The following is a 144,179-nucleotide window of genomic DNA, read 5'->3' as shown; positions in this document are numbered from 1 at the left end:
AAAAAACATGCCTGTAAGGTGATGAAAGAAGGTGAAAGGAAACAAGTTGTGAGATGTTGTGAGATCAGAATAACATTTGGGACATGAGGCTACCTGCTGCCCACTATCACTCTGTTGACCCCAGAGAGACTAAACATGACTTTAGTCCAAGACTTAATAATTGTCTGCGACAACAGCCCTCTGTAGTCTTGTTCTACAAAACAGTTCATCACAACTTTCCTCGCTAGTAGACATGGAAGATCATTTCAACCTCCTACATAAAACATGCAGAGCTTCTCATCCTGCCCTATACTCAAATTGTGCAAAGGGATGTTTAGCTCCTATTTAGAAAGATGTAAACTAATAGCCCACCCTGCAAAAAGGGTCTACGAGCTCCTCTTGCTCAGTATAGCCGTGTCAAACATTTTCACATTTGTATCAGCAACATACTGTGTTTCCATACATCCTTTGAAATAAGTCTGTTTAAGCTGTCAATGCTCTTTCCAATAATCTGCATTGCTCATTCGCAAACTCTTAAATTTCTGCTGTTCACATAAAATTTCCTAAGCTAGCTTCACAACCAACGAAACTTGAGAGAGGCTTTGGGCCACAATGTACAGCCAAAGTCTTCCCATTTACAGTGCAGGTTTTTGTACTGTGCAGTGCAGTGTGTGTATATACATACATTAAGGTACAAGGGAACAATATGTGAGGCTGAGTGATTGATTTCATTTGATAAATTAAAAATACAATGCACAAATGTGCATACAATACTAAATTTCATCAGGATATCACAATAAAGTGACATGACATATTTCCATTGCAGTCCTGAAGTCTAGGTTAGGACACAGACAGGAAAGGGAATGACATGTACAGTATATGCTACTAATATCCCACCTAAATACAAACTATTGGAGCTCAAAATTTCATCTCCAATTAACCTAACCTTCTTCTTCTTCTCTTGCTGTTGTATTTAAAGTATGTTAAAGTCTTTTAAACTGTATGCCAGTTTTTCTTTGTTATTTTTTTTGGAAGCCTTGTGTAACACCCCGGCCAAGGGACTACGAATGAAAAATAACCTCCTGGCTAATTCTGTCATTTTTTTTATACCTTGTGTATTTAATTTGCACCGTGCCTTTTTAAATAAACTAAATCTGAACCTAAACTTGCATGAATTTGGACTGTAGGAGGAAGCTGGAAACCCATGACATGAGAAGAACATGGAAACTCAACACAGAAGGGCCCAGTCAGTGAGTTTGAAGCCAGAACCCTCTTGCTTTGAGGCAACAGTGCTAACCACTGCACCATCATGTGGCGCTATAAACAAACCGATACGACACTGAAAAAAGATAAAATTCAACAAAATAAAAATGCTGGCAGTCAACCACGACACAGGATTCTTGTGAAGTGTGAGGGCCCTTAACAATACAATGGAGGTTTCTAGAGAACACTAAAAGTTACTAAAAGTACAAAGTAAATGGCTGTTACAAGGATGATTACTATCTTTACTATAATCAGACTCTTGATCTCAATGTTGAAACTTAAACATCAGTAGCTCTTATACAAGATAGATTATGGGCAGTCAACAAATCACACATTGCATGTTATGTATGAAATGCACCATATGACACAAACCGTGTGTTGCAAAACTAGGGAATATGTCTCTAATTTTTTTTTTTTTTTTTAATTTAGTTGCACCGATTTCTAAATATTGTCGAAGTGATAAAACTGTGTGTGACTACACACTTTTCTTATGTTCATGGTCCCTGTTTTTTGTGATCTGTTCCTCTGAATTAAATGTTTTACAAATTATTAGGAACTAACAAGTTACAGACACAATTAAGGGATAAAAACAAGAAAGATGTTATATAATGTCTACAACAACTGTCATGTGTTTTATCGTGATTTTTTTTTTTCATGAGCCATTTAACTGTGATTGCTGATTTTTAAATCCACAAAAACAGATGAGTTCAGAATTATCTTTATTAAATTAATAATTTATAATCACTTTTTTTTTTTTTTTATTAAGAGTGCCCACCAAGACTTCCTCTAATTGCATCAAGGTACCGAGCAGCCACTGTGGATGAAATGGTTGATGGGACACAGTTTGATATTTCCTGGCACAGTTTTGAGCAAACCACAAATTGCTGCAATAATGGTGATATAATCATGTAATCCAAACACAAATACACTCACAAGTCAAAGGTGCTGGTGGAGGATAAGTGAAGCTCTGCAGAAAGTCAATTAATCTTTGCAGTGGTCCCCCTTCCCTCCACCCTGCTTAAAAGCTTCATTTACCTCCTATGGAGAAGAGATAGAAACACCATTAGTGAGATGATGGCAGGACTAGAGAGGGGAAAGGAGAATCTCACAGTTGGATGAGCTGAAACAGTATAGGCCCCCGTCTCCTCAAAAAGTGTGCGTGCACGAAAAGGCGAGAGCATCTTCTGCATGGGTGAGCTCAATTAGGTTCTATCTTGATTATCAAAGGTAGTGGTGTACAACTTTTAAGGCGGAAGTGCGCCTCAAATCCTGGGGATGGCAAAGGGTGGGCTGACCTGCGGAGTCGAGCAAGAGTTGGAAAGATAAGAGTGGAGACGTGGCTGGGGGGGTTTCCTGCTGCAGAGAGGTGCTATGCAAGGCGTATATTAGGGGATGAGACCCCGACCATTATTTCCATATCTACGCCGCTGTCTGTGTGTGTTTGTGTGTGTCGCAGGGGACCCCAGCTGGATAAATGACATTCATGTGTGTTTACATGCACGCGTTTGGGTGTGTGAAATGCCAGTGAGCATATAGGCTCTGCTTCACTGAGCTCGGCTGGCTACTGGAGCACAATTGGGGGTCTCTCTGTGTGAAAGAGGTCAAAACACACACACACACACACACACACACACAAAGGCACAAACACAAATAAGGAAGTTTGGCTGAATACTCAAGACTCTGATAATCAAACAGTATGCAAATTAGCAAATTCCTTTTTAACTGCAGAGACATACAATTCCCATAAAAGTGCCTGAAACAGAATGAGAAACACAACAGTTGCTATTGAAGTTAATGTCATGCATATCATAATGTTGCTGCATTATTTTGGATATTTCTTGACATTTAAATTCACCTGAGTTCACCAATTTTTAAATAATAGCATGTAAGTCAAGGTGCTACGCGCTCTCTCCTCTCCCTGCTGATCTTAATCACTGTAGGTCTGATCTCAGGGCAGCAGGGGTTCACTTGGGTTAATAAAGTTGCTACTAAAGGAGGGTCAATTTGACTCAGTAAGCACAGCAATACCCAGGGCTGAAGACATGAAGGGGTAACTACAGGCGGGAGGCCCCAGTCTCCTTCTTAATTACAAAGAGCTTCAAGTGTTGACCCTGAGGATGAATACAAGCCAATAACATGCGTGCCATTCAGTATGTGCTCTATTACATGCTTTGCGCTGCCTTCAGGGGATAACAGGCCGCAGGCTGACATCAGGATTGCCAAACTAATCACTTAGCAGTCAGCAAACATGACCAAAGACTTCTCTTCATGTGAACATCTCAACATATCCTGCAGTGTGTGTATGGCTCGATGTGTCAGTGTGCCTGTTTGCACTAGTCTTATGTGTAAACAAATGTTTTGTCCCAGTTAACTAGGTCCCAGTCGGACCAAACCTATTTGGCATTGGTCCGCTGATGCCGGTGTGCGCACGTTTGGGTCACAGCAATATATATGCAGACATATGTGTGTGTTGTGAGTGTGGCAGCCGGGGGATAGCATGCTGCTGCTGCTGCTGCTGCTGACACTGGGCCTGCCTGCCTGGTGTGCCCCTTTCTGCACCAGTAGAGCTGGCACTGCCTCCTGCCTCTGCCCAGCCGACTCGCAGTGCGCCAGCTGGGCGCTACCAGGAGAGGCCCTGCAGAGAGAGGACGCAGGTCAGCCGTGACAGAGGGACAGAGAGAGAGAGAGAGAGAGAGAGAGAGAGAGAGAGAGAGAGAGAGAGAGAGAAAGAGAGAGAGAGAGAGAGAGAGAGAGAGGTGTGGAGTAAAGTGGAAAGGTTTAGACACAGAGAAGGGATACGAAGGGACTGGGGGAGGAACGGGAGGGCTGCAACCCCACAAAATAACTCCTTAGCTTCACACTGAATGGAAGTACCATTATTAGATACTCATAGATTATTTTCTGTTTGTTTTATTGTCCTAATATTTAAATTGGTAAATGTAGCAAAAAGACATACGTGGTTAGTTATCCAAGCTGAGGTTATTCAAAACATTTATGGTATTAGTATTGGTAGTATTAGTATTAGTATTTATGGTATTACTTACGTGCTATACCTACATCATATCGGTTACAGTTTAAACTCAAACTCAAAAAATCTCAGGAACTTAGTTAAGTAATTATCTTTCATACCAGTATGTGGATTTTTTTATGAGCAAATACCCAGGTTTAGGCAAAACTACCATTGAGCCCCCATTATTTTAAAAAAAAAATCACCCCTATGAAATAATGTAATATTTCACTGAATGTATCATTATTCAGTGAGCTGGGCTGATCACACAACATGATTTTACACATTACTACATGCAGTGGTTGTTTGCTAAATCACTTAATTTAATTTAATTTAAAGTTTACCTGCTGTGTGGCCAAACTGCCACTGCAGCTACAAACATCTAAAATAATACAAACATATAATACAAAAATATTTAATCAAAGTTAGAGGCCACCAATTTGTTTTGTTGTTTATGTAATTTATGTTTATGTAAAAGTAAGGGGTGTAGTATTTAGGGGCATATGGTATATATTACTCATGTTTATGATCTTTTATTCTTTCGATAGTTCATAATCACCTGAAACTAAGATCTTTTTGTGTTTTCATTACCTTAGAATACGCCATTTATATCTATATATGGGGCATGTCCTGTCCGCCATGTTGTTCCAAAGCAGCCCAGAACAGGAAAAAAAAACACTGGCTCCTAATAGGGACATTTGCATTTTCACATTAGTGACGCTTGACGCTCAGGAGAAGTTTCAATTCCGCAACCTCAGCGCTATATACCATTCAACTCTACACACTGGATCTTTAAACAGTGTCAAACTTATCAAAACCTATAATGGACAGACCTGCCCGTCTAATCGTGCTGTACACAGTAGTTAGACTGTCAGGTTGGGTAAATATGCTCTTAGATTACAATGTCGTGTATTGTGCAAAAATGTTCCCTTTAGCAGGTTAATTCCAGTTCTATTATTCAACCAGGCCAATCTCACGTCATCTCTTCTGTTTGCATATCTTTCACCTCTTCGCAGCCCGCAGCAAGGTTTGACAAATTAGGATTCATCCTTGTAACAACTAATAAGAATTACAATTTGTGAAGGACACAAAGGGGCTGCCAAAGATGTTAAGATTTTAAATATTTCTTATTGCAGCTATAAAGGAATTAATGCATCGTTCTAACAATGTCATAGTATTTAAAAAAGGAAGTACTGTAAGACACATAAGCTTATTTAGTGCTTGGGAACACCTCAAGAAGAGTCAACTTTCTGTATCAAGGTCTTGGCCTTTCATATGTAAATAACACTTTTTGCAATGAACAGTGATTGGGGGAATTAGGGACCTGCTTATGAAAATATGTTCACCCTGTAGGATTGCTGCAATGTACAATGTCAGTTGTCGATGCTGGGCTGTATGACTTTTTCACATAAAGACTTATTACAAAAGTAATGCAAACTGACTTTTAACTATTGTATTCAAAGTCATGTCTAAGCTGCCAACTTCCTTTCGCTTACATTTTGTATATGCACATTTGTACAAGAAAGTAAGTGAAGCTCTTAACTGATAAAAGTTTAACAAACACTGCCAGATACATCCAAATCATCAAGCCTGAACCACCCACAGGATTGTGTGCCCTTCATTCTCAGATCTTGAGGCTCATTTTTCTTCAGTTTCTTTCCCAGTCACTAATAGATGAACAAGTGCAATACTTCTGTTTGTCTTTTAAAGTCAGTGGAAACTAGACTGCGCACTTCACTCATGCATGGCTCTTTACAGCCTTGAGGCACACACTGGAAATGTATTTAATACAGCAACACACGACTTTGTGAAATAAGCAAATTACTCAGAATTACATGAATATTATACTCAAGACAAAACAATACCTTGCACTGTTCATTTTCTCTATCATATTTATCTATGAACTTTGTGGGGTTACTTTCATTCGACTAAAGATAAAAGAGTAGTTCACCTGCAAAATGCCCATTTGTGTATTAATAACTTACTGGTAGGTTGAACTCGGGAAAAAAAACGTTTTCCTCGCATGCCTCCACGGTGAAGAGGAAATCCGAAACTGGTGACCCTTCTTGATGAACTGAAGTCGCGTTTAACAACAGCGAAACTATATAAAACATAAATTCAACACCCAAACAACTCGTGCGGTACAATCAGCGATTTATTTATCCAGAGGCATGCTCAATACTTCAGAGCACATCCTATTTCGCTAATATGTTCATATAAAACACTTCCGTACCGGCAGCGCGCATTGAGCACACGCGTGCGCATAAGTCCCGTTTGCGCAGAGTTCAAACGCAACTGGGCCATGCCGGAAACAGTTTGTAGTGTTTTGCTGTTGTTAAAGCAGTCCCCGTTTACTTAAATTTATGAAGCATGTTTGACTGTTTTGGATTTTTTTTTTTTGTTCAACATGGAGACATTGAGAAGAAACAAGTTTACTCAAAAAATTTAACATAACATAATCCACAACTCTGAGGGATGGTGTGTTTCATTTGTAGAAAAGTTTCAGACAATTTGATTAGTGAGTATAAGTCACAGGAAGTGCATTTTTTCTAAATGTATTAAAACTTCCATCTTTGTGTCACTTGTCTTCTACAGAATAAGCCTACCTTTTAAGTTGCACATACACATTATTTGCATAAGGTTATAAAAACTGATATCCTATGTGTCCCTTGTCCTTTTTGGTCGACTTGCAAGTAAAATGTTACCACTTGAATCTTTAACTTTAGACGAGCTCCACTGACCTTCATAAACAGCCACAGAGGCTTCATCCCACATTATTAAAATGAGTGTTTCTAGGGCCAGCTAACAAATTGCACTTAAAACTGAAGAAAAGACAGTAACGTTTGCGATGTACTATCAACCTATGAGAAAAGCAACTGTGTGGCTTTATGATCCTGATCTGGATTTAGGCCCCAGTGCTCTCATTCGTCTAGTCAGTCTGCAAACTCTTAAATTTAGTGAGATGACAAACAACAGCACGGGTATGTCAAAGGTCTCTGACCCTTTTATTAGAGCCCTGATCAGAGAGATTTACAAAGGTTTTAAATCTAACAAAGCCCTCCTGAGGCTGAGCATGACCCAACATTACGATGAGAAATGTAGAAGAAAGCCATAAAGCAAATATGGTCATGATGCCTTTCAGAGACCTGAGGAAGGTGCCAAAACATTTCTGAATTTAGAATAAAACTGTCACATACATGCTTGAAGAGGAAGAAACACTTCTGATTGTGAGGGGGAACTGGCAACATGGAAAAGGCAAGTTCAGAAGTTATTTTTGGCACAACATACAGATGTCAGATATGTATGTAACCCTGCTGGCTTATAACAGCTGGTCGCTTACACCTCTACTGTCACATCACTCTGTCGTCCTGTAGTTCAAAGCCCAACTGTGCTGGCTTTGACTTTGCGGATCTGCGAGGCGGTCCCTGAAGCACCAGAATCAATGGAGAAGTCATTACACCACTAAGAGCTTAGGCCCTAAACACCCTCACCTCGTCTCTCCTTCTACTTCGACCCTCCTGCCCCAACACAGACACTCTCTGAACACCCCACCCTAGTCCGCGCCTTCTCCAAAGCGGCCTCTCCCCCGCCCCCTTCTCCATGGGCCCTGGGTCTCTGGCTGGGGCAGGCTGGCACAGCTGTGCCGGGAGCCGTGCTGTCACAAGCGGTTAGGGTGACAGCCACTCACACTTCATAATGTCCCTCTCACAGGTCACCGAGCGACAAGCTGGGTCACCTCGCTCCAGCAGGCAGCCCCAGGGGAAGCAGAGTGCCCCCCCCCCCCCCCCCCCCCTCCATCAAATCTCCCCCAATCCACCCTCCGTCCCTCCACCCTCCTATTGCCCAGGAAAATAGAGAGATAGGAGGGGTCAGGTGGAGGGGAGAGGTGCTCTACTGAGCTGGGCCAGGCTACAAGAAGCTCTGAACACCGGAGAGTACGGCAGAGTCACGATTAGGGTGAGCACGCCACTGCAAGTTCTTTTGATACTGATGATGCTGGGAGCGTGGGCTAGGTAGCAGCGTGAGCTACTTAGATGGTAATTTTAGACCTCAGAGGATTATGATGAGGTACTGCCATTCTTGATATTGCAGGTCTTTAATGTAGAAAACAATTGTCACTCAGTCCTGTCATACAATACAACAAAGCTAATTAGATCAAATGTGATCAAAAGTTATTCATACTAGGGGGGCATGATAATATCGGCATGTCATAGATATCAACATATATTGGCTTTAAAATTAAATATCAGAATTAGCCAATATGCTGATGTAAAACCAACATCACAAACCAATTTTTTTATTTATTGACAAAGTGAACAAAACATCAACCCTAAGTTCAAGTATTTTTGTTATTTTGTACAATAAATGAATACTTCGTACATTGAAAAACATTGGATTTTATTCCTCCATTCATATCATGATTAGAGTATGCTAATGTAATATGTAATATGATTTTAATATCACTACATAAGAGACTTGATGATCACGAAAATTAGGTGGTGGATATGTCAACATCAGTATCAGTTATCAGCCATATGAGTTGTTATATATTGTATATTGGATATTTCCAAAAAATCCATGCATCCCTTACTTATACATGATTATAGAAGGAATTCTATCTAAAAGTGTGATTTGATTATCTTGTCACGCTCCATGTGGGTGAAGGGATGGCATGAACTTGGTAATGGCCATAGGAGAGCACCATATGCTCCTGATGTCTGTCATCCAACTGTCATTAATGTGCTTTACCTCTGCACTCAACCACACTGTGAGGTCTAATCTGATAGCAATACAAGAGTGAACAGACAACATTAAGATTCACATTAATGGTCCCTCTAATTGGTTTGCCATTTTCACCTAATGGATAGCTTTCAGGTCATCATTATTAAAACTGTCTGTCTGGATATGTCATCTGAATTAAGTAGCTTAATGATTCTTATCAGTAATATGAAATTGCCTTTAAATTAAATGGTTTCCTGTCTTGAAAGATGTGAAAATCATTTTGAAAATATGAGTATATAGAAGTGTAGTGTATGCGTGAGAGCTGCACAGAAAACCTGACAACAACAAAAACTATATGCGACGAGTTGTTCACCAAAGTGTTTTCCTTGTTTTTGCGCTAACAAGTGACAAGTTAAGCATGCGAATTTGGGGCCAGATAAGCTAATTGGATGCAATGCCTGCAGTTGGCTTCAGCTGTGAGTGAGAGGCCTCATACCTAATTCCCGTTATTCAAACAGTCACACCCTGAGAGCGGTTAATTCACTGAAGGTGCATACACACCCACTGAACAATGTGTAGCAATTAATTTCGCTCTCCCTCCCACATCTGGCGCTTCGCTGTGACCCTGCCTCTGCCGTGCCGTGTCGCTCAGGCTGGGCAAGCCTCTGCAATTTCACACGTAAAGGACCCCAATGAAACGTGAAAAGAATATGTGGCATTGTTAAATTGCATTAAAGAGTTTAAAACAGTAGATACGTGCACCCCCCTCCCCTCCACGCACCCAAGAAAACAAAGCAGTAAATGTGCTCAAATGCTCAGTGACAAGGCGTGACATAATGTAATACGCACCAAGGGTGCATTTTCACAAAGGGGAAAATTTCATCATGAGGCCCTAACCAATCATAACAAACAACTCAGGAGAGGGAGATGAACTTGATGCCACCACAACAGGAGTCACGCCAAAGGGACTGTCAGGCGCCTCTGGATCATGCTTTGATATGTCCCAATTTATTTTGAACTGTCTGTCTTCACATTATCCTCGGAGTGAAGGACGGAATGACTCTGACTACACTGAAACTTTTACAGCAGTCAGAAACGCAGTTACAGCTGAAACATTTAGTCAGTTAATTGATTTATTCAGCAAAAGAAAATCTATCAACCTTTTTAAAAACTGGTTAGTCGTATAAGCCATGTTACTTCTTCAAGTAACAATTATAAACTTTCCCTGTTTAAGCTTCTCAAATGTGAAAATTTGCTCTGTTGCTGTGTTTTATATAAATGTAAATTAAAAATCTTTGGACTGTTGGTTGGACAAAACAAGAATAGGTGGACAAGGGTGCACGTGGAGGGGGGAAACATGAAATTGATAGGTTTGGGGGGTGTCCATCAAAAGAACATTTTAAGCATCAAACACTTTATTTTCTGCATCATGGTGAATTTTTATGCACTAATTTGGGCCTTTTCTGCATCAATGTATGGTGCCAATGTCTTTAACTCTGTCAGCAAAAAAAGAAAAATGGGGGGGGGGGGGGGGGTTGGACAGAAATCTACACTTTTGGTGACAGGACATAAAAGTAATTTTACAATGTATAGAGCTTATGTTTTACAATGTTTTTGCATGTATTATACACACAACACAGTAACTTGCAAAGGAGTTCAGCAAGGCACCAAAAAAGGCAGTAAAGATGACTGCTCACTACTAAACACAAAAGCAAACATACAAGTATTTTAAAAATTGCCTCTTGCAAATGTTTTATGAGGAATAAATGCATTCAAATATCTGTTTGATATTAAGGATATACTCTGTTAAAGTGGATGTATGTGTTTGTTTGTTTGTTTCTAGAAAACTCTATAGTGCTCCGTAAACTTGATCTCTGAGATTATGATGGGCTTTTTCTGGCTAAACAATTAAATGATTAACCAAAGAAAAAAAAATCTAGAGTAATGAAAACAATCAGTGAATCACTCAATCTATGCTTGAATATAAGACAGCTCATCTGTTGAGTTTGAAGTCTGCACCTGCTTTTCATATTTACCTCTCCTTCTCCTTCCCCTGTACATACCATCTCCCCCTCTGTACCCCCTCTCTTCTCTCTCTCTTTCTCTCGGTGCCACTGTGCCAGTCACCCTGCTCTAGGGCTCTGGAGATATTTCAAACATATCTGGGAAATCAATCTTACAGCAAACTGAAGGAAAACATCGAATGTCATTGAGCAATAAGTATGAAGCCTGTCAGAGGTAGAGCTGAGGGCTGGGCCTGCAGCAAGTTAGGCCTGCCAGTGTCCCAGTGAGAGGCCTCGTCAGCTGAGCCCCCTGCCTCTTCACACACACACACACACACACACACACGCAAACAACTCTGACAGAGAACATTAGAATGCAATTTATGCTGTTATGGCGTTTTTGGTTCACACCACTTTCACCTCTGTTTACCCTCTCTGGGATGTAACTATACGTCTCTGAAATACAATCCTCAAGTTTCGTGTATTTTTTTTTTTCTCACTCTCTCTCAAAATTTAATCAAGTGTTAAAAATACACTTACTGGTCATTAAACAAAGGCATAGAGAGTATTTACATGCTAATTATTTTCACAATCATTTATCTGACTAGAAAATATTGATTGATTAATAAATAGTCCATTGCACTTTCCCAGAGTCCAAGGTGGCATCTTTAAATTGCTGACAGTCCAAAACCCAATTAATATTTAATTTACTTTGATAGAAGACTAAGAAACTAGCAAACACGCACAGATGAGAAGCTTTGGAAAGATTTGGTTTTTACTTTTGGCTTTTTGTTTTCAATCTTAAATGATTTTTTGGATTGCTCAAAATCGTTGGTGATTTCTTTAAATACTTTATTAATTGATACATCTTCTGCAGATAGAGTATTGACTTTATCAACTAACTGTTCCAGCTTTAACTTAAAGATTTTGTATCTTCTTTAAATGAAATTATATTGTGATGACATTTGTTACAAAACTTCTATTGTCCAAATTAATGACACCAGGCAAACTGTTAAAGTAAAAAAAGAGGTGTTCCTCTTAGTTTTTGTTCTACATTTTCAAAGAGTTTCGTCTCATGTAAACACTGGAAATAGTTCATTATCAGTTTAGTTGGTTAGTTAATTAGTTAGTTTAAATGGTATTTTGCAGATACAGTTGTGACATTTCACAGTACACTGATCTCTGATATTGATTTTAACTATTACACCCAGCCCTAACTGTATGTTATTGCACAAACAGCACACACTCTGAATCTGGATGTCCTTCGTGTTTCAGGGTTATCCTTTACATCTAGCGGAGGCTCTCAGGCAGTTACACAGACATGGGAAACATGAGAGAAGGAGATGGATTTCAGGAGGCAGGAGGGGAGAAGGGCAGGAGAAAGGGAGAGACCAGGCCCAGACAGACAAGTGAAGGGAAGCAGAAGTTGATGAAACAAGATGTCACCATTGATGGGTCATTACACCCAAGTAAGCATGGGACACTAGCTGGGCCTGTACTGACCCCCCTCTCTTTCTCTCTCTTTTTGTCTCCCTCTCCAAAAAGGAACTACAAAATATGCTATTGCCTTAGTTTCTCACTATTACTTTTAAGGCTCTGTGGCGATTACCCTCACAGTACGACGGATAACTGAGGCTTTGTGATGCAGCACTCCTAATTGGCCCTCTTATATCCCCATACATGTGTGTTTACATCTCCAGGTCAATTGAATTAGGTCTTATAATGAGCCTGGGTGCTGAAAAGCTAACGCAGCTTGGCACAATGAGGCATAAACCGGCACAAATCAGGTGAATCCAGTTAAGAGTGTTTACAGTTTCCAGCACATGCATCCAGTATTTGTCTTGCAGTCCCTTGTTGCACCCATCCTGTTGCTCATTATCAAGCCTGCATGAAGATTGGGGTAACGGCGTCTACGATGCCTCATCAGCGGGTCGAGGATATGAGATCAAAAAGCGACACTAATCTACAAATCCCTAGTGTGAGAGTTTAATAGTAAAGCTCAGCCATTATTTGTTTTAAAGCTTACTCATTATTGGGCCACACAATGTCCATATCACACAGCCACTGACCACATCCCAGAGATGAGGCAGTTTGGACCTGAGGGTGCAGAAAGTGAGATGTTATTATATAAAGAACCTTAGGTACTAAAAGAAAAAAATGGTCTGGATTCCAGTGTGTGAGCAATGAATTAGTGATCTGCCAGTGATTTAGAGCGATAATGAAATGTTTGTTTCTGTTGATGGATAGAGGAGCCTGGATAAGCGCTATGATGTGAATATGACAGAGGGGGATAAAGATTTGATAGTCCTTAGGCTGTTCAGTGGCAGAGAGCATAGAGGTTATCGTTTAAGTATCAGCGCTGGAACAGATACAGAAGAGCCACTCGACTGTGAAATGTAAGGTTTTATGCAGCAGCGTCTTTAGGACTGGGCCTCATCCAGTGTTTCATACACAGCCCCAGATCTAAATTTGTAGGCTGTATATATGTTTAAAAAATATGAGGACTAATAATGATTAAAAAAAACTTTGAATCCAATCATCTGTCATTCTGTTCATACTTGTGCTTGAATAGGGTAAATTTACTTAGTTACATTCCACCGAAGTTAATATAACTACATACTATTTTAAATGTATGTTTGCAATTGTAAAGTATTCTGTTTCTACCCAATACAAATTATTAAGCTGTCAGGTTTTTTTTTATAATGTTTGATTGTGTATCTGTCTTTAATGTAAAGCACTTTATGATTTTTTTTTTTTCTGTGAAAGGTGTTACACAAATAAACTCTACTTACTTACACAACACATTTTCATCCAAACTCGTAATACAATATATTGCCACTTGGTCAGCGCTGTTCACCTCTACATATTATGTGCCATTTATTTTCCTGAGTCTGTTGTTGACATTCCAGGGCGTCGTATCAGTTTACAGCTGATAAATGCATTGAGTTTTTTCAAAATACGCTTACGTTTTCACAGGAAATGCACAGTTTCTGCTTGTTATATGCATACAGCGTCTTTTGAATAAAACCTACAACACTGGTTTAACACCTCATATTTTTGTTAATTTTCTTGTGCAACAAAAGAATGTGGTTAGTTATAGGCGACAAAAGCATGTAGTAAGGTTAAAGCATTAAAAGCGTATGAATAGGTTAAGACAAAAACATCATGGTTTGGCTCAACATTATTACAGGAAGTAATTACATCATTACCGGTACCCTTGGCTAACTGACACCATCCGGTCAAATTTTATGCTTGAGCAACAGGTGTCATCTGGCCGACCATAATCGGAACGGGCTGACTAACAAAAACTAATATTTTTCACATCACATGTCATAATTAATATGGATTTTCATTTTAAAGGGGTAAATAAGATGCCAGAGTGAATAAAATAAAGTATCAAAATAGAGCTTCATGACAAAAAATTTCTAGGGGGGACCCCCCAACACAAGGCCAGGCTTGGCTTCCAATGTCGTCATATCCTAAAAAAACGTTTGGTTTTATGTGTGTCTTGTATGGTTACTCATACATATTCTTATTGCACTGTGTAAAGAACAACAGAATATTAACAAATAAATACAAAAATATTAAAATAAATAAATTTAAATCTCTTCATTACCTTAAAAATCTTCATTACCTTAATTTACATGCAGGTGGTTAATGTATTTGCATATGTCAAAAAGTGTTCATTGTAGATGTAAATACATTGTGTTCGGTGTGTGCGTGTGTTTTCTACATTATATTTATGCCAACAAGCATTATTTTGACTCACAAAATAAAACCATCTGACCACAAAATTTCTTAGCCAGGCCTCGCCATCTCTATCAGTCAAATGAAAATCACCACACTAATGTAGTCAGTGTTGGATAAGAGTTTCAGGTTGTCACACATGAAGAGGGGGGTGGCCCAGAGGGACCTCACATCAGCCTTCATGTGTGCATTTAGACTAGTGAGTGGAACTAAAACCTGGCCTGCGAAAACCAACGCGCCTTGGCTCCGCTGGGACACATGTAAGCGACAATAACAACCAAATTAACCATGCACAAGCAGGCGACGGCGTGTTGAGCTGATATCGGTGAGCCATGGGCTCAGTCAGTGGCCCCGGGTCCACTCTGGTCCACTGATTCGAGGGACTACAATGAGCCATCATGCAGCCAGGATTCTGTACTGTGAAATTAGACTGGGGTGTGAAAGTGGAAAAACCAAATAAGCATGAGGTTGAAACACGGTATCACGCTCTCTCGCCTGTCTCATTTGCGCGCCTCGACACTGTCAGACTCGATAAAGAGGAAAATTGTCCACGATCAGAAGTATCTTGGTTCCTCTGTTGTGACTAATGTGCCATCTCTGCCTCAAGCTTGTTGAAATACCGTCTTCTTTATCTCCAACTTGAATTATTAAGCTGTGCACATTTCTCTTAGCCAACAAAAGAGAATAATGAAGAAGTCTGAAAACCCAAGTGACACTTATTTCCTCACTTTTATAAGCATTTTTTATTTCACTTCGAGGCAAAAAAGTACAAGAGACTTCAGCTAATAAAACAAAGAGCAACTAGGTAACTTTTAATGTCTTCTTAAGAGTATTGCTGTGTATTTCTTTGCGTCATTTTTACATTTATTTTGACAAACCGCAACTGAGGAGGATCCCTTGGCTGCATTCTATCAGATTTGTTTCTGTCCATCTGCAGTCTTCCTCTGACCCTCGACATGCTGCTACCTTCATGCTGGTAACTCTAATAGCATCCCATCCACAGAGACCTGACGAACGCTGCTTGATCCACACACACACTCACACGCACACTGAGACTCACACAGAGGTCACAGGTGAATTAAAGAACAAAACACACATGAACAATCACATTTTTCCCCACCAGAGGAACTTTTTCTCGCCTTTAAAAAATAACACACTGTGAGGAACAAACAACACACACACACCTCTCCCTGTTACCTTAACCTTTTGGGCCTGTGCCGTCTTGGTGGCATCCGAAGGTGGAGACTCCAATTTTAGTATCCATGACCACACACACACACACACACACACTCCCACTGCAACTGAAACAGTCAACACAGGCTGACAGAAAGCTGGTCTACAGCACTCTCACCACACCAGGCCTAGTTATACTCTGCCTGTTTGAGGTACACTGATTACTGATATTACACACACACACACACACAAACACACACACACTACCTTCACTGCAGGGTATGTGTAAACTCACCATGCAGAAGCAGGTCGCTGCATTAAACACAAGCATATGCTAGCAAGGAGTCTTACTATGATCTTGCACACAGCACTCCACTAGACTGGGCTTCAGTACGCTACACTTGTCTGTATTCCACTGAATTACATTGGGCAGAGCAGGCTAATTGTAGCTGATGCACTGCCACAGTGTAACAAGTGCAGGGCCTTGCTAGCAGGATGCTAGGCTAGGCTAAAGCAAATCAAGGCCTCCTGCAGTCATTGGTGTGAGAGCCCATTTTCACAGTTCACACCCGACCTGCTAATGGTTGATCATTCATTCACGCTCTCTGTTGATTGTGCAGGCAGGGGGTTGGCCAATCGTACAGTTAGCTAATGTACCGTACATAGTGGGGATAATCGGTGAGAGCAATAAGCATGCTAATGTTCTGTTGGCCATGAAAACTGAGGTCTGGTAATACGTTAGAGCAGGATCATCACTGAGTTGTGTGAGTTGTTGGAGCTGCAGGTCGGGACAGTATTGGACATTAAGATTTGATCAAGACAAAACTTTTATGCTTTCAGTCAGGGAAATCTAAGAATGCACAGTATCAGGCCAGACATTAGGCGATATGGACAAGGGGACAACATTTTCCAAATTGGACCACCTCATCCAGAGCCATTCCTGCACCTCCTGCAGTGCATATACTTTTGTAGTGACACCCCTGGGTCTTGGGCTGGGATGATCTATACCCTTTGACCCCAACTGACAGCAGGCCTGTGCAGTGTTGACAACTGTGCAGATGTCTTGTCATTTTCATGGCCTCTACTTGGCCATGAAGGGGTTGTGTTCATTTACTCTTATCTCTGATGATTAATTATCTTAGTTGTCTTGTGTCTGTTAAACTGCTGATTTTGTTTTGTCTTTTCATTATTATAAAGTGTTTTGTTTCTTGTTATTTATTTCTGTTTGTGTGTATAGTATGGCCCCCTTAAAAACAAGATGGTCCATCTTAAGGAGTTTATACTAATTAATAAACTTGTGGAACAATTTCTGATGGTAATATACCCTAACATTGGCAAGTAGAAGATGGCATACAAAAGTCCTGCAACAAGTGTTTTTGCAGGACTTTTGTATGTCATTCTCTACATTCCAATATAAGGGTGTATATTAGCTGGTGTTTTCATTTTTCTTGTTTTTATGGTTCACTTATAGCATATATTAACATATTTTTTAGTTCTTCATTGCAGTAACTTCATTTTTTGTTCTGTTTACGTATTATATCATTTGTTTTAGAGTTGTTTATTACTTTATTCTGTCTCGTCTATCTGTAACTTATCTTGCTGCTGAGTTTTTTTTTTCTGGTTAAATAAAAGTTAAATAAAAATAAATAAAAAATCGTGTCACTGTTTTAAGTTTCAGATTAATAGGCCTTCCATAATTTTTGTGGATTTCAAGCAACGGAGTTTAGTCATGATGCTGAACGCAGATGCAGACTTCTGACTCTGCGTTTACTGATGTGTATGAATTAATTTAACTTGTAGTAAATACTAAAAACACTCATGTATTCTTTGCAAAAACTTCAGATCTTTGATCTGTAAAAACACACTGTAGTTACTGTATATCTCTAAAAAAAACCTGTAGTGTGACTTTTCCATCAAATTAACATCATTGGCAGCTCAGGCTAATTTTGTCACTCAGCTCAACTCAATATTCTAAATAAAACATTGTCACGTTTTGTGAAATCTATTGGTCATTTGTCACTTAGGAAAACAGTTTGTGATTATATACAAAGCAAAAAAGCATTACATCTGCACATTTTAACACTTATTACAAACTGAATAGATAAATGAAAGGAAATTTACCACTGAACATTGTTGCAGTCTTTACAGAGGATTTGCTGGTGCTGAAGTTAGTTTCTGCACTAATGTAATTATATTTGAGACTTTTTTGACTTTGAAAAACTCGATCTTGGTTTGGCAAAATCTGTTTGATGGTAAAACAGTAAGCTGGCTGCCATGAAACCGATTGGCACTGGATGGTGTGATGCATAGACTGAGTGAATTTTAAGTTGATTGAGCAGGATATAAAATCAACTGAAAATATGGGTGACATATGAGATATGGACAGTGAACAGAAACAATCTTTTTCTTCTCACAGTTGTAAACCTTTGCTTACTATTTGAATCTCAGAACTATGAGTCCATAATTGCAGGTACGCTGCACTGTGCCAGTTCAGTTCATTACAGTTTCTCAGCCCCAACACTCGAAAACTCGTTTCATATTTTGCTCTCCTCTGTGCTCTATTACAGGAATGAACAACTATGGAGGGCTGAGAGTACTGAGGTTTCCATGTTAAACATCACACCAGCTGATCTGATGATTAGCATAACTTAAAGCAGAGAGGAGGAAGTGATGAGTGAAATCAGCTAACGTAGTGTAGTGAAAACTCACAGACTCTTGGCCCTCTATGGGACGTGCTTATTTGAGCTCTTTCATCTCAATTATCTCGTCTCCAAATAAACATTTCACATGCTATGAAGAGACTACACAACATTTTTGGGATCGTCTTTACTTTAATTCTATTTTTGTCCCATATTAACTTTTTTAATCCTAAAGTTACACTGCCTCCTGCTATTAGATTGCCATTAGAATGGTAATGTCCCTAATTGTCCCTAATTACATCTTACAAAGATGTATATTTATGAAGCTGTCAAATGTCTTCATTCCAATGCAGATAAGTTACTTGTTAAGATACACCCCCCTAAAATCACCAAAGTTTTTGCGCAGTTCAAAGAATGACGCTTTTCTAATGTGGTGGACACTCAAGTTAATCAGTGACAATAAGTAAGCCTGATTAAGTTACTAATAAGTGAACAGAGGGGCAGGGAAACTAAGTCTGAGGGAAGCAAGACCCCTCACAAATAAAACCCTTTATATATTAAGGCACCCTGCCTCAAGCAGCATGGGGCTGTTAACAGTAAAAGCATTTTCACTCCCTATAATTAACGTCAGTATATACAGAGAAATGCTGCGTTCTCCACAGTTTCCTCACACTGTATTTAGAAATTCTAATTGACATCAAGGCTGTATCAGTTTAGCATTTTCTGTGTCAGTAAAGAGCTGCGAGGCATGCTGATGTGAAACATGTTGCATCTGCCTCCCTCACAGGTTTTTCACAGTGCATTAGAAGAACCTTGTAGAATCAGTCTTTGAGATCACACCGCATTTTCTATGCGACTTCACATCCTTACCCTGTGGATGAGTTTCTCTCTGCTACCCTGTCCATCTGGATATCCCAGCTCATCCCAGAAAGTCCAGTTCTGCCAAACATGACAAACTTCCTCAACTAGATTGGATTTGAGCATTAGAGGGAGCGTGCAGCCACGGCCTTGGACTTAAATGCTCTTCAGGCTAAAAAGAGAGTGATAGAGTTAGTGCCAAGGAAGCATAATTAATGTTCTTAATTGGGCCTTTCCTTACAGTGACGACTGATAGTCCACTCATAGCCAGTCATGGCTCCGGGGCCACTGCCATGCACTGTTAATGACGTGTGTCCTGTGCTTGTCTGATCTCATACAGTTACTGGCCTTGTATTGCAAGAATGTGTTTCAGACAACACTCAGCTGCAGACTGTGGTCAGAAGAGGGGACGCTCTCTCAATCATCATCTAGCTGCAGAGTACAAACTCTTCACTTCTCCACAGACACAACATGGTTTACGATGATCTACTCTTGCTTGTTGAATGATGAATTGAGTCATAACAAGTCCCCTCTGTGTCCCTTCTGATTCAGCCTTTGTCCACTCTGAGATGGACTTAACCTCCTGAACCTGCTCTCCCCCAGAGGTCTTACTTACAAGCAGTCTCCTCCTCCCTCTGACCCATGGCTTAGTGACATCGGATGGGCAACGAGGTGTAAATCCGTTGCTCTTACAGACCCCTGCCACAGTTAAGTCAGGTGTGACGCATAAGCCTGTCTGGCAAGGAAAACATATTGCACATCCACTTGTGCTGAGATTTGTTTTGATGTTTCTAGTGCTGTAGTGTACCCACCTTACAGCTGGTTGGCCCGCTGACAATTTTCTAAATCATTTTAAAAAAAAGTAAATATTTAATTATCTATATTTTTTAAATCTTCTTTGAATGTAAATAACATACCAGAATGCGTAAAAAAAACATCAAAATAGAGTTGTTTATCAAAAAATAAAAGGGAGGACCCCCTGGCTCCCCCCAACAGAGGTCTGGGCTAACAATGTCCTTAAATGTTATTAACGCCCCTGTGTCAATCATCAAATAACAACAATTATCTCCCTGAAAAGGGTTATACTTTTTTTTTAAAGAAAGAAAAGAAATAAATGGTCCATCCATGTTAAGTCCTACAAAAAGCTTTAAGATTTCAAGCTTTCGGTCATATGATGGAGCAGTAACCTAATTTGTGTTTTTTGTGTATATCATGTACAGTGCATGAATACAACACCATTAATCAATGCTAGAAAACAAGTATAGATAAAGTTTTGCAAAAAGAAGATCATCTTAAGTCTAAGAAAAAAGATTTCGTATTGACATTATAGCTCAGTGGACTCCTTTTTCTGGGCAACATCTCACCAGCAGGGGTCAGTAGTGCACTGCTATCAGAGCTCCTCATAACCAGTTTAACAGACCTCCTCTCGCAACTGCGCCAAGCATTCACATACATAGATTTTAAATTTCCAGCATAGCATTATTGTCTATGTAGTGTATAGTGATAATAAATATCCAGCATTAGGAATTTCACAAAATGAGGAAAACAGATATTGCTAAAGATAATTATTTTCATGCTTACAGCTCATATTAAAAATGTGGATGAGGGTCAGTAATTCGTGGACAAGAGCTCTCATTTTTAAATCATAATGAACTTCGGTTAGAGAGAGAGGCTGAGACATCATTGATGCACAAAAGTAGAGACAGACATTACCTTGTAATTGTTAAATTTAATCAGCATTTATAATATTCACCTCAGTGCATTCAGATACCTCATGATGTTCTGGCCTAAATTTAAATTCACTTTATTTCTACATCTAATTAGATGTCCTCAGAGTGCACATCTTACTATTTCTGCTTTCTCTGCATAAGGCAGCAGTTGTTTATAGTGCATTAAGTGACAATTAAAAAATAACAATGAAGAGATAAAAACGACTGCATCTGCATATACTGAAGTAAATAAAGGGAATTTAGCTACATTTGCACACAAATCAGTGTGCTGATATGCTCCTTGGCCTCCATGGTCAGCGGGATGGGGTGGCAGCTTAGTGTCCAACATGGGGAGAGACTGACACACTTTCTCTCTGTGTTTCCACCCTCAGGCAGAGAGCTAATTAAGGAGGGACTCTGGTTTTATTTACTGTCAGCTCCTGGCCCCTGGGTGTGTGTGTTGCTGTGCATGTATGTGTGTGAGAGCAGGCCTGATTTTGCCCTATCTGAGACTGTTCTCGGTCACACCAGTTTAGTTGGGCCTTGCCATTTTGCCCACATTCAGCCAGCGGCGCTACGATAGTGGTAATGCTGACCGTTATCCTTTAGCTAAAGCTTCCCTCAGAAGGGTATCTCCACAGCGATGCAGGGAAGTGCTGGGCATGGCAGCCAGCGCTGCAGGGAGAAATGTAATTACTATGCCCTCAATATGATACAGATATCACATACAGTATATCAAAGATGTGATGTGGAGATTCACAGTGCTTTAGAGAAAGGCATCACAGGAAAATGGATAACATAAAGAGATCATTACATCATCTGTTAATCATGATTCAATGATAGTATAGTATGCGCTTTTTAAAAAATATTTTAAACAATCTTCAGAATAGTCCAGCTGTGTTTGCAACAACCTACACATTGGTTTTAATTAATAAACATCCTCTTTGTCTGCATCATTTATCATTCACACTTTTACCATAATTAGGAAAATCTGTCCCTATCAACCTCATCAGTGGACTTCTTGAAGTGTGTAATATGTTTTACAGTCAGTGCCTGTCTAAAGCACTTAATCATCATTTGTGGACATATTTTTTGAATATATTGTGTTTTAGATTCAGTCATAATTTGGAGTTCTTTAACAGTCCCTTCTTGAAATGTTCCTTATATGCTTTTGAATCGCTTCTTATCACCATATCAGTAGCATATATTTTTGATCATAAGATATATGTTCATTCCGATTTAGATTTAAGAGTCCTTACTTGTTCGTGCCTTCATTTGACAACTGTAGTCTTTTAACATAGCATGAATGGATGTCTTTATGTGTCAGCCTTGTGATAGTGTGGCAACCTGTCCAGGGTGTACCCCGCCGGCCCTGAATAGTAAAAGTGGCTATAAATGATGGATGGATGGATGGATGGATGGATTACTTTTAACATTATTTGTTAAAGGTGGAGAGTATATCTGTTCTCACCTTTTATCTGAGATTAAGACATAGATGTATAAGAATCAATCTACGACATTCCAACTACTCTGGAAGCCAACCACAGTCCAAAATGCATGTGTGATTTGAAGAGATGAAAACTGCTGCATATGTACACTGAGAATGAACTTTAAACTGAAGTAGGAGATTTGAAACAAAAAAATATATTTAGAAATTGATTGCTGGATGGGAGCGAATGAATAGAAGTGCCTTTATGGATTTACTTATTTTTGTTGAAAAACAAAATATAATTCAAATTCAAAGAGTAGTTTTATATATCTTAACATATTTCTACTGGGGATCTTCCTAACCAGTCAGGCTCCTTATGCTTCCATTCTTATATTGAAATTAATGTAAAACCTGCAAGGGCATTGATTTCTTTTCAACATCTGGGGGACACATATTAAACACTGGGTTGCCCAAGAAATTTTCAGCATCAGATAAGATAAGATAAGATAAGATTTGGTTTTGTTTTGTTTGTTTTTGACCCTCCCAAAGCTACACATATTTTTCTTTGAGCCTCTCTGAGTGACTCTGGGGAAACGCATGATATTTGTAATCCCACATGATGTTTTCAAGGACTGCCTGAAATTTGAAAATTCAACAATAATTTCTGTTTTTTAAAGTTTCTGGCTGTGATGGGTGGTGTCATTTTGGCAGTTTTTATTTTGGCAGGCCTGCAGTTTGGAAGGCATGTTTTCTTTAAAAATCATCAATTTTTTTTCTTTTTTTTTTAGAGAGAACTATGTTTTATTTAACTGTGTTTTAAGCCCATGTTTTATTTACATTTTTCAGATAAAATTGAATAGGCCTATGTGGTCATCTCTCTTATGTGCAGACCTTGAACTAATTAATAAAGAGAAATCTGGACCCAGTGGTTGGACCAGTTGGGAACCACTGATATACAATATATAACAAATATAGAAACAGAAAATAGTAAGGTGCAAGGTAAAATAAACAGCATATCCACTGATCTATTAGCAAGTTGACTCCAAGTGACCTTATGGATTTTGATCTTTTAAAATTCATTTTTGACCAAGTGATGGATACAGCACCATTTCATTTAAAATTTTGATTCTAAGATTATTATACGCTATTTTCCTAAACCACTTAAATATACTGCCACTTATAACAAAATACCCACTGTCTGTGTTGACTGCAGATGGTCATTTGTCGTTAAGCTGACAGTGGACGTCCTCCCAACATCCGCTGATGTTGATCAAACAGAACCTGCAGTCCCCCACTGGCCCCAAGCTGATTCAAACAGTACCTCAGCAGGACTCTCTTTACAGGGTTCCACTACAGCTCCATTTGTTGGTGACAGCGCTGCTGCAGAGGTGACACACCACAGTGACAGGGGCAGCCCCCCCACACCCCACACACACACACACACACACACACACACACACACACACACACACACACACTTCACCCTCTCCACCACCATCCACTCACCCAGCGGTGGTGCCCCAGTGAGTCCTGTACCTCAGCCACGTCAGTCAATAAACCACAGGCGGCCAAAAACACTCATACACATCACAGACAACCTGGAAATGCTGAGGGGAGCGACAGGCTGGAGAGGGAAGTGAGAGAGAGGAAGTGATAGATGGATGGATGGAGAGTGTTTGAGTGGTATCAGAGCAGCTAGCACAGCGAGGAGAACTCTCATTATGTGCTGTTTTGTCTGACAGCGACAGTGCTGTAGCTGTTATAGGGAGTTGATGACCCAAGTGACCCGGAAAGCAAGGCGTGGCCCACACAGCTGTGGTCACCGTGGTGATCTCACACAGTGTAATTAATGCACACAATCAGAGGTGTCTGCATACATGTGTGTGTGTGAACACGCGTGCAGGGGTTTGCCTGCTTATTACAACCAAACAGTGAGTTACAATCTGACAACAGAGAGCTCTGGGTAATTTCCCATCATGCCTCATCAGGAACAGCGGGGGGCCAAGAGCCTCGCCACATCAGCTCACACTCGGACCTGGGTAGAAAATTACCATCATTAAACAGCGATGTGCGAGAGAGAGAAAGAGGGAGCCAAAAAAGGAGAGCCCGTGATAGACAATGGGATAGTCGGAGACAGGCAGAATAGAGGACAGTCCCTTCATCAGATGAAAGTAAAGAAGGACACTGGCACAGTTGGACCACAGTAAATGCCAAAATCATGATGCAGTATTGATCAAGGAAAAGATGGAGCTCTCAGTATCTGTGCTCCACAAAAGACAGATCCATGATACAATTCCACTTTGAAGCAAAAATACAGGACCGAGGTTTACCAGTTCTCTCGCCTCTCTTTTTCTCCCTCTCATTAGCGAGGATTGGATTGAACAGTGACTTTGTATTGATCTGGTCAGCCCTCTGAGGACTAATGTAATCAGCGCTCTGTGTCTCTGCGGGCTGGGAGGCAGGTGGTGGCAGGAGAGATTAGCAGTGAGACAGGTGGGAGAACAGGCAGGAGTCAAGAACTGAGGATCTGTTATATATGGCATTAGATATTTGCATTTTATGTAATTAACTGGTGAGGTGAAACATGCACGAAGAAAGGGCAGCACAATTTTCTACAGTGGTGAAAGAAGTACTTAGACCTTTTACATGAAAATGTTTAGTGGCATACAGCAGTGAGGTTGCAGTTGCGTGTATTGGGTGTAGAAGAACTACTGTGGTCAACCATAGCAAAAATAATGGATGTAGCTACCATGATGTCACCCATTAGTTTGTGGACTCTCATTTCGAAGCCTCAAGTTTGGTATTTCAACCTTCACTCTCTTAGTTTTTTGGATCCAGAAACAGACATATTTGGGCGAGAGGCTGATGCTGTGGAGGAGCGCTGGGTGAATCTTACTGTGAAGCCGTGGACACTTTTGACAGACCAACACATTCTCACTCCGAACTTGTCACATGGTGCCGCTCTGTCAGGACCCTCTGCGTCAACCTATGACATTTAGGTATCCTTGCAGCACAACTGATGATTTGATTTGTTTTCTGCATCTAAGCCATTAACATGCCTTCTAGACCCCATCCTAACTAAGCTACTTAAGGAAGCTTTGCCCTTATTAGACAATTCTTTATTAGATATAATCAATGCGTCTTTGTTAACAGGCTATGTACCGCAGTCCTTTAAGGTAGCTGTCATTAAACCTCTTCTAAAGAAGCCCACTCTCGATCCTGAGATTATAGCTAACTATAGACCGATTGACCGGTTGCTCATCAAGATAAGATCATCTTTCTCCAAGAAAATAGTTTATTCGAGGACTTTCAGTCAGGCTTCAGAGTTTATCACAGTACAGAGACGGCACTAGCAAAAATTAATAATGACTTATTGATTGCTTCTGATACAGATCTGATCTCCTATTAGATCTCAGTGCCGCATTTGACACCATTGAACATCAAATCTTACAGGAAAGACTGGAACAGTTAATAGGCCTTAAAGGAACGGCACTAACCTGGTTTAAATCTTACTTATCAGATCGTTCCCAATTTGTTCACATCAGTGATCAATCCTCTGCGCATACTAAGGTCTGCTTTGGAGTGCCACAAGGTTCTGTGCTTGGACCAATCCTTTTTACCTTATATGTGCTTCCTCTAGGCAACATTATTAGAAAACACAATTTTCACAATTTCCATTGTTATGCTGACAATACACAAATATCACAAATTACATAAAATATCTATCTATGAAACCAGATGAGTTTCATAACTGATCAGTTATCTAGACTTCAAACATGTCTTCAGGACGTAAAAGCCTAGATGACCCGTAATTTCTTGATGTTGAATTCAGACAAAACTGAAGTTATTGTTCTTGGCCCCAAACACCTCAGAAACACCCTTTCTAATGATGTAATTTCTCTAGGTGGCATTACCCTGGCCTCTAGCACAACTGTAAGGAACCTCAGAGTTTTATTTGACCAAGATTTATCTTTTGCCTCCCATATAAAACAAACTTCAAAGACTGCTTTCTTGTGTAACATCGCAAAAATTAGACATATCCTGTCCCAAACAGATGCTGAAAAAATTGTACATGCATTTTTCACCTCTAGGCTGGATTACTGTAACTCCCTATTATGCGGTTGCCCCAACAAATCTCTTAGGTCTTTCCAACTGGTGCAGAACGCTGCTGCACATGTTCTAACGGGAGCCAAGAAAAGGGACCATATTTCTCCTGTTTTAGCTTCTTTGCACTGGCTCCCTGTAAAATCCAGGATTGAATTTAAAATCCTCCTCCTTATTTATAAAGCTCTAAATGGTCAGGCTCCATCCTATCTGTCGCAGCTCATAGTTCCTTACCAACCCTCAAGATCACTGTCCTCTAAAAATGCAGGGTTACTTGTGGTTCCCAAAGTTTCCAAAAGTAGGATGGGAGCCAGAGCCATCAGCTACCACGCTCCACTCCTATGGAACCATCTTTCAGTTTCGGTCAGGGAGGCAGACACTGTTTCAACTTTTAAGGCTAAACTTAAGACCTTTCTCTTTGATAAAGTTTATAATTAGGGCTGGCTCAGGTTGCCTGGACCAGCCCATAGTTAGGCTGACATAGGTTTAACCTGCCAGGGGACTCTGACTCCTGCCACCTGAAAAAGGCGCGTCTGTTTACTGCATTACACTTACTGCTTTGCTTAGCCTTGTATCTGTGATAGCTGTTTATTAGCTTAGCTTAGCCTCAGTAGTTTAGCTTAGCCTTGCATCTGTGATAGCCATGTGGTACTGTCACTACCTGGGGCTCGTGATTACGGAGCCTGGGTCTGTTGAACTGCACTACACTAATCCCGTTGCCTCTCCGGAGCATTCCTGCTCCCTTGTTTCCTAGTTTTCCCGGATCCCGGCTGCAACCCTGGCTGTGCCAGATCGTGGTGATAGCTGTGCTGATGCTGTGACCCTGCCTTTGGTTGTGCTCATGCTGTGGCTGCCTTGATACTGTACCCCCTGCTCACCCTGATCGTGGTCTGGTCCTGGTTGCGCCGATGCCGTGATCATGCCTTTAGACACCTCCTTATCAATATACGCATGAGACTCTTATCAACACCCATTATATCATCATAGAGTGCATTTGATAATTTTACACCTATTGTTATTGTTATATAACATGCGTCTGTTTCCAATATTGCTGTGCCTCTCTCCCCCTCTCTCCCCCCTCCTACCTCTCTCTTTCTCTTTCCTTTTTGCCACGGTTGTATTTCATTTGTTATTTACAACATCTATTGCACATCTGTACGTCCTGGAAGAGGGATCCCTCATAATCCCATGCCGCTCTTCCTAAGGTTTCGTCCTTTTTTTTATCTCTGTTACAGGGGTTCTTTTTTCGGGAGTTTTTCCTTGGGTGATGTGAGGGTCTAAGGGCAGAGGGATGTTGTACACTGTAAAGCACTCTGAGGCAAACCATGTTTTGTGATAATGAGCTCTATGAATAAAATTCAATTCAAATTTGACTAACTGTGCGGACTGTAACGATGGTTGGGATTAGGCACCAAACTCACAGATGGTTAGGTTTAGGCAAAAGAGGCACAGACACGAGCGTGTAGAAAAACACACACACAAAACCACACGGGGAGCGAACTTTGAACTACTGCATGAAAGTCAATTATTTCTTGGACCTATCTACCTCCCCGCCCACCCTACAAGCGCACTCGTGCTGCTTGTATTAAGTTATAACTGGCAACGTTATTACCCAATGCTGTCCTTCAGGCACACACAACTGGTTTCATCTAACCACGTTGTCAAGTGACACTGCCCATGTGTATTGCATGTGGACACACGCACGGCCATCCAGCTGTCCGCCAGCGTATGGGAACAACACCACTGGTTCTGTCTGACTGCGTTATCATATGATGCGTCCGTGGGGGTTGCATGTGGACGTGGAAGGTGGCTTTTGGTGTCACACTCGTATGCCCAAAACACTGATAGAGCAGCACTATTTGAAGTTCGGAATGAGGACGGGTTGGACAGGCAGTCTGTCACTCAAAGCTACGTGCCCTTAATTTTGCCTGATCTTAAACAATTGTAAATGGATGAGCTAGTCAAAAAATTTACCCCTGTACAGCTGACTTGAAAGGTGAAATCAGGCTGTGAACATGTTTACTTCTGCTGTAAAGTTCATCATTTTGACATGGGTGTCTATGGGGATTGACAATACATTCTTATCCCAAGTCATCACATATTGCCACTTTCCAGTGGATTTTTGCCTAGAAGGATACCTAGAGCATAATATGTAATTATGCTCTAGGTATCCTTCTGCGTGTGCTATTGACGCTTCCCGATGCCACTACTGTGATGTCAACAAATGCATATGGTGAGATTATGCTGCATGTGGTTATGTTTGGTTAACATCAGCACATGGCAACCAACATGGGAACATCAACAAAAGCACGTGCTGGCACGGATTGTTAGGATTTGGCAACAAAGGCTGATGGTTAGGTTTATGCAACATGGTAAGGTGTAGAAAAAAACATCACATTCAGACAGGAAGCAAATACCATACTCCTGCACGAAAGTGTGGGGTTTGTTTAATCCATCCACCACCAACCCCCCTCCTGCCTGCACTGAAGGGATTTCAGAGCTCCTTATTTTATGTTGTTACCGGCAGTGTTTCAACCTGATGTTGGCCATTGGCATACCATGCAGACACAAAAGGTGGCTTTTGGCGTATGCTGAAATCAGTGCAAAAGCAGCAGTATCTGATGACTTTGGAATGAGAACAGGCAGGGATCAACTGGTTTCTGGAGTCAGCCTTAAGTGGCTACTCAATGAACTACAGTTTTTGGCATTTCTGTGTTAGTTTCATTTTTAAGCCTTGGAGGTTGCTGTTTGTGGCTGATGCAAAAATGTGAAAACACAAATGGCCCTATCCAGAGCCAGTTGGCTTATAGTAGAAAGCTGATGGACTTTGCGGGAGAGAACCCTCTCCGTATGTGGACATAAACAGCTTATTCAAAGATAACAAAAACACCATGATTCTTATTTTCAGGTCATTATGCACTAATGAAAACACAGCTATGAATATTAGATTCTACTCAATCCTAAATCCTAAATCCGACACACTGGACCTTTAAGTAAATGTTGCAAAACCATGATATAGGAATATAAGACATGATATACTTAAACAACCAAAAGTAAAAATACTAATTTTCAATGTAAACATTAATCTGTTTACATTAATAGATTAGAATTATTGATGCATACATTAAATGCTGTTGGGAATAGCGTAATCTGCCATAATGCATCAAAATGTATTTGTTGATTATATTTTGTAATAATAATCTGCAAAGTAACTTTAGCTTTGAAATAAATGTAGTGGAAGAGAGTACAATATTTGAGAGGTAGAAGTATAAAGTAGCATAAAATGTAAATACTCAAGTAAAGTACTTTTTTTGGAGGTTACAAGAAGTGAAAGCACTGCTTGAAGCATTCAGAGGCAGTCTCTTGCTTGTCAAATTTCAATCTTTGTTTCATAACTGAAATACACACAATATGATGGATAAAAGATCTGCGGCGAAGCTCTGAGCCGAATCCCAGATGTCTCTGATGTCTCATCTCAAGCCTGCTTAATGTAACAGTGACATGTAAATATTTGAGGAGAATCAATGAGGAGACATTAAAATAGTGGTTTGCTACTTAAAGACAGATCTGTAAAATCACAACTAAGCTGTGAGTTGAGACGAATTCTGGTTGTTCTTGGAGGGACACGATGTTTCCTGACAGTCTGTAGTCCTGCAGCTCCCCGGCCGTCTTGACAGCTCTACTAGGCCCATGGCTCTTCTTAACTCCTTCTGTCTTCCTATCTTTTTCTCAGCCCGATGCTGAAAGTGTTTACCCTCCCATCCTCTACCATTACCTTCAGTGTCCCTGCACATATGTCTGCAGCTCGCTGTTACCCACCTTGACTCCCTCTTGCTTTTTTTCTCCTCCCTTTCTAATCCCTCAGCGTTCTTTTATTTTCTTCTCTGTATCTCCCACTTCCTGTAGTTCTCTTGTGAAAACAGGAAAAAATAGCATCACTTGATCACTTGACTGAGTGTTCACCTGGCTGCTCTGCTGGCTAGAGATGAGAGGAAGTAAGAGATAAAAAAACAAATGAGATGGAAAACAAACACAGAGAAAAGAGAGAGGCAGAGAGACCCAGGAGGAGAGATGGACATATGCAGACCAGAATTTATGTTTTGTTGAGGAGCGGCCGCATTTTACCCAGCACCCCCTTCTGTCCCTCTATAACACATATTGTATCTTTACTACACACACACACACACACACACTCCCCATGTAAAGGCCTACACAGATGCGCTCTTGGTGAGGAGGAGAGAGAGTCTTTGCATGGATGACCCAGTTGGGCTTGTGCCAGTTCTGGAGGAGCCTGGAGCCAAAGAGTAGACCTGGAGACACACACACACACACACACACACACACACACACACATGCTCACACACACGCACACACACCATCTGGTCCCGTGCCTTTTAATAACTGAAACAAGGCACAAGATGTAGGCAGCATGGTGCATGGTTTCCCATCAGCCTGGCAGCGAGAGAGCAGTAAGTAACAATAGCAACAATAGCCCTGAGAACAGTAAATACACAAAGCATTACAGGTGTAGATGGAAACACAAGGCACCAGATAAGGCCTTTGTTTGCAGAAAATTGGAGAATTTGTTGAAGGAGAGCATAATGCTTTTATGGGTTTCGACACACGGGATGTTCAAAAAGGATGCAGCCGCGCTTTCTCACCATCCCCAGCATAAATTCTTTCCCTTCCTTTGCTCTCTCCCTCTCTTTTCTTCCTCTCTGTCTTTCTCCCCTGCTGCGTACAGGAGTCAGTCTGACTTTTGATCCTGACATCTGCGTCTTGCAGGAATGTCTGTGTGCTCTCTCTGCCCTCTGATGTAGCTCCAGGAACTAATGGAATGTGAAAGAGACAGACGGGCTTCTCGTCTGAAAAACACTGCCCTCTCTCCGTACACGTGTGTAAATATGTGTGTGTATGCATGTGTGTGTGTGAGGGCACTCTTGCTCCCACACATATCTACTGTCTGCTTCAATCCAGCTATCTGCGGAGCTTCCCCAAAATAAGATGAAATGAAATGAAAAAGGATGAGACAGGGGAGAAAATGAAAATGATAAACGAGTTGAACACCTCAGTTTTATGATTTTTGCACAGGGCGATATGGAGCGTGGTTTCAGATCGGCTAACCTTTGAGCTGTAGTGTACGGGTTAATCCCACAACTCTTTCACTTTCTCTCCCTCTCTCACTCTCCCTCATTCTGTGGAGAGAGTCTGAAGGTCTAAAAGGGTGTTTACAATTCACTAATCTGACTTCAAAACCAGCTTAACTCTGGGAGACATCAAAGGTGTGCGCGTGATGGCCCCACTGATCCCAGTAAGGGGGGGATGTATGATAGACTGGAAACATAGTGAGAGGGGGTGGGGGGAGAAAAAGGAAACTAGATATTTCTGAGATCTTGTGATGACTGTCTCACTTGATCCAAAAAAACACACAACTGTTCCAGACTTATGATAAGGCTTAGATATTAAAAGCACTTCATGAGGATGCCCGAAATACACAATCTAGGATTTGATTGGCTCTTGATCAGTTATTTCAGTGTAATAATCAATAGCACTACATATGTTCATTATCAATGTTGTTCATCCTTAACCCCTTTTACACAGCCTTTTAAAGGAGGGAATATCCTGACATTTTGCCGCCTCTCCTTTTTGTATAAAAGGTATGATCACGGTGCAGGGGGGCAGAGTTGTTGAGCTGCTGAGCCGGCAAGGAAGGTAGTAAAAGTGCCAAAACAGTGTCTATGCAAAAGGAACAGCTGCGGACAACAGGACGAGCGTGACAATTTGACAGCATGTTATGCATCCTACCCAGAATGAAAGATTTAGAAAGCAGCTGATAGCAGTTATCAGCTAACTCAAAGCAGAAGAATAGTGGCTGTAAAATGTCTGCAAATTGGGAAAACAATAAGGTCCGGGAGCTCCATACCCTCTGCCATGTAATAGAGATGGTAAATGATGATGTTATATGTCACACTAGAGGCAGACGCTGTTGTGTTTAACGTTGAACCCACCGTGCCTCATTTGCTTCCACGATACCAGCATGCCATTGTTTGGCTCTGCGTAAAAATACAGAGGAGGCATAAAGCAGGGCTGCTGTGACACACATATCAAAGTCTAGATATAAATTATTTGACCAGTGTTGGATCTTCCTATAGGCTACAGAGGTGGCAAAGACTGGATCCTCCCAAAATAATAACATGTTTGTTTTTTGGTGTAGAAAAAAAATCAAACACAAAGGAAAAAATGTCCAAAGATCTCATTTTTATGGTCGGTCTGTAGCGGGGGTACCACCTCTATTCCTGGCACTGCATTTTAATGTTCATCTGTGAGTGAACATCACAGTCAGAACATGCTACAGCATCGATGAGTATAATGTAGTAGAGTGTATGGAGTGTGTGGAGAACATCAGAGAAAGAGATGCAGAAAGAAAAAATTAAAGAGGAGGTGCGTTTAAAAAAGATACTAAAGAAAATGGAATTTGCAGTTTTGCACATCCTGTATTTTTTTGTTTGTTTGTTATTTATAATTATTATTTGTTAGCTAAGTTCATTATTAGTGTTGATTTCTCATAAGCTCTTGTTTTTATCAAGGCACCAAAAGTACTAGGTCTGTCACTGTTATAAATACATCCATTAGACTTTATTGTCTTTATCAAAATCACTCATGTTCAAAAAAGAGAGGTTAAAATATCTGCCGTTCATAAACACATTCATTAAGAATTGATAGCTGGATTTTCAAATACTGTTCCAGGAGGTGGACATGGAAGTCTTTGTCCTGGTGAGGTTAACTAATGATGAATAGCTCATTTAGACTTTGCATGAATATCTGCAGATGAGGAGAAAAAACGCAGGCAAGGTAAAATTAGCCAGTAATAAATGAACATTGTGGAAATACATCTGGCATTAATTGTCATCCAAAGGTCACGGTTCATTAAATTACCATTAAAGAGTTTGACAAAATATATTTGGTGCTCACTGAGGTATGCTGGCTTTGTGAAGTAAAATATATAAATAACTGTAATAACTGTAGCTGCGTTTCTAAGACCTATTAATATCAGATGGAGAGGAGAAGCCTATTCTGCAGGGACATTATCAAGGGATTTGCACTATTAACAGATGTATTTTTCCTCCTCCTTGAACACATAGAAATAATGCAAATTATAATAAATTGTCATGTAATGAATAGTCAGGCCAAAAATGGGGACAGCGTGATTTGACAAGGTGAGCTGATCGTGGTTGTATTAGTTATGTGTGCCGAATACATCTCAATGCAAAGTTCCTTTGTGATTTCAAGTTTGTCCCACATTTCCATTGAGCTATCAGGGACAGGCATGCGAGAGTGCCCCAAGCAAACATCTGCTCACACATGTACACATATGTAGAAACATACACAGGCTGACATACATGCCCACACTGGACCCATTGGAGCCCAAACACTTGGACAAAAAAAACATGAAAAAACAGAGCGTACAGTAGGAGCACATTTGATTAAGACAAGAAGGAAAAGAAGGAGAGAGAAAAGAGAGGCAATGTGTGTGTGTGTGTGTGTGTGTGTGTGTGTGTGTGTGTGTGTGTGTGTGTGCGCACGCTCGTGTGCGTGCGCGTGTTTGTGTGTGTGTGTGTGTGTGTGTGTGTGTGGGTGGGTGGGTGAGAGAGGCAGAGCAACATGAGACAGAGAGACTCGGGTGGACAGACACTGATTCCCCCAGGTGCATGTTGGGTAAGTCTTCAATAATATGGAGTGACAAGGAACAGAAGGAGCCGATTTCTCCTCATGTCATATCCTCTTTCTCTTCTCGCTTCCTGCTTCTTGTCAACAGGACTTTAAACTGGTGTTTGTTAAATTGGATGTCAGGGTCAACAGAGGACTTTGTTACATCGAATGCTTGTCTATTTGTGTGCATGTGTGAGCCTGCGTGTGCATAAATGTGTGTGAGTCCAATGCCGTCATTTAAATGTGATAACATGTTGTCTCTTGGTATTAGAGGGTCTGGGTGGAGAATGAAACACTGCAGAAATACCTCAACTTAAGAAAACAAACTTGTAACGTGTGCATTACAACACATGCAATTTAAACACAAAAGCCTCCATGACACTGATTCAACCACAGGATCCCCAATGTATTGGATGCCATGCCCCCGGAGACTCTGCTGTTCAGCCATGCCACTGTAGCAGGTCTACCCTGCCTTTCCAGGAAGTCTCAGATTAGCAGGAGGCCCGTGGACATCTCTGCTAATCACTCATCCCTAAACAAGCACTTTCTAAATGACCTTAGAGAGATAGAAACAAGAGACAGACAAACCATGCAGCCAGACAAGGCCCCCAGGCCTCTAACCAATTTAAATCCCAATTAGATTTTTTTCAGATACTCTCAAGAGGTAAGTGTGTGTCTGTATATGTTTGTGCATTCTTACATGTTTGCTTGCGTGAGTGTGGATCGTCAGGCAACCAGCTCTTCCATATAAACAACAAAGGTCATTCCCTGTCTGAGTCGGTGTATGTTATTGTTCCGATTAGTGTGTGTGATTTTGTTGTGACTGTTATTGTTACAGTCGTAGAAGCAGTCGACCTTTGACTGTAAGAAAGAGAGGATCACATTATTGTCACTGTCAGAGGATTTTCCAAATTTCTTATCATGCTATGGCAAGTCAATTATAACGATAGAAAAGTATTCTGGTGATAAAACTAGCTCTAGAAAAACAATAGGTCAAAGGTTATGCATACACAAATACAAATATGTTAAGTGTCCATACTGTGGCTCCGCACATCTGTGGTCAGGATATCACCTATGTGAAAATGATATAGAATACATAGCTACATCATGTTTGCAGTTACAAACTGTGTCAAGCAGGGTTGCATAAAATAAAACGTGGTCAAAGAAGCGAACTCATCAGCTTTTTTGTCTGTCTGTGCTCCCTTACTTACACTCTGCCCACTGAAACACTTCACAGCCTTTAGCTCTACGGAAAGATCTTATTGGCTTCAGTTCTTCAGAATCTGTCTACAGACACAGAATAAGAGGATGATGTATAGTATTCTGCTTTTAAACAGTTAAACTCATTCTGAAAAGATCAAGTCAAAAGCCCTATCTAGCCCCAGATGCATAGATTTAGGGGGGACAAAGGGGACACGCCCCCCTCAATATCTGGAACATGTGGATTTATCCCCCTCAATAAAAACATGAAAGTAGCATGAAATGATGCTGAAAATGCACAAATTTGTGTATAAAAAAACACTAGAATGCAGGAAATCAAGTGTTTGGTGCTCTATATTTTGTGGTATAGGACTCCCAAACCCCTTTTATATGTGTCCCTGCCAATGTCGAAATGAAACCTATGCCCTTGCCTGTCCGCATACTAAGGGAGTTGTCATGTGCAGTGGCAAATCTCCACATTGTAGGCAAAAAAGTTTCAATTTGTTTATCAGAATTTCACATTCATGGTAACAGCTGCTTGAAAAAATCCATTGGCCTATTAACGCCTTTTGATAGCTACATAAACAAAAACGCACTGACAAACACACACCAGATGGCCACTCCCCCCCTTCACCTCTTACATTAGGGTCCCCGTGGCAACAGGTCAAAACAGGTCCCACCTGAACAAGGTTTTTCTGGTTCACAGGTGAGCTCTCTCTCTTCCTCTGCCTCTCCTTTTCTTTTATAGTCATGTCCCGCATCTCAAATGAGAGCAGGTCAGCGTGGTTACTTCTGCGGGCCAGATGGGATCAATGGAGATGACGTTCAGTGATGACCTACCTGATGTAACCATAATGCAGCTAGAGATGCCTTTCCTTTTGATAACCACAACAGAGAGGTGAACGTATGCAGGTGCACACAAATGCACACAAACACAACCTCAAATTTATCCTGATAATAAACTGATAATTCTGTGACCTGGCAGCTACACATGCCTTTGGTTAAGCATTGGCCTTTGTCATCAACTGCAGAAGAACTGAAAGAGGTTTCAGTCAGCGCTCCTGCCTCAGTCCTCCCCATGCCTCTAGGTGGCAGTATTGTCATATCAACCTCTAAACTGGTCTCTCTGTGCTTCAGCTTGCAAAACTCCACATCAAATCTCAACAGTCTTCATCCACAGTCCAATATGACTGCTGCTAAGAGCTAAATCATCTACCTTGCTCTTTCAATGCAGCACAAAATATTCAGTACATAAAATAGTCCATGTCCTGGAAGTTGACACAGGGCTACTTTGAGTGCATTTGATCCTGCATAAAAGCTAAAATTGTTGTCAGAAAAATCAATATTTACACAAAATTCACAACTTTACGTCCACTGGATTGTGCATTGGCAGAAAAGCATCTTTTTACTAATGTTACAGACATGTTTTACCACTTCATGCTGTTTAAATGACCTCACTGAGTAAAAAAAAAAAGTCATTCCTTTTTATAAAATCTCTGTCCAATGTAAAAATACTTTTCAGTTGTTCAAGAGGATGCTGTAGTTACTGTACATGACACAAAGGTGAAGTCATCACAGTGCTGAGGGCAATGAAAGCAGAATTGTCACAACCATGAACTCATCTACATTGAAGTATTTCAGGCTCCAGCGTGTGTGCGATGCTCCTATGTTATATGGAGCAAGGTGTTTTGGTTTTAGGTTGATGGGAGCTTTGCGTGCAGAGCAACGTTTGTTTCCGGTGCTAAGTGCGAGCTAGAAAGAGAGGCAATAACAGCCGCGTGGTGTGTACAAGAGAGCAACACACAATTAGACTCATTATTGTATCCTGGAGATGAGAGAAATGCAACGTGGGCACTCCCCTGCTGTGCCTTGGCACCCTTTGGAGACAGTGAATCATGTACACATGTAGACATTTCCCACAACAATACACCAGAAGCACTTCAAACAGCCTGCTCCCATTCATACACTCTTCAGCCAGCCAAGCACACAGTTTTACATTTGTCATTCATTGGCAAATGGTTTTTAGGTATTGGGCCAACTCACCACTTCACCGAGGTACACGGATGCAGGCCTGTTTTCCATCCTGGATTTTGGAATATGAGCATCCTGCATCAGTTAGATTTCCGTAATACACTCTGGTTTTAATCATCCCCAAAATACATGTCACTCTTGGCTTCAATAACATGCTCATGGTTGACAGTGGAGATACCTTTTATACTGTAGTTTGGGAATTTATACACACACACACACACTGCAAGACACCTCCTTGTGCCCTTGCTCTTCCCTCCTTCCTTGGCTGCAGGGCCGTGGGTGCACCTGGACTCCCCAGCAGAGCGCTGGTCTGACAGCTAACGCTGCGCTATGTCATGGTGTGCACTGATTGTCTTATCTGCCCATTTATCACAGTTGAATTGGAACCAGCCTTGCCTGAAACCTGCTTTCAGACTTTGTTCGGGTGACTTGGGATGCATGATGCTGCAATTGTTGAGCTTTCGGAAATGGGGGTTTCCATTGCAAATGTATTCAGGGTTATTTTAACATACAGAGTTACCTCGTGTGCTTCATACTGTATTTCACTGGCCTGAGATAATAATTACAATTAGCCTGCCAGTGAGGCATAGTGGGGGAAGTGTGCACACAATGCAATGCCCATGCTGTTTCAGCAAAGTGACACAGACTGACTTCCTGACAGGTGTAAGTGTCTCCTGCTTCAGATAGCTTTAAATGGGATCTTGCATGATTGTGAAACCTAAAAAATGCATCAGCGTGCAAGAAGTGGCTAGCTCCATGAGACTGTCCGCACAAGCTGTTTGCACACAAACCAGCTCTGATGTCTTCTGTCAGCCCTCATTTTGGTAAACACTGATGTCTACGTGAGGAAACGGAGTGACAGGTGCATGATTGAGGTACTTAAAAGCAGACACTCTCAGCGACTCTCCTGATCTCCCAGGGTTGCTGTGATTCTCCTCATGCGTTTCAATCCTGACATTATATGCATCAGCTCTCTTTCATCTCCTGCCACACTTTTTTTAAGGTCCCATTTAATTGATGTAATGCACCTTTTGCAAGCTTTAGTGTTAATTGCAAGATAGTTCCAACAGATCGTAATAATCACTTCATTATCATTCACAGAGACAGGAGGGTTTTTTTGCTTCCTCATTAAAAAAGAGGAGCATCACTTCTTAGAGATCCAGTGCAAACTTGTTTGATTCCGCCAAGCAGGCGCCACTGGCTTCACATGGACTTTGCCACCTTTTCAAACACTTTGCTCTATGAACAGGTCCGTTTAAACGAGATCTGTAAAAGATAAACATTAAATATGCATCCAGATCTTCTGCTTGGGCGAGTGGACTGAATCTGTATGAATGGCTAATGTGTTGCTGTGACGGCAAGCAACTAGATTGATCACTCATTACGATATCTGCTCCATTGGCCATTAACACCCGCAAGGAGCCTAACCATGGGCCCCATCACACACCAAGGTTAAATTGAGAGTGAAGAAGTGAAGTGTGCTTGTGTGTGCATGTGTGTGTGGGAAGAAATGTTGCAGCATGATCCAAATATGGTCAGCTATCGGTCGCTGCAGGCTGAAAGTTGGGATGACATTGGAGGCAAGTGGGTTCAGGTGTCCTGGTATACATAAAGTGTACAATACATCTCTATAGTTTCTCACCAGGGATACTATCCTCAGTATTTATCACACTCACTAGCCACATTTGGCCACAATGCTGCAGATAAAAGCTTAACCATTTACCCAGATGGCTCTTCAATGGAAGAAAATTATATGTGAGATAATATTAGACATGGACTTCAAAACTGCGGGCATCTGTGCTCACATGTGGTCTTACTGAGACTTTCCCTCCCGGTGGCCTGTTCACCGCTGATCCAAGAGTAAGAAAGAAAAACACATGTAAATTTAAGAGTGAGTCAAGAGGCTCTCCACACCCACCGCTGCAGGGATGTTGTCAAAAGAACAAAATTTAATAAACCTGTCCATGACACCTGCACACACACTTTCTTTCTCTCAGCGTCTCTTGTGTTTTCTCTCTATCACACACATACACATACACACATGCACACACACCTGCCTAAGTGAAGGATTTACTTGTATTACACACAGTACATTGAACCTGCCAATCACCCGACAGTGCAGCTGTCTGTGTGTTGTCTGTGAGCTGTCTGCATTCCTTTAGAAATTAACAGCGCACCTCACATACTCTAAGACACGCAGCTTTAAATGCTAAAGTGGGGACAAATGTCATGACAAGCTGTTCCAGCAGTTGCATGTCAAAATCACTCAAAGAGTTTTTTAATTACCATAACTGAATGACTAATGCTGACCAAGATATTGAATTCATACCGTAATGACTCATTCAGTACATAAATGAACACAGAGATGCTCTGCTACGTAGTCTCACAGCCCTTCAACGCACTTTAACACCAAGATTGATTTCAGGATGTCATACATTTAAAGCTTAGCTTAACCATATGGTGACAGACAACTGCTGTAATTTCTGTTTCTGAACTGCTGACAATAGTGTTGTTGCAAATCCACAGGTAAATAAATTATAAACACTAATTTAAGTTTATTTTACATATATGTAATATATTATTCCAAATAGGGTATTAAAGGTATAGTTCAAATTTTTTGAAGTGGAGTTGTTCATTTCCCCTGTTTGGAGAAGCAGGCAGGAGTACCGCTGCAGAATCTAAGCAATGTACTGCTGTGGAGGGGGGTCAGCAACAAAATGAATTTAAGTCACCTTAAAAAAGTCCAACCAACCAATATCTATCTATAAATAAATATCTATAATCTATATCCAGCTTGTTCTCATTCCGAACTCATAAAATAGAGATGCTCTGTTTTGGCGTAAATGCATCATGCCAAAAAGCACTTTTTGCGTATGCATGGAACACTGCAAGACAGCGTCAAGTCAGAACCACGTGCAGCATAATAATATGTCCACTTGGAAGTCCACTGACAAAGCAGCAACATGTGACAAGTTGGATGAGGACACATTTAAGTGTATGCTCTCTTTGGAATATTTTCACAGCTTTATCATACTGTGCATGACGATGACATGATTTTAAATGGGGAACTGAAGGGTTTTTTTGCTATTTTGAAAGCCAGATTTCATTGAGAAAAACAGTCATTTAACAAATCACTGAATACAGGAGCTGTTGGTCTTATGTTATCGTGTGACTTTGATGTTTTAAATTGCTTGTTCAGATTTACAAAAGTCACACAGTAACACAAACTATCTGATGGAGATAGCAGTAGACCAGCAGCTTCCATGTTCAGCAAGCCAAAATGACTGTTTTTATCAACGGGGTCTGGTGGCTTTGACAAGAGTAGAAGGAGAACTGAAGTCACTAAGGGCTTCCTCGTCAGAATGTGCTGTCTGATGGAAAGGTAAAGCATTGAAATTACTCACAATATGGTGTACACCTAAACTGTTACAGATATTTTTAGGTGGGACTTTTTGTGCTGGCTGAAGTTCGTTTTAATGATGCCCATGTCCACACCAATAAATTGCTTAACTTCCATGTGCACTCCTGTCACTTTTTCTAACTGGCAGCATGCCAACTGACATTTACTACAGGTAATACACTGACTACGGATAAGTATCCCACCCCATTAGGATTTTTGTGTAATGCCTTACACTCTTTCACACTTGTCATATTTAAATTAGATCAAATTTTTTAAATAAAAAGTGACAGACAGTAATTTAGATCAGCTCTTTTTCTACAGCCACATTACAGACAAAATTTCCAAACAGACCAGCCTGAAACCCAACCATCAGAGGGCCAGTGGTTGCTATGATGTCGGAGATGCTGGTATTGACATAAAGCCTGTTTACTCCACTGTGCTCCCTCTGTAAAGATTCTGTCCACAGAGACCTCATACGGGGTGAGGGGACCCCTATTCATCTCCTCCCAAATGGGATAGCATCCTCCAGGGGAGAGGGGTGACACAGTCCCTGCCAAAGCGATGGGGAAGTCCTTCTGCTGATAATAGCAGTCGACGGGGGGAACAACCTCAGCAGGCACCAGGCCAGACAACTGTCAATCAAAGTACCTCTCCTCTTTTTCCACTTTTGGTTTCTACTGCCCCTCCTCTCTATGTGTCTCTCTTTCTTCCATCTCAACTCCTCTCCTTCACACTGTGCACACTCCAGAAAACTCTGGTTCAAATCTCCAGCCTGGAGATCCTTGCAGTGAACATAATGAGCATGATGCTCCGACAAGGATCGGTCGGGGCACAGATGACGGCAAACATCAATTACAGATGTGTAGCTGTACATAATAAGGCATTTTAATGGGTCAGCTAATTGCATATCAGCAAAGACCAGAGCCACGCAGAAGTTGGAAACAAACATCATAACATTCTGTCCAACTATTTCTTCTCTCGTCCCTTAGTGCATTAGATAACAAATAACAATCAACAATTGTGGATCCCTTTTACCTAATTAGTAATTACCACAATGATAATTACATGACTGTGCAATGGCATGAAACAAATTGTTATGAGAATAAAGTGCGTTCCCCTCACAATTTGTTTAATTTGTGACTTTGAGTCTAAACCATCCATCCATCAACTCTAAAAAACAAAAACAAAATTAGCTGCATGGAAGAAAGAAGAACAAGGAATTAACAGGAAACTCACCGGCTGACTGATGTTTTAAAAGAGCCTACCTGAAGACTGCCACATTTATAGGAGAAACCACTTATAATAATGTTTCCAAAATGAAATGCTGAATGTATTTTTTAGCCATAAAGCCCATATCTAAAAAAAAGTTCATTCAACAGGTTCAAAGCTCCATTTATTCCACAATAAAAAAGCACATCTTATCCCTTTCCTTATTGTTGCAGGGGTTCTTTTCTCCTTATACAGACATATTGTATACCATTGTGCCATGACTTTTAATGTTATCAAGTGTTTTACTTTGTTTATGTTTTGTGTTTTATGCTGTCTTGAGGGAGAAAAGTGTGAAACTACATAACTCATATACTCACACTCACATAGTCAAGAAGCCACTGTAAGTCTTGTTTGTCTACATGAAAGTAAACTTTTAATGCAACAAAATGCCTTTAAAGTAGTTATAAAACATGGGCATGTACTTAAGGTAAATGCTTTAATTTATCGTACATGGCATCAGATTGAAAGGTGCCACGTGAACTGTCAGATCATTTGTTTCTTTGAAATGCCTGGTTTGTTTAGAAGGAAAAAGGCTGGAACAATTTTGCTAATTTTTATTTCAAAACTAAAAAATATTTTTTGGAAACACTATTTCACACAAGTACACAGCCTCCTACTGAGAGTATTCTGGCTAAACAGCATCATTGTGCTCAATTTAATACTGAATTCACTGAAACGTCTGGTATAGTATAGGGTGTGACAGTGATCTAATAGAAAAAACATTTTTTCATCTTTACAGAAAAGTTTGATCGATTAAATTCCCTTGATGGAAGCATGTTTTCTTTGTTGTTTAATCACATGAAAATAAGAATTATTGACTTTTCATTACCTGATAATGAACTGTTAATATGTTAATGAGGCACTGGTCCTCATTTATGGAGATCGCCATGATGCACCCCCATGTTTCTACAGTAACAGATAACCCAAACACTGACTTTACATAGGCCCATTGGCATTTTTGCACCTGCCACCATAGTTAGCTGCCACTTCGCAATGAAAGGGTTGGGAAAAAAATTCAACATGAAACTGCTTTATTCAGTGTTTTTACTGGTATAATTACTGGGTCTGTTTTTGGAGAGGAAGAAACCTTTGTACATATTTATCTGCCAATAAAAACCTCCTGAACAATGACCCCTGAAGAAATTCTAACTGGGAGAAATTTCAGCTGGTTGAAATCTGCAATACTGACCACTAGAAATCACTAAATACCCCTAAAACTTGCATGCTGTTCCTTTAAAGTGCACCCTACGATACATTGTTTAACAATATGACAAATATCACATTATTGTTACAGAAACTTGCTAACTTGGTCTACTTACAGTGGGGATTTGCCTACATGATGGACTGGGGAGGAAAGAAAATTGCTTGTTGATAAAAGCAGAACTGTCACCACGGCGTGGGAAAAGTGGGAGAGGTAACGCCATTCTTTTGCTGCGAGCCGTCTATTAATGAGACATCATTCCATCAGGGGCTGTCTGTTATGACAACTACCAGAGGCAAGTATGTGTGTTTTTGTTTGTTTGTGTACAGCACGTGTATATGTGTGTATATTTGGACACTCATGGCCTGAGGCAAACACTGAATAATGCAAATTTCTAGGATTTAAAAAAGACTGTAAGTTTTAAAGTGTATTTGTCATGATGGACATGAAAACATCAATGCAAGGCAAGAGACAAGAATAATATATACAGTATTTTATGACATAAGAAAGAATATTAGAAAGATAAAATATAATACAATATTATCATCCACAGAAATGGGAAAATAAATGTGAGCAGTGTCTGTCCACAGACCTGAGGGAACTTTTAGTATTTACATTGTAGCTGCTATTTAAATTACACACACACATACACACACACACACACACACACACACACACACACATAAATTGGGCATTCATTAAGTTAATAATCAAGTTATTTGATCAAATTAATTGCATAAAGCAAAACAACATTTAGTGTTGGGATTGTCTACATTGAATAACTACACGTGTCTGCTAGACCTGCGTGAGTTGCCGTAACCCTGCTGTGCATTATTGGATGAATCAGTCTTATTGAGGTATACCAAGCACTTCTTTTTAAAGCAAGCTTTTTACATTTACAAGTCACTGTGTGTGCGTGTGAGTGTCTTAACCAGCTGTATGTATAGCAGGTATTTGCGTGTCTGAGAGTGGTATGGTATAAAAAGAAACCCCAAGACTCATAAAATATATAACACAGCCCATCTTGCAGATTTTCCGATTGGAAACATTGGCATACACACACACACACACACACACACACACACACACACACACATTCAACATGCACCCACACTCTGGTGTGCTGTCATATTTTTAAGCAGCAGCTTTTGGAAATGTTCCTTTAAACAGTTTGAGTCTGTCGTACAGCGTGTCTGTTAAATCTGTTCTCTCCATTTATGACATGACATAGCTCATCCATTCCCATTGTAACTGTAAAGAACCATTGTGAACACTATTGTTGCATGAAACACAACACTTCTGAGTCAATGAAAGAAACGCATACAGGACAACAGTTGTCTGTGAAAAGTTATCAATTATTTCTGTGGGTGTTTTTATGGATTTGTGAATCTCTCAGATCAATTTGAGGACCGCCTATGGTTTGCATGCTCTACATTTTATTATAAGTGTGTCGTGCAGGGTGGGGTTGCTCTGGTCTTGGTCTTGTCTCATACACTGTATATGTTTGGTCAAGGCTTGATCTCAGTTATGGTGGTCTTTACAACAACACTGACTTAATTTTGACCACAAATGTTTGCAGCACACAATGCAATTTGATGATGTCATCATAATACATAATAACTTAATACCATGAGGGGCGTCCAGCTCACCTGGTAAAGCAGGCGGCCCATGTGCCAAGGCCATGTCCTTGCCACAGCAGTTGCAAATCTGATTCCATCCTGCGGCCTTGTGCTGCATGTCATCCCCTCTCTCTCCTGTCCCTACCTTTCACACTAATGCTGTCCTAAAGCCAAAAATTAATCTTAAAAAAGTCATAAAGCAACATTGTTTTTAATGCATTTTCTGCTTTATTTAAATAGTAACAGGAAAGGCAGGTGAAACAGAGGGGATGAAAGCAAAGGGCCCAGGCCACACTCAAAAAACTCAGCCTTAATGGTGTACGCTCTGCCCGGTGAGCTAGCAGGCCCCTGTAAACAATGCTATTTAATCATTGCCAAAGTGCATGATTCAATATGCAAGTGTAGCACATACTGCAATCTTCTCAAACCTACTGGTACGTGACCTTTGCAGTACAACTTTTCATTCAGCCTGTCTTTAATTCATTACAACTGGAGCCAATACAGATTGATGATGTTTTATGACAAAGTGTCTCCCTCACATCCCTCTCTCTTTCTCTCTCTTCAGTTCAGAGGCTCCACAGTTCTGTGGGCTCTCACAGTATTTCAGCTGACATCACCAAGAACTCCTTTTACCAGTCTAGCAAAGTGCCTGGCATCAACAGGATGAACACAGCATTCTCTCTTACACAATGGATTCCTCCGAACTCACCAAATAACTCCCGTAATGACCAAGTCTCTCAATCCATGGCTGTGGTTGATGTTTGGCTTGCACTGTTGCTGATATTGCCCCCTCCTCTTGCTCTCTCCTTTCAAGTCCACCCATTTGACAAAGTGAAAACAGCAACAAAAACACAAACAAAAACCTCCCCCAAGCTCAGGCACGCACAGCCGAACCTGACATTCTAATTAGTTTTAAAAGTAATTGCTCGAAATGATTAGTTGAGTTGGGCCACTTTCCCCTGTTACCTCTGAATTGGAAATATAATTGCGGCGGACAGTAATTGGCCAGCCATAGACTGTTGGTTATTGTAGTCTGTTGTGGCCGGCTGCATCATTACCAAGGCTTGGACGCGGTTCAGCTTTTGAACTACAGTGACCGAAGAGGAACACAAACACACACGCACGCAATGCTCTGCTTCCCCATGCCAGCTCTCCATCACCACTCGGGCCCATGTCCCGCTCTAAGGATCTAAGTTGTTTTCCATCCTGACCTCTCTTTTTTCCCTTTCTTTCTCTCCTCCCTTTCTTTGCCCCTGCCCTCCTCTACCTTAGGGGCAAATGGGCTGCTTGCTGAGAGAAAGGGAAGCTCGAATCCAGAGAATCTTCAGTTCATAGTTAGAAAATGGGGGAGCAGAGAGAGAGAGAGAGAGAGAGAGAGAGAGAGAGCAAGTGATTGTATAGGAATAAGAGACTGGACTCGAGTGGATGGCAAAGTGTCATCTGAATCATCCATGTGGTGCGTACTCATCCATTATCATGTATGATAATTACTATGTCTTTTGTTTGCATATCTACACGTGTGTCACTGCCTGTGTTTGTGTGTCTCTTTGTGTGTGCTCTCTCTGTTATTGCCTGGATCAGTGTGTGTCTGTTTATGTTTGTTGTGCAGAGTTTCCTTTGCTAAATTGTCTGGAAGCCGAACAGCCCCCATCAGTAAACCAGGCAGAAAGGGCTGCGTATCCCGCTACAGGATCCAGGACATGCCAGGGGGACCGCACAAACACACACACACGCACACACATACACACACACACAAACTGTACCTTAATCTCTCTGACTCACATGCATGCACACACACCAACTGACTAATTGACTGACCATCAGAGATAAAAACAGACACACAGTTTAGTTCGTTTTAGTAATGCAGCCATCAGACGCGTGCTCATTCTAATGACACAGACATTATTTATGTGTCTTGTCTTATTAAGTTGGGTCTTTTCTGAGGGTGACAAACAAGACACTGAAGCGACGAGGGAAACTCCACACCCTTCACCTCCTGCTCCATATAATGACAACAGAATCCAGAAAGAGAGCGCCTCTAACTGCAAATGTGTGTCCACCAATTACTCTCTCCCTCTCTCTATTAAGCAAAGAGGGATATAGGTCAGGCCTGTCAGACTGAGGCCTCTGTCATCTCCCCTCCCCGCCCTCCCCTCTATGCATCACTCCTTGCCTGAGGATAGAGGTCCCATAGCTTTCCATTAGGACCCTCAGTGAGTGTACTGTAGTACAGCAGAGGCCCCCCCACCTCGTACTTACAAATATTCCCACCCACTCACACCATTAACGGGAAGAATAGTGTTGACTGCCTTTAGGGGGCTGGGGGGGGGGACACTGAGGCCAAAGGCAGCCAAATGTACCTGCGTAACCCTCCATCATTTATAGACTATGTTAACATATTGAAACCTAAGTATACTGGCTTGATTTGTTTGTTTGTTTGTTTGTTTTTTAAAAAAAGGTAAGAAGGCAATGAGCAACATAAAAAGAAACTGCCCTAAGTTTGCACCAAATTAGTGTCTGAAAATCAGCATAAACAAGTCTTATTTTTTTCTGTTTTTTTTCAAAAAGCCAAGAAAATTACCTGAAAATTAGCACAAAGAAAGTTAACAAATTAATAAACAAGGTGTTCAACCACTAACACACAGCGTTTCACCCATATAGCCTTTATTAATAAACAAACATGCAGTCACAAGTGTTGTCAATCATGCCGTTAGACCGAAAAACACACACAAAATCAAAAGATAAAATGATCAGTACAAACGTCTCACAGAAAATTCATAAGAAATCTCGCTTTCTCATTAGAAAATGACAAAAACAAATAGAAAACAAAATAAAACAAAACCTCCATACCTCATTAGCCGCATTAACTTAAAGAAGAGAACAGAACGGTGTCGAGCGTCTTCACAATGCATGTTTTATCATCACATTTCATCTTCAGCAGCGATTTCACTACTCAGCCTCCTTTACCTTGCAGGTAAGGAGTTCAGCTCTCAAGGAAAAGGGAGGGGAACAACGTAAACAAGGGAATTTGCAAGTTCCGGTACACAGGTCCTCCCAGAACCACTTACATAATTCATCTTACACACCATATAGGCATTAATTAACAAAAGACACACAAAGCGTGATTTGATGCAACTCAAATATTGATTAAATTAATTCATTATTAAAATTCAACTCAAATATATATAAATACCACTTATGGAAGGTACAAAAGAAAATAATAATTCTGTGACATAAGTTTAATTAAATAATCATTATAATTATGAATGCACTTTAATGGACACTTAGTTTTGTCTAAATCTACTAATTTATTGTTGTTCATTGCCTTTTTCTCATGTCAAACCAATTTGCTCAGGTCTCAAAGAGTTCAATACTTGGGAAAGGCTTCTGAAACCCGCACATGAAAACTGCTGTGGATCCAGGTTTCAAAGGGTTAATACAAGCAAACATATACAAATGTAACTTTCATTGTTTAGAAGTCTCACTTATTTAATGAAATCCAGCAAAAGTAAAGTTTTGCCTTCTAAATAGTCTTTGTCTTGTTTTTTTTCCCCTCCGCTCTTTGATTAGTGGACTGTGAGTATTGACAGCCTGGTGTGTGTGATCATCACAACAAACTGACAGTAGGGAGCTCGATAGCCGTCCTACCCAGCCTCCAATACCATCTGTCTAGTATGGATCTCTGGAGGTTGACGCCTGTTGGCTTGGGAGATGTACACACCACAAGCCTCAAGGGCTGGCAGAACAGAGTTGGAGGAGGTGTATCTGCCCCACTTGAAGCTGTTCAGTCATCTTCACACACAGAATAGGGACTGGTGGAGTATCCCCACTCTTTTTCATGCTCTCCCTCTTACACGCACACATATACACACACACACACACAAACATAGAAAAGCAAGTGTGATCAAACGTGGCTGTGATGTCTTAATTAAGAAGTACTAACAGGCTTGATTAAAAGGAGAGAATGAAAGGGTCCATCAATGAAAGAAGCAATTCCCTTATCAGCTAACAGCAACACAAGTGGATGGGAGAGGGTAGGAGGAAAACAGGATTCATCAACAGAACAGAAGTATGCAAAGAGAGGAGGAGGAGAACCGAGGCATGGTTGAATTCACGCAGCAGTGTGATTGATATGGCTTTGACTTTGTTACTGACAAGCAAAAGTTTAGTGTGATAAAGGCTATGTAAGTTTTCATTAGTGACCTCCTGCTGGTCGTGCGTCTTTAGGACAGAGATATTTTTGTTAGCAGACAGCACTAAAAGAGACATTTGGCTGTCAGAGTAATGCTGCAGCGTCTGACCCAAGTTTACTTTTGGGTCACGTTCTCTACCATGGATATGAAAACAAACAAACGAGGCCATTACCAGTGACGGGCGGTTCTCTTACTCTCTTTACCCATACCTCTCGCTCTCCTCTTTCACATGTCTCTGAGCTTTTAAAGGATTCAATTAACCTGAAATGAACTAAGGAATCAAGCAAACAGGTACTGCCTGTCCTCCCGTCTCTGCCCCATATTCAACTATCCTCCACTCCAGTTCCCTCTTGTCCCTTCTGCCCCTCCAGTTATTTCTCATCTTCCTCTTGCTTAACTCCTTTATTTGTGCAACATAGACACATTAACATTTAGGAAATAAAGTAGCAAGGGCAAGAATAAGGACACTGTGCTGAGTTTAATAATAATAATAATAATAATAATAGTAAATTAAATACACGGTACGATATGCTGCATGGTATGAAATTAATGGCCAACCTGATATGAAAACTGCTCAAATCTTCTCTGAATACCCAAATTACCCAGAAAAGATCTAATAATTGTTTAACATAAAAATCTGGTAACTTTACTTCTTTTAATTTTTGACTCATTGCGGTGGCTCTTAAACATATGAAAACAAGGCCAAGACAATAAACCTACAGCCACTGTTCATTAACTAAACATAATGAGCACTTTATCAGGGTAATTTGCTGTGTTAATGTTGTCAATTTGTGCAATAGGATGATTAGAGTAGTTTAGTGAAACCCTTGTTTTAAAAGGCTCAAAGACACACTGACAGTGCCAGAGACGCACCAAAACAGACGAATTTGTAAGCTGGTTTGCAGAGGATATGGACACCAAGTCACAGAGTAGTGAGGAAATCAAGTGTTATTATGATACAAAATTATATTGATTCTTTTGACAACTAGGCCTATATAATATATGTGGATATCAGAAAGTATGTCACAATACGAACTGGATTGGATTCAATTCAGTGGCCTGTGACTGATATGAGATGATATCTGTAAATATCCTTGTTGTCTTTTTCTTGGCTGCTCACCTTTATCTGCATACTGCTAGGCTGCTTGTGTTTGAGTATTTAGAAATTGCCCTTGGATGACACCGAAATGGCATGGAAATTTCAAAATAAAGACAGATCTTATATCTGATGATGGGCTAAATTGACATTGATATCATTGGATTGTTGATCATTGAATTAATGTAGAAATTAACACTGATATATTGTTACACCCCGAGTTATAAAGGCTATTTAACTACATCTGGAGTTAAAGCCAAATGCAAAATGGCATGAAAGCGAAGACGTGCCAATTCTGGAAAAACTGTGGCATGAAACTGCTCCATGCCACTGATTATGACTATTTGGATTTGGTTTAACTTTCAACACAATAGCCATTACATAAACAATAAACCTAAAGAATATCTCCACCAATTTTAAACATGAGGGGTCTGATAAATTGCCTTGAGTGATGTCACTTGAATTGACTTTGGGAAGGTCTGTAAATTAATAGTTTGAAAAACGCAAAAAAAAGTGTTTGCTGGACGCTCAAAGCTACATTAGCCGCTAACAGAACAACACACGCATATGTACATCTACTGTCAGTTGTTCAGTTGCATTGTGGGTGATGTAATCACCAGTTTGGCAGTTTTTGGATTCAGGAAGAAGAGTGCATGAAATATAAAAAACAAGACATCTCTGGTTTTGCTGTATCAATTTTGATTTCTTTCTCCTTTTTTTTTACTTTCCATCATGTGTCGGACAATGTAATAGGATGCTATACACAAGTAATTACATGACATTAAATTATAAAATAAATGTAATTGTAATTAGTTACAGTTACCGAGAAATGAAATTTAATTAGATTACAACTACCAAATGTTGGTGATTTAAACAGTTTAGATGTAGAATATAGACATTCATGCTGTTGTTTTGCATCTTTTCACCAGCAGGAATGCCTTATTTTGGCCTATTTTCCAGAAAATGTTCAGCTTCATATTGCCCAGTTTTAAACTTCTGTTAGAAAAGAAAGATAAGTAATTAAAATAACATCATTACTTATTACATTTTTAACAGTGATATTAATAAACTGTAACCTATTACATTTTAACCTTCCCAAAACTGGCTATATTATATTTAGCTTTTAACTTTCCCCTATATTTACATTACATATGGAAAAATCCAAAATATTTGACTCAAAAGAACAGAAAATTCAGTGAAAGTTTTTTCTTCCATTGTTATTGCTGATATCAAATAACATTAACTATATAATTAGTCTTCATGCCCATGTAAAATCAGATATTAAGTATGAAATTTGAGATAAGCAGCTAACAAACAGTAGCAACAGTAGACGATACACTTGTGTTCTGCCCCCGTGTTCTGTTCGAGAGGAAGCAGACACACCTCAGCCCTGCTGACAGCCCACAGCCTGACTCTGTGGTGCTGCATAGCTCAGCACAGCTGTCTGTTGCTTCCGATCTCTATCTCTTCCTGCCTCACTCCCAGCTTTGTGCCCACTCAGCATGATAATGATATACACCTCTGCCTGGTCATCTCTTTGAAACTCTGCTCTCCTGACACAACTCAAAGTACGACAGCAAAAGCAACATACAGGATGTATCTGTATACTTCAAGTAATGCACAGCTTAAATTTAGGTACTATTTGAAGAGAGTGTGGTTAGGCATGACACTGGCCTTTCTCTCTATTTGAGAAGAAAACAAGATACTTGTACTACACTTGAGGTGGTGTGAATTCACAATCATCAGCTTTAACCTTGTTAACATTACTTAAATCAGAAGCAGCCCTTCATCCACCAGGGCTTGAGTTACATTAGTAAAACAGCCAGAGCTCCCTCTATGGGGCAGTATCTTTAAAGGGGCATGCTAAGATTACTTGTGTCAGCATTTCAGCTGAACACTGGCACCGTGTTGACACGCAGCAGATGAATATTAAACCTTGAGAAACAAAGATGTGCTTGAAGCAAATCCCTGCATAAATATTTTTTTCATATGCACACACACAGACGCTCACACAATCTTGAGCGTCCCTCCCAGCAGGCACAATCACACTCAGGCAGATAATTCAGTGTCACAGGGAGCCTTGTCTCTGACCCTCTGGCCCCCTCCAGACAGAGGAAGCAGCTGGACAGGGACCCACGGCTGCCTGCAACTCACTTCCCCTGGGGAGCTCTAAGGAGAAGAGTCCCTCTCTGCCTCGGAGAATGACCAGCTGAGCTTCCACAGCTCAGTATGTGAATGTGCTGTTATGTCCCTTCGTCCAGGAAGGTCTGAACAGGATGAGCAGGCCTTAGGAGTGGGCAGCAGTGCAGGGCTTTTTGTGAGAGTCAGCAGGCTGATGAAAACATGATATCACAAGCAGCATAGTTTCCCCCTCTGATCAGATTTCTGTAGAAATTTTGCTTTCAGTAAGTCACTTCGCTTTGCTCTAAGGCAGTTTTTCTTGCCTGTGTACTGCTAGAAAAATCTTGTTAGAAACCTGGTTAAATGTATATGTGACCAAGAAGTCAGTAGCTGTGTTTACCTTTTCTCTGTTTACCCAGATACAACGTTTCCACGATGTTTGGTTACTACAGAAAGCTGGCAATAATGCTGTGTCTTACGTGCATGTAACATACAGGGTGTGAGACTGCTTTGGTTCCACACACACACAGACACACAATGTTTTCAGTGGTGAGTGAGGCCCTTACTAAGTGCTTATTAATATTGTATGGTTAAATGGGAAATGTTAACATTTTTTCAATTGCCTTGGCAGCCGAATGAAATATTAAACAATAAGAGAGCTTTTGTTTTACCATAATACTAAGAAAGGGTAAACATGAAATTAATAATATCTGTTTTAAGGGGATGAAACATGTCTTTCCTGTCTCTAAAGCACGTGTACAATTGTCTTGCAAATGTGTGGTTTAGATGCATCTAAATATTAAATTACACAGTTAAAAAAAGTGTCCATTCCCATATTTGTATTATTTTATTCAATATGATTTTGACTTGACTGTTTTGATTTAAAACTTAATTATTTGTGAGTGTTATTACTGAATGAGCACGATCAACATAATCCTTGTGCATCTAGTTTTTGCCACTGCCCACTCTCTGCCATTAGCAGTTCCACAGAGACTCAGATTTACTCGCTGCTCACGCAATGCTGTTCCTATAGTGATGCACAGCCACAGCCAGCACACTGAGAGGCCCAGATGACAAGGCTTGTCAGATATAAAACAGTACAATTAATCTAGAGATGTATAATTGCATGTTTTTTCCCCCTTTAAAAATACTCGCCTAATAAAAGAATAACCATGTACTAAAATATTTTAAATAAATATCAGTTTTATTCAAAAATGATTCAGGGAAAAAGTACCACACAGTACAAACTAAGAGAATAACTCAATCTGAGTCACTCTGAGTTTTAATGATCCGTCTGGTTGGGCTTTCACTGAGGGTCCCAAAACTATGCAGCGGCCAGAGCTGTATAGGACAAAGGGTACAGAGAAACAATGGGTGAAAAATCTGACAAAATAGCAAAATAAAGGACTTCCAACCATTATGTGCAACACTTTATCTCACTTCTCGGACACATTTCCTAATGTGGCTTTTAATGATGTGTTTGACTACATCTTGTTATTTCATCAGCTGTCGTAATAGGGCCTCCAGTGGAGTGCCGCTGTCCAATCAGATGGACAGAAGGTTGGCTGACCTGTTTCCAGGGTCGTGCCTGCTATGACATACAGTGACATGACAACATAGCAGAATGGAAAGCTAGACAATATGTTGTCCAGGCTTTGGTCAATCAGACACACTTGCTTTGAACTTCCAACTGACTCATGTCTCTGAATTGTGCTTAAAAATGATTATTGAAATGGAGAAAAAAAGGAGCTCAGGACCTAGCACTGTTAGAATCCATATAGTTCAATCAAAACTATTTTCTTGATTTTTAAAAAAAAATACATGATGACATATACCCCTTTTCCACCTAAATTGTCACGTATGCAGAGTTTTTAAACACAGGAAAACTCACTAAAAATAGGCAATAGGCTCCTTTCCTATTGCCAGTACACCAGAGTTGTGTACACATCTCTGTAGGAGATGTGCGTGCCTTTCTGTGTGATAGTTTTTGGTTTTTAGATTTGCCTGAAAACAGGTAAATAAATATTAGAAAGCAGCATAGGGGCCAGTGAAAAATGTTGTGGTGGTTTCTTCTTATATATATCTTCTACTAATTCAGTCTGTCTTTCAAACTTGGTGCAGACTAATTTGGATCGAGCGCTGCTTGGGCAGTGGTGGTTGGTAATTTGTGGGGACCCGTCATTGCACCTAGGAAGTAAAAGGGCTAAAATAAGTGCATTCACCTGGGTGTTGTACATTCATTGAAGCCAATGGGAAGCAATAAATACCCATGACTACTACAGAGTCATTTGATGCTGGTGTGAACGCAGATACTAACCTTTCCCATTACACAACACAAATGTTAGTGGGTAGTGGGTTTATATGCTGTTTGAAAGGAGCTTTAGAACCCAGAGATTTAGGAAAACTATTTTTCTGATTTTCCAGAAGAACATTTTTCTTTTAAATACATGACAGTATACAGTGTACCTCCCTTATTACCTTTAAGCAAACACGCCCTCGGATGAGGGCATAGGGAATTGGGCCATAGTTCCTTGAGTCAGTGGAATTCCTAAGGTTATCTCCTTCTAGCCATACATGACCTTTTGGAACCTAAAAACATCACCACACACATGAAAAGAGGGCAAAAAATGATTAACATGTAGACCATTTAGCCAAACAACAAAGGAATCAAATAGAGAGCTCTTAAATTACAGCCCTACTTAACTTTAACATGGAAAAGTAAGTTGACTCATTATGTAGTAAGAATCTACCTTGACCCCACCCCCTACCCCCAACGAGTCCCCTCAGCCGTCCCTCCCTCCTCAGCCTATCTTAACGTCAACCTGGCTGTCCCTCTTTAACCCCGAACCGTCTTAGGAGAGGGGTCATGGGTAACAGGCAGGGTCGGGGGGGATTTAGAAGAACTTCAAACGGGGTCATTAGGCTGTTGGCTGAGATCTGCTCCCCTCTTACCCAGGGAGGGCAAAGCAAGAGAGGGGCCTGAGATAGCTGGGCAGAGGGAGAGAGAGGGAAAGAGGGAGATAGAGAGGGCTAAGCTGCGGCTAGCAGCAGTGTCCAAGGGTCTCCACCGCGGTCCGACCTGCCAGTGGGGCGGTCATCCAAGCGGGGTCTAATTCACAGTGACACCAATTATGATTAATCTCATCACTTTAGGAGAGTAGGCTTGTCAAGGCCCTAATTAAGTGCGCTGTCCCCCCTATATGTGCAGACAGGATCAACAACACATTATATTGTCATAATGGGCATCACAATCCATGAGTCTATTTTTGTGTTGCCTAACTTTTTAACGGCAAAAGTCTTCTGGAGGAAAGAGAATAACATGAATAAAGAGGCAGAATATTGCCCACGATGAGGTGACGTCATGTCTTCGCCTGCTTGTATTCCTTGGTCCCATCACCCTGCTCTCCGATTGGAGTCTTCAGTCCTACTACAAGATGCTGCATTTCATTTCATATTCGATAATTGAGACAGATGATGTGACATAATCACGAGCCAGTGACATGTTGACCTAACACGAGGTAAACAACTCAGTGAATAACGACGACACAAATGAATATCATTAAAAGAGTCATCTGAGAACCATATGTCAGCATGCTGGATTCCCACCATTACACCTCATTAACATGGTAACATATGCTGGCTCCCAAGCACAGGAAAAAGAAACACCACCGTTTGTCATCTGCCAAACCAGAACCCCCTGTTTCTCCAAAGGAGCGTCTTTGTCGGCTCATCCTACAGGCGTAAAGGTTTGATTGTGAAATTTCAAGTCTGTCCACAATTTGGTGAAACCACTGCCTGCACAAACTTCATTTCATACAAGGGAGCAAGCTTTTCATAGGATCCTGCCTGAGTAATACAAAAAGGGTGAGGACTTGAGTCACATGACTTGGACTCAAGTCAGACTCAAGCCACAAATTTGCTAACTTTAGACTTGACTTGACAAAATCAAAAAAACACTTGCAACCCCACTTGTATTTTAACACCAATGACTTGTGACTTCACTCGGACTTGAGCCTTTTCACTTGACGATACCTGATACCTTCCCCCAAGCCCAAAGATTAAAATGTATGTTATTTAAAAAGTGTGCCACAAGTCAGTTCATTTCCCGTCATTTCTTGAACCAACTTTAATGCTATTCATACCCAATTCCCCAGATAAACTTTGTCTGAATCCATCACAAATCATTCGTTTAAGCTGCAGGAGAGTCATGAAGACCTCAACTGCTGCTGTTTTTGAGCACCAGTTGCAGAAAACTTATTAGTTTTTGTATAAAATGTATCATTAATTTATTTATTTAACAGTGATCAATAAAAATGAATTGCAGTATCCAGAGCACGAGGGTTGAAATTACTGACAGGAACGCAATAGCTTCCAACTTTGTTCGACATTTCAGGGTGCTCAAAGACCAGGCTAATATTAACAAAGTTAGCGAGCTAATGCTTAACGAACTTTAGCTTAGTAGCAAAGTAACTTTTAAGCAAACTTGTTTTAACCATACACTATAAAAAAAAAAAAAAAGTGGCCAGAGATACCATGACATCACCCATTAGTTTGTGGACTCCAGTTTTGAAGCCTTGATTTCTGCATTCTGGCTATGGCCATCAAGTGGTCATGTTTGGGCAGGAGGCTGGTGCTGTGGTGGTGCGAGGGGTGGATCTGACTGTAAAGCCTAACAATGTGATGTAAACAGGTGAGTTATAGAAAAAATCACCTCTTGTATAGTTGTTATCAATGTTGATATCAGTTATAGGGACTAAAATTGTTTATTGTACCAGGCTGCAAACATGTTTATTTCTGTTGTTAAGTTGGGTATTTTAACACAGGGGTCTGTGAGGACTGACAAAGAGCCACGGTTTTGGCACCTCCGTGTTGGCTTCATTTTTCAGCCCTAGGGAATACCGCTTGGTTTTAACAAAGGAAAACAAATTTCAAAACACATTCATGATTTCTGCAAATTTACTATCACTCTGTTTTTAAAATGGCCTTACATTTGGCAAAGCACAATACGACTTGTTTAAAACTCAAAACTCAAAGTTTAGGACTTGGGAGTGCAAGAACTTGAGATTTATTTGTAACTTGCAAAATAATGACTTTGTCCTACCTCTGGTAACAAAAGGTCAATCAATCTTATTGACAAGAGCTAAAGTGTGCACTTTGACCCCCTTTAACACACCTCGTTAAGAAACCAAAGCCCGAATACAGACGAAAGTGCTTTAAGGAGTGTTTCAGAAAAGTGAGAAAGTGAAGAGATCTGAAACTTGACCTCCTGTACTTTGGCCAGCACAAGGATAAAAGCTTATGCATATCACCTTGCAAGTTGCAGGTGTGCGAACAAGAGAAAAAAAAAAAGTAAGTCAGAGGCAAAGCCCTGAATTAAAACTAGGTTGATGCAAAGCAGCAGCGCAATCAGATAAAGCACCATTCTTGACTCTGCTTTTTTAAAGACAACTGCTGTTTTCAGCACCTGTAAATAGCCACAAAGCCATGAGCATCACTTGAGGTTTTGCATGCACATAAAGGTTGTGTTTGAGAAGCCTTTCTGTAGGTGTTGAAAGATCCAATGTGTTATAGCACATAAACACTATCAACATGTGATTTTGACAGTGAAACAGATAAAACTGTCATCAACAGATGTTTCCAACTGCAAAGACTTCCAAAGAACCAGGTAGCCAACACAGAGGTGTAGTGTTTAGATGTGGAGCCTGTCGGCAGCTCTGGCATGATGGACGGCAGAGATTGCACCCGTTTGCGGTTGCAGGCTGGGTCGACGTGAGGCATTGTGTACCTGTCAGAGATGTGTCGAGCAGCACTGAAACTGGAGCTCTCCTCGCCATGGAGGTGTGTTGTTTAACAGCCACACCATTACAGTGCTCATTACGTTTACATGATTGAGGTGGTGAATTATGTTCAGCTTAAATACATACAGGCTTACAGAGTTCATCTTTCAGCATATTACTCTGTCTATCTTTACGGCAAAGAACAGAACATATGAGGACATTTTATCTCTCCCTCTGTCACCCTCTCTCTGCCTCTCTTTGCTATAATATTAGGGATCAAGTGTCATTGTTTTGACACAATAGCTCAGACACAGAAATGATTCCTAAAAGGTGACAGGGCAATTAGTCTGCTGTTGGATCTCTGAGGGTGGAGAGGACGTGCCTGCCTGTCAGAACATAAAAGGAGGTGATGACAGGGTCTAACACCGGCTTCCAAAATTCAGCTTTACAGGTCTACCCATAATGCCTAACACCATCCTAACAGTCACACACAAATACATACATCCTCAGGGGATAAAACTCCCTGAGGGAGCTCAAACATTTACGTTAACAGCGGGTATTTTCTCAGTTACCTCCGATGCTGACACATGAAGTCGCTCGTGGGAGTTAAAATTAACATGGGAAATAATATTAGGCTGCATGATATGAAAAAACGCTTAGTGCCAATCAGTTTGGGGATACAAGCGCGGTGGTTATTTCTGGCTTCTCTCCTGCTTTGTTGGTGAAGCTGACAATTGTAACGGTTTAAAGCAGCAAAGTATTACAAATGCACATGCAAGATTTCCTGTATTTTTCAAGATCTACACAACAAAAACCAACACACAAGCTCACCAGTTTATACTTGTAAATGCAGTCTCAAAGGAGGGAACTGTCCCACTCAGAAAACCAAAAAAAAATCATAAATGCTCTCAGTATTTTGTTCTTTTCTGTCTCTCTATTCCTGCTGCATAATGAGCCCAACTCCTGTTTTCCACCGCGTACCAAAGAAAATCCAGGTAGATGTTTTATACTAGTGTTAAAGTTCCAAATATCACATCCAGTCTGCATTATTTTACTGCACAAAAGACAATAATTTGATCAAATAACATGAACAGAATTAACATGTAGGATTGTAACCATTTGAAATATTGAGACATCAAATACAATGCCACATTTGACGGAATCAAAACATTTTCAGATTTAGCAGTTTTACATTTTCAAAAATGAGTAGTAGTCCAGCAGCTGACTTGACATTGGTGACATACAATACATGAGCACTGTGTTGCTAAACAGATTTATTTTCGAATCAATTATTTTTTTAAATTAATCTGCAACAATTTTGACAATCGTCTAATAGTGCCGATAGTTTTATCAGGAAAATCATTTCAAATATCCAAGGTTTTTCAGCTTTTAAAATGTAAGGATTTCCTGTTTTCTTTGTTTTATATTACTGACTAAAAAAAACAGATGTGCATTTCTGACTTTGTGTTTGACATGTAAAAGTCTAAATGATTAATCAGTGACTCAAAACAAAACCCAAACAACAAAAACCCCAAACAGATTAACTGATGATAAAAAAAGAGTTGTTAATTGCAACCATTCTTAACAAAACCAAACTGTTTGATTCATCACATTCGTTTACTGAATGAAAGCTATTTTTTTAAACCTCAATTTTGAATGAATGCTTTGAACATTTACAAAGTGGCCTGAAACACTAAGTTGCACCAAGATATTGTCATCTATTGATTGGTTTAGGTAGCTGCAAGATAGAAATGAACGAAAGTAAAGGAGCACCCAAAATTACTGGAAGTCATTAGGCTTTATCCTGAACTTGATGCACAAGCCAAAAATACAGTCACTGTCTACCTAGTGGCAAATTTAGAAAAGACTCAAACTGAAACATCTGTCACTACATACTGAGATCACGAATCAAAACGGAATGATGTCACCTATTACAAAGTTCAGTCCTCTGTATGTGGGGGTGAAGCTAGAAGAAGAGGAAACCTTTTTATTTCCTATTTCATTTGTTGAATGACACTTACAGACTTGGCCTTATGCTATGTTTCGCTGAACTCATTCAGGCTGCCCATAGTCTATGAAAACCACAATAAATTCAAAACATGCAACATGCAATGCAACCTTTGTTTTGCGGACGTATGCGCGCGCGCACACACACACACACACACACACACACACACACACACACACACACACCTCCGCCCACCCATCAGTCTGTCCATTCGGCTGGCACTAACTCTAACAGGCTTCAGAGAGATTGCAGGCCTGAGCTGTGGGCGTTGGGGAGAGTAGTAATAGAAAAGCAATGACAGTGGTTTCAGCAGCAGAACCCCTGCTCACTCTCTGGTTTTATCACTGTTCTGAGGAAATATAGGTGTTGTCAAAAGCTGATATTTTGACCAATGACACAAAATGGATGTGTGCGGACGAAAATGTAAACAACTATGATAGCCTATAGACTGTGGTACACACACAAAGAAAACCAAAGACAAACTGAGAGACAGTTTTGCATTATGCATAGAGATTCTGTTTTTCATTTAAGGGTGAAACAAACTATGAAGTATTTTGGTGTAAACACATTCTTCACTCGTTCTCTCTTTTACTTTATCTTTTTAACCTTTTCTCTTCCAAAGAGACTCTAAAATTGCTGCCAGTAGCTTTTCCTGGTAAAGCAGGTAAGGATGTACAAGAAAAGAAGTTAGAAAAGATGACAACTTCAACCAATATGGGCTTGTATGTATGTAAACATACTCACATATGTGTGGGATTTGAACAGGTCTGATGGGGAACTTGTGCAGACTTTGTCACCCTCCAGTCCAATTACCCGTTTACAAATGTTCATATTTGGGTCAGACGGACTCTTCGCGATAACGATATCACCCCTGCAAGAAAAACATGAACACATCACTTAATCTGTAAAACCTCAGGGTGCAATAATTCACAGAAAATGCCAAATGCCTTGTTTTATCTATGGTATATGTAGGAAACTGCTGCCATCTTTTCATGTGAAAAAAAGGCAAAAAAAAGGCTCAATTGGGGGAAAAAAGGCCTAAAAAGGAAGTCATTCAACATTCAACATTGCTGCTGTGTCGTTCTTTTGCCTACTGCATCTACTGACTGGAACCCACTTTTGTATTTTGCAAAGCTGACGACTCATCCTTTCCGAGAAGACAATATCATGGTTGACAATAGTGGGCTCCATGGATGGACCAGAACACTGAAGCAAAACAACAAAAGGACAAAACATAATTATTTCTCGAGCATTAATGCATTAACATTATTTGATTAATTATAACACTACTAGTACTACTACTACTACTACTACTACTAATAATAATAATAATAATAATAATATGGTTTGATTCTGAAATTTATTTTGAACATGTAAAAAGAAAATAGGGCATTGGTTATACAAATAAGCAGGCAAACAAAAAAGGATTTTTTTACAGACAAAGAAAAATGTAAAGCATAAAGATATTGTCAACACATGATGACTTAGTGTACATATTCAAAAAGGAGTGAGAAGGAGTACAAACTTATTTAATTACACCCCTTCTCCTTAAGTCATTGAATTTTATTTAACTAGCGTCCTTTAATTTTAAGCTATAGTCTAATTAAAAAAACATATATGCTTACATCGACATACCCAGTATCAAATATCGCCAATTTTACATTTTTATTTACAGAAAAAAGAGGAAGATATAGTAGAAAAAAATTAAGTAACCAAATAAACTGATAATACTACTACTACTACTACTACTATCCTTTTTTTATAATAATAATAATAATAATAATAATAATAATAATAAGTAGTAGTAAAGTAATTGTTGTTGTTGTTGTTCATATTATCACATCATAATCATATAATCATCATTATCATCAACATCATTATTATTATTAGTATAAAAATAATAATGTATTTATTTAATTTATATATTAAATAGTAATAATTCTGTTATCTTAATAATACAAACCACCACAAATTCTCCAATGTATTCAAAGGCACAATGTGCAATGCAGCCATACTGGACTGTGTAGCCCACAAACCCCAGGGTCTTTCCCAGCACTCTGCGGAACATCTCCACCTGCAACACAAAATGCAACCATAGGTTACGGCACATTGTCAGCGTCCATCCTTACCATGCACTATACATACAGTGGTGAGGAAAGGATTCAGTGTTTGATCCATTTATGGTAGGCTTATGTCTTTTACAGGATTTCTAAAAACAAAAGCTGTTTGGGGTTTAATTTCTAAAGGTGTGGACAAGGTTGTCACAGTTGGCCTACTGCTAAGATGGCACATTCCCTGGTGTTTCATTCTCAGAGGCTGAGCGGCCAGTTCACACCAGAAAACTGCCCTAACCTTTGATCCTGCGTAGGATGGACCAATCAACACCTTGAGCTCAGGTGACGGACAAACACAGAGGCTGTGACACATCCAGCCAAGCAGCTCTGCAGCGTCTGCAGCCAGTCCCTGACATTACGCTGCCTCCACTACCACCACAATCATTAGAGCGGTTATCAACTTCTGTCAGCACCATAGAAACACAAAGACACCCTCCACCTGCCCTGCAAACACTCTGTCACACAAACACACATGAGGACTACCTGTGTGTCTAAGCAAACAGCCCAACCACACTCAGGTTATTGACTTTTACTCAAGCTGCAACCTGTTGGATGGGCTGAAGAAAGTAAGTCATCTTTACACACTGTCGTGCACTGTGTGTACGCAGGCACACCTGCAAACACACACACACACACAAATATGCAAACAGACTGACATTGCATGCTTTTGAAAAGAATAGCTGGCATAGAGGTTAGTCTACACTTCAAACATTTTTAGCTCAGGCTGCTGTACTGTCAGTCCACCACAGGGTAAAGAAATCTTTTTCTCCGTCTCCCTTATTCCTTCTGTCTCCTTCCCTCTTTCTCTCTCCATGTCTTCTCTCCCTCCCAGGGTATTATTAACAAAAGCAAGTAGAGCGGAAACCAAAGCCCCAAATCCTCAGAGCTCTGGGAATGACTTCCCAAAGATGGACACGGATTAGACCCCCAATTTCTCCCTTGCCCCACCACCTCTGCCCCCCCTTTCTCCCCAGGTCCCCAACAGACCGGGTGTCAGGTGGCTCTCCCAGCCCTGCCAAAGGTGTTACCCCTAATCCCATTACCCCCCTGTGCTCCTCTCACACACACATACAAACACACACACAGAGCTCTCTTATTCATGCCAACTATATTCCACCTATTCAACCTTCTATCTATTCTTTCATCCCAAGCATGGTTTGTCTCTTTGGCCCATTCGCCATCCTCTCTGATCCAAAAAAGACCAACTTTCACCTCCCTGTGTGCCATTTCTCCGCTCTTCCCCCTGTTCGCTGATCACCCCTGGCAACTCTCTGCTTTTTGCCGCCACTGTGAATAACAGCACCGGAGCAGGTGAAGGGGGACACATATACGCTCAGCGCAGGGCCCAAATGAGGTGCCCCCTTCCCAGTCACATTCTGCTCTGGTCTCTTGTTCTGTTCCACAGGAATTATAAACTGCGTCCTCCCACAGCTGGTACAACGACACCTCTGGCCCTGTAATTCCTCTGTTGGGAAGCAAGTGGTCTAAAGGTTAATGTGAATCTCAGGTCTGCACGAAGGTGACATGCTCAGCTCTATTCGTCTTGCCCTGGGCTTCCTCCACCAGCATCTCTGTCATCGTGGTACTGTAATGCACTCTCAGACATGATCTCACATGTGCTCTTCCTTCTGCTAGGCTGGGGATCAGGAATCTTTTGCTAGCACTCATTCGCAAAGCACAGTGGATAGCCTCCCTAACAGCTGCCCTCATATCTCTGTTTCAGCTCCCCCCTCCATTCCAGCCTGCATTCATCATAGGTAGGGATTAAGGGACTTTGCATAACAAGATCACACGGCCAGTGACTGATATCAAGAGAGTCCATATGCAGCCGCCTGGTTTTCTGAGGCACCCTCTGTCATTGATAGTGTGTGCCTGTGTGTGTGCGCATGTGGTGTGACTGTGGTGTGACTGTGCACACACAAAAGCATTACCTATGTGTTTCATAGGAAGTGTATATATGAGCTGCAGTGCCTCCTTTGGGATTTAGAATGAGGTGGACATCCACAGAGATCTCTGATTGGATCTCTATTACCTCGAACTCCCCCGAGCAAAGAGTCAGGCAAATCACACAATCTCTTGCCCATAATACCCGTGTGTGTGTGTGTGTGTGTGTGTGTGTGTGTGTGTGTGTGTGTGTGTGTGTGTGTGTGTTTGGGAGCACCACCATTAATTGAATGCTGTATTACAGCTGTAAATTAACACAAAGTCTCTCTGTTAATCCAGGATTACACGCCAAACATGTTCATGGGAAAACAAAGAAAGTCAGTGCAGCCCACTCTGCAGAACCATCTGTGGCCAGCGGCCCCCTGCAGTCACAGCGCAGCGCTACAGTGGGGAAAAGAGGGGGATCCCGAATGAATAGCTCTGGATGGGAACACCTTATTGTGTGTTAAACTTTGTGATCCTCTTACTGAGGAAACCCTGTTCACTCAGGCCAGAGCAATCAAAAGAACTTTTTTTTTTTTTTTTTTTACAAGAGTATTCATTTTTTTCACCTAATTTATTTATTTTTTAGTGTTTTTGCAACACTGATACTATGCCTCCCATTATGTCCAGGATTTTTGAACAGGTATCAGTGTGTACGTAAGTCTATGTATTGGTCCAATACCGTGTAATTTATTAATAAACTGTCTCAAACTGTCTTCAGATAACTGGCTAATTTGTATGTTTCATATGACATACTAATTACAGGGATCCCATGGTCATGGAAAGATCATGGAGTCTAAATCTTATTTCCCAGGCCTAGAAAAGATGGCATAAGTAAAATCCTTAAATGTTTTGGGGTTAAAAAAATGATGGAATTTTCTTGTGTTTACTGGAATAATTTTTTACATGAATCTTCCATCGATAACTGCAAATAATGCAAATGCCACAGTGGCAGATTTTCTGTAGCTGTTGATTTAATGTGGATTTAACATGCATCAACACAAGGTGTTTTATTTACTATTTACAATAATTACAATACAATAATTAAATTAATTAATTATGGTCATGGAAGTTTTATTATGTGTCCTTGAAAAGTCATGGACATATTTTATAAATGTTTGCCATGAAAATGTGTCAGAAACCTGATAATAACTATAAGCACAAAGTGAAGCAGTTGTGGGGAATGTTATCTGTGTGTCCTCCAAGCTGTCAAAAGCATTTTAAGTGAACAATTTGAGACACTGCAAAACTAAAATGTGAGCAAGGTGTATTTCGGTCATCAGTATTGACATGAATGAAGAGCCTTCCTGAACATCACTATGACAGACACATCTAGGAGAAAATGGAAACAGACCCTCAAAAGTTGATAAGCTTTGGGCAAGTTGTTATTGCTCTTTCACATCATCAAATCTGGAGGATGAAAACAATGAAACGACCTTGGCAATATTCTAATGTTCAAGTAAACTGTCATATAATTGAGACTTGTGGTATCTATATGCATCACAAATGACATTTTTAAAGTTGGTGATTTAAAGATAATGATATTAGTGTAGTCAAAAATATTGATTGTCAATACATATTAATTCTGAATACCTGAAATGGTTTCAATGCTCATTTTCCACAGTTTCAATACACAGATACCAGCTGCACTTTCTCTTGCTGTTAATGTTTATTAAAGTAATTTTGCTGTTCTCTGCTACAAACCAATGAATGAAAAGTCATCACTGTCATATAACAGCCTTGTTATATTTATCTTTATATATATATATATATATACACTTAATTTGCCCTCAATATTTTCCTGTGGTATCTAAAATGTAACCAAATATCTTTTTTTTTCAAGGTTACAATGCTAAAAGATAGCATTGATAATGTCATAAATATTTTTATAAAAATACATTTGTATATAAAAATAACTTTCTAACATTAGGGCCTGTTGGCTTTGGAACAACCTGGCTGAGGCTTACACAATCAACCATTTCTTTTTAATCATGTCTCAAAATCAGTCTTTACAGTTTTCCTTTATGTTACAGACCTACTTTTATGTGATGTTGTATTTTTTATTTACATTTACTTATTTTACTTATCTTTTTTAATGGTTAATTGTATTCATTTATGTTGAAATTTTGTGTCTTACATTCTGCATTTGTTGTCCTCTTGTTTTAACTTCATCTTAACTCTACCTTAATTTTGTCTCACTTGCATTTTGGTTGGACTATTTAGGTCTGATGCTTAATTGTCCTCTGAGTATCCTGTTTTTGTTTTTGTTTTGCTTGTCAAGGCACTTGGTAAACTATTTTAGGGGTGCTATATAAATAAAGTTATAATTATTATTTTTAAAAAAGTTGCGCAGCCACTTCCATTGCATTTTGCTATGTATCACCAAACTATTTTAGTGGAAATTTAGCTAATGTATTGATGGTGCAGTCAATAACAGCATCTAAAAATTAATATCTAAATAAATAGACATTATTAAAGCCATTAGGAAATATTCAAAAGGGATTTGCTGCTACTGGTCTCAAGAGACTTGAACCAGCCACTGGCTGAGTAGTGTTAATTGATAAACATGGCCAGTCTATTAGAACCACAAAGAGAATCACAATCCAAACAGCACATAAGGGCCTTGCAGTGGACTCCTTACACAACTAAATTAGGAAAACATGGGCTGAGAGAGAGCTGGGCAACAGGGGGGCTAAGAGGCTTACAAGTCCCTTGTCAGATATTCTTTTTCTCCCTCAGGATCCCAGATGGAAGGGAGTCTGGATGAGCAGGCAGCACCAGAGAGGGGACGAATCCCACCTCTGATGTCTTCCTCTGGGCAGCAGAAGGCAGAGGAGGGTGGGGCTCTAGTCTTGTTGAGTTGAGCTTGATTTGATCTTAATGTGATCTATAAAAAGGAGGAGGTTTGGCAACCAGGGGGGTCCGTTTCAACTATCAGTCCAATCAGAGATAATCCTGCTGATTTAGACACAGACACCTGGCTGGATGAAGAGTGACAGATGTAAAAGTCCCAGTCACAGAGCACAATGTCTCGCCCCCATCTCTTCTCAGTCTGCCCTCTATCAGAGGCTTAATTGAAGAAACTGATCTCCATATTGCTCTTTTCACTGTTGCTAACAGCAACATAGCTGTGAAACAGCTGAGCGAGGTTACTATTTGAGGAGCTGAGGGTTTAAACCTACAATCAATGGGTCAGCCAGAACAAATAATAGCCAAGTGATATGAATACAACTGCTATGAATTGAAAGGAAGTGTGGGTTGACGGAGTCCCCAGCCAATTACATAGAAAGGAAAAATCAGCCTCTAAGCCTTATTGTATTGACCATAAGCAAATGCGTGGTGCCTGCCTGGTGCGGAGAGAATTGAGAGATCTTATCTGCTGTTGTATCAGATTCACAAAGGAGTTTGTGTTTTGCACTCACCAGCTCAAGACAAAGCCCAATGTATTTTAACACTAGCTACTGACAGACACATCAAGCTGAAAGCAAGTCTATGATTTTTAAGAATGTGATTTCCTTTCATTCTAAATCTAAAAAAAAACATATTTTATATTATTTTTCATTGTCTATTTTTCTATCCTTTAAGTCACGCTAAATACGGCTTGCTGTCTTCCATGTGATATCAGTAAATCAAAATATGGGATGCTGAACAAATGGAAAAAAAAAAAAATTGGAAAAAGTCCAACCATTAGACCAGTGGTTCCCAATTGGTGGGTCTGGTCCAAAAGTTATTCCTGGGTCCATACTGAATGGACCAAAAAGTGACCCTTGAATGTGTCAAGTTTGTTAAAAAAAATAAATAAAAATAAAATAAAAATAACTTTATTTTGAAGTGCCGTCTTGGTTTATGCTTGCAAATATGCATTATGTCTTTGGGCTGTGTCAACATGTTGTTTATGCTTTGTGAAATAAAATTGAAAATGTTGATGTTTTGTTGTCAATATAAATGTACCTTGAACTAATGACTTAGGAGAAATCTGGACCCATGGCAAGACCAGTTAGGAACCACTGCCTCAGACAAAATTAGCTGTGTGTAAAACCCATCCTATGCTTATTGTACTTGTGCCCTTAGACTATTACTTTACTTTCAACGCTAACAAAACAAATATGGTGCATGTTGATGATAATCTTACATCCCCCAGACACAAGACGTGTACTGCGTCTCGTGGTTCCACACTGATGGCAGAATTACACTGAAGAAACCAAAACAATTGGACCAGGAAAGGTCTGACATGTTATGACTGCTGCCATTATATAGCTCAATCAGATACAGGGACAGATAAAACTGACAAAAACACTGCAGAAAAACATGCACAGATGTCACATTGAAGAAAAAGTGGAAAAATTGTGGTATTTTTGTACAATTAAGCTGCTGTGTTTACACTGCCACACACTGAATTGTGCTGCAGAGCCCAACAGTTAAATTATGATTTAAGAAAATCAGAAATTAGGTGCACTGTGTAGACGTTCTGGAGAAAGTTTTCACAGCAATGTATAGTAACTAAATCCTGCATGTTGCAGTGCTGAGGCAGTCTCTCCTCCTTCTGAGATGCAGGTCAGTCAGCGCATCTTATTTGTCTCATATAGGCTTTCCACAATGCCCAGTGTTGTCAGTCATGATATATTCCCTTGGTCTCCTGTCAGCACAAATAAATCTCAGCAGTGCTGTCAAAACAGCAGGGCTGCCTCTGCTGAGAGCATTTGTAAAGTGAGCAGTTGGGCTATTGCCTCCTCTGGAGCCTTACAGTATCCTGTGATGTTGTGCTGCCTCTGGCCTCCATCCGCCACAAAATGCTTTTTTACAGCTGTCTTAAGGATTACACGGATCACTCATTAGTGAGCCAGTGGTTATAGTGGATATTATACAGTACAAAAGAAACTGACCCCTCCTTTGCCAGCCGTCTGCCTGATCTGACAGAACATTCACAGTTCTTGAAATATGTGACAGAGGTCTCCATCAGCCTTTCCAATAGTGTATATTATGACTTGTGAAAAAGCAGACGTGTTAGTAATAATTTTAGTGGATATTATACAGTACAAAAGAAACTGACCCCTCCTTTGCCAGCCGTCTGCCTGATCTGACAGAACATTCACAGTTCTTGAAATATGTGACAGAGGTCTCCATCAGCCTTTCCAATAGTGTATATTATGACTTGTGAAAAAGCAGACGTGTTAGTAATAATTTTATCTGTTCTATTCAAGTGTCCCATAATAGAGTAAAAGTGAACCTGTAACCAAAGCAGCTTAGTGGAATATATCCAGCATTCATTTTATCTTTTACCTGTTCTTTTCCAACTGTGACACGTCAAAATGTCTCCCTTGTAAGTTATGTCTACTAGCTGCAGAGCAGAGAGCTGCATCATGAGTTCCACATTTTAGTGCTAAACTTCCATTACAAACTCATGTGTATTCAAAGTGTTTAAATTCTTGTTAGAGACGCAGGCCTACAGAAGCATGAGCACAATGTGCTCAATTAAATAGATTCTACTGTTGCTGTTGTTAATTTGTTTGTTATGTTAAATAGGCTCAAATTTGACGAATGCCAATTTGTTATTTTAAATAATATTGACTATATATTCTATGGACCACTCTGAGTCAAAATCTATACCAAACAGTACATTAAATGCAATCCTGAACTAAATTGTTCCGAATGTGATATTATGAGCTGTCACAGAAGCTTAACACCCACCCTCTGGTCTCCCTCTTTCCCAGGTTAACACAGATAGCTCTGTCAGCACTGTTGCTGCTGTTAGAAGTGTTTGCACAGTTAGCACTGCTAGCTGCTGGCTCAGCTACCTCCATGTTGAGAGCTGCATGCAGAAAAACCTATCTCAGACTCATAGATACTCTCTGAATGTACAGCCTCTTAAAACACTCAAAAAAATAATGGTAAAATCTACAATATCATTGTTGTGTGTTTGAGATTGAAAACTGCTCAATTGATGGAACAGACGAGTCACATATATTTTCCCCTCTTTTACCACTCAAAGAGGACTATAAATGTATCTAAAATGCTCCATTATACTACTACGTTGCAGGAAAACTTACCAATAATATGAATGTATTTCAGATTGAAAAGGATGATGCCAACAAATCATCATCAGGTTACACTCCACCAAATTGTTGTAGAGCAGACATGGAATGGTCTGGGTTTGGCGTTATCAACTTAGAGTCTTGCACTCATTTCTCTGTGATCATGTGCCATTCAGAAGATGCTGGTACTCAACAAGTCTATCCACAGCTATCCTTGAGCTGCAGTATCTTCCTCACCTTTAACTGAGTGTGATTGGGGAACCAACAGCACTCGACACTGACATTCACTGTCAACTTACAATGACCACAAACAAACATGGATAGCAACTGGCATAGAGCTGCCAACATGTTCACAGGCACATCAAGCTGCTTTGTATTATGATGCACTTGGACAAATGCAATCGATGATCTATTTATTACACTATACATTAAGTTTAGAAAGTTAGTAGACTGACAGATTAATTTATCCTGTTTTTACAAAGGCCACATCTCAACAGAGAATAGAATAAAATAGAACAGATTAGAGATTGGGGTAGCTGTGGTTCAGCAGATAGAGCGGCTTGTCCACTAATGAGAAAGTTGGTGGTTCGATGGCCAGCTCCTGCAGTGAACATGTAAAAGTATCCTAGAGCAAGATACTGAATCCAAAATTGTGTGAATGGTTAAAAAACTGAGCAGCGGATGGCACCTCGTATGGCAGCTTTGTCCACCAGTGTGTGAATGTGACGTGTCGTGTGAAAGTGTTGAGTGATCCAACGACTCGAGCAGCGCTATGCAACTGCAGGACCATTTATTATTAGAGATGTGATACATGATCAACGCAGCTATTTGTCTCTTATATTGATACACTAGAGCTAACATCACAGTTCTATTTGCCATTTATCAAAAATACACTAGCACCAAGGATTTCTGTTCTTTCTTAACATTTTGAATTTGCACATCCGCACACTCAAATCCACGCAAAAATCAGGTTAACCATGCAAGCTTTCAGACAGAGACTTTCTTCAAGGCATAACAGGTAACAAGTGGAATCAGCAGAATAAGGAGTTGGGAGAAAATCACTTAATTAGACTTAATGCAGAACACCTGTGTCAGTCACTGAGCCTTGAGTAGCAAGGCTTGTAGGGGATTGTAGTCTTGGGAAAGTGACTACAAAATGAACACAGTGACTGACACAGGTGTTCTGCATTAGGGCTAATCGAGTGATTTTCTCCCAGATCCTTATACTGCTGATTCCACATGTTACCTGTTATGCCTTGAAGAAGGTCTCTGACGAAAGCTTGCATAGTCAACGTGATTTTTACACGGATTTGATTGTGCGGATGTGCTTTTTTCCACTGTTGATAACGATTCAGCTCCTGCACCTCAGTCTAAGTACAAATACCGGGTGAGCGGTGTTTTTTCAAGATTTGAAAATTCTGAATTCAAAAAATGCTTTACTGTCGTGATTACCTTTTTGTACATCTGTAAATAATAAATGCAAACTCCATCTAAAATAATCCACTTTATGGTAGTTATGGCTGCTTTACATACAGGTGTGAGTAGTGTTACTCATTTACATGTTGCTGTGAGTGCTTAAATAGTTTTTGTGCTCCTTATCATAAACAGTTTCAGTCAAAGAATTCAGCCAAATTTAAGGCTATCTATTATGCAGTGAAGCAATTTAGTGTACGACTGATTCCTAGTTATTGACCATAATGTCCCCATGCACATGTGTACGCTATGTTCTCCTTATTTAAATCTACGGTAAGGATGGCACCCTCGCCCCAAGAATAGAAAACAATATTGTAGATTTTACAGATTGACTTTGATTGTAAAGGAAGGGGTGAATTTGTCAAACACATTTCGGTTTCTGCAATGTTATGCAATGAACCAACAAGGTCGTCGCGGAACAAAGCTAGCCGTTAGGTGACTTTTTCAGACACGGACTAGCTGCTGATAACTGCCAAGAACACACAAACTGATATTAATGTAAAAAAAAAAAAGATAAAAATATGACTACAGACTTTAGCTTTACTCACCAACAGTCTCACTGCTCCGACCATGCATTCACCATAACAAATTGAAATTCACTTTGACAGCTTCCACACGCGGCACCGTAACGTTCGCTGCCCTCATTGGTCGAGCTCCAACAAAGTCTTCTGTGATTGGACGACACGCTCCAAAACATTAACAGTCGTCACCACCTTACAAGCAGTATGGCAGCCCCCGTGAACAGTGTGGGGAAACCCTCTGTTGAGCGACCACCGTTCAATACCACGAGTTTCCAGAAGAAAACAAGGAGCAAGTTGATCTCCATACCTGGTACCAGACCCTCGGTTCAAAATGGACAGCTGTTAGTGTCGACCGGTGTCACGTCACTCGACTATCTGCTCGGTCAGTCTGCCGTTTAGATGTAACGTTACTGCTAGCTACACAGGCTAACTGTTTCTCAGTGTAATGATAGCTATCTACACACTGAATGGAGGCACAAAATAATGGTGTAATTAATAACACAATGAGGAAATGTGTAAGTTTATAAAAAAAAACTACGGAGTTTTTTCCCTGTCAAGGCAATACAACACGCCATTAAAGTGCTATAGTTAACGTTAGCGTTATGGAGCAATGCAGATTTCAGCCATATTTTGTCGGACCTATCTGCTAATTGTATTGCATATTTTTCATCGGGTTGTCCATAGCCTACTGACAGATATTTGTTTTAAGCTGTGTTAACAGCGATGTCTCCTTAAACTGATGCCAGAAATGCAGCATTCTCAACTCTCAGATTTTAGCCACCAAGGACCAACTAGTCCAAAACACTTTGACATCCCTGTTTAATCTGAATGCATTAAACAAAACTAATGTCTTGACAGCATTAGCATGTAATGTCAAAGCCATTTAAGTGATATCAATAGAAGAAGAGTAGAATAGAATAAAATAGATAGAACAGATAAGCTTTATTGTCTGTCCCAACAGTGACAGAATTTCTCCTTTGACAAGGCTCATCAACACACAATTCACATATAAAACACAGTAAAATACATGGTACAATGTAATTTAAAAAGGAAAGTTAAAAGGCCAACTTGTAAAAGCAAGTCAACATGCAGTGTCTGTTTTAGATTGTTAATGGTGGTTAATGAAGAGGGAATGAAGGATTTTGTGTAAATGTTTTTCCATGCTGGTGGTATTTTATTCCATCTACCTGATGGCAGTAACTGGAAGGAGTGGTGGAGAGGCTGAGAAGGCTTCTCTGTGATTGGGGGGCTTTCCTGATCACTGAGTATTAACACCCTGCTCTATCACAGCATGACACTCTTGTTACTGTATGTCAGGAGCAGGGATGAGCAAATGATAAACCTATCTAGTTTATGAGGACTTTGTGTAGAAAGAGGAGGGATACACGCAGGAGTTTACTGATAGTGTGGTGTCTGTAAATATTTTAGTAGGTATATCACTTTCTAGATGCACTTTAACCACTATACTGTAAAGAAATTAATGTCCTTAAGGAGGAAATACACTGGACGTTTTTAAAATAAGGTAAACCAAAATCATCCCTATCTCTCCATTCAGGCCTCGTTCTTAAAGCCTTGATGAGCATAGTCTGTATTTATTACTGGACATATTTTAAGGCAATAAATAGCAGATAACTCTCGCTTAACTCTTTTAGGGCAATTTCCCTCCATATAGAGACATAAATCTTGCGTCTTTAATTGTGACTGCAGAGATACTTATAAAATATGTTGAATTTGTATGTTTCTGATAAGGGTCAATAATACTTTCTTCTGGTGCAAGCCTTTTGTATAACTAATATGTTAGGAGTTCTGACAGAAATGTTACAATGCATCAATAAAAAAACACTGTTACATGCCTGCTCTCTTGTTTAGTTGACCTGTAAATCATTTTATACCACTGATCTATTTCATGCTCATTTTTAAACATACTGTAATTGTGTTATGAATAACTGGGTAAACAAGAGACCATGACAGAACAGGTCACTCCAGCCTTGAAGCAGCAATCTGTGACTAAAAAAGAATGTGGGCTTAGGGCATGAAGTGAGGAGGCAATGGCCCCTTGCCTGCCCCTACTCCTGTACATCCAGCATCCTTGCTCAGACCCTACTACATGCTCTGATCCCACCGAACCAATGACAATGCAGACAAGTGTCTTCAAAATGTCATGTGCCATGTGGAAAGAGATGCATGGTGATTTCCTGTAAAACTTGTTGGAGTTTTATTGGTTGTGTTTCTATCATTCTTCAAATTAATCTGAAAGTGATCACAACAATATTTTTTACCACTGGTGTTGTCATTATAGTTGTGGTGGGGACTCTGCCATCCACTTCAGTTAAAATGACTTTCAAAACGATACTTTTTTGTTATCATTATAGTTTTTTTTGTGGTGTTGATAGCTAATAGCATCTGCAATATGTGACTGACTTTATCTGATATTATTGTTTTTTGTCTTTACAAACAGGTGGTGGGTTAGCAGTTGGAACAGTACTTCTTATAGGTGAGCCTCTCACTTGCGAACACTGATTAAAAGGTCCCATTAAATGCAATCATTACTTCTTTGTGATGTATATCCTGCAAAAACAGGCTCTTTTTTGCAGGACGTAAGACAGTGAAAAATCAGTTGAAAGTTCAAACCAATCAGCTGCCAGTTATGGAGACAAAGGTATTGTGAAAGAACAGCTTTAATGGCAGGATTTTTTTAAAAATGTGCAGCTTCATTGGTTAGACTTTTGTGTTACCCTCTCTAATGAAGCATAGTGTCCCCTCCAAAGGCTGTTTTCCAGGAAGTTCATGTACACATTTAATTGGATACCTGATGGAATAATGTATTGTTGGTAGACACTATTACTATGTATTCTGGTGAGTACTTGTGCCAATAATTTCTTGTTTTAAGATGCCAAAATATTGACTATAGATATTTATGAATGAGAGTAACTTTGAGCCAATAGTGGACATTAGGTTACACAGGCTGTGGTTAATAGTGTATGCGACTTCGTGGTTCACAATCTGCAACAGTTGACTCTTAAAATTAGCCTTTAGGCTTCATGAGCAAGTTTAGTGTTTTTATCTTAGTTCTTAAAACCATGTTTTAAAACCTGAAGCCATGTCCTTTCATTTGGTCTGGCTGGAGCCATGGAAGAAAAGTTGCAAGTAATGAACTACTGTTACAACAGAAGTTGCCTTGTGCACTGGTGATTAAAAAGATGACATATACAGTATACAATATGAAATACTTTAAGCAAGGAAGATGCACATCTCTTTTTTAAAAACATTATAAGCTTTAAATGTTTTGAAAAGTCTTTCAATCATAAAGTTGCATAGACTTTAAATGACACTGCATTAACCCAATGCTAGAATTACATAGATTATATATTCATGTATACCCAACAATCAAATGTATCCCCCAAACTGAATTTAGTAGCACTTTTTAGCGTGCCACAGCTAATGATACTGTCTGCCTTTTCTCAGGCTCTTTGTGGTTAGCGTGTCACTGTCTCGCAGAATGGCAAATAGACTCATGACCTGAGGGTCTCTAGTTAGAATCCCAGGTGTTCACACGTTCACTGTGATCCTTAATTGATATGCTCATCTGCAGATGTGTTATAGAACTTTTTGGAAGTACATTCAAAGCAAGTGGGTTTTCTAGGGACATAAATGTCTTCCACTGTATTATTATTGTTATTATCATTCATCATAGGCTAGGCTATATGCACTAGTAGACAGTGAGGTTAAGGTATTCTTGTTTCCCCTTGAAGCTGTAATTTGTGTGTAGCAAAGGCCTATACCAACTGATGATATTGCTTTGCCCTTTAATTCACCCCCCCAATCGATGCAGGAGTCAGTGATTATACACTAATGCGTTCTTCCCTTCCATTTTGTGAATCAATGTACGGTTGGTTTCATCTGGTAATGAGAGACACAGTAAAGGTGAAATGCGTGTGTGAGCTCTCTTGTGTTTGTCTGTGAAAGAGCGTTGGGTGTGTGTCTGTGTGTGTGTGTGTGTGTGTGTGTGCGCACTGTGCTGTCTGTGTTTTCTGTTTTGTTGTGTGGGTGGGATGGGGGGAGTTCAGAGTGTGTGTTTGTTTGTGTTTGTTTCAGGCATTCGTCTCCTACAGTCTGCCCCTTTAGCTGTGATGGCCTGTTTGTGAGACACAGACATAAAATTATCAGGCTGCCTTTGAAGTGTCTTGAGCTGTCCATCCTGATTTGTCAACCAGAGGGGGATCAGCCCAGTATGGCTGCTGTCTGAAGATCTCTCATCTCTTGTGTTTTTCTAATAGAATGAACAAAGCTTCACAGCTCTTATTATGTTCACCAAGTATGGTTTCGTTCCAATAATTTAAGTGTTTAAGTGGGTCTTTTCTTTAAAGTACCCATAATAATTACTATTAAATATGGCGTAATTGTTTAACATGTTTAAATATTTCAAAGCTTTAAAGTGGACTTTAAGTATCAATTATCTACATAGATAAACATTTTGAACATAGTTTTTGTCAGTGACTATAACAAATATTTTAAAAGTAGCTATATCATTAATATCTGCCAAAAAATATGACTAAGTAAGTAGGCCTGATAGTATAGATTGGCCTAATAATATAGATAGATTATTAGATTACATTCCCAAACAGGGACACAATAATTTAAGTTTAAGAGTTGTAAACAGTGTTTATAAGCTACAACTGAAAGTCATTTCAAAGCAACAATACAAAGCACCTATGTGACATTATGAAGACAATTAGACTGTCAACCAATCAGAGAGCATTAGTGGCAGACAGTAAGGCAAAGTTTAACAAAGACCTGAACATTTTTTTCTCTCTGATTAGGTAAAAATTCAAATCATATCGTTAATATTTGTAATACACTGTACCAAAAAACTCAGATAGAAGACATGTGTCTGTTGAGCAGGTGAAGAGCACTTTAAAACATTTAAAGCAGAGGAAGGCCTAAGGACCAGATAACATCAATGAATTTGAGTGGGTGGGCGGGGTAAGGTTTGTGCACTTGGGGATGGTTTGCATCAGGTTTGAAAACGAACTGTACCAAAACACGGAAGTCGGCTGCCATTTAACGGCAAGTAAAGTTGCAAAGGCATTTCTCCATGCTGCCGGTCTCCTTCAAAATCTGCAAATGTGTGCAGCAGTTGCCCGCCTCATCCTCTGAACTGCATGGCCACTGGTGACTGACAAAGTTGGAAGGCAGGGAAAGAGTTGCTTTTGACATTGTCTCTAAAATATAAATAATAGATATAATTCGTTAGGTCAACTCCAATATATCGGTTTGGGATCTTGAGAGGGCAATCATACTCGGGCACAGTACAAATCAATTGTACCTAATATGAAAACATCCTGAAGGCCTTTGCACACTGTGTCAATTTTTTTCTTCCAAAGTTGTCACACATCTAAAAAGAAATATGACCTAACGTTATGTCAATCATGTTTGCACACTGACTTTAATCCATCCTTAAAGTTTTCTGAACAGGTTTGATTGTCTGCATTTTTCACATCCGTCAAAAGCTTTTAGAGAGTTGTTTGACCAAGAAACACTCAAGAAAATCAGACAGAAGGTCACATAAGGGACAGACAGGAGAGAGGAGCAGAACGCTGTCTCTTTTTATAACTCAGATGGCTCACTTCTAACAGATCAAATAGTGATACTCAAGTGGATGATGATGACAAGGAGGAGGATAACGACTGCACACGGACAGAGAAAGTGAGGAGACAGAGAGGAGAACAGCTCAGTTCATTCCTGTAGCTGCTGTGCCAAATATAAGACACAGTGAAGAGAAGCAAGGGGGAAAATGTGTCTGGTATTGCGAGTTTTCAGAACAAATAGAACATTAAAATACATCGGACCCAGTGTGCAAGGTTTCTGTGAGTAACGTTTTATTTATTTTCGGGTGACAGATTAAAAGAATGCATTAAAAAATTGTTCTAGGGTGCAAAGACCTTAAGTCTGTAAGTGGCAAACTTGAGGCTTACTAGTTTGCATATAAGCAGTGTTTTAGCACAGAAGATAGAGTTATCATAGATACACTTAATATTGAATTATTGAATTATCAACATAACAAACATTTTTTAGAGCTCTTATTGGCCAAATTGATTTATCTTGAGTTTAGTCTTCATCTGACTTAGTTGTACTATTTATTTCTTACAAATGGAGTGCAGATTGTTAAAGTTAATCAAACATATTTTACTTTCATTGTTTTTTTACTCAGGAGCACCCCAGGACTGTGTGAGCTCACCTCTTCTAGTGACACTTTTCAATGATGATCTATAAAACTGATATTCAGATTTTATTTTGAAGTTTTCAGATAATACTAAACTATTTTTCTTTGTTAAACACAGAGGATAATGCCAGTGTTCATCAGTGCTGTAATATCAGACTAGCTGAGTAGCGTGAAAGGAATTTGAGAGAAATATTTTCTAAAGTCGTATCCTGCACCTGTTACTGTCCATAACACACAGATTGAACAAGTCTTCTTTAAATATTTAGGCATCTTTGTTGATACTGCTTTATCCTGCAGTGCACATACAGGTCATGTCAGTAGTAGGGTACAACAACGCATTTACTTTCTTTGGAGGCTTGGGTCATTTGGAGAGAGTAAACTAATCCTGTTATTGTTTTTCCATTAATGCAGCGTATTCTGCAGTATGGAAATCAGTGCATTGTGCAATTGTCTCGCTGATCAGCTGTAAATTATACTGCTAAACATCTGCTCAAAGACTGGATCACATGAGTCAAAGTTTTCAAACTGCGTATACTCAATGAATGTTGTCTCTGGAAGGTCATAATACATCAGACCCCGATCACATTTTATTTAAAGATTGCCAGCTTTTGCCATCATGCAGGAGATTTAGAGTCCCACAGACTCAATCGAACAGATTAAACAACTCTTTTTCTCAGTCTGTCAAACTACATAATCAGATTTTGGGTTCCAAGGAGCCTCAGTGTGCCTCAGTCAAAAATTATTTTGGCAGCATAAAATCATACAATGTAAACACAATGAAAACAGAATAAAACTACTGAAGACATTAATAGTGCTGGTACTATTCAGACAATAGTCTACAATACAATAAAATGATTGTACAAATGATGAAAAAATCACTAAAATAAGATATGCAGGATCAGATATGCAGATTTTTTTTCAGTTGTAACTGCTACATGTGAGAGGGGCAATATTGGATACCTAACAGCTCCAAAGAGCTCAAGTCATCTGTGTCAACAACCTCAAACATTAAAGCATAATGTGCCCTAACACCAACAAACAACTGCTACAGAGGAACAACGGTCACAAGTTAACAATAGAGATATGTCAGTCACATACAGTATTTGGGGCTCGACAGATGCCGCTAATTGGCATTTAACGGTAACCTAATGTAACCCACCTTTTGCAGCAGTAATTATAATGGTGATTCAGTTATTTTAATGAGTGCAGACCCTATTTAGAAGTATTTACAATGGCTATTCAGTTTTTTTTCTAAAGCTGAAGTGCTATATTATTGAGTGTCTGTGTTTTGTTTACCTGCTGGATGGCCTAAATGAATTTTAGCTGTTCAGTAGAAATGATATCGACCAAAGATTCACACAGCGGGGAAAACACCCTGACCTAGATATTTTGTCTCCTCCCCCTGCAGCTTTAGCAGATATGATTCAGGACTCTCGCACTCCCACTCCCCTGTTGAAGGCAAATGAAGCAAAGGCGTTTCCCCCCTTTACCAAACCTTAGTCAGAATCCGCAAAAAAACGAAGAAAAAAATCATCCCATGACTGTCCAGAGTGACTGATCTACCTCAAAGATATGACCGTCCCCCACCCCCTGTTGTTCGTATACCCCGCCACCTCCCGCCCCTTCCCTTACCCCCCGCCTCAACAGCCTAATGACTCCTGGAGGTTCCATTTGTAAGGCTCCCATAGAAACACAACCACAATAGGCCCCATCTTGAGAGGGCCCATCTGGGAGTCTTTGTGGGGCCTGCTGAAAGCCACAAAGGCCTGCTGACCTAGAAACCCATCAATAAGAGAACAGGGAGCCCCACCGACAACAAATTGAAGAGCCATGGAATTTCCTGTGCCATCCTAAGTCCGTAGGTGAGGACATAGACCGGGAACGTGGGAGGGGTGAATTCTCCGGATGTTTGAGGATGACACGTCAGGATGTCATTCCCAAGCTGTCAGCTGTATGCCCATTACCTTAAACTGTCACTGCTGCCTTTGTCCTTGTGCCCACTGTTTGTCATTGTGTGGAGAGGCCTATGAAATCTTTACAAAATGATGATTGTGACAGGAAGCAGCAGTAGCATGCTGGGTAGAGTTATGTGCCCTGCTAGAAGGGGGGGCTTGATGATGCAGGCTTTTTTTTTTTTTTTTTTACGGATTTAGGGTGTGGAATGACTGGGTGGACGCCTTGTGTGCACGGAGGAAGGCTACCTTTTGTAAAATATGTTTGATGTTTAGGATTACTTGCAAGTACATCTGATTTCATTTCTTAAATGAGACTGTTGTGTCATCACTTCAAAATAAGAACCATCTTCTCTTCTTTCATTTAAATTTTATTTTAACCTACTTACACTTGATGTGATTGACAGTAGAATCATAATAATGAAAGGATGTCATTGCCATCAGAATTCACACAAAAAGCAGAGAGATTCAAGTGAACCAGATGTCGGGAAGCATTTTTAAGGACGGACGCTATTTTCTCCAGCTTCTGCCTCCTCTTGTCAGTCGCCCTGACATCTGGGGTACCTTTACATTCTGGGGGAGGTGTCAGGTGGATGCTTAAGACAGGTGTCTCCCTCTTGCCTCCGATGCTGGTTGAGGATATGATAGGTGAAGGTGGACAGGAATGCTGTGAGGACCTTAACAAGAGAGCTGAAGATGTCAGCTCCACAGCAACACGTACATTTCTGTGCCATGTCTATTGCCACCTCATGTGTTCCCGACACAGCCAGAACGCGGTCCTTACATCAATTACAGTCAGAAGCTGTGATGTGGTCATAAACTTCTGGATCTGTGATGTCTGAATGAGTGTTCAGAACAAGTCAAGATCCAGTGATAGACCTGAGCTTGATGTATTTTTCACAGGGAAGATCTATTTTATCAGTAAATCATTTCCTTAGGCCTTGCAAAGAATGTTAGCAGGATGGCATTGATTAACAGAGCGTGTGCTTATTTCAGTTTTCCACTCGCACTCAAATTCTGATTGTTGTTGTTTTTTGTTCCTTTTTTAGAGGAGGACCGATATGATAGCTACTCTCGTATGATCTTAAAGTACTTCTTGGCAGAAGGAGTGGTATGTCGACATGAACTCTTTGTGGCAGCGGCTCAAGATAACCCAGATGACATCTTACAGGTATGAGAAGAGGTGTCGTATATTCTGTAAGCTCTCAGGAAGGATTTTTTTTTGTTTTTATTTAAACCAATAAGTCTTGACAAACCATCCACAAAGAGGCAGGTATGGCCTTAACATGTCTACTATAACATCATCTCTGAGCTACTGTTATACTGTCAACAAGACATCTTTGAAAACTTTTGTTTACCTTTTAGTCATCAGAAGATGTTGGAAATATTCTGCCTACTTGCACACTCTTTTTTTTTTTTTTTTGTCCCAATATACAAATCAGCGCCTGTTGTACAGTATTCAGCCTGGTTCGCCGGTCAGACTATCAGACCATGATTTAGCAGGCATTATAGTCTCACAGCTTTCCCCAAGATGTGTCAGGGTCAGCGGGGGTATCCGAGAGGTCGAGGGTGGCATGGTTGTGGCATTGTTGAAATGTTTCCCTATGCATCACCCTGTGAAGAGGAGCGTAGCCCCAGAAGCTGACTGCCACCCAGCATACAGGAGGAGGGCCTCTCTCCCACTGATTGATAGTGGGAGGGGTCACAGCCTCACCCTCTCTTTACATATCAAAGGCTTATTAAGAGAGGGGGACTCCCAGTGGGGATATATCACATCATTTAGTGTTTTCACAGCTACATTCTCAGTATGCTAATCTTTAGATGCTAAGGTTGTACTTTTTGCATTATGTTAACATGCACAAGAGAAACAAGCTTATTGGAAGAAGTCAAGTAAAAGCAGGAAATTTGAGGACACGTCTACATGCACTCCAACAAATCAGGCACTCAGAAACCCACATTTACTCGCATCAGCTAATCAGTCAGATTTCCCACCCACTCCTGCCCTGTTTTTAAACCAACACTCAAAAGACTTTTTTTGTCTATTTTGTTGGGGGGAAAAATGCTAGTTGCACAATAAAAGAATAGACTTATCTTAGAACTAGATCTTATGAGAGAGTGTATCAGTTTTTTCCTACTGTATGCATTGGACTTAATTTAAAGTCTGTTGTCTATCTGTAGAAACTGACTAAGTTTATTATTATTTCAGGTGTAGTTTTAGTTCAGCCTTGGATCTAATCATCATTCATACCTCCACACTGCCACCACAGTGATACTTTTTTCTCTGTGAAAGCTTTGTTGTCATGCATATGTGCTCTTGTAAAAAACCCATTAGAAACCTAGTTAATATGTTGAGGATTTTTTGAAGATATGGTAACCTATCTTTGTCAAGGTGGACCCCTCTGGACTGGAATTGATTAGACTTTGGTTAATGACACTGGAAATGACCACATCATATACATATATATGTGTATATATATATACACATATATATGCTGTGTTTATGTGTTTCGTTTAAGATAGTTCAGAAAAGCTGAAAAAAAATACTGAACTGGAAGTACATGTAGTTGTGACCAAAACATTGAGAAAAATAAGAAAAGAAATAGATGAGGTTCAGAAATCAGGATTCCTCAGGAAATTTCTCACAGCTTTATCTGGGTTTTCTCAATTCTTTCAGCAAAATTAAAATAAGCTAAGTTTGCTTTTTGACTATAAAACAGTAAAGAAATAATGTCACTGTGGAAACCTGGCACTTGCATGTATATTATGCACTGATAGATATGATGGCTAACAATAATTAAGATGTCTTGTGACCATTCAAAATTTTTATATTCAGTGTGTATATTTACATTTCGTGCAGGAACTCCCAGCTCCCATCTTGGATGATGTTGCTATCCACAAACCAGTGGAGCAGCCCAGACTATCCTGTGAGCCTCAAGACAGTTTGGATGCCATGAAGATTGCCTGGCGTTATCAGAATCTTCCAAAAGTCCAGGTAATCTGGTGATCACATGACATCTTATATTGTTTAATATTATAATTATTGCATCATTTTAGGATTAGAATACACAATTGAATGTAATAATGCTACTTTTATTAAAAGTCCAACTTGATTATTGGCTGATCATTTTTATTAGAAAGAACAGCACGGGCTGTCTGGTCTTGGCAATTGTCTCTACCAGTAAATCCATCAGCTTCTAAACTCCTTTGTGTAGTGAATGAGGCCTCAGCCTCTCCTTTCAGAGCTGGACCAGATTACTCACACTTAGCTGGCAATAGGTAGGCTTTTCACTGGTTCCCAACTCACATATACACACATACACACACGCCTGCACCCCTGCTTAGCCTGGGAAACAAGAGTACTTTGCAGCCTGTGCATTGACATGTCTGCTCGCTCAACCCTATGACCCAGACCTGCACCTCTGTCTTCCCCCAAATCCCTGCCTTTCCCCCTGCTAGGGTCGGCAGCCCTACACTCTTTCTTCCGCTTTGAGGAGAGGTGACCCTCCCCTTCTACTTCTCTGCAGTCTCCCCCCTTCAGTCTATAATCCATATCGCTATGTGGATTAACAGCACACAGTGTGTCCCTGGGGATCCTCTCCCTCTTTCTCTCTCCCTGGAAACTTCTTTATATCTGTGTCCTTTCCTCACCTCTCCCCCTTCCCCTGTAAAATCGTCTTTACAAACCACTAGTAAGCCCCACCAGAGGATTTGCATCCCAAATTCACCCACAGAGTCAACGCTTACTTTCCCCTTACACACACCTCTCCTGGCATGGCCCACTGTGTCGCTCTCCCGATGAAGACATCAGATCAAAGGTGAGGCCGTCAGGGCGGGGATGGAACGCTAAGCGGGTTGCCTAGCTCACAAAGAGAAGATGAGCCCCTGACCCCCCTGCCCTGCTGACCCCCTCGTCCTGCCAGGAGAGGGACACACCGGGGGCCCTAATCCAGATTAGGAGTAGATTAAGGGCCCCTCTAACAATGGAATCCCTGGTTTCACTGAGAGAGAAGAGCTAAAACTCTCTCTTTCAGCTGCAGGAAAACATCCGCCTTCCCCTGCGTCCCTGACACGTTTGCTTTCACAGCCAGAAGTGGACATTTATGTGAAGAAATGATTAAGAGCGTGGTCGTAGTGGTTATTTAACTTCTCTGCTGTAGGAATGTTGAGGAATGACCCATAAACAATGCAATTGCATTACCATAGTGTTGTGAAGCACACTCATTTAACATAGTAGAAAGACAAATAAGATTATTTTTCTTGATGAATTGTTTTACTGTTAACTGAAATTACTTAAATGCACATAATTTGTTGTAGAAAATGTAAATCAAGCAGTAGCTCCAGACACGGATGATTGAAAATAAATATAATGCTCTTAAGATGTTAAGTGTTCATATGCTTTAACATGAGGTTGACCTCCTCAGACCGCCCTGGCATCCTCATCCCGGTTCGGGCACTACTATGACGTCTCCAAGACGATGGAGCCAGAAATTCGCCAGGCAGTCAAGTGCCACCGCTTCTACCTTACAGAACATCCCGCCCAGTCATCAGCTACACACAGGTAAAACGACAAGACATCATCCACAGAACGCATGGAAACCAATGAGACACCATCTGCAGAACACAGGCACACAAACATGACATCATCCACAAAACACAGTTACACAAATAAGACATCTTCAACAGAACACAGGTAAGCAAACATGGCATCGTTCACAGAATACAGGTAAGCCAACATTGCAGAGAGAACAACATAATTTAAAGAGCGCATACTATATAAGGCCTGCAACCAGCATCTGCATCAGACAAAAGTCAACCTGGTAGGAAGAAACTCTAGATTTTGTGCTCCCCACTATCATGTAGAGTGCTGAGATACCTAGGCAAAAGAATTTAATAAACTGTAGTACTGAAACTGAAGTTTGTTTTTATTATAAGTTAACCTTTTTACGTTTCTCAAATGACTGTTTTGTCTATAAAATAGAAATAGTAAAAGAAAAGCCCTTAACCAGAGAAACAAATGCCCATGCTAACAAATTCATTTTTTGTTTTGTTAGGCAAACAGTCCAAAAACCAAAGATATTCTACTTACTTTGATGTTAAAAAAATAAATAAAAATGTAATATTCACATTTTAGAAGCTGAAACTAGTTAAGATGCAACATTTTTGCTTGAAAAACTGGCTGAAACTATTTAACAATAAAATTGATCAATTAATTTTTTCAGCTTCAATAAAATACAGCGAAGTAGTCAAGTCACTGTATTTGTATGGCACATTTAAAACCCACAAGAGTTGAAACAAAGTGCTCTCTTAAGTCGAGTTAGATGGGTTCAGATCTTCCCCAACACAGTTTTACATGGTTAAATAAGTAAAAGGTGCATAAAAAGCAGCAATAAATGATATAGTGCAATAAAACAAAGTGCACTCTTAGTTTTGTATAAATAGTAACAGAGGTTCATTGCATTGCTCTCATATATAAACAAATATAAATCATTACAGCTGAAATCCAGACATCCACATTTTCATCATATTTTAAAGAATGTCCTATTTAACCAAAAAAGTGTCATTTTTTAAATTAATTTTAAAAGATCAGTATTTTTACCCCTTAAACTGCTGATACAAATCCTCTAATCTAAGAAGCTTGCCAGTGGCCTAAGACATTCAGCCTCTTGGAAAGGTTGTGTATGTCTATTCAAATAAGGGTCTTGTTTGCACAGCGTTTGTTTGATTTCTCCTGCGTTGAGTGTATTTAGGGTTCAGAGGTCACGCAGGCTCTTTACTCAGAGAGTGCTGTTTAACACACAAGGCCACACGAAGGCACACTCACACACACTGGGTAAACACAGCAATCTGGAGCACAGAGGATGTGGAAGAGGCTTTATAGAATCCCTCTTCCTTTTATTTTGGCAAACAGAGACTGTTTAACAGAGCACCCATGCAAACACATTAAATGTTGCAGACATTTAGTTTAAAGTGTACATTTTCACAAGTGTGGACCATTAAAAGGATGACATTTGGCATTTTACCAAATATCAGTACAGAGTTTATTAATATCCATTAATCGTGAACAAATAAAATATGTTCTCCATTGATTTTTGGAGCGTTGCGTGGCAGTGTAGTGAGTAAGAGTGACATGGGGGTACTGTTGTGCCGTTGTAGCGTATGAATGGGTTCTGGATCTAACAGACATTTTGACAGCAGGAAACTACACCTGCACCGCACCATTGTGGCCCCCAGTACTGACACACGTTCATACACGCGCACACACACTCAGTATATTACACACACGCATCAACCACACAAACTCCTAAGCAGGCTACTCCCCCTTGCACGTGTCCACAGCCCCATGTTGATACCCTAGCTGTTAAATTGCTCCGTTTCACTTGAAGGCATAATTGGCACAAATTGCTCTCTAGGTGATACAGATCCTGTTGTTTAAGACCACGCATCCCCCTTCTCTCCTCCTTTCTTCCCTCGCTGAAAGAGGAACACCGAGATAAAGAAGCTTCCCTGTATATGATCCTAATTAGCCGACGCACTAGCCCCTGTAGCTAAGCACCTAGACCTTTTTGGTACCTGAATGAGGGGTGCTCAGTAGGGGTAGCTAAAACACAATGCTGTCCCACACAATGGCTGCCAACCGGAGGCAACCTCTTGCTCAACTGCATGTCAAACCATCCCAGCCCCCTACCTCAGAGCAGGGGCATGGGCAGAGAGGCCAAGGAGGGTAGGTGTCCCTCTTTCACCAAACCAGCTCTATCATTAGCCCCAGCAGGGTCAGGAGGCACCATTGTTGTGCTGAATAACTGAAATAGAGTACATGGATGTATTTGGCGCAAGTGTAATCAACACGAGTGTGTATTACTTTTCTTTATGCAGGACTATTGGTGTGTGACCGATCTATGTTTATCAGCTTTTGTCGCCTGCAGGTCGGATTGACAACTGACATAGCGGCCCACTGTGACTCACCACAGAGTGGTCATTATAATGGTGGGGCGTTCTGGGGGACCTGTGTAAAAAGATGGGGTTAACATTCCTATTGGCCATCCTATAAGCACATGATGGGCTCAGCAGTAATCTATCCCTAGACTGTTGCTAAATGTCGCTCCGATGGTACTGTATGCCCTTTGTCAGTAGTGCACATCTTACCCCTGATTAAACACCAAAATGCTGTTCCCTGTTAATTTTAGATATCAGCCCATTAACCGTACCCTCCTTCTCACTTATCGTCTTTGTTGTGTGTATGTTTGTGCATATGCACGTCTCATCTGTCTGTTTGTCTGTCTTGTCTCGGCACAATCAGATCCTCAGGGAGCTGACAGAGAACCAGTCATGTTGTAATTTAATCAACCAAATAAATTAATTGGATCTCTTGATATGGATCATCTGTCTGCTTCAGTGGCTCCAGAAAAGCACAGTCAGGAGGAACATGCTGCAGTCATAGAGGATTAAGCTACTGCGGTGAAAGGCTTGGCCCAGTTTTATCAAAATGGTTTCAATTACAGTTTACACGTCCTAAGTAACCCTTTTGTGTTCTTTCTCTCTGGTTGTCTCCTCCACTCTGTCCACTCTCTGTCGTCTGTCCTCTGCTCTTTTCAGCACCATGCTTGAGTCCTACTCTGCGTTGCTGAAGTCACTGCAAGAGGTCATAAACAGGGAGGGCTTCGATGTAGCAGTCCCCATGGTAAGAACCACAAGTAAACGACTGCTTTGCATTGGTTTCTTTTGACAGATATTTTTTGCAACCTTTTTGAAATTTATATCTCCAATTAAGGTCATACCATTTTTAGAAAACCAATACATCCTTTCATTAAACAGCAATCACACTTTGACTCACTTTGTGTAGACATTTTCAACTGGAATGGTGAGAAAAGCAGCTCAACAAGAAAGATTGTCCAACTCAGTTCACCAATCTCCTCATGTTATGTGTCAACTCCCATTTAACCACGGGGTTCCCACATGGAAAACCTGGAAAAGACATAGAATTCCACAATGCTTTTTTTCAAGCCTAAGAAAGTCATTGGATTGGTAAAATCTTTGAATGTTTTGGAAAAACCATGAATTCTTTTTTGTGTTGTGAAATTAATTGTTCCAGAAATCAACGGTGGATAACTTTCCACGTAATGTAACACGGCGACATTTTTTTTTCTGTAGCTGTTGATGCAACACAACTCTAACATAAACTGATGTGTGACGTTTTGTTTACCAGCTCGTACGAGTTCCATCTCTTTCTTCATGTTTGGAAGCTAGCTGGGTTTATGTTTGAATAGAGTTTGAATTTGATATGTTTGAAGCAGAAAAATAATGTTGTGACAGTGTGATCTAACATGTAGAGTCATGAATCCCAAAGCTCCCATACCTATGCTATACCCCACTACTGCTGTTATATTTTTCTGCAGTTTTAGAGGGAACAAAATTGTAATTATATAGATATTTTTCAGTCCCTGAAATGTCATGCAAAAGTTTTGAAATTTTATCCATGAAGATATGTGGGAACCCTGTAATCAGTTCAGTTAGAGTGATGTTTTAAAAATACCATCACTTTTGTCTATTTTACCCTATATTTTGTAACAGAAAAATAAGACCACACACGTCATTTCCCATCATCGAATCCACAACTTTTTAGTCAGGTCCCCTCCCAGTGTTTGTGGATTTCTTTATTGTTTTTGGTTCTCTGACAAACAAACACTGCTAAAATGCAGTTGGTATGCAGTAAGATGCCGCGAGCTGTGATGCAACACAAAATGTTGGTGTGCATTTTTTCTTTTTATTCACCAAATGTCATTAAAGGTGGACTCTTGTTATCTGCCGGTGCCAACATGTTGTGTTGTAAATGAGCCTCACTAATGAGCCCAGTCAGACTATTGTGCATCTAAATGTTTACGTGTGATGTGCATTAGAGGAGCATTTTTCGAAAAGAGAGATACTAGATCTGCATCTGTGACCCCGAGCTCTTCTGTCACATTCCAACCACCACTTCTCTCAAGTCTGTTCACCTCTCTGTCACCTGCCCGGGTTGGCCTCACCTGTGTGTCCCAGCTGTGTGTGTCTTACCTTTGACATACATCTTTTTAATAATCATCAGTCGTCTACAGAATGCCAGAAACATCCATGGCCTCGTCTGTTTCCCACAGGACCTGGTGTAATCCTCTTAACGCTGTGATGTGCCTGTATATATGTATGTATATATACAGTGTGTGTGTGTGTGTGTGTGTGTGCGCCTTCCGCGCCTTATTCACCTACTTTCAGTGACCCCTCTGCTCGTCACCTGGAGCCACCTCTCCCCCTGTCACTCACACACAGGATTTACCTCCAGTACCCCCCACCCTCCCTCCCCGAGCGCTGTCACTCACACGCCAGATTAACTGCTGACATCATTAAAGCAGTGTGGCCGCCTGACATGCTGTTGGCACAGTCCAGGAATGCAGACCAGCACAGAGCGACATGGGCACTGGCACAAGAATGCCCAATATGGTTGCTCGTCAGTGTGTTTATATGTTTATTTGTTAATCTGCCATCATGGACTACTAACACGATGCAGATTTTATATAAAGTGTTTTGTGTAAATAACAGATTAGAACAAGATTTAATCCCCAGTGCATATTTTTTGGAGTCCTTTGAGATGAGTGGGATGAAGTGGCAGCAGGACTGTGAGACCTTGCAGAGATTGGCTGGTGATTAGGTCCCAGGCTGGCTGTAGTCTATATGGCTGGCCTCGAGTCCTTGGCTGGACTCAACTGGCACTGTTCCCTGATTTTTCTATAGGCTAAACTATAGGAGTTAAGTTTGGCCTCTCCTCCTGATGCCACAGCAACAGTCGTGTTACCACAGTTCCCTCCTGCTGGGCTGCCGGCATAGAAAGAGAATTCTAATTTTGTGGTCCCCTGCGTACACTGTAAAATCTAACAAGTTGATTTTACATTTTTTTAATCTAGGAAACAGATTGCCTTCAGAAATGTAAGCGAATATAACTATTAGTTTTCCTTTATGTTTACTTTAAATGTAATTGTTGAGTTAACTTAAAGTTTAGTCATAGTTACTTAATTTTGTGAAGTTGTTGCAACTTCAAAATGAAAAGTTTGATTAAATCAATCCTCTAAGTTTTAGCAACTTCACTACACTGTGCTACATATCTGTACTCTCCTGGTTTCACACTAGTCAGTCATATTTGTATTTTCTTAAACATGCTAACAAAACAGAGCTTGCAGATCTCCTTACTTCATCATTAGCAAAATCCTTTTTCTGATGATCAAGTTTAGTCAAACTAACTTGGTTTACTGAAGTTGCTAAAGAACAAAGTAATGTAACTTGTTAATTGTAAGTTAAATTTTGAGTAAACTTAACAATTAGATATAAAGTAAACATATCTTAAGATTAATAGTGATATTTAATTAACTTTTTCAAGGCAATCAGTTTCCAAGATTATTTTAAGTAAGATCAACTTGTCAGATTTTACAGTGTAGGCAAAGCCTGGTAAACAAAGAAAGTGCATATCTATTAGTGACAATGGCACACACCGCAAAAATATGCATCTAGTAAGGTATAGAGATGCAGCACTGATGTTGAGGGCTTGGGAGGAGGATGAATGTAGAGTCCGGTGTGAGAGTCCTTCTTTGGGAAACTATGAGCCAACTGTGAAAAACTCCCAGAAACAATGGGGTTTATTTTTCTTAGATGCCTGTGATTCTGATTCAGATCCAAACGAAGCTTAGGTCATACTGTTGGGAGAGGAAACGATGGGGAGTGGGGTAGAGGAGATTTTAGGAGGGTTGAGATAATAGAGGGGGAGGGATAAAAGAGAGGAAAGGTTGGAGAGAAAAAAAAGGAAAAAGTAAGCAGATTTTTAGGCCAGCGCTTTGTTAATCACTCTTGGCTCTCACCTCAGTAATCAGGAGCCATCCTGAAGAAACCACAAAAGAAAGGCAACTATAATAAAGGTCAAAAACCTCTCACAGTTCGGACAGGCTCCTCCATTCTCTCAGTTTCAGTGATATATATCCCACCACTGTTTTGCCACTTTTTCTTGGTTCGAGTGGGTTACTGTTGATCTCTTGTGGTGGGGTGGGGGGGTTTCAAGGGAAGGCACTCCACCCCTACCCAGGCCCCCTTGGCTGCAGAGCATCACTGTTGTGCCAAGAATGTGCTGGGGTTTCTGGGTGGCGGCCATATTGGAAGCCTGTCTGACAGGTCCATTGTGCGTGTGTCAGATGGCCTCTGTGATTGGGCAGTTGTGTCCAGTCACGTTTGGGCACTGTGTTTCGATCGTCTGTGCTGGTGAGCAGACCGTCCAGTCGCTCTGTCCCAGAGTTTGGGAATACTACCGAAAACAGCACTTTCCCAAAATAATCAAAAAGCACTAGTCTGTTAACCTTAAAATGCATTGGGGAACTTGAAAGCAAAGATTGTGTATGTTTGCATGACTTTTTACAACTTTTGTATCACTCCTAAACCCCCTCTTCATCCTTGTTTTCTCTTACAGTCAAAGTCACGTAACATCCTGCGAATTGGGCTTCACTCTCTTGGCTCGGCTCTGTGGGGTGATGACCTGTGTTGCCATGACAACCCTAGACATGGCCACGCCCTCACTACCTTCCTCTATGGACTGCGTGCTTTGCTGAGGTCATCTCTGTCAGTCGCAGTAGTAACTGTGCCTTCACATCTCATCCAGGTATGACCGTCTTTGACACATTAGAACAACATAGTTCATAAGCATCAGAGCATGACTTATCTGATTAGAAGTTACTTGCTGACCTAATGTGTATGTAATAAATCCACTTTGTATGCTTGTCTTAATAAGTTTAGAACAGTTTCTTAGTTTCTGAGATGAGTGATACTACATGAAAACCATCATATGCAAGGTTTGCAAGACCTAACTTGAGTGAGTTCTGCTTTATTCTCTTCTTCACCTCTTTGTCTTTGCTCCTCTGTTGTGTCCTAAACCCCTTACCTTAAATAACCGCCAGAGGGATAAATAGCGTGCAGAAGTTGAATTGGTTTGAATTTACAGATAATAGACAGTTGGGATTTTTTTGTGCGTGGGTTGATGTTTGGCCCAAGTGTTTTTTCTTTGTCTTGTTCATTAACGAGGAACAAAGTTTGAAGTCTTTTGTAGTGGGGCCTCCTCTTGACCCTGTGGTCCAGTGTCACCCCAGTATGACTCAGGCCTGTGCAGGGGCCTCTTCCTCACGCATCGCTCCCCCAACAGACCCAGTCGAGTGCACACTTCATTCAAAGGCCTCTAAATCTATGTTTGTTTGTTTGGGCTTTTAATTACTTCAAGCTGCACACAATGACATTGTGTGCCTGTGTATGCACTTTATTCTCTTACAAATATCCCTCCTTGTAGTTGTGTTTCCCTGGCTGTGTGTGTGTGTGTGTGGGGGGGGGGGGGGGGGGGGGGGTATGAGTCCGCGTGCATGCGTCTGTGTACAGTCTGGCCTCTCAGTGTGAAGGTGGAGTCATCTGCTGAGGCATATGGCAAACCACAGCCCTCCCCCAGACAGTCGCCCATAGAAGCACACTCACCAGAAAAGCCATCTGAGACTTTCTACTAAAATGTTTTATCTCTCCTACACTTAAAACACCCGACTTCCTTATCGTCCTAAATTCACAACAGCATGGAAGCCACATTGTCTCCAATCCTTTACACAAAGATAGATATAGGTCAATACTTAACTTTCAGAACAGCTGTGTTGTCACAACATGGTCTGGCTCCAAGCCTGTATACCCAGTGCACAGCGGCCTTGGCCTAGTCAAAAAAGGTAGAGTGGCTAACTAGCAGATGTCAGCTGTGGTGGGAGCGGTCCCCCTGTCTTTCACCGGCCTGGCCTCCAAACCCTTAATCTGTCCCCTCCCCCTTCTCCACCCTGGGGAGTGAAGTGAATGAGCGGGGGAAGAAAAGGAGAGGGGGGAATTTTGGACTGAATCAGGTGTTGGGTTACTACGCCAACATGGAGGTAATGAGAGGCTGTTAAGATGGGCATCTATGAAATGACCTTATGATTAGTTTAATCACACTTGGTGTTGTTGTCATTAAAAAGAGTCTAATTGATCAGCTGAGGTCACCAAGGTGTGCACGCTGCTCATTTTAAGTTACTGACAACAGTGCGACTGGTGTTTAAAGAATGGACATGTTAGCTAAGCCTCTTTCTGCCAGCGCTTTTGCTTTGATAATTAGCTTAGTTAACAAAGTGTGGCCTTTGGAAGACTGTCTAGACTAGTAGCGGTGGGCTAGCTGGCCGAGACCATGCTGGACTCTCCATCCATTATTGAGCAGCTTGGGAAGTTGAGCAACTCACTGAAAGCCTCCTCACAGCAGCCTAGTGCCACAGTCCATCTGAAACATTAATTAGGCTTGTCCTAGCCTGCTCCTCCTCCATCATACTATCTCCTGTCACCATACCCCTCCCCACAAGTAAACACAAACAAACACAAAATACACTGTCTCCCCTAAAATGAATCGATACACACCTCACCTGCTGCTCAGACTAAGTGGTGTCCTGACTTATGCAAATATAACTGAGCGTTTGGATTGGGAAGGCAGCGTTAGTACAGTAGTGGGGCTGCAAAATCCCCACTTCAAAATTTACCATCAATATTCAGTTGACTTTTTGTTAACTTAAGTCATTTTAATTTAGGGTGTTTATTGATAACTTTCGTTATACAGGGTCCCCATGAACATCATCTCATTTTCCAGGCCTATAAAATGCATGGTATGAGTAAAATTCCTTAAAAGTTTTGTAAAAGTCAGGGATTTTTTTATGAGTAATGAATTGTTACAGTAATCTTAACTGGATAACCTTTATATAATGTAACATAAAGGCAAATTTATTTTCTGAGCTGAAGACCTAACGTAGCAATAACGATATAACTTCCATTTATGCAAGCTACCTGAAATTGTGTTTAAATAGAGTTTTAATCTGATATTTTTGAAAAATGCACGAAACATATGGCCTCCAAAAAAATATGGGTCCTTGAAAAGTCATGGAAAAGTTTTTAAATTCTGTCTGTTAAAAATCTGTTGGAACCCTGATTATATTATTTTATATATTCTATTATATTATCTGCTAATTATTTTCTTGATTAATTAATTTAACCTAGTCTTTAAGAATAAATTCAAAATAAGTGTGTTTTTACACCTGCGCTTTGAAGTCCAGATAAATCTGACTCTGGTTCTTTTTATTTCTGGTGTGTTTTACATCGCAGGTGTGCATATAGTAATTGCACTTGAGCGGAGGTGGTCTTGGTCCAGTCCCAAACAAACTCTGGACCAGTTTGTTTAAGGTGGGAATTTGATAGCAGCATCAATCTGACTCAACTATCAGGTGCACTCTGCAGGTTTGAGATAAACGCCTCCTGAAGCCACGTGTACTTTCTTTGCCTTCTGCGATGTGGCAGAGCAGGCAAACTGTAGCAGCTTGCATTGTAGCAGACAGTAGCTCCCTTGTTTGTTAGTTATCTAAAGGCAGCACGTATGTTTTGCAAAGTGTGAAGTAGTATTTTCAAAGCATTTCCTTCGACATTCTGATGATATAGTTTTGCCTGGTATATTGCACAGATAATTACCAAGGTGGATGAGCAAATGCCAACTCTGCTGTTACTCTATGTTTAATAGCAATTTTTTTTCACACAGAAATATACACTTGTTCCGAACACACCACCTTCCTCTTGTATGTACTTTCTTGCTCTCGCCAAAGACACATCTGATTAATAAGCAGAATGAATGTTCTCATGTGGTTTGTAGTGATGCTTGTTGGTTTGCTTTGATTTTTTTCTGTGTGAAAAGGCACAAAACCAAGGGGTGTTTACAAACTCATCAACTGATTGGGACCAAAAAAACTATAGGTGTGAAAAGCCCTAAGTCTATGAAATATCAAAAAGTAATGAAAAATAGCTTTCACATCTTTCAGGAATGACAAGCAACAGTCCATAACCCAAAGATGTTTCACTTTCACTTATAACAAAGAGCAATTTTGTAAAATCAAATTGTTAGATTAAATTCCTGAAAATTAGGTTAACCTCATTAGTTAATCAGCTAATGCAATTTAGTGACTGTTAATTGCAATTTTCCAATTGCAGTTTTCCATCTGAATCTGTCTTTCAATATTTTAATTGTAAAATTGTTTGGGTTTTTTAAGTAGGTTTTCACCACAGGTTTTTCTAATTAGGGCACGTAACCATATAATCATCATGATAACTGCAATTGTCATATCAGGGCCTTTTTTAATGGGGAAACTAACCCTGTGTGCCCAGTTGAAAATACATTGTTTTAGAGAAACTCCTGCCTCTATTCCTAGCATTGGAAGTGATGTGCATTTATTTTTTCTCATGTATAGACTCTACTCTCTCAAGACATTAGACAGATGGAAAAGCATCTGCCTCCCTCAGAGTTATGTATTGAATTTTGGGTAAATTTTGCACACACCATACACACATTTTCAAACAAGCAAACATAAGTACAGAGAGCCAAAAACAACCATTGAGCCAAACAACTGTGATGAAATCGGGGTTCATCAGTAACTGTTTCCATGGAGGGGGCTGTGGTTTACTCAGCCTGGTTAAGATACTGCAGAGTAAATGAACGCTGGGCTCGCCCTATGACCTGTCAGTGAGTGATGGTCAGCTGAGGCTCAGGGTGTTCAAGGGATTTACGCCGATGGCATGTGAGCTAATTGAGCTGGCATAGACTTTAATCGCAGACCTGAAAGGACTCTTTTTTTGAGCCCCTCGTCAATTATAAATAAGATTTTTAAATAAAAAAAAATGCACACCTCCTAAAACTCGAGGAGCTGTGGAGCACGTGTATTTCTTACTGACGTCATTCTGCCCTTGTGTGTACTGAGCAGCTCTGTGTGGACACTTTGGACTCCTCTGACTTTGAAACTTCTGAGTCTTTGCCAAAGAGCCTCATCTTTGTATTTAAGTAAGCACAGAGGAACTATTATGGCTTAGACAGACCAGCACAGATAAAGTTTCAGCAGACCCTCTCTCTCAACTTGTACACACACTATTGGCCTTACTGTACCGTCTATGTTTTGAATAATTTGTTGTAGCCAAACTCTCACACTGGCTTTAATTGCCGCATTTGGGTGACCTCAGATACCCTGTAAGTGCTGGTGGTCCTGACTGGTGGGATATGCATACTTTAAAAGTAGGACAAAAATGAAAAGGAAGAAGAAAGAGTGGGGAAAAGACATGAAGGCATGAAAACTGCATTAGGCGGTGGCAGCCAACACAGAGAGAAGGATGTGAATGATTCAAGAGGCAAAGGGATTAATAATGCAGGACTCCCTCTTTCCCTCCATCCCAGTGTCCCTCTCTCTCCCCTCCTCTCCTTTTACCCTCTGCCTCCACCCTTTTGTGTATTTCTCCTTCGTTCTTGCTATCTACTGTATTCGCCCCTGATGTGTCCTCTTTGTCGTCACATCACTGACCTAACCAGTAGGGGGAGCTCTCCACATCAAGCCTCTGCTGCTGTCTCCCACTTCACCTCTTTCCTCCCCTGCTGTGTGCAGGTTTGAGAGTGTGCACCAGCCTTTTCGGAAAAGTTGTTGTTTCAGTGTGCTGCCGTTGACTTTTCCCATGCCGTCTTCGTAGACGTATGCCTGATGTAAGTTGTATGTCCATTTGCTTGCCCTGACATCACCTGTGTAACCCCTATCAGGGCTCTTTCCCCTCTATACCTCATCACCCTCACCTAAGCCATGGGCAGAAATGACCTGGCCACGGGACATGATGACCTAATTTAATTGCAACACTGATGGCCCGTCAGGAGGCTTTTAATTACCTGCTCATGTTTCTCTCTCTGTCTCTTGCTCCCTCCCTCTCTCTCCCTCGCTCTCTCGACCCTACAGGACAGAGCTCTAATGGGCAGCATAACCAGGCTATGTGACAATGCCATAGCCCTGGAATCATTCAAAGGCTCTGAGAGAGAGACCAACCCACTCTACAAAGATTACCATGGTAAGAACACACATACTCGCTTATCTTTCTTTCTCTTTTCCATCAAATACACACACACACACACACACACATACACACAAGCAGTGCATTAAGGCTGGGGCTGGGCTGTGGATGGAGGCAGGGCAGCCCCCTTGCAGGCCAGGCTGTCAGTGCGCGTTAGTGTGCTGCTGCTCAATCAGACGTGCTCCTCAGTAGACAGGCCGGGGGGGATTCAGCTGCCACGCTGTACCCCCTCTCCCTCGCACCCTCACCCCCTCCATCCCTGCCTCCCCCCCTCCAGCAGAGCCTCTCTCCCTCTCGCCTCGCCCCCTCTCCATCCCCAGTCCCATACCCCTGAGGCTCTGGAGCAGAGCAGACCAACACTAGGGAATCGATATTCTCACCATCACTCTCTCTTCCTCTCTGCCTCTATCTCTCCATCCCTCGCTCAATGTCTCCATGGCCAGCATGCTCTGCTAATAAATGGAGGGCAAGGCTTTCAGTAGGGGAAGAGGACACCAGTAAGGGACGATTGGAGAGACGGAAACGAAGAAGGAGGTGGGGTGGTGGGGGACACAGTTTGTCTCTGCTCTCGGTCCTCGCCATCACTTTTCCTCTATGGTTCCCTATTTTCTCGTTTGCTTCCCTCTTTTCTATCACACTCTTCAAGCATAAAGGTCAGTTTAAGCGAGTGGGGTATTTTTAGCCGTGCCTCTCGAACTCTCCGACTCACTCTTGCGCTTTTCCTCTCATTTCCCCCCTCCCTCCGCCCCTCCTCGGGTTAGACAGCCCCGGTTGTGACAGATGAAGGGATGAGGAGTAAAAACATTCAATGGCAGATTTTGGTTTCATCCAACAGCATGTTTTATTTAGATAACACATCCCATAGTGATCACATTCCTCTGCATTGTAAAGGCGGGTGGCATGTAAGCCCATTCAACATATGAGCAATGCAGTGCATCATTTTTTAAAATAATTTTGTAGTACAAAAATGTTCTTTGGAATTTGCAATTAATAATATTTGAATTTCTTGTTCAAGAATATTTTTGCTCTTGTTTAACCAGCCAGCGAAATTCTGGTTGGGTTATGAAATACATTTATGTGCATGATTGTTGTGATGTGTGGTCATGAGTGCAAACGCATCTGGTACGAGTGTGAGAGTGCGTGCGGATGCGCGTGCGTGCGTGTTTGCGGCAGCAGTTCAGGGCTGCTCAAAGCATGCTGGGAAGCCTGTCACTGCAAATCAGGCAAGGGGAAATCACCCAAGTGCACAGAGGAGAGAAACCACCATCCCCCACTTTCTCTGTCTGTCTCCCTTTCTCCATTACTCCCTCGATCTCTTCTTTTCTCTCTCACGCTCATCCATACTACCCCACTTCTACAGTACTTTTCCAGTTTTATGAAAATGTAACTTTGTGGTGGCAGGAAAAGAGAAACGAAAAGTGAAAAGCACTCCAAAGCTTCCTTCTATACTTTGAAGGAGTCCTTAGCTTGTATGTTTGCTTTCTGTCCCTCATCGCTCTAATGTGGCCGTTAATTGGCATATTTCCTTTACAGCAAACCCATGCTCCAGCCTGTAGGGAAAAAGAAGACAGTAGGAATGCCGCCTCAGAAATCTTTAAATCTGATACCAAGTAATCTCTTAATGTCTTTGGTAATTTTATCTTAACTAACAGTGACACAATTGTAGTTTCTGTCAGTGGAGTTTACCTTCATAAATGCCTGTCCTACCACATCCACTCCAGTCACTCAAGTGAAGAAGCAAGCTACTTACTTCAAATTGGAGGAGGATAAATGTGACACTGATTTTTACGCAGAATTTTCAAAAACTTCAAGATGCTGACTGTCATGCTTGCGTCGAATAAAAACAAGGTTTTAAAGAGAAACATGGCTCTCTTAGGTTGTCACAAAAAGTATTTAAAAAAAATAAGGAGACTATTTTATCATTTTAATTCTGTTAGCAGTTGCCACATTTAAATAGATATTCCCTGTTAAGTGTCAAAATAACAAACAAATCATCCATACAATGCCCTCCAGCACTGTTGGCACCCTAATGGATATAAGAACAGGCTGTGAAAAAATGTCTTTGCTGTTTATTCTTGCAGTCTTTCACCCAAAAATATTCAAAAAAATAAAACTTCTTCAGTGAAGCGAAATTACTGAAAGAAAATAAAAATGGTGACGTTAAATAAATATTGTTCTCCAAAAAATTTGTGCTGCAATTATTGGCACCCCTAGAAAATCCTATGAGTAAAATCTAACTGTATTGCATTTCTGGTCATATTTTACATTATTAAGTTCACCTGTTTGATTAAGAAATCTTAAATGGGCAACCATGACTTCAACTCCACAAATCAAGAAATGGATTTAACAAAATTTCTAAACAGGTGAAAAAACCCATTTCCACTTTCAGGAAAATAATTAAAAAGTTGAAAGTAACTGATATTCAGAATCAGCCTGGAAGAGGATGAGTGTGTCCATCAACCCCTAGGAGAATGGTTCAACTTGTTTGAGAGGCTTGTTAGCCATACAAAAAAAGCCCCACATACACGCTGTGACGCGTGGTCGTTGATCTCTGATGTTGGGCTGTTTTTCTTTCAAATGCCGTGGACATCTTGTTTGAAGACATGGTATCATAGACTCCTTTAAATACCAGCAGATATTAAATGAAAACCTAACAGCCTCTGCCAGGAAACTTAAAATGAGCCTTGGTTGGACCTTCTAGCAAGACAATGATCCGAAACACACCACAGAATCTACAGAAAAAATGGATCATCAACTGTTAGTAAGATTTTGCCATGGCCACCTCTGTCGCCCAACCCAAACCCCATAGAAAATGAGATTTTTTAGCTGAAGAGAAGTGAAGTGTCAACCTCAAACTCTGAAGGATCTGGAGAGATTCTGTATGGAGAGCAGTCTCAGATCCCGTGCCATGTGTTCACAGAACTCATAACGCATTGTAGGAGAAGACTCAAAGCTCTTATCCTGGCAGAGGGAGGCTGCACAAAATATTTAATGAAGGGGTGCCAACAATTACGGCATATATTTGAGGAAAAAAAATCATGATGACAATTTAATGTTTCTCTGTTATGTTGCTTGAATTACCATTGAGATTTTTGTGAATATTTTGAATGACAATTAATCAGGATAAAGACATTTTCCACATCTCATATTGCTCTGTATAGAAAATCATCATGACAAAACTTTGGACAGAATTTTTAAAAATGACCCTGATACTCTTATGAGTTGTACTATAGTAAGAAGATATGTCTAGGTGGCATTTTATTTATACAGTTGTTAACATGCACATTATGGCCGCAGTTGAATTAGGTCTGCAACCAACGGTAAATTTTATTAACTAATCTGCCAGATATATTCTCAATGAATCATCTAGTCAATAAATGGCACAAAACAATGAAAAATGGCAAGTGTAATTCCCCAGAGCCCAAAATGGCATCTTAAAGTGGTGCATTTTATGCAACCAACAGTCCAAAATTCTCACATTTAACAAACATTAAACCATAAAATGTTTGTCTGTTTGCTTAAAAAGTTCTAGACTTGAATATCTTGGTTGTACTTTTACTGTAGTTTTTTTGAACTGTTGTGTTCATTCAGTTTTAATCTGCTCTTACTGTCCTTCACAGGTCTGCTACATGTACGCCAAGTACCTCACCTGAACTGTCTGGCAAGTAAACTCCCTGACCACAAGGATCTGGCCTTTAAACTCAAAAGAAAACAGTTCAGCATTGAGGTAAGTTTTCCAGGTTATTCGGCATAGCCCAGGTTTCTCAGATTTTTGTTTTATTTTATTGCCCAGTTTTATTTCTTTAATATTTATGATTGAAACTTGCCATGTTGCCATTAACATAAAAAGAGCTGAATTTAGATGCGAAGGAATTGTTGATCAAGAAAGCCATTAAATAGTTCCTATTCATTATTTTCATAGTGGTGCTGAAATGAAATGCTGATGATAATGACAAGTCTCTCACACTAGCCAAGTTTTGCCAGCCTGTTTTTACTATTGGGTGTCAAAATCAAAGGTGAAGTTATTGATTATACACTGGTGCTGCCACACTTGCTCCAGTTTTGTGTCAAGAGGAAACAGAGTGAGAAAAATCTCTATCTTTATGCACGAATATGAAATGAAAAATAGTGGTGGAAGTTTCAGATACTTCCAAGTGTTGTTCAAAGTTTTCATATACTAAAGGAATCTGAATTATTACAACTCAAGATATTAATGCATGGACAAGTTTTATTTTACAGAAATATCAAATCAAATATCTGTATATGGAAATAACAACAGCGTTAACTATCAGCTATCAGTAGCCTCAATCAAATGTCATACCAGCCCATCCATGACAGGTTGCACTATCAGAGACAGTTTAAGCCACAATAGCTCTTGAGGTAAAAACAGCAGCTTACCTTTTGCTGTAGCCTATGGGCTCATTTGAGTCGCAATGTGATCAATGGCATTTGTTGGCTGAAAACACTCTCCAAAAATAATAATTAATATTTTTACTCCTCTACAACATGGCTATGTAACACTGTAGGGTTAGGTCAAATGTGGGAGAGTGATAGTCCTTCAAACACTGCTGAAGGATAGCTACAGGAGGAGATGAGGAGGGTTGAACTGACTGCAATAAGCAGGAGAGCATTCATTTTTAAGGTTCCACTATTGTAATTTTTAAACGATACCCAGCTTTACTCCCTGCACACATTGAATATACATCTCAACAGGTTGTTCTGAATTATGCTAGAGGTCCCTTTGAAAAATGGCTGAGTATGAGAATACCTCCAGAGTCTTGAGTGGCCCTCAGACATTGTTTGTGAGTTGAGACAGTCCGCGTGTAATGCCATTTCACAGTTTTAATATGGGTAAGCACTTACCTGGTCTCCTTAACTTGCTAGATGTGGTGCTAAAGTCTTTGTTTGTATGAACTGTCAATTTGGTTAGTTATGTTCTGGATGATTGCTGCTACTTTCATCTTTGGTAGTCCTAGTGCTGTAGATCCTGAAAGCCTGGGGCCGTTTTCACTAACCTTCCAAGTACAAAGAGCTTCTATTTACGAATTTCTTAGAATTATGATGTTTTATAGGAATTCCCCCTTAAAGTTAAGACTAGGTCATGGTAAAGATAAACATTATTCACAAAGCATGTCCTTAAGAGAGATCCAAAGGTGAAAAACTGTTAGGAGTAGAGAGGAGGACTTTAAGAGGCGTAAGAGTTTCTTAAGCAGAGGAGAAAATGAAAAAAAGACAAAGAGGTCAGAGAAATATATTCTCCAAACACTGGATGACAGTGAGTTAATGAAATGCTATAGATTAGATTGTGCAGGGATAAGATGCGTTCACATCTCCCACCCAATGCAAAAACTATAAAATGTCAGAAAAAAAGTGACCACAACACTAAGGTTAAAGTGCTTTCATAGTCCCATACTGTGATGCCATCCATTTCATTTCCAGTGGATATCCACATCTTGCAGGCTCACAAACAGACATGTCTGTGACAACCAATCACATCTGTTAAAAGAATTCATCACACCCAGCAACAGGGTCAACCAAACCTCCTCACTAAGATAAGTTTCTGTTCCTTTCTTACTATGAGTTGCTCTGAGAATTTCCCTAAATCACTCCAAAGCTAGCACTCCTTCCAAGAAATTTTTAGGCTAAGTTAGGAACCTCATGAGAGTTTTCTCAGAATGTTTGTGAACACAGCCACTGTTCTTGACAGGTACCACCCCCTCCAAATAACACGTGAGATGCGATAAAGCACCATCTTTGACAGTATGCTTCTTTGCAGAATCACATTCAATTTCCAATTATTAATTTGTAAGTTAGTCAGAACCACTAAAAATACAATGTTTTCCACTGCCAGTACATGGGGCATTGCATTAAATGCCCAGTCAACAGGGCCTTTGCTACGTCTTATCAGTCACACTGGAGTGAGGACTGACTGCAAAAATGCACAAACAATATCTTATTCTATGACTGAAGATTAAAAGTTTGTTCTATTTTGCATGATGGCTCAAAATCTTGGGATAAGCTTGACTAAATTGAGCCTGTATAGAGTATAGGGCATATACTTAGTGTGGGATTGCATGACCTTTCCATTTCTTCATTCATTTTGATTTATGATTTCTTATCCTCTCCCTCTTTCTCTTCCTGTCAGAGACGCATCCATTTTGCATGTGTCACATCATCACTCTCACTCTGAGCAATCAATCTGTCACTCTAGAGACAAATTAAGGGGCCCTCCTCTTAGCTCAGCCTCATGATAGGTCCTCATTACATTATCATTACCTTATCACACCCTCTGGTCCTTTGCTCTTAGTGAGTCCTATTGTCTCAGGCAGGAGGTGAGGGGGAGGAGAGGAATGCCCACCCCCCCAAACCTTTTCCTCATCCTACGGTCAACCCCTTCTCATTTTCTGCCAGCCTCCACCATCGTTTCTAACCCATTCTCCTGTCTGCAGTGGCCCACTCCCCCTCCTCTCTCTGACCCCCTGAATGGGCCACTCCAGTATAGATTTATGTGGTCCGTAAAAGTCAAGGTGGTTATCCTCAATGGTCTTTTAATTAGGCCTCAGTGTTGGGCAGGCCAGGGGGCAGAGGCCGAGAGCATCCCTGTAGCTCTGTGGGGCCTGGATACTGTGTCATATATCCCAGCAGCACATTGTAAAAACCAAGCTTTGTCTGCCTTCCTTGTTTAAGGAGCTTTATTGGAGTTTTTTGTTGAATGGTAACCATACTCTTGTATTTCCCTTGTACACAGCATTAAAAGACGTCCACAGAGGACTTTTCAGAATCCTAAAACGGCTGTGAATGTTGACACAAGAAAAAACATAATATGAAATGTCAATCACAATCCTTGGCCATGACACATTTTTATGTGTCAGGGAATTTCCCAGAGAACATTGTGTTGTATCACCAGTCATGCATCAAATCAATCAAAACAGGCATTGTAATATGCAATTACGTTATCGTGTTGAGTTCACTGGCACTGTGGTTGGCTGTCATTAATTTGCACATCACCTTAGATGGAGATGTCACGAAGGTATGAGAGCATGTTTGCTCTGTGTCCGACGTTGCACAGGTTGGTTTATATCGGTGTATAACTGTGCATGCACGACTACTGTTGCGCTCCGACTTTTTGGCTCATCGTACACTGTGTTTGACCTGTTGGTTAACTGCCGCGGTGGGCCACAGATTGACACATGAGATGGTGATTGGATTCTAAGCCCAGTGTCTGATGTGTGACAGCTCACACCATCCCTGCTAATCACCTCATTTACTCGAGCTACAGGACTCCTCTGCCTGGGGCAACATAATACAGCGTTCTCTTACTGAGGTTCTTTTTTTTTCCTGCTCACAGTCTTTCTTCTTCCCCACATCGATGGTGGTCATGATAGATCACTGCTCCTGCTGCTATGCACTTTTTTTGACTTTTGACTCCTTTTTTGTATTTTAAATTAAGTGAATCCAGCCTAATTCTGTTTATCATCTTTCTGGATTAATTTGTGATTAGGTAGTGACGAGCGACAGGTGATTGACAGTGCTAGCTTCTCACCAGTTGGGTCAGGCAGCTACATGTCACCCCAACTGTGCATGGAGTCATGCTGGTAACTAATTTCTTAACTGCTGTTTGACTCACACTTCTATCACCTAGTGCCTCAGGAACGCAGAAAAGTATTTGTTTGCCATCACATAGAATGCAGATTTTTTGGTATTCTGTAATTTGTTATACTTGATTTTTACTCTTTTTCTACATTTTAATAGTAGATTAATTCTCAGCCCCACATCATCGTCAAGTTCTGTTGGTTTCGTGATAAGGTTACCACGACAATGGCTGACGAGAGTTCAAACTGCGGCTGATGAGCAGTTATTAGCCATGACGCCTGAAGCCAGAATTAACCCATGGCCCTGTCTGAGCAGGTAGGGGAGTGTTAGGCGTTTAGACAAGATTAACACATACTCACAGACACACACACAAACACTGCTTACTCCCACACATAGAGGTATTGACATTCATACAACAGCACAAGCACATACTTATTGGGAAACACATACACATAGGTGACACGCAATGTGTGTGAGAATTTTCTCACTCACTCCACAACCAACACAGGTTTCTGTCACTAGTTTCACAATGCAAGATGTTTTGAGGATGAAGCTCCAAAGAATGCAGATGGCACGCAATTACATTCTCCTTACCTTTGTCTGACCCTTTAAACTGACAGGCAATGTGCCTGTGGGGTACTGGGGTGCCAGAGGCAGGTCACAGGGTCAAATACAGTATAAGACGGGGATTTGTGTCAAATTAGTCCTCTCTTAGCAGGCAATTTGGAGGTCACTGACTGAGCTCTGTGTCTTGGATGGCTATGTAGTCTGCACACATATACTGGCTTTAAGAAAAACTTAATAGTCTTGGGAAATTTCAGGTTAATGTTTATTATGTGTCATTTTGAAGTTATCATTGGAGAAATTCAGTAAAAGACAGATGGAAGTGAGACGTGATGAAGGTCCTTGGCCAGATTCATACCTAAGATCTTGCTGTGCCTGATGCCAAATTGATTGATACAAGTTACTGTAATTGACACTTTCTGACTTATAAATACAGTTGACATAATCATCCAAGTCAGATTTACAAACAGAGAAACTTTTCAAAAGCTACAGGCTAAATGAAATTAAACTTGCTCTTTTGTTAAAATGCAGAATAATGTCTAGGTGCTGCATTGCAAATTCATGCAAGTACAGAACTTAGAAGATTACCTAAGCCCCTTTCCCAGTTCACAAAAAAGACGAACACCAGCTAACAACAAGCTTTTCATTTAATTGGAAAGGTTACAATCAGCATTGCATCAGCACTAGTCTAGGTATTTATCAACACCATCAGCTCCAATCAACTTCCATTGGCAGTGATGAAAATACAACGCTTTGGTTGACTTGCTAATATTAGCCCCAACACGGGCAACATGCAATCACAGGCCACCAGAAAATACCATCCCTCTCTACCCAAGCAGCACATGATCATTCAGTACCGTGTTTGAAAGAGAGACTGAGTCGGTTACAGATTAAAAAAAAAAGATGTAACCACTAACATTTGCAATGGCCTCCATGCTGCCTTCTACTTTTTACTAACCTGTTTGCCAGCCCATCAGTGACACCAAACGTGACACACAAGTTAAATAAAGCCACATACACACACACACAGCAAGGCATACTCATATGCTGCAGAGCCGTGCACATAGCTCTGGTCTACTGGCAGCAGGAAAGGAGACTATTTTTATTTTATCGCCTATTTTTAGAGGGTTTCCTGTGTTAGAAAATCTGCGTATACACACTAATTTTGGTGGAAAAAGCCATTTGTAACATGAATCTTTGACTCAGACTGGCTTCCTGCGTTATATTTCATCATAGACAGGTACCTGAAACAACACTCCACCTTGAAGGCAGCCCCTGGGCAGTTTTAATACAGGCTGTTTTTGGTCTGAACACCCACAAACAAGTGCCCAAAATAGCATACAAACACAGATGCCATGTCAGCTGAACTTCAACATTAAAGGTAATTAAACACTAATTTAATAGATATAGTGCTAGACTGACCATGTGCTGTGTTTTAACCCCCATACAGCCAACTCTGCAGTCATACAAACATCTCAAGTTATCCAATAACCTTTGATCCCACATAATATGAACTTCAGCATCAGCCAGCTGAGTATATGTTTAAGCTGTGGAGGCAAATAAGGAGCAGAAAAGGGGAATGATGTGGATGATGGTGCTGAGTAGAGGAGGACTTAAGGAGAAGAGGGTGCCTAACTGAAAGAGTCCGAGGGAGGTGTATAGAGTAGGTTAATGTTTCTTGGCATGTCCTCAAAACGTCTTTAAGACAACGCCTGTGTCTGCCCCCTGTTGAAGCCTGTGGGTGCCGAGGGAAGGGTGTTAATGGACCTATGTGAGGAACAGAGCGAAGGCTTGGAGAGGAGGGGGGAGGCATAAGCGGAGAGGAGCAGTTAAGTGATTCTCAGGTCAGGTCTAATTAAAATGAGGGCTTTTCCTCAGAGGCACCAAACCGTCTTATTGAGAGAGAAATAAAAAGGGAGGGAAAGAAAGAATTATAGAATGCAGAATGAGTTAGACAGAGACCTGGTCCTCGGGGCCTGTTTGTGTATTTGCTTATATGTTTGTTTGTATTCCATGCCTGGTCGTATATCTGTTTCCCCATGTCTCAAATAATGCTTGGTACTTAAGATCAGAGAAAAGCCAATTTTAAAAAGAACTCGTATGGAGAAAGAACTGAACTAGGTCATTTAATATTTACTTCCATTAGTGGATCACAATGACTATTCACAGACTGAGAGTTAACTAAATACAAACAGTGGGCTTACTGGATGTCTTGAACCTATTAGTAGCATGCAGAAAAATCCTTAGGTTCTTCATACATCTGCCTGTAATTCCTACGCCTGCCTTGGGAATCACAATCAGATGGGAATGGACCTTTTGGAATAATATTCCAATTGAATAATTTATACTTCCTCCCTTGGCGCACACCAGCCTCTGTCGCATTTTGGAATGAGGTGTGCTTATGGTTTGTGCGTGTATGAGAAAGAGTGAGAGAGAGAGCCTGGTGTAGGCCAGGCAGTGGCACGCGATCGGACCCCTCAGCTGAACAATATTCACAACATACATCAGATTTGCATCTATTATTTAACAGGGATGTTATCTATTCTGCAAATGTGCATGTGTGTTTGAAAAGGCCCAGCTTGTATGGGGTCTGCGCTGAGTCTTGGGTGTCTGGGGGTTGCAAACGTGTGCATGTTTTTGGGGTTTGTTTGTTGTGGTGTTGTGGTAAGTGCATGGACTTCTTAGATACCGATATCTGGTAAATCTATTGACTGAGAACACCAAACTTAATGCCTAATTTTATAAAGAATCTTTTGAGTTTTGGGCTACAAGTTCAAATGTGGACCCCAAGAAGTTCAAATCTAGACTGAGTTTTGGGCTACAAGTTCAAATGGACCCCTACCATGGTTTCAATGATCTGACATAAAGTCAAGAGTCACTTTTACACAGAGATTGTGCTATAGGGCCACAGAAAAGCCCTGTCTTTATACCGCTTCTGTGTTTTTACACAGAGCCAAATGTTGGCGGCATCATTCTGCTCCAGTGTGTGATTAGGCACGGCATTGCAGCATCCAGCAACCAAAAGAGGCGTGACAGGTGTGACATGTAACACAAGAGTGTCGCCCGCTAGTGTGACATATAATATATGCATCAGTAGCACTTTTTAAGCAATTACAAAGGCATAACATGTCAATAAAAATCATTTACCCTCTCTCTTATATGGCGGCTGCTGTCATCCTCTGCTGGAAGTATATGAAGCTCCCGAATCTCATTGTTTTCAGTATTTGTGGACATTTACTGCTTTTCTTGTATTAGTCCCTAATTGCCACCGATGCTTATTAAATCTCCCGTGGTGGGTTGCAGGCATAAAAAAAACGTCAAAATGTCACACCTGTGCCTCCCATGGACACGTCTTTCTGGCTTTACGTTTTACAGAGACCTCGTTAGGGCACTGTTACTAAGTCCAGTCCAGCCACAAAGGCGAGACCACTGTGTCACTGCTTTCAGCGATTGGATGTTATACAAAATGGCGAGGCAGTATAACAGCACAATATTCCCACCTTGAACAACCAGTGTCAATTAGTTTTTTTTAAATTGTCAAACGCCTAGGGAGAAAAAGTAGTAGCAGTTGTGTTTGCTATAGTTGAGTCAAAGTGCAGTAAGAGAATATCTGGGACTTTGCCAAATGTGCTGCCCTCCATACTACAGTATATCAACACAAATGCCGAAACATTTCTTGCAAACGGACAGTATTAAAGGAAAATAAAACAGGGCATATGTGTTCCTCCTGCCAGACTGAGTAAGAGTGTGGTCTGCCTGAACTCGCCCTGGAAGTGAAGCTGTTTCATCAGTGAGCAGTGAACCCTTAACATGGTCCATGCACCACTCAGCCCCCATCAGACTAGACTGGCCACATTGGACTCAGACCTGATTAAAGTAGCCCTTGTTGTCTTCAGCTCCCATTAGAGGGAGAAAGGGAGAGAGGCTGTAACTTGCATGCCACCCTACATCCATGGGGTCTTTTAGTACTATAGGGTATGTGTAAGTGTGTTCAGAAAGGGCTCACCATTAGCATAATGGTAGTGACTGGGGAGCCATAGCCCCCTGGTGCTTATAAACTGGGTCCTCACTGTATCCTTGGCTTCTGAATCACTTTATTGTTATCTCCTAATTTTGCCTTAGGTCCATGCACTTTTGTTCAAGTCTTAAAAGCAATTCTCTATTTGCAAGGGTGGCAAAATTTCTACTGTTTTCCTCACACTAAAGCATAATTGTATTGTATTCTTTTGATCCTTGATTGTGTAAACCTAATATTTTGACTCAGTTGTTGATAGAAGAACAAAAAACAGTGACTGTTTACTTACTTTGCTTACTTGTAATGTAAGTCCATGGTGTAGGCAGGCAGTGTGAAAAAAACTGAGGCAGTTTGAACACTATTGACTTCATTTCCAAGTAACCTGGACAGTCACTGCTCTTTACTCTTATTTGACTTTTACTTCAACATCACCAATATTAAGTTTCTTGACCCAGTGCAGCACTCCAACTTTTTCTACATTATCTAGTACACATACAATACCACAAACAAAAACAATTATAGATGTTGAGTGTAATTAATAGACAATCAAATAATATGTCACTCTGCATTAGACTTCACAGGATAGGATATTTAAATTTCCAAACATTCATATGTTTTTACAAATCTACATGTTTTGCTCAATAGACCGAAACACAGCGTTTGTTTACATTATCTGGGTAGAGAATCCCTGTGTCATGTACATAAAATGAAATGGTGCTGAGCAAGCGTCACCTAAATTTGTGAGTTTGTAGGCATCAAAGGCTTACATAAAATATCAATATCAATTTATGCTATATTTATGATATTGTCACTGCTTTATGTTGCCATTAGACAGGCTTTTCCAGTGGGGAACTAAAGCTGTTAGTATCTAAAGGCCACCAAACTTCACTGACAAAACCAGTCATTTTACTTATTATAAAATGGGAGTTGCTGGTCCACCAGCATAATTTTGCAGATTTTACATATTTTCAAAATTGAAATAAATTGTTAGTTATCTACCCGGAAGTGACTGTTGTCATTAGTGCAACATCACAGTGATTTGGTCTGTAAACCAGACATTCCATGCTCTAAACAATCTGTATTCTAAAGTTTCACTGAATCACTGTTAACATTGTCATTAAAACTCATTAAAATAAATCATGCCGAAAGGCAGAGGTTGTTCTGTTTTGGCTGGTGTATTTCTAAACCAGCCAAAGTGAAACAGTCCCCTCACTGCTGTTGGTCCACAGAGAAAGTTAAAATTGCCATCATTGGCACAAACAGCTCCATGGTCGGAGCGGTTCAAAGGTGGAATGTTGATCCGGAGCAGGAGCATCAAACTTAGGAAGGCTCTCTGCTTGGGTCCTAAAAATAACTTTCCCACACTCTCCCTGCTCAGTGTCCTGGGGGGTCAGGAGGAGGAGTGTGTGTATGCATTTCTCTGTGTGTCTGCTCAGTGTTTATGTACATTTTTCTGCAATTGAAAGCACAAATAATTTGTCTTAATAGGGTGCCGTCCGCACTAAAATCTGATTGATTCAATATTTTTTTTTTGTAATGGTTTAATGTCCTCTCTCCCTCTTCAATATTTTGGCAGTCAACAAAGTTATGCATTTTTACAAACAACTGGAAAAATGTGGACTTGAATGGACACATGCTTTTTTATATTGATATGAGTTTGTGTGCCATTTTCTGAGCTCTCTTTTGTTTATAGTTATTTTCTTCACAAGAGTGTAGGTTTCTATTTCAACAATGAGCGGGACACAAGTGAAACAAGGGGTTTCGGGGTCCTCTGCCAAAAACACTTCTAACCTTTAAACACTTTATAAACACACACATTTCCTGCATTTTGGTGAATTTTTATGCACCAATCTGTACCTTTTGGTATCACCTTATGGTGTAAATGTCTTTAATTTTATCAGAAATAAAAGTCCTATGCTACTTTCATGTTTTGCAGGTGAAATTGGTCGTAATAATGAGGGTGACGTGCCTTGCATTTTCCCCTAAAATCCATGCCTATATTTGGTCAAAGGTCCATTGATAATGGTGGCTACTGGATTTACATAAAGATTTGTCATCAACAAGTGGACGTGTGCAATTGGTCGTAATGACATACAGTATCAGATGTGTGACCACAGATAGAGTTGGAGACAGAAAAAAGTTGTCTCCTTAACTATAATGCTGTATGAAAGTATTCAGTCATGTCTGTGAAGGATGACAATTGAAGCTCAACATTTTTTAAGAGCATGTTCTTTTGGTTCTTACAACAAAGTGAAACTAATGTCTATGGAAAACCTGTCCATGTGAGTGTCTTATTGTAAGGATTCCACCATTTCTAGACTTTCTAGACACAACAGAATGTTCATGCTTACTTCATTTGTTTGCATCACTAAAAGGTAATCTTATGCTAGAGTAGTTTGACACTTAACCCTTTTTCTAAATGTTTTCTCTGTCAGCAGTCCCTCAGTGAGTCCTTGTTTGATGAAAACAAATTGTCTTGATCCTCTTTCTTTCTCTTTATCTCCAAGCACCCCATAAAGGCATTTGTTTCAGCTAATCACGGGAGCTACTTAACCCCTGCTACTGTGAATATGGTTGTATTTAAAAAGGATTCACCCAACAGTCAACACAGAGTTATTTAAAGTGGTGTTGGCCATTGGCAGAAGTTGGCCGGCCACTGAATGTAGCAGTGCTCATGAATTTTATGAGGGCAAGTGTCTCTGTCCTTCAGAGTTCACAGGTGGCTATTGAAAGACTCGACCAGATGATGGAGGATGGTTAGGACACATATAGAGCCTTGAATGGACTTTAATTGCACCCAGCAGATGAGTCAGAGGGCCATTCGAGGGACAAGCCCGCACATCAAAAGGCAAGTTAGAGGGCAAGATGATGGGACTTTATGGAAAAGTTTGTAGAATTGAATTGAGGCGCATGTTTGAGTCTTGTGTTTATGAGGCAAAAATAGAACCATTTTTTTTGTGTATTTGTCAGTGTGTGTGTGTGTGTGTGTGTGTGTGTGTGTGTGCGTGTGTGTGTGTGTGTGCGTGTGCGTGTGCGTGTGTGCGTGCGTGCTACCTAACACACATACGTGAATGTGTGAAGGTGGGGGAGGCAGTGGGTGGGAGAATACTCCAGTGTGTGGCTTAACCAAACTTTCCTTTTGTCCCTAACAATGATGAGTGATGATGAGTGACAGGGGTGTTAGGACTGGGATCTGGGGAACAGAATGCGCCTAAGCAGCGCTCACCCAAACTCACACAAAAGGCAGCAAAAGGTCAAATCTGAGGCCAGCATCTTATCTACTGGCATAAAATATTCAACCATGTCATGTGTGAAATTAGAAACTGACATGCCATTGGTATTATTATGTAGATTCACTATCTTCCTGTACATCATTTTAACTTTGCAGTCCTTTTGAAGTTTGTGAGTTTTGTCAGTTATTGATTATCAAAAGTAGTGTACTGGGATACTTATCACATAGAGCCCCTGAGATACATCTTGCCTTGTCTTTGCCCTCGTTTTAAACTTTAATAACAAAAAGGGTTGCTTTGGGATAGTCTTATTCTCTCTCACTCTCTCTGTATCACTTCCTTTTCTTAACCCAACCAAACTGCATATAACTCTGAAGCAAGCAAGAAAACATGCACAGTTGTCCTTTTGTTACGCAAAATCCATACATTCTGCTTACAGAGCCCAACTCCACACGCAGAAACCCCTCCCTTTACCCCCCCACACACATTATGCCCCACCGCTAGCTAGGGATGAGGAGAACTTGCGTGCAAGTGTTTCCCAGGAGGCAGTTGTAGACTGAGGGTTCTGAGGCCCGGGGATGGCTCTAGATGGCGGTTAGCGAGGAACCAGTATTTTTTTTTTTTTTTTTCGCCTGCACTCCTCCTACCCCTCCCCCTTTCTGAGCTCAGGCAGTGATCGTAATGGGGGGTGACAGCTCACCTCTCCCTAGCGTGCCTACGGTCCTCAGAGCGTTAGGCCCCCCCGCGTAACCCCACCGCCACCCCCCAAGTCCCGGAAGGCCACAAAGGTTACTCCATATGTTAGTCTGAGGATTCTTATGAATCTTTTTGTCCCATCAGACGAGTATATTTTCTGTCAAGTCCAGAGAGATTTGTATGACTCAAATCAAATCAGGTATATTTCTGTTTGATCTCTTCATTGTATACATATCGTCTCAGCGCACAGTCTCTTTCATTGTTTTATTTATTTTTTATTTTTTTGCACTGTCATCCTTTACCTCCTGCTCTTCTGTGTGAGTTGCGACTCACTGGTGTGAAAAGATCCGGGGCCTGGAGTTTCACATCTATTAAAGGCTTCATGTTTGGAGAGGGAAGTGATCTGATGGCCTGATATTGTACGCTCACTTACACAGACTGTTTGTACGGGGACGTCACGTACGCTTGCTTCATCACCCAGCATGAGTGTGTGTCTGTGTGTGTGTGTGTGCGTGTGCGTGTGTGTTGTGCGCCTGAGTTTAGCATGCATTTAATCCCTACAGTGTGTCCTTACCTGCCTTTGCAAATGTATTACTTTATTTGACAAAAAGTAGGACAACTGCACAACTCAGATTAATTGCTAAGTTCAAAAGGTTTGAAGAAATTCTGTGTTGTCTGTGCACTTGAAGACATGTTGGGAATATTTGATGTCTCTGTTGCAGATATCAAAGTTGTCACTTCTTGAGTGAGTTCATTTACTCATATCAGAGATAACCTGCTTACCTCAGCAAGAGCAGAGATCCCACTGAACGTCCCTCTCCAGATATATCTCATAGGACATGAAAGTAAACAGCTGCCTTTGATGCACATCCTTAAAAACACTCTGACACTCAGCAGTCATTGTTTGAGCTCTCTGCATCAACAGAAGTCTTGTAAGGAGACAGGAGATGTAATGCGCCAAATTATAATTAAATCAGTGCACAGGATTTTTTCAGTTGCACCCCTCAATAGCTAACACATCTTAGTGTGTGACTCTGAATCTTTGCAAGAGTGTTAATGCTTGTGCACGTCTTAGATAACCAGCAAGTGATATTGTATAATGATGAGTAGTGTGTGTATCGAGAGGAGGGTTTGCGTGCTTACATGAGCGAAGAATAGCGCACAAAAGCACATGTAGTGGTGAATATTAGAGTAGGCAGAGTGTTGGGTCACTCTGTGTACAGAAAGAAGTGCTTTTCTATCTCAAACTCACTCCCTCTTCTGCCCTCCCCCTCACTCTGTTTCTTTTGTCGGACGCTCCCTCTACTCTTTTTTTAATCATAGTGAGCTTTTTAAGTGAGTGTCGCGCTCTCTACATTCAGAGCCCATATTCCAACTTAACAGCCTTCACATTCAACCTTTTCACCTCATTTGCTACCAGACACAAAGTCAGCCTGGCATCTTATAAGCTGGTGCCTGTTTTAAGATGTTGTAATCATTGTGAACATTCAAGCTAAACTCAGTTGCTGAACCTCATTTGCCCCCACTCCACCAAAAAAAAAAAGATAGGCAAGCTCATTTGGATGGTCGGACAGAAGTGCACAGACACAGCAGCACTGCTGTGGGAATCAATCTGCAAGGTTTGAATATGCGAGATAAGTGCCAAAGGGGGAGTGTGCAGCTTCCCGGCATCCTCTCCAAACACCCTCTGGGCTAAAGTGGAATCCCAGCCACGCCCCACATATCACCCCATGTGATATTTAGGGACGCATACGACACTTACTCTGGACACGCAACATTTTTCAGTCTTTAGAAAAAAATTTTAAAAAAAAAACACATGGACCTTTCTGTCTTTTCTCAGTGTTCAAGTGCATCACCACTTCTGGTCTTAATGGCAGCCTACATATCAGAGAGGAGGCACTGGCCTGGTGCAATCTGACTTGTCTTAATTACGGGCAGTATCCGGTAATAGGCTGCTTCCACCGATATCAGCCATTAGAGCAGTGTCTCTGACGGGAGAGGCCTGATTGGCTACGAGGTGGGTGATAAAGAAGCCATGCCTCATTTACCTCCAATTTTTTGTTCACACATCCCTGTATTAAAGTCAAGCGTGAAGATGGCAAAGGACTGTGTTAAACTGATTTATGTGCTCTGCTATGTGGTGGTAGCTAATCTGCTCCTCCTGATTGCATTGTCAGCAATCGGTGCCGCTCTACAAGTAAATGATTTTACTGGATTGAAGTTATTTCAGCAAAGTTTCAATGCTGAAGTTTTTCATTAAATGATCCCTTTTCTGGGCTCATTAAAATTGATATCAGTGGAGCATTGTGACATATATTCTTTTTTTTCTGTTGGGAGCTTATAAAAGCATCCTGCCCACCCAGGCTTCAGGCCTGCCTGTGTGGTTTCACTCCCAAAACCTCAAACCAGCAGCTCTTGTCTGCTAATTGAACAAAACCACAACAAGTGTCTTCAAATAGACGTTATTAACCTGAACAAGAAGTTCTTTTAGCAGACTTTTACGGTTTCCGCTATGCACTTGTCTACCTCTCTTTTCTCCCCACAAGTACACACACGCACACTTTGACCAACTTACTGTGTGCTTTCCTTGAGGTTGAGCCTGGATGCTACAATTTACACTGATGTGAATGATGACCAGAGGGATATTGATGATACATTCCCTATCCTTCCATCCCTCCCATTCTTTTTTCCTTTGTTAGCACCAGAGCAGTATGTGATCTGATGACATGATATGTTTGAGTAATTCCACAGACAGCTTCACCATCCATTTCAAATGCTGCAAAACAAAGTCAAACCATTAAAGATAATATACCCATTATTAGTATGGAAATTAGAAATGGAACGCCATAGAGTACTGAAGCCTTGTCACTTGACTGACAGTTAAAGACACTCCTGGTTCAGTGCACTGTATTTAAGATATGTTTGATGTTTTTCAAACTCCATATTTGGCATATTATCCTCGGGTGGCAGCTCCCACCTTGTTGGTATTTAAGACAGATTTCAACGGATATTACCGGATTGTGGTGGCGGTTGCATTTAAGGGTGCAGCTCCCTCATAACAGGGAGGTGTCGTCTGCTGACAGATCACTGTCTGGATGAGAGAGCACAGCAGCATCCCACCTCATTACCGTAGCAACACACTAACCGAGGGACCGACACACTGCTCGCTGTGATTAAGATGTAAATTTCCTCTAATTGGAATGTAAATTCATACATTTATATGAAGACGTCAGCTGTCAGATTGCAATATTGTGTCCTTTTTTCTCCCTCTCCCCTGTTCCCCAGGCAGGGACTAGGTGCCTGTAATCTGTATCATACTCCCGCAGCCCATCCTGGGATTTGCCGTTTGTTTAATGTCGGGCCCATTGTCCTGCATCCAGCCCGTCATTGTAATGCTTCCCATTCATGTTTCTGTGTTTTGTTGCAGTCTGATTTGCTCTCGCTACCTGTGTTTGTTCCTCCATGCATGGATGAGCTGCCAGGGCTTCGGGGACGGGGAGGGACTTTGAGACGGGGGCCGGGGTCATTGGGTGGCCGTATTTTGTGTGTGCATCGATTACTTCTGCTGAATGTTCCTCAATGCAAATAAGTCTGCCACTTTGAGAAGAAGCACATGTATCTGAAGTAATTAATTTTACCCTTGAATGCCAGCTGTGGTGTTTGTGTGACGTGCTCCAAATAGAGCTTTCTCGCCAAAAAAAGGTGTTAATTTAGGGATTTGGCAGATGAAGTGTGTTTGCCAATGTATATGGCCCATATAACTGGAATGTGTTGTCTTTGTCTTGCTAATTCTGAGATTGTGCCATCATGTGAGATCGTTAGATTACATTGTGATATGGCACAATCATTTTTAAATTGACATCATACAAAAATTTTCCCTCTAAAATGTTACAGTAAGTCTTAGTTATGTGCCCACCACAGCCCTGTATTTAATACACTCAGTAATGTTTCAGACTTACTCATAAAACCCTGATGACATCAGTGGGCGTGTCAAATTCTACAGTTGGAAATTTGAAAATTGACAATAATTTCTAATTATTACAGTTTCTGACTCTGAGAAATGTGTCCATGCTTTTTATGGGTAAAAACAAATATCTTTAAAAACAGAACAAAAGTACACGGGTTATCAATGTAATCCACGATTTTGCTAATATTGTTTTCTTCTGTTGTTCATTGTACAACACCTTCACACTTCCTTGGTTACAGTGGTTCCACTTAAAACAGGTGGAAGTGTGAAGCGTGGCTGGCTCACTTGGTAGTACCAAGGTTACAGTAATCATGGACAGAATCAGCTCTAGAGCCGGAGCTAGTTTGGAGGAAAAGGGATGTCAGAGGGGTTCTGTTGAATGGATGGATGGCACAATGTGTATTAATAAAGTTGATAAAGTTGTTATTTTTTTAATCTAACTTAGCTTACTGTGTAAGTACTTCAAAGTACTAAAGTACTTTAAAACATTTTAAAGTTGATTTTTTTATGCATATAATTTACTTAATAGTTTTTAGCAGTCCCCTACTCACTGGAAGAATAACAAAGTCAGACATTAGTATTCGTATAGTGAGCATTTACTGTATATGTAGGATGTTTTATTCCTATGCATCTTGACAGCTAAAACACTTAAGACGTCAGACAGGATACTAATCCTATTTTCACACAACAAGCTTTACCAATACCTGTCTCAACAGGTCGTGCTGCTGAACTGATCAGCGTGTGCAAAAGAACAATAACAAAATGTGACACCTGGCATGCTCACACAGAAGCAAATGAAACATCATTTACATGAGGGGGTACACTTTATTAATGCCTTTCTGTGGAGGTGTCTCCCATCTCTCCTCATTAGCACCACTAATTTCCTGTACATCAGACCACCAGTGAAGAATTATGATTAATCTTGTGATGCAGTGATGACTAAAGTCACAGTGCCACAGATTTACCTGACTGAAATAAAACAGGTTATCACAGTGACACTCATTTAATTCTCTGTCAGCATTTGCAAGTGAAAAGTAGAATTACTCAATTTGTTTTGCAAAATAAGTTATGTAGAATGTTTCCTTGTACAGAATTGACTCACCAACGCACTGCACGGATTACATTGCATTGTGTCGTGGCAAAAGCTTGAACTAGCTTTAACTTTTTTTGTCCTCTGCATTGGCACACAAATGAAAGTGCTCTAGTTAAATGCAGATTTATGTGCATTATTGTAAATCCTGATTAGGTGTTACAGGCTCAACACCGCAGTAAAGAGATTTTGCACAACATATAGTACAGTGTTCTGTGTGCTAAAGATTCTTAATATTTAACTGAAGCCTCACTTGTATTTTGCATATCTCAGTGGTCTAAAAAGCGAAAAAACAAAAAAATCCTTCAGTGAGTAAAAGTTTATATTTCCAAACCGCAAACACTATGAGTTTATCATGAGTGACTAAAATGATTTTCATTTCTTGTGTTGAAATACAGAAGAGGCGTGCCAGATCTTGCCCACAGGACATTTTTGATGAATACAAACAAAAGCTGGTTGATTTGCTTTTTGTATGTTTGTTGATTGCACAGATCATCAAGCATCTCAGGGTGTGGACTCGAGGCTCCTGCATATGTCCTATAAAATCCCTCTCAGGCACAGGTAGCGTGTGAAATCTCACAGGTCACGCAAACCTTTCTACGAAGGAGGCTCTCTTGGATGTGAGAGTTGCGCTTTTCACCTGCTTTCTGAGATAGTGCTGATATATTGAAATGTGTGTGTGTGACTGCAGACCATTATCAACTAAAAACAGGCAACCTTAAAGACAGAATGATGTGTTTACAGTATGTCAGCGTATGTGAAAGGTGCTGCAGGGTTTTTACAGCAGTATGTACAGGTGTTGCAGAGTGCATGATATTAAAAAAACACTGGAGCTCTTAGGAGAAACCTCCAGGCCAAGTAAAATGGGAGAAAGGGTGAAAGGACCCTTCTATTTTTTGGTCCAGCTGCAGGTCATACTCTCTTAACCTGTGTCAAAGATGCAGTGGTGAGTATAGGGCCAGTAGGTCTTCACAGGCCTTTTGTGTTGAATGTGACAGAGCCTGGGATTCCCATGCAGTCTAATTCCAAGGCAGGGTTGAGCAGGAATCCAGGCTATGCTGCCATAGCATGTCAGCGCTACTCCACCCACCTGTTGCACCAGGCGTTCTCAGCATGCCCTTACTCAATTGGCCCTCCATTAGGAAGGAATCCTAATAAACCTGCTCCTTTCACTTCCATTTCATCCATCACTGTCTGTTTATTAACATCAAATCAACAGCGTGGAAAGGTGACACGTTCCCAGCCGTTGTTTCAGTTAACAAGGAATCTGCCTCTGGTCAGGTGAACCGGTCGGCCCTGGTCACGTGGGTTAATTTCAAGTTTGGGACATGCTTGTGCATCCAGGTGACTGGAGAGCAGCCTGTCATGAATTACATCCTGATGCACCCCTTAACACACAACCCTCAGTGACTTAGAGTTGCACCCATCACATGAGTGCTCAGGTGTCAGAGGAGGAAGTGAATCATCTCTATCGCCTTTGGGTGTCAAATAAAAAGTGGTTCACCTACTGTACAAGTTGCTCCATGATTGAGATTTGAAATTTTATATACGATGAGCTTTTATTTGTTTTAAAAAAATTTATGATACTTTATTCAGCCCATCATTTGCTCAATTAGTCCTCTTTTTGGAGCACAGTGCCATACAACCAAACAGGCTTGGTTCATCGAAGTCACAGCACAGACATACAAGAGGAGAGGTAGGAAGGAACTGGGGGAGAGAGACAGACAGAGGAAGAGAGAGAGAGAGACCATAGTGTCCCCCAGGTATGACAGAGTCACTCATGCAGAAGGATCCCACATGGAGGGAGGTGGGAGAGTGGGAGAGAGGGAGGGGGCATGAAGGAACTCTTGGCTACCTCTCCTCGTTTGTGCCCCCCTTCCCTGAAAACACATCTGTCTTCTTTTCTCTGCCACACACCTTTCTGCATCCTTTGCTCACCTTCTCACTCCAGTAACAGAGACTTTTTCACTGCTAACAGCTTAAAATGTTTCCTCATATTTTGGGCAGCCAGATCGTGTATTCCTTCAGAGCGTTCCTTGTCACATTTCATGCCACCTGCCATATTTTGTCTTGAGTTTCTGGGGATCGAGCTCTTTGGCTGCACGTCCGTTCTCTTTTTAGCCAATGTTCTTTGGCCTTTGGACTCACTGTCGTTACCCCAAGCGGTCCGTCTAACATGCAAATATGTGTCGGCTCTACAGTGATCACCATTTTAGTCAGCGGCGGAGCTATCTCATGGCTGCATGCATTAAAACAATTAAACTTTGCCCCTCCCCCGCCACAACAATCATTTGCGGATGTGTTGGGTGAAATTTAGCAAGAAATTATCATTTTCTGAATCACTTCACTCTGCTTGCTCGGTGTTTGTTTCATTCTTTCTCTTTCTCCGTCTCGTCTTTGAGCTCTTTAAAAGACTTGGAGCCCCCTGCATGTCCTTCTTTTTGCTCCTTTTCTCTGTACTTTTTTTTTCATCATTATCCAGCAGCACTTTTCTGTGCGTGCAAATGCTTTCTGAACGGCGTCCTTTCTTCCCTTTCAGGCTGGATGTCATTGTTGCTGCCTGTGGGCTGGGTGTATTTATTTAGGGGTAATTGGTGTGTGGATGAGTGAGGTAATGAGGTGCATCCACACTTGGCTGCTCCCCTCCCTGAGAGCCTGAGACAGACGTAGCCTAGCTGGGCTCCGGCTTGAGCTGTACCACACTGCTGTTTCCTCCACACAGGCCAGAATGGCTCTTTCATACCCAGGTGGACAAACACAATCACTGGGGCTGATACCTCAATGAGGCGTCTGCAGTTTGAAGTGGTGTGTGTGTGTGTGCAAGAGTGTGTGTGCATGCATGAGAACATATCCTTGTGTGTGTTCGTGTGCTTGTATTTGTGGGTAGAGAGGGAAAAAACAGTGCTTGGTTGTTGGCGTGTCTCTGTCTTGAGTCCTTGTATGTCTTGCGGCTTGTGTTTGTATAAGTGATTTTCCCTGTGTGTTTGTAAGTGCATGTATATCAGGCTGAGTGGGTGTTCAATGGAGCTCAAGGAGGACCTCTGGCTCCCGTAGCCCCCTGCCAACCTCAAACTGCCCCTGATGTCCTGCAGAGTTACCTAATGATTTCACTTACACCTCCCTTATCTGTCTGGCCCGTGTGGCAGCAACCGTCTGACGCTTCAGCCTTTACATGCCATTTGCTGCCTCATATCCTGTGAAATTCAATTGCACAGCTCCAACTGTAGCCAGAGTAGGGGGATCTCCCTCTCTCTCTTCCTCTCTCTCTCTCTCTCTCTCTCTCTCTCTCTCTCTGTCTCTCACACACTCTCACACACACACTCTCTCTCTCTGCCAACTCCCACATTTGTAAATACAAACATAAACAGTTCCACCATCACACTCCCCCCCCCCCCCCCATTATCTCAGAGCAACGTTGTATTTTCGTGTTTTAGCACTCTAAAGTTGACACTTCATTGCACCACAGTGTGTTTATGACACTATGAATGAGATGTAGAACTTTTAACCCGCGAAGCTCCGATGTCCGAGGCTGCCCACAGGTGTTCGGCAGATAATATTATGCATAGATTGTTTTGTTGTTATCAGGGTAATTGGTGTAGACCTGCCAGCCTTTGATAGACACACAATTACTGTATGTGATGCATAAGTGGACTCATTTTAGGGCAGGATTTTGAGTTGCTAATGGTGCATTATTCAGCTTTTGGTCTGTCCCCAAAAGTGCCGGGCCAAATCAAACACGCCGCTCCAGGGTAATTGAGGCCCACTCCGCACCCCCTGCAGTGAGCAAGGCAGAACTGTAATCCCCTGACAACTCTGACTTGGCCCCAATCTGGCAGGCCGCCCATTTCCCAGCAAAACGCCTAACTCGACATCAGGGAGAATGAAGAAGCTGATAGTCAGATTTGGAACGCTTTCCAATTTTGTTATTCTTTTCAACTCCGCAGCCCTCTGTAGCCATCTCCTTACTTACCCTCACTTTTTTTTTATTTTAAACTTTACTTCAGGGAACATAATTGCACTCTAATTACACACCGTCAAACTAATATTCTTACTCATTAGTCTCCTCAAGCTTTTGTGGTTTTATGATCAAAGGTTTTTGGCAAATGAACCTAACCACCCTAACCACAGAAATGCCTCCATTATTCTTTTTTTTTAAACTGTTGCCAGAAACTCCACCACGAAATGAAGGGCTCAGTAATTACAGAGAATTTTGGACCGAAATCATCCATTCTGTTCGTTTTTTTCAGATGCAGTTTTGTGAAATTAGTCAAGGAATGTCATCTCTATATCGACTGATAGGCACCTTACTTGCCAACCCTCTGCTGCAGCATGCTACCTGCAGTTTTCATATTGATTATTCCTCCATTTTCAATCAACTCAGAAACACTTCTAGGGTCAATTGAAGTGCATATACAAATTTGAAAGTACAATTTGATTTCTAATGCTGAAATACCCTAAGGGATGCAGATAAAATTAAAGTTAAAACACTATGACATTTAACAAAAGGCTAGACTAGATATCTGGTATTTAGTGTCATGTTTCATAAAAGTCCTTGTGATAAAAAAAAAAAATCTTAGTTATGCTGTAAAAAGTCCTTAATGGATAGAGTATTTAATCTCCACTTACTAACAAGTGCATAAATAAATTCTGTTCATCATAATGCCACTGTTTATAATATGTTATGTTTCTTGTCGTTGTTTTAATATCCAGATGTTGTATGCAGTGCCATGTTTTATAGGGGTCATTTGCAGAGAGGGTATCACATGCATTTAGCACTGTCTGTCTGATTTTTGACTTTAGCATGCATCCTCCCCAGGCCCTGGCTCACTGTTTTAATGGCTTTAGTAATGCTTCACAATTAACACTCAGCTAGCGCTCGAGGTTAGGTAATGGCTGCTGTGTTTCAGGCAAAATTAGAAAACACAAAACAAGAATTCCCCGTCACCCACAGTGCTTCCAGGACCTAGAGGTTACGGGGAAAATGGAAGGTGGTGAATTTTTTGACAGGGCAGCCGAGGTGATGTCTCATTCCCTCTGACATCTTGAACACCCTAAAGGTGGCTTTGCCAACAGTCTACCCAGGAAGCACCTCACCTAGCTGTGGCTAAATTTACACAACCACCTGCCCACAGGGAGCATACTGGAGAGGAGAGCAGAGGTGGAGTTGGGGTGAGGATGGAGGACAAATAGGGGAGGAGATTGTAGAAGACTGTAGTGTGTCAAAACATGCAGTGCATATATGTTTAAGTAGCTACACTGAATGCTATTTGAATTAAGAATATTCAACTGAGATTTTTATCTAAGAAATTTTAAAATGTCAGTATTTTGTCCCTCTTGGCTCTGCTTTTCATTCTGCGTGTTTTTTCTGCAAGTTTGCATCAGAGTAGAGACAGAGAATAGGTTAGATTTGGGTTTTCCAGAGTGCTGTTTGGAGTTCACTGGATTAGTGGAACGAAGCACTTTCTGCCCCCAGCGATTCCAGTACAAATCCACTGAGAGCACATCAGCTGGTCTCTTGGATCATTTCACTGTGAAACTTTGAAAGAGTAACCCTCATTTCAGAGTGTCACAAACAACAGTGATGGGGGGACAACAAGTGGATGTGAATACCTGAGCTCTTTATAAGACTTAACATAAAACATCTCCAAGATCCTCCAACAGTTGTGGTTTTGTTCTGTCATTTTCATTTTACAAAATGGAAGACATTTTTTTGCTGCTGCAGCAGCACATTTTTGGTCTGCAGTAACACATTTTTAATTTTTTTGTAAATTTACACCCATTATGAATTTAATGCCTGCATCACGTTTCAAAACAGTAGGGACAGAGGCATGTTTACCACTGTGTTACATCGCCTTTTCTTTTAAAAACACTGAGCCAAGAACTTGTTTGAACACTGAGAGATAAGTTTCTTCATACAGGAAGCATCTTGAAGCTGGCATTACAAATAGAGGTTTCTCCAAGTATTAAGTACATTTCAATTAGCATGTTTAATACCTTTTTCCTGAGTAATTCTACTTCATTGCACATCATTTTTATGGATGTTACAATTTCTTTATTTGTGTAGTTTAATTGGATTAATACCAACGTCTGGTCTAAATTTCATTTAAATAGCTGCATTGGATATATGCTCATTTTTTAAGTGTTGAATACCCTTTTCCCCCACTGTTCATTTAAAAATATATTAAAGAAATCATTGCATTCTGTTTTTACATACATTTTACCCAGCGTTCCAACTTTTTTGAAAGGGGGCTTGTGCTAAATGTCTTAAAGGAGTTCCCGAGCTTTACTATTGTTTATTGACAAGTGTGTCATATTGGGACAGTTGTTAATTGACTAGATACTGAACCAGTTATAAATTGCTAATTATATTTTTGATATTGCTATGTTATTGCCCCATTTTAATGAAAAGGCAAAGACTCTGTCCCTTTAAAACTGTATATTCATGCTTTTTATAAATTCACTCAAAGGCTGCATATATTGAAGCCCTCAAGACGGACAGTCGAATAGAATGGTAACAATTCTAGATGCTCCCCAGTGGCAGAGTTCAGGCTGTTTGCCTGTGGGCTGATGTGGAGTGAATGGCCTTAGAGGCTCTAGGCTGGTCTATGTGTGGCCCGGCTGGTCCAAGTCAGCAGTAATGACTGGCTTTGGCCAGCATGCCTGTTAATGTGAATGGGGTTACTCTGGGCAACACCTTTTCAGCTGGGTCCTATGAAGTCCCCAGTATGGTGGTCTTTGTCCACACAAGGGCTGTCCTCTCAGCAAAAAGGGCTCCTTTTTTGTCAGGACTATCAACTGGTGATGGATTATACCCACCCCCCTTTATTCATCCGGGCAGACTAACAGACACGGATGCATGCAAACATACACACACTCTCATGCATACGTACAACTACAAAGACATCAAAAGTATTGCAAACACATCAGGACATTATGTTGTGTCAGTGTTTCGATGGCTGACATGCACACATACAGATGCACACATCTTTCTTAGGTACTCTCACAACAGGTCAACATCAGATGTTTTCAAGCTGTTCATTTACTGTCTCCTTCACTTCAAGTAGACATGAGGAAGTTACATGGTAAAAGTTTTTACCGAAATAATCTTCCCTTCCTCTCTTGAGGTACAGTGAAAGTGTAGTTACCTATTTTTTCCTTCAACTTTTCTTTAATACTTCTGTTTACCTCATTCTCTCTATTTTGCTGAGTGATGGTGTAGAAATCCTTACAGATGTTGGCTCCATGAATGCTGGTACATATAAGCTGTCTACATGATGATGATGATGATTTTTTGGATAGTTCATTAAGATGTCAAGCTGTTGAACTTTAGTACAGAATTTACCATCAAGCACACACCTGCACCTCTCTTCTACAATATGGTCAGTCTCCAGTTATTGAAGACCAAACAGAGTTAACAAACCAACACTTAGCAACTAGAAAATAGTATTTTTTTCCACTATGTATTTCTCTAAATGTGGGTATTGTGGTGTACAGTGCCATAAAACTCTGTGCTTTAACAGTATGCAGTTGGTTGAAGACGAGTTTCACAGACTTGATGAGAGCTTTAACATCATCATGTTGATCCTTGAAATATTTCAAATGACAGATAACATGTTGTCATCTTCTGCCTTCTGTCCTAGTATGTACAGTTCTGGTGTGCTCTATTCCATCCTGGTCTTTTTGCTAGCACAACAGCAGACCATTCCTCAGTGAGTGTGACCACCACCCACCCCTCCCAAGGGGTCAGCCACTTACCCAGGCTGACACAGTAACCTCCAGACGACCTTTCGCTTTGCCAAATGTTATGCCTGTAAACTGCCTGAACTCCATCGCAGTGCAAAAGAGGAGACAACGGGAGGAATAGGGTGTTCTGTTGAAAGGAAGGCTGGGCTCAGGAAACCCTGGTTGCACTAGTTGGCTTTGCGCACTCATGTTGTAAATACCTCTGTGTGACACATGCATAGGCAAGTGGCAGTGTGTGTCTGTCTGTCTGCCTTTGTACATGGGTGTATGCACTTGTAGACTGAGTGCAACAGAAAAAAAAGAATGAATAATATATGACAAAATATCCTTGGTAATGCTCTGGCTTTTCTTTTCTTTTTTTTTTTCTTTTTTTTTGGTGACTACAGCAGCGACAGAGCCAGTTAGGACAGAAATCTTAAAGGGATATTTTGACATATTGGGAATTTGCTGGAGGAAGACACTGCTAGCAACCATGTAATGGTGTTGCACAAAACTCCACAAAAATACACAATTTCAATTTTTCTAGGACATATAGTGTGAAATGAGTGGGAGGTAGTGAGCTTTAGAGGTTTGCAGGTGGATTTTGTTACTCTCAAGCAGAGCCCGTCCAGCTGTTCTCCTCGTTTTCAGTCTATATGCTAAAATAAGCTAACCGACTGCTTGATCCAGCTTCCTATTTTAAAGACACATACTGTATAAGAGTGCAACACATTTTCTCTCCCAATTTGTCAGATACAGACACTCAATTTACGCTCTCACATTCATTGTCTTTTCAAAAGAAACGTCCTTTTTTCCCAGAGGGAATGTTCAATTTCCACTTACGAAATGCATGCGGTCTCCTTTCAAAATATAAATAGGTAAAAACTTTGTTTTTTAAGGTTTACTTCCTTAGGTTTAGGCAACCAAAATACGTGGTTAGGTTTAGAAACAAACATAATGGCTTGGCATAAAATAATGTTTATTGCTAACTTAATGTAATCTCACAAATACATTACGTGACATAGGTCACTAGCCTAGTATGCAACACACACTAGCACACTACGTACATTATTGTTAAAATAACTCCATTGACTTTTGGTTTCACACAGTACCTGAGCAATGGTCTGCCAGGCCACCTCTTCTCTCATCCACCTTATGTGGACTTTCTCGCTCTTTATTCCACGGCAGTTGCTAGGAGCTTCAAAAATTGCTGCCTGGGTGGGTGCCTGACACAAAGGCCACTGACTAAGCATCATTATTTGACGAGTTGGGAGTGAGACCAGGTTGGAGAGTGGTATCAATCTTCTCATCTAACTCTGAAGCAAAACAAATAAGCTCAAGTCTTAAAACAACTGTTCCTTTAAAGCATTTCTGACATTGCCAAAGAGTTAAAAGTCAGTTACTTTCTCATACTGTTTTGTACTGTGGTATGATCATTTTATTAAATATCTAAACACTCAAAGTGGTCTAAAAACATTACTATGATAAAGAACTACTTTTCCTACAGACAGTTTTATAGTGGGTTGAGAGTGGGTTACAGCCTCATACCTTTTTTAAGTTTAAAAAAGGGATGTTAGGACAATTTCTCACAAGTGTGATTATTATAGTAGGGCATCTATGTAGCACTAGAAAACCTGCTTTTACCAAAAGTGTCAGTGGTGTTTTAACCTGAGGATGTACGTATATATCAGAGTCATGGTTTGAGGCATAAAATGTGTGTTTGAGGGGTGGAGGGCACAAGAGGTCCCCCAGATATGCTGTCATAACCCATGCAGCCGCGCTCTTTGCTATGGGCCTATCTGTAGTGAAGGCAGCACTTAGACATGTTTGTACTCTATGCCCTACATCCCCTTCCCTTTCTCCCCAGGCACCATGTCACTCCAGGGGTGGACCAGCACTCCCTGACTGTGCTTAAGTCCATAACACCAACAAACCCCCCACAACCCCCTTACTACCCACCACCACTGGGGTCAATGTGCCCTCGCCCCCTCACCCAACAATGCCCACGGTCCATACCAACACTGCCCTCCAAAGAGAAACAAAACCGAACTGAAAAGAGACAAAATGGCCCCACGCTGCTGCCCCTGTCAAAGCTCTTGACAGGCCCGCGTGGAGGCCCCCAGAGGAGGGTTCAGTTTGAAGATGATGACGACGGAGATAACAAGTCAAGTTGTTGTGTTACAACGCAGTTACACTTTGGCCCCTGTTTGTCCATTTGGTTATTCAGAAGCATTGTGGAGCTAACTGATTCCCATGCATGTCATGTTTGGTAACATGACAGATACTATCAAATGCTGTTATACATCAGTCCGTGGAGCGTGAAGGGTAAGTGGGGAGCGGGCTATTCAAGAGAACAGGAATAAGCATTCCATTAGGTATTAAGAAATATTGTCAGCTAATCAATTTCCTGTTTGGACATGCTCACTTTTAATGAAATTCAGTCAGTTATTAGTCCCTTCCCATTATTCCAGTGTTTGGGAATATAATTACACTCAAAATGCTTACTCATCCTTCTGCCTGCCTGCTGCCTACTCTGTCAGATGCATTAGCCATGAAGCAGAAGAGACGAGGAGCCTGTGTCTGTATCTGTCTATCTGTCAGTCCGCCTGACTGTCTATACGCCTGGCGCTCAGATTATCCTGGATCAGGCAGCAGGTGACATGGCGAGCAGGTGACCATCACCCAATTACCAAAAAGAAACTTGAGATGAGTGCCAGTATAGTTTACCTTTGTTTGTTTTTTTTTCTCCACCTGTAACTCCTATACTCTTTCTGTGCTGTTTTTTTCTCACTAAACATTGAATTGTGTATAATGTTTTTGTTGACAGGGCACAGGTGGAAAATGTACCCATTTTTATAAATTATGTCAAATTTTGACAAATTCAGCTTATGTGGATTTGACTGGATGAGTTCAAAATGCATTAATCACCAGCATTAAAAGCTGCTAATAGTGAGGGCTTCAGGGAGAAGGTAAAACATTCCCCTGACAGAAAATGAATGTTTGACATTTATTTGACAAAATAATAGCCACACATGTAAAAAAAAAAACAACAAAAAAAACAATAAGGAAGACAAATGAAATAACATCTGTTAAACTCTGAAAATGACAAAGTCTAAAGGATAAAAACTTCCCTAGTCAACAGGTTATTCTTGGGGGAAGGTCGGGGATCGTGTTGCACTCTTTGTTACAACAAAAAAAGAGGAAGGAAGAGCTTCTTTTCTGCTTTTGTTAGACGCAGGTGGGCTAGAATTACTGAAATGATGGGATTTATGCTGGGTTGTTTCTGCATTTTTCTTGTGAGGTAGCGGAAGTATTCTGTGAAATTTCCAGCGTGAATGTGATGATGATTTGCTTCTCCAATAGAAAAGCGCATCACTTCATTATGTGGGTTTTGCTGTGCTAAAGTTAAGTTCCTATAGGTTCAGCAAATGATTTCCCACACAGTGCAGTGTAACTTTAGAGGTGTAAGGGATTACAGCACGGGAGGTGATTTAGCTTGGTTTAGTGACTGGATGGACAAGCAAGTCTGGGAAATTTTTACCAATTTCATTCTGCTACCATTTTGACCCTTGGCTGGTTGTAGAAATAGGACTGGAAATATAGGACATTGACCTGGTGTCATGGACAGACATCGCGCACATTAGTTTACAGTGGTTGCATTGCAGGGGAAATGGAATTGGCAAAAGCTATCACTTCTAAGGTGACCACTGTGCATGAATACTGGACTTGTGGTACATAAATCTATGCAAACCTTATCTGCATCAGTATAAAAACTGAAATTTCTTATTCATGCATTCACAGCATACAGCCAAATTGCTGTGTCGACATTTCCTCAGTGATTGTAATGACTTCAGCTTAGTGATACAATGTTCAGTTTCTCTCATTTCACTGACTTAATAGAGCTTATAGTATGCTGACCAAATTACAACAATGATTGTGTTAAGTAGGTGTTTATGGTAAATATCGTGTCACTTCCATGAGCATGTTCCAACATCGGCTAATCTGATTGGAACAGCCAGACCGGTCGTCATGTGTTCCAACAAGGTGTTGGGTTTCCCATAGTTCTAAGCTGTACAGTGACACGGGCCATTTGAAAGTGTGGCTAAAACTCTATGGAAGAAATGACTCGTTAAATTAGCACCTAATACTCCAGTCATTAGCAAGCCGTTACCACCAGAGGAATGCCTTTGATGGTGCTGCTTTGTGTGAGGAGGTCCTGTTTAAGCTCCAGTTGGAAAAAAAATTGGTCGGTTTGGATCTTGGAATAAAATACACTTACATAACTTTGTAGTGCTCATAAGCAGAGTTAAAAACTGTGATTTTGTGTCTTTCCAGAGCCATAAAACAAAGATGTGATATCCACAAACAACCACAGCTGTATGCAGAGATTGTGTACAGCCGCTTACAACAGCATGAAAAGCCATATTCCTTAAGAACCGGGTCTTTGGGGTGTTTAGTAAGCTGAAGGGAATTGTCCATTGTGGGGTGATATTAGTAACCCTCTTAGGCAAAGCTAGTCCGTGGGCCGGCCCTGAGGGCTCATTTCAAGTGCTTAGCGCTCGTTTGGAGCTTTGTCACCCCTCACCCTGTTGCCAGCATGGCCCCAGCCCCTCTGGCTGTGGAGCTGAGCTGAACCACAGACCTTTACCCCTGCCCGCCACCAGGGAGGGAACATTAACATCACAACTCTAACACACATTCACTCAAATACACATACTCGTGCTAACAGTGTGGCACACATCCACCCCCCCTCCACCAACACACCACAGCCAATGGTCTATTTTCCCGCCGTCCACTCCCATCCAACACCCCCTCCTCCCTTATTTTTTTTCCTCTTTCTCCACCCTCGTGAAGGTTGCCAGGCAGCAGAGAAAGACTTCACACACACATACACCCCACTATGCCTCTGAGGGTTTTCCGGATGTCCTTGTTTACATCATGGAGTGTGCAGGTCGTAGGGAAGCAGACTCTGAGCCTCCCTGGTTATGTCTGTCTAAGTTCGACACTGACCTCCATTCACTTGGTGTCAATGCAAATGTTCACGGCAGCCCCGCTGTTGGCTGCCATCACATATTTGGGTGCAAATTTCACAACGGAGAGAAAATGAATTAAAATATTTTTCTTGGTTTGTCCTCCTCCAGTTAACTTCCATCGACAGTGATGTGAAAGTGAATATAAAGTAAGTTTTTATAGCCCTGATAACCAATAATAGTTACCGGCTCTAATATTGGGCGTCACTGATGTACGGGATGGATGCTGACTGTTACTGAGCTCCCTTTTCCCTCTGTTTGTCAAACCAATCAATTGGTTTTGTCTGCTCCTCCCTCCAACTTTGATGTACGCATTGATTGTTCTCATCTGCCCCTGAACTCAAAGGTTAGAGGAGCTGAGCTGCACTTCTGGATTGCTTTGACCTTCGCTCTGCACATGCTCAGTGGGTTCACGGTGCTCGGAGCCAAACAGACACGGTGTAGCCAGGCCCGTGGGTGCGTGACAGCCAGACAACGGTGTGATGTCTTTTTTTTTTCTTTTTTTTTACTCTCCCACTGAGGGTGATGTATATGTGATTGATTTTTCTCCTACCCCTCTCTCTACCGTGTTTCCGCTGCAGTGCACTAAGCAGGACTGAGTCCAGGCTTGATCAATGCATTGTTTTTCTTTTTCAATCACACTCGAGTGAGCTGAAGACACGAAAGGTTACACAGGTGAGGTTTGGCAGGGGTGGAAGTTGGAGCTTCTGGAGGCCCCCTCAAGGCCAATATATGAGTTTGCATGTGTGTGTGTGTGTGTGTGAGAGAGAGAGAAAGGGAGTCAGAGAAAGAGTTGTACAGAGAGAAGTTTAACTAATTTATCAGTTGTTTTTTGATTGTTCCTCTTGTTGTGCCCCAAGAGTTAGCTTATGCTCATTATGTATCTCGTCTTTTGTCGCAGTGGGACTTTCCGTCCATGCCTTTGTGAGTCCCCTGTAACTTTACCTTCACCATCTTACATTAAATTATAGGTCCTTCATAATGTCTCAGAGCTCACCTGTCACAGATAATCTGCAGGGCTGCATGAAGACTACTCCTCTTGTTTCCTCTACTTGCTTGACAAACGGTCCTCTGACACACACACAAAGGCAAGAACAGAAAAGAGACCATTCAAGCAGGACTCAGACCTGGTAGACGCAGTAGCAGACATCAACATCAGTGATGTAAAAACATTTTGCAACTCAGGCTGCATTGTTTCAATGCTCATTAAAAGCAGCATTAAGCAAAGGGAGGAAGTAGTCGACCCTAGAGGGGTGAAGACTCTTGTGTAGTCCTGACTTATCTCTTAGTAATGACACTGTTAAACCCTGTACCTAAACACCCAGCCATTAAGAAAAAGATAAGTATCTGTGGGAGTGGATGGGCTCTCCTAAAGCTGCATGTCTGGAGGGGGCAAGGATGTGGCAGGCAGGGAAGGTTTTGAAAGTTGGGGTAGGGTGGGAGCGCAGGCATTGACCAGTGGGTGTCAGATGTCATGGTAGATTCTTTCAGGGGCTAATTACAGGGTTTAACTGCTCTTGTACCCGGGATGCCTGTATTCTGATTTAACTTCCTCGATAGACACTCAAGCAACGTGCTACTCAACACCATTGTTGGGCGCACACTTGACTCTGGAGATACTTCACCTCCTCTCACGCTCTTAGCAAGACTCTTCAAGACTTTGTTCATGGAGTGCCATTGGCGGCCTTTCTAGCAGCTTCTGGAGAGAGCAAAGCAGTGTAGCCCCTCTTAAGCTTTATAGTAGTTAGTGTGTTGGTGTTAGAGGGCTTTACATGAGTGGCCCTCATTAACCTCTTTGCGTCTTTGTGCTTTGAGTTGGCACAGGGCTGCTCCATAGATAAGCTTTACTACAAAACAGCTAAAAAACTTGATTCTAATGACTCTAGTATTAGCTGTACATAATCATCTGAACACAGCAAATCAGCACAAGTGCAAACACATGCAGATTTTGCATGCACATTTGTGCCTTCTCTCACCTCACACCTCACAAATGCATGCTGTTGTGTCCCATACACAACTTCTCAAAACAGCCCCACCTCTCACACACTCTCACACACATATTCCCTGTGAGCTGTAACAGACCTAAAGCTCTCTGAAGCATTTAGCAGCACGCTAGCAGGTTTACTCCACGATGAGGGGAGTGCTGAAGCATCTAATGCAATTTCAACCCAACATGGCTCTCTGTGAATAAACATCACTGAAGTGTACCATCTACTGTATGATGATCCACTGTAGTGCTTACTTTTTTCTCCATACAAACTGATCTAATCCCCCCCCCCCCCCCCCCCCCCCTCCCTCCCCCCTTCCTCTCTCTCCTATTTCTGTAGCGACTGCATTTGCCTCCAGACTTGTCTGAGACAGTGAGTCGTGTGAGCAGGGGGGAGCTGGCAGGAGCGACCGTCGTGGCTTCAGCCTGTGGCTCTAGCAGTTCCGGCAACAAACACCTGGACTTTTAGAGCTCCCACACAGTCGCCACGGGGCTACCAACACCTGGAATGCCGCAGCGTTGTCCTCTTTACCGTGGTGACCAGGTTGTTCCCTCACCCACATAATGTCAACCTCAATAACCCTGCCAGCCATTACCACCTGCCAACTGTCCCAGCCAAGGGGGAAGATCTAAGCACCCTCAGTACCTCGTCTCATAACAGACACATTTCATCCTATATTTCAAGTCAGTTTTTATATAAATCCACAGCACGCTCTTTTTTTTCTCTGACAGCTGATAGTTGCACATTCCAAGCTGTAATTAGAATTTGACCATATATTATTGGTCAGAGGTTTTACCAACAGTTTGCTTTTTCCCCACTCTCTAGTGCAAAAAAAAGCGGGCTCCATCTCAATTTTATATGAAGGAAAATGACTGGCAGGGTGACTATTACTTAACCCAATTAAAATTCAAGATGGCGGGGTTGTTCTCTGTCGCCGGGGATTTTGATTACATGTAAAATGTAATTTTTTTTTTAGTCTTTACACACTCACTCTTGGCCAACATTAAATAATTTAACTGCATTCTCCCAAGCTCTGAGCATACTGTACAAACACAAGTTGCCACTCCATGGACACCAGTAGTTTTTTCTTGGATAATGCAATGCAATGTTCTTTTGTTTAGATAAATAAAAGAAAATAAATGCACAATATTCCACATGTACTCTTAATTTTTTATTCATTTTTAACATTATTTTTACTTGTGTTTTTTTGTTTTGTTTTTTTTTCCACCTACTCTGGAGGGAAAGTAGACTACCTGTGAAACTGTGAGAGGATGTAAAGTGAGCGTGTTATGAATGACTGATCTCTGGTCTGCCTCGCTGGTTTCAGGTTCGGATAGGGATGCCTCCGTCTGACCCTGAGACTGTGCCGGTGAGTGACGTCTACCTCCAGTAAGCTAGAGAGCTGAGCAGGAATGTGGGCAGAGGGTAGGAGTGCTGGATTTGGGTGCAGGCTTCACACCTCATCAGGCATGTTTGCTGGATGAGCTGCTTTGCCATGACAAGCCCAAAAGAACAAATTAGGTCAAATGGTGACATGGAGAAACAGAGAAAAAACAACATGAAAAATTAAATGTTTCATTTTTGTTTTCCTCAGTCTGCTGCTGATGCCAGTTTGTATATTTTTGCCTTTGAAAACTGGCAGTATTGGTAACCATCTGCAACACGTGTTGGGAGAGGGTAGTGTTACCTGACAGTTTCATGCATGAATGAAGCGCTCTTATATCGGGTGTATGAGCGAGAGAGATGACATACACAGGTCTCTTATACAGGTGAACAAAAGCTGGAGTTGTCAAGATAAAAACTGTTTTCTAAGTTACTGTTGTGGAAGAGCTGACATATTCAGGGTACACTTTTAAGATAGATTAAAAATAGAATACATTCATTTTGGCATTTGTGTACATCTGTTTATTTACACATGCCATATCTCCATGTCACCATTGTGCTTATTCACTTATTTAGTCAAGTTCAGAAAGTGGAATATTTTTTTAAATTTGAAAACCATCAACAAAGTTTTTTTAATGTCAGTTTCTTCTATGCATATAATAAAGAATGAGGGTTCTCACACTTCTGCATATGTTTAGAATTTAGTGGATGGGTGCTTGTCTCAGTACTCAAATTCAACTCAATGTGGCTATGCATTTTAATCAAGATTAGAGTTAACAGTTAAACTTCTTATGTATTTGTTAGTGCTCTGGCCTGAGATAAAGGTGGTAGCACATGGTTAGATAATACTGTGAGTAATGATTAGTCACACATGCTTCTGCAATGAGTATGAATAAGTAATTTGGGGTGCGAGGAAATCTCAGTAAAATTAAGCTTCACATTCAGGTTGAGAATGTATTCTCTCCTGCTCAGTGGAATTTTTTTCCACAGAAATTATAATATGAGGGTCTTTAGAGACACTTATCCTCTCACCTCACACTGCACTTAGGACACTGAGAGCACCCGGGGGGATGTTTCTTCGTATATGGGTACATTGTCTGTTTCAGAAGTGAGAACACAGTAGTAGCATAAAGCTCATTTGTGTATAAAAAGAAAACAAACAAAATCCAGAATTTATGTTGGATGACATCACATGTTTGAGACTTACTTCTCTGGTTAAAAGAGAAAGTAGCTCATAAAAAAGTATCTGTGTTCACAAATACTGACTGAACTTTCCTAGGCTGAAGAAATAACATGTTATAATTCCTGATTTAGGTGGTGTTCTCTTTTAATCTTTCTTAGTAGTTAAATCTCAATTATGTTTTTTTTATAGCAAATCAAAGTGTTAAATCCGGGAGGAAAATATATTTGCAAGGCATTTCTTCTCTTTTTCTTTTTCTGCATTTGATCTTAATGAAACCTACAACAACACATAAGATGAACACTCAGTGCTGTTGGCACATTTCAGAGGACCTACTTCTTGAATGCCTCTCTTGGCCTTCAGCAACAACAGGAAGCCATGGGACCGAGCGTTGCTTTTATAATCGTGTCTTTTGGCAGCTGCCGCTCATGTCCTATTGATTCCTATCCAAAGCCATAGTTGTTTTCCTACAGTAGCTTAAGCCGAGGTCATATGGATTCTTTTATTGAATGGCCTTAACATTGCAGCACTATTCAAGTATAACACAGTGTGGGACAATACATTTTTACCACATTGGATCTGTCTCTCTGCCAACTGTGGTTTGTTGAAGCAGACCTATCTTCAAACATGACGTTATCTGTCAGATACAGTTTACAAAATAGACAAGCTATTATGTATTGTATTTACAATGATGAGTGAAAAGTTCATTTGTGTTTGCTTAAAGCACGCACTCATACGCAGAGTACACCGCTGACACTGAAGAGTCAGCCTCTCTTTGCTGTTCTGGGAATTTGGCTTTCCAGGTCAGAGTTTTTGTGTCTCATTTAAAATTAAAAAAAACAAATCAAAGAGCACAAAGTTCTTAGGAACTTTTCCAGAAACTTATATTGGCTGACTTTGTTTCCAAGCAAGAATTACATTTAAACCGTTTTATCCCGAAGCTGTGTATTATTTAGACTTCCACTAATTGCAGTCTTTCTTGCATTTTGAATCTCTCTTTCATTCTCTCTCTGTAATTATTGATGTTCCTCTTCTGTCTCGGCGCAGTCGCACAACCTGTTTTCCCCTCTCCTCCCCATGCTCGCAAAACACTATTCCTCTGTCTGTGTGGTAAACTGGATTAAATAGAGAAATTGCATTATCTCCAAAAAAAGAAAAAAGGAATCCTCTTAAAAATCTGATTAACCCCCAATCCTCAAAATTCTGATTGGACTATTAAATACTGAGTGGGACGTGTAAATTGAATTAATCAGTTTATTGAGATATTTGGTGCTATTACATGCTGTGTGAATGTTACCTGACCTCACTCTCTCCTGGACATCCTCTCCTTTTAGATGCTCTTTCTCCCCCCTTTCACACACCCCCTCAAATCCACACACATACACACAGACACAACCCCCCTGCTGAGGCAGCAAGTGAAGCAAAATAACTCACTCTGCCACACAATCGCTCCTTTGCCTCGCTCTAGGCACTGACTGCTTTATTCCATGACTTTTTTTCCTCTCTCCTCTGCTCCCTCCTCCTCATTGGTTCTGTATTTTTTTTTTCATACCATCGTAACTCTACTACAACAAGAGCCAGTGATGGTGAATTGCTTGACCTTTCTCATTGTGCAGCGGTGTTGTGCTGTGTGGTCTGTGTCGACTTGGTTCAGCCCATACATCAAGAGAGGTTTGTTATTTTGGACACCTTTGTTTGGTGGGAATTGGAGGTGTTGTGTGTGTATAACAAGCCCTTGTACTGGCATTTGTCAGCATTTATATTTGTTTAAATTTGCAGCTATGATGCGTTGCGTCTAAATTTTTTTTTGTCTCTTCTTGCTCAGTAAAGACTGACACTGTATGAGACACAGCATTGAACAGGCAAAAAGGCTTTCTTTAAGACACAATTTTACTGTACAAAATGTTTTATAGTTTTCACAAAATACATTTAGAAAGCTCCATTTTAAATAAAATTAAATTGAAATATTTAAGAGACAGCGTGTAGACGTTTTATCTCAGAAGCATTGCTCAGACGTAAACCCAGTGTGTCCATGTTCTACGTACACACTGAAATAAAAATGCAAAACTCAAAAGAGCATGACAGATGATGCTAGAAAAACCCTCCCATGGTCTTCAATTATAAATAAGGACTGCGGGGTTCGACTGCAGTCTCACGAACTCGAAGCCAATGTAATCTAACAGAACGTGTTTACAAAATTTTGCAACACAAGACTAATATCTTTAAAAAAAACATTGTGTACTAGATGAAATACAAAGGCTTTGGTCTGTTTTACAATCAACAATGATTAAATCTGATATGTACTTGTAAACAACTGCCAAACACTTAAGTTTAAAACTCTGTCAAGCAATGTTTAATCATAATTATAGGAATTAAATATTTCTAGTTGCACAATTTTTTTTGACCATAGGACACTATAATACAACTATACCTAAGAGACAAATTGTACCTGACCCTAAAGAAATGTATTTCATGATGCATGGAACATTTATAGAATATTCTCGGGGATATAAATGAAATCAACTTTTATTGGAGAAATCTTTCTGGAAGATTTCTAGGGAAGACAAGTACTTTACATTTTGACATAAACAAACTGGATTATATCGAAGACGCAGTCTACCATTTACAGACTACAGGTTTTCTTTTACACCTGTTTTCCACATTTAATGTTCTTCGTGGTAATCTAGAGTCAATCCAACCACCGAAGCAAGACCCAACTTGTGTCGCTCGTCGCGCCGTCTGTGCACACTTTGAGCTGTCGATAGTGATCCGTGTTTAATAAGCCGGCAAACGCAGGCCCACATCAGAGGAGTCGAGACCACAGCCTCAGTGGGTGGATCGAGTTTGAGTTTCCTCCGCTAAATATCCATTCATAAGAAATAAGACCAATAAATAGTTTTTTTGTTGTTTTTTCTTTTGACACAGTAAGAGTCTTCCCTCCAGCTTTTCGTCTTTAATGATATGCAACAGCGTCCAGAGACCATGCAAAGGCTGGTAGAAAGTCTCGATATAAGCAGATCAAAAGATAGTCATGGCAGAATCTCTCAGGTTCTCCTCGCTCAAACAAACGCAAGACCAACATGGTTTTCTAGCAGTCCATCTATCAGTACTTGATCTTGGTTTTTCATATTAACATACAAATGGCCATTTACTAACACACCAGAGAAAAAAGGAAACAATGACTGAAGTTGGAAATAGAAAAAAAAACATAAGTTTTTGTTCCATAAAAATTTAACACCGGGCACTTTACAGAGGTCCATTTTTTTTCTGTCTTTCCATCGTTGTTCTCTCTTCCAAAGTCCTCGTTTGAATGTGCCTAGAGCTACAGAACAGCACACAGTCCCATTGGAAAAACAAAGCCCAGACGTCCCAAGGCTCTCCCAGAGTCTCTCTCTTTCTTTCCTCCTCCCCTCTCCTGTCCTTTGCCTCTTCACAACCCTCTCTCGCCTTCTCTACTCTCCTGTGCCGTGTATGTGTGAGGAGCACTGCCGGAGGGCGATGGTGGAGTGGGTGGTTACAGGGTGAAGTAGCTCTTCTCTCTACTGTAGTCTTGACCAGTACTGAGACATGTCAGGCTCGCTCCCTGGGACTTGGACAGGGACAGACACTCCAGGAGAGATGAGTCCTGCAGAGACAAAAAGAGAAAGATGTCAGTAAAAAAATAAAAATAATAATAATAAAATTAAAAAGCCCCGGAAGATAACATGCTAAATTAGACGAGTGGATGCACCATGCACTGTTAGTGTGACAGCTAACACTAGTTAGCATCATAGCGCAGAGCATTTTGCTTTAAATGCTTGCAAATAGGTAGAGAAGCAGTGGAGCCACAGTGAGTCACAATGCTCTGCACATGGTTGCACAGTAAAAGGCTCGCAAGCTCGATAAATTGAGGCTTTGGCAATGGCATTTAAACAGAGAGAGTAGAACAGCAAATGAATCAAATTAATTAGCAATTTAGCACAGAGGAAATGTGGTTATGCATGATTAACTCTTCATGACTATAACCGGTATATATGGCTCTCGGTAAAAGCATCCTAATGGGGTGGAACTAAACTATGGGCAGGAGTAGTGGGATTGACATGATGGTGTTGAGCGGCAATGAAATGAGCTTCATGCAACTGCAGAGGGAAAAAAATGATATGGAATGTAGAGATATCGATCCGTTTGGACCATGAAGTTTCTCAAATAGACGGGAAAGGAAAGTCGCTGCAACAGATCATGAATCAAAGATGGCTATGTAGTACCCCCTAATTTACAGGAAAGGTGGCAGATATTTCAAAGAGTGCACTTGTTTGTTATGATTAATTCCCAAGCATGCTGAGCTGTCTGCCTACCTGTTGAGGTGGTACCAGAAGTGGTCATTGATTGGCTGTTCATATGTGCCTGCATATGAGGGGGCGTGTATGTGTCGTAGCTCCGCCCATTCACAGGCGGACTGGTAGGCAGCATGCAGGAATAAGAGGAGGTCTGGCTGGGCTATAGATGGGGGGAGAGAACGTTACATTAGCTTAGCCAACCATATTTATAGTCTTTAATGCTGTAAGGCAGATAGTTTAATTTAATTTAACTTTTTTTGTTGATAAAGCTACCCTTTAAGGTTTTTGTTTGGCCAGGAAACACAATTTAAATTACTCATGGTGTATTTGATTCCACTCTTACAAATCAAATCAATCATCATGAAAATATCATATATTTATAAAACACAATTGATTGGTGAGCATCATGGTGTTTTACTTACTTGCATAGGTAGATTGTTTGCCATGGTGAAGCTTGGCATGGGGGGCAGCGCACTGTAGGTGTTTGTGAGTGCAGAGTCAGGTCTACCCAGCATTGACCCCGAGGTGAAAGACACTGCGAATGGAAATGAAATGTGTTTTAAACCCGCTGAAATCACACAAATACACACACACGCACACAGAGTCCTCCAGTGTGAGACGTCTCATTAGCGTTAAGTAGTGCGTGCGTGAGGTGACGCCTTATCTGACAGGCTGATAGGCCCGGACACATACTGTACAGTGTGTGTGTGTGTGTGTGTGTGTGTGTGTGTGTGTGTGTGTGTGTGTGTGTGTGTGTGTTGTGTGTGTGTGTGTGTGTGTCTCAGGTGATTGACTTGTGGGCTTCAGCTCTGCCGGTGTGCCCTCGTGCCTGATTCGGTAATTACGCAGATAGTCAGCTGAGAAGTTTTGCTCAATCATCCATCAAAAGGAAACCACCGGTGCTTCTTCATGTGAACTAGAGCGCACAGCCACCGAGGCCTCTCTTCCCCTTTTATATTAGGTTGTCACATAATAATCTTTAGTCATATTTCGCATGGATCCTGTCCGACTTGAACCCACTGACATTTAAATGTGCTTTTGCTTAGTTACTTTATTACAGTCATAGTGCGAGAGTGACAAATAAATTCAGCATCTGTGCAAAACAGTAGTTGACAAAGTCAACAATAGTTGACAAAGTCTATTTTAATATTTAAATATAAATGTTATTTGAAGTGCTTTGTGTATAATCCCAACTGTGGTGGACCTACCCGGTGTAGTGGGCTGTGGGATGGCCTGGTAGACGCTGGTACTAAAGCTGCTGCTGATGGGAATGTGACTGGAGGAGTTGTTGGCCTGGCGGCGCTGGTTCCGCAGCTTTTCCTCTCGCCTCCACTTTGCTCTTCTATTTGAGAACCATACCTGCAATTAAAGCCAATTATTAGTTTTTTCCACGGTTTTTAAATATATATATATATATATATATATATAACAAAAAACACACACAGAAGTTTTTATCACTCACTTGTATTCTTGCTTCGGGCAGGTCGATTTTCGCTGCTAGTCTCTCGCGCGCAAAAACATCTGGATAATGAGTTCTTTCAAATTCTGTAATGCAACATTTGATACAAAAAAAGTGTCAGTAAAAAAGTAATAAATTAGGTGGAAGGTTTTTTTTTATTATTTTGTTTTTTGCAGGGCTATTAGTTGAATAAATGATATCAGGCCTGTTATTCATTTATTATAATATTTTTTTTAAATGTAGCTCTCTTAATTCACCCGTGGCAATCTGGAATGTGCTTTTTTCTAACAGGACAAAATATTTAAAAATAAATAAATAAAAAAGAACGAAAAATAATTTTATAAATGTGTAATTGATTCAGTGGTTGCTCGACCTTTTTCCAGTGCTTCAATCTGCTCCTGCGTGAAGGACGTGCGGTTTCTCTGTAGTTTCCTCTTGAGCTGCAGTCGCATTTGTGTCTCCTCTGAATCCTCCCCGTTCGAGCTGATGGAGTTTGTGTTTTCTCCTGCGCCGTCTTGTTGTTGGCAACCGTCTGCAAATAATAGCATATCGTGGAAATATACATTCAATTAAGCTAATCAAAAAAATTATTCTCAGGTCTCGTGTTGTAAGGACCTGCAGCTAATTGTACAGACCGCGCTGCAACATCATTAATTAAGCCCCCATCATGGTTTATTAATTTCAAAATCAGAATAATTATTGCAGTTTTCTTTTTAATGTTGCCACATTACAGACGACTGCCTGCGCGGAAAGGGACAATATGAAAAATAAAAGGCCTCGCGTTAAACTGTTTATAAAATATTGTGGGAAAAACAGGCTGAGGAGGGAAATACTCCGCGTACTTATTGCTCTCCAACAATGGCGTGTGTTCTCAAAAGGTTAAGAGAAATGTGACAAGATGTGGCGAGCCTCTTTTCAGAGCCTATGAAATGTATTAAAACCCCAAACTCTCTAGCCCCCTTTTTTAGGGCAGAGCAATGCCTCAATGGTCTTTCCCATATGGGCGTTGGTATAGCCATTGAGGTGACCACCAACTTTTGAATAGGAGAAGACGCTTTTCAGAATGATACAATGCCTTCAGGAGTAAGGGAAACCATTAAACTATGGACACAGCCAGGGACGAGCAGTGAGCCCTCGGTGGGTGTAATATATGGGAGGGGGGCTATTGGAGGAGATGACAAAAGGATCCTCTCTCTCTGGAGGCGCACAGGCTATAGTACTTTGGCATTGTGCGCACGAGGATCCCAGTCAACAGAGCTTTGAGTCCAGTGTGTTAACCCTTATCCACTACCATCATTAATCACGTCCCCCGGCCAGCTACACGCCAGTCAGGATTTCTGTCTTCAATTGGAAACAAATGAGTGAGGAGAGAGCATGCAACCCCCTGAACAACCAAAATAAGGCCAATCTATTCACTGCCCCTTCAGTTGCAGGGCAAGGCTTATCGACTAATGTCTGTCTTGTTGTTGGACATCATTATCACACCGAGGAGTTAATGCGAAAGTAAGCAGGGGTGCGTTGATAAGAGGGTGGTTTATGTAATATCTCACGGATGTTTGTCTGGAGCAATGAGTCGAATTCATGAGGGGAATTCCGCTTTTTGTATGCAGATTTTGTTTATGTTTTTAACCAGATTGGCGTAGTTGTAAGGGGGTGTTGCACGATTGGAGCAGGTGCATAGCCATGCATTAGGCCTCTGTGTCCTCTATAAAGCAAACATGCGGGTTACATGCAAACCCAAAATTTGATGTTTGGGTGTGAAAACTGTCTTGTGTAAAAGTTGTCGCAGTTAGAAATTATTTTTTGAAAAATAAATAAATAAATGATAATAATAATAATGTGAAAAGCAAGCAAGCAGATTTTACTGCTGTAGGCCTGGAAACATATTTAGTGAGTCTAAATGCAAAAGTCTTGGTTCACTGCATGCGACATGCTTTCTTGACAATTTCCCCTCGCTGCAAAAAAAAAAAAAAATAGACAAAAGTATTCTTCTATAGGCCAATAGTTTGTATCCACGCTATTTGTTTCTTCACTCCGGATAATCCATAAAAAGGAGTGAATGTGCAGCTATTATCCGTCTGCCAGACCCACTGACGCTAGGATGGGATTTGTTTTCTTTATAAAAGCGCTGGGAAATAAACTCATTCTTTAGTATCACGATGTCTCAGCCAGTGAGGCGGAAAAGCAGCAAAAAAGAGATACCGAACCAATTGCGGCACCTTTCAGCTGCTGAGACCGGATCAAAACACTCTTGAGAAACCGCTTAGAACTGAAAGAGAAAGTGAGAGACTAAATCCTATAGACGGGATTTAGAGCCATATAGCCAGCGACTGAGAATGAGAAAGAGATAAAAGACAAAATCGGTGAGGAGTTTTTATTCGTTTCTCTTTGGATAGAGTTGTCTTCTTTTGGGGGCCTGTCACTCTCCGTGTAGCCATTCTGTCTGCTTACTCGGCTGTCGGATGGAAAACATATTTTCGTTCCCCTG

At 40.8% G+C, this 144,179-nt stretch overlaps 3 protein-coding genes across 4 annotated transcripts in view; 1 reads left to right on the top strand and 2 right to left on the bottom strand.

Annotated features, from left to right (window-relative positions):
- Positions 1-53,698: 53,698 nt before the first annotated feature.
- immp1l (inner mitochondrial membrane peptidase subunit 1) lies at positions 53,699-72,387 on the bottom strand. The gene is made up of 6 exons (XM_042504186.1): positions 72,352-72,387; positions 62,222-62,332; positions 61,376-61,464; positions 61,003-61,129; positions 54,952-55,062; positions 53,699-53,814 (listed from the first exon to the last, which is right to left on the bottom strand). Exons 1-6 carry the CDS (start codon positions 72,373-72,375, stop codon positions 53,734-53,736), a joined length of 543 nt encoding a protein of 180 aa, XP_042360120.1. The 5' UTR covers positions 72,376-72,387; the 3' UTR covers positions 53,699-53,733.
- elp4 (elongator acetyltransferase complex subunit 4) lies at positions 71,557-134,502 on the top strand. 2 transcript variants are annotated; one of them, XM_042504020.1, is made up of 11 exons: positions 71,557-71,717; positions 72,412-72,706; positions 74,783-74,818; positions 81,549-81,670; positions 83,357-83,491; positions 84,921-85,057; positions 88,093-88,177; positions 91,973-92,161; positions 97,347-97,455; positions 101,079-101,185; positions 133,693-134,502. In XM_042504020.1, the coding sequence occupies exons 2-11, from the start codon at positions 72,529-72,531 to the stop codon at positions 133,819-133,821; spliced, it is 1,227 nt and encodes a 408-aa protein (XP_042359954.1). In that variant the 5' UTR covers positions 71,557-71,717; positions 72,412-72,528; the 3' UTR covers positions 133,822-134,502. The 2 variants fall into 2 exon arrangements, with proteins under 2 accessions (XP_042359954.1, XP_042360023.1); XM_042504089.1 differs by lacking the exon at positions 72,412-72,706 and having other exon boundaries at positions 71,559-71,717.
- Positions 134,503-138,414: 3,912 nt separating this feature from the next.
- Positions 138,415-144,179, bottom strand: part of pax6b (paired box 6b) — a 20,903-nt gene continuing 15,138 nt past the window's right edge. The window contains exons 7-12 of the mRNA XM_042485948.1: positions 142,065-142,223; positions 141,695-141,777; positions 141,441-141,591; positions 140,655-140,767; positions 140,251-140,392; positions 138,415-139,541 (exon numbers count right to left, since the gene is read on the bottom strand). Of these exons, the coding sequence (XP_042341882.1) occupies positions 139,456-139,541; positions 140,251-140,392; positions 140,655-140,767; positions 141,441-141,591; positions 141,695-141,777; positions 142,065-142,223 (734 nt within the window). The 3' untranslated portion in view covers positions 138,415-139,455. The remainder of the gene's footprint in view (positions 139,542-140,250; positions 140,393-140,654; positions 140,768-141,440; positions 141,592-141,694; positions 141,778-142,064; positions 142,224-144,179) is intronic.

This window comes from Plectropomus leopardus, chromosome 1 (genome assembly GCF_008729295.1).
Source record: "Plectropomus leopardus isolate mb chromosome 1, YSFRI_Pleo_2.0, whole genome shotgun sequence".
Taxonomy (NCBI): domain Eukaryota; kingdom Metazoa; phylum Chordata; class Actinopteri; order Perciformes; family Serranidae; genus Plectropomus; species Plectropomus leopardus.
The sequence above is the reverse complement of the archived record's forward strand: the minus strand, read 5'-3'. Positions and strand labels throughout refer to the sequence as shown.

Excerpts from the sequence above, each read along its gene's own strand:
- immp1l (XM_042504186.1), bottom strand. The coding sequence starts at position 72,375 with ATGGTCGGAGCAGTGAGACTGTTG. Across the intron at positions 61,130-61,375 it reads CAGCTTTGCAAAATACAAAA|GGGTGATATCGTTATCGCGA; the intron begins GTGGGTTCCAGT and ends TTTTTCTTGCAG. Across the intron at positions 55,063-61,002 it reads TGTTCAAATCCCACACATAT|GTTCCAAAAGGTCATGTATG; the intron begins GTGAGTATGTTT and ends TGATGTTTTTAG.
- elp4 (XM_042504020.1), top strand. The coding sequence starts at position 72,529 with ATGGCAGCCCCCGTGAACAGTGTGGGGAAACCCTCTGTTGAGCGACCA. Across the intron at positions 83,492-84,920 it reads AGAATCTTCCAAAAGTCCAG|ACCGCCCTGGCATCCTCATC; the intron begins GTAATCTGGTGA and ends TGACCTCCTCAG. Across the intron at positions 101,186-133,692 it reads GAAAACAGTTCAGCATTGAG|CGACTGCATTTGCCTCCAGA; the intron begins GTAAGTTTTCCA and ends CTATTTCTGTAG.